We start from the raw sequence: 123962 nt of genomic DNA on the forward strand, positions 1-123962 counted from the left end.
ACCAGCAGTTGGAATTTCCAGGTGGCTGTGAAAGTGGGCTTGTCATCACTGCCCTCCTCAGCATTTCCCTGTTGCTGCTGTTGGTCTCTTCTGGAGGAGATAAAAGGCAGCCAACTGTAAGTCATCTAGCTGGTGAGAGGACCCTTCCACTCTGAATTGTATTCAAAACAGGCTGCTGAGGCTCCTTCAAGTGCAGCAAGATGAGTACCTGAAGCTCTATTGCCTGTTAGCTTTCTGTTTGCTTTGTACTTATGTTTTGAAGTCTGGATTATTTCTCTCGTAATACTGAATGTTTGCTAAATTGTTTTTGTACTTTTTGAATGCATTGGTTGCTTTGTAAACTGACTTCTTTCCCCTGCCTCAGTGTTTTGTATTTTGATATTTTGAATGTTTGTTGTAAGCCGCTTTTGGCACAGCTCATTGTGGAAAGGCAGCATATAAATACACTCAAATAAAAAAAAATTGCAAAGTAAATCAAACTGAACTGTATCAACTGTTTCCATATTGTTACTTCCTCCCTGCTAAAACAAGATCAGCACAGCACGTCTTTCTATTATTTGGGCTGATTACAGGTGTTCACCATATGCTTAGAGGCACATGTTACCAAATTCTTCCAAACTACACAGGAAGTGGATTGGACTGTGAAAAACCAACCCAAACTGTGTTTGCATTTTGACAAATTTGTAGGGCAGTACAATATCTCAGAGATGTCAGGTCTCCTGCTCCCCTGGTGCATTCAGGTGCAATTTCCCTGCTTTTTAAAGTTTGATAGAAATATCTGTGGGCTATAGGTACGTTCTTAAGACGCAAGGTTTTTTGCCTATTAGTGATTTCCCTTGCTTTTTAATCCGGGAGGTAAGAGATGGGATCCTGTGCAAGTTTGCTGATAATGGATCCATGATTTGCATGCTTATTGAGTTCAGTGAGATTTACTCCCCTTCAATCATGCTTAGAATAGGTGAAACTTACCACAAGGGATGGGGAGGGGAGGAGAGGGAGGTGCGCAGGCAGGAGGGGGAGAAGCAGGGGAGGTTTGATCATTTGCATGTTTATTGAGTTCAGTGGGGTTTACTTGTGTGCAATCATGCTTAGGATAGGTAAAATTGATCGTGGGGAGGGATGCCTGGAGTGAGAAGGGGAAGAGGAACAAGGAAGGGGCGAGGGGAGGAAGAAGGGGGAGGTTAGGGGAAGGAGGAGAAAGGCAGGTCTGATCATTTGCATGCTTATTGCATGAGATTTACTCCCATGCAATCTTGCTTTGCATATGTAAAGCTGACTGGGGGAAGAGAAGGAGAAGAGGGAGGGAGGGCTTCAGTTGGCAGGGGAGGAGGGAGAAGGAAGAGGGGAGGAGAGGAAGAAAGGAGAAGAGAGGGGAAAGGCAGGTCTGATCATTTGCATGCTTACTGAGTTCAGTGGGATTTACTCCCATGCAATCTTGGCCAGGATAGGTAAAACTGACCATGGGGGAGGAGGAACAGGAGGGGAGAGTAGAGGAAAAGAGAAAGGGGGAGAGGGAAGCAGAAGGTGGGGAGGGGGAAGGAGAGGATTGGAAAGAGAGGGAGAAGGGGCAAAAGGGTGGGCAGGTTTGATCATTTGCATGCTTATTGAGTTCAATGGGGTTTACTCTTGTGCAATCATGCTTGAAAAGTCTTAAGTCTCTGATAACCCTTGCACTCCTAAGTCCTGCTTGGTTATGCGTCTGGTTGGGCCCTGTGAGAACAGGGTGTGGAGTACATGGGCCCCTTTGGCCTGATCCAGTTGCAGTCTGGTGCTTCTGGTATTCTTATGTTCTGCTGTGGTTGGAGTTTGGTTAGACTTATTATTTGGTTATTATTATTATTTACTTTGCTTTCTAGTTTATCTTGTTAGCTGAGATTGCCACCGTATTGTTCCAAGCTTGCAGTTAGGGTTGCCAGAGACTGACTCTGTAGGAGAAGAGAAAGCCAGCCAAATGCAGGTGTTCTTGCAACACTGTAATGGGAAAAACCACAAGGAGGATACAGAAGACCGTCTTCTGTATCTTTAAAAGTTGTGCAGGGGAAAGGGAGAATTCCACCTTGTGGTTTTTCCCATTACAGGGTTGCAAGAACACCTGCACTTGGCTGGCTTTCTCTTCTTCTAAAGATACAGGATCAGTCTCAGGCCCTGAGCCTGGCAACCCTACTTGCAGTGGGCCACACAACTAAGGGCTCTGTCCTAAGTATTTTCTTCAGTGATTCTGCCTGATCAACAAATGCTACATGAATGGAAAAGCTCCAGCCATTGGACACAACTCTGTAGCAGAGCTTGGAAGTTCCTTTTCTGAACTACAACTCCCATCAGCCCAATCCAGTGGCCATGATGGCTGGGGCTGATGGGAGTTACAGTTCAAAAAAGTAACTTTTCCAAGCTCTGCTCTGTAGACTCTTCACCCCCTTGAAGATGCCTGCCATCTGACTCTTTGGCCACAGTTGTGGGTTTAATTTATGAGTTTTAATTTGATATGGTTTAAATCTGTATACTTGTATTTAATGTTTTTATTGCCTGTAGAAACAGATTTGCAATGCAACCATCTGTTCTATACATAAAAAACTTTATTGTTCAAAAGTGAATATATTTGTTTTCAAAGAAACAAAGCTAAAACTGAGTATTACCAGATTCATTACAATTATGGCATGTACTGTGTAATACTACTCCAACAAGAATCAGAACCTGCATAATTTATAAAACAGAAGCAGAACACAAAACAAGCACCACACAATGCCATATTATTATATGGCTATAATAAAAAAGCATTATTTAGTTGTGGAAACAGGCAGCAATATGATTTCGTTTATGGTACTCTATATACTATACGTGTTTTGTCCTGCCCAGATACTAGCGACATAATTTTTTCTCCTCTGTTTGAGAGCACCCAGATTTGATAGTGTTTGAACTAACTGTAGTAGTTACAGCTTTGCCAGAGATTATCCAGAGGACTGTCAAATTGTAAGCTTTCAATAACAATTGACAATTCTTTTTCAATTTTTGCTTGTTCAATTTCACTTATAAAAGATATAAAAGATTTCCTATTAAAAACAAACAAAACAACACTTACTAAACTATCAACTTACAGCTGATTGCAGAAAATAAATATTTTTAGATTTCAAGAAGTTGTATTTATAGCATTTTATAGTCAGTTTCTTTGTTCTTTTCTAGCCAAGAAGAGTAAACATGAATATGCCACAAGGCTAATCATGAAAGCCCAGTGCTGTTGACGGACCTGTTACAATGCTTACTACATTTTTGCAGTGCAAGCCAGAATAGTATTTTCCACCATCAGAATATAAAAGATAGTACAAAGTTATAATCAATGGACTAAGACAAATTACAGGAAAATATCCCCCCCAAAATTATTTCTCAATTCGCTTTACTTTTCTGAACTGTAGTTTGTACTTAAGTCTTTGATAATAAATGCTCTTTTGAAAACTACACTGTTTTAAGATGTAGTTAGGCAGCTTGCACACATCAGAGCAGTACATAAAATGGAAAATAAAGCTGAAATGTTGATTCATCCAATCAACATCTGTAACACTTCACACTTAGGCAGCACTTGATACAGCAAGTTTCTTCAAATGATCCATGAAGACTTGCAAACTCACATCATCTGTGAGAATGGGTGCTCCAGATTCCTATAAGGGAAAGTGTTACAAAACATATTGTCACATTCATTATGAGAAGCCAAAAATATAACATGAGAACACGTACTATGAAATATCAGTAAGAAGTCTAATCACTGTAAAGAGTTATCATAGTAACCAATATACCTCCACATTTCCCTTTACTTGACAGCTGACAGCTGGGTTAGATCAAGGTCCACTGCGGTGAAAGCACTGTTACCATAGCAGCCAGTCAGATGACCCAAGGAAGCTCATGAGCCTGATGGACAAAGCTATCACCTGTTTGCCCCTATCACAGACATACCACTTCTAAACCTGGGGTTACCAGCGTTAGCTGGAACAAATGCATTTGCCTTACAGTACTGTCTACACTGAGTGGCAGTGATTCTCCAGAGTATCAGTCTTTCCATGCCCATTTGGAGATGTCACAGATGGGGCCTTTTGCATACAAACCATGTGCTCTTACCACTGAGCTACAGCCAAGCTAACAGACCTAGATCCTCCATGTATTTACTAATCTTTGTTTATACAAGAGGACATCACAACATCCTATACCACTGAATTTCATACAATGTAAGTGCCTTCAGCTGTCCAGATGATTTTGGTGTCACTGACAAAACTATTTTCCCCCCTTTCATACATAGTTCACTGAATGGAACAGTTTGTTCTTACCATAAACTGTGTTTCTTAATGGATGACAAGAGGTCTCCAAGCGGGTAGTGTAGCTCCCGCTACAGCTCAGAGACAGGAAATACTTCAGCAAATACTTTTGCTCCTCCCCTCTTGTTGAGGCTCAGTTTATTTCTTGGAAAGGCTTTAGAGATCAGCCTCAACAGAAAACTCAAGGATCAAACATAGTACATGAAAAAGAGAACACTCATCCATACAACAAACGTGTTAGGAACAAAACGTGCTAGGAATAAGGTCAACTGACCATCAACAAATAGAGTAGAAAGGAGCCATGGCACTCCCTGATTCAGTCCCAGCCACCGGAAAATAAACAAACAAATAAATACATAAATACAGAGACTCACAAATACTGTAAGGGTGGGCCTTGGAGACCTCTTGTCATCCATGAAGAAACATTTACGGTAAGAACAAATGTTTCCTTCTCTCATGGGTGACAGAGATCTCCAATGGGATGTACTAAAGCTGCAGACCTAGGGTGGGATAATGGAAGGCCCAGAGGAGGATAAGATCTGTTGCAGAACTCTGGCCAAATCACGCCTCCACCAAGGTGTATAGATCAATTGTATAGTGCTTGGTGAAGGTACTAGGAGCAGACGACGTCGCTGCTTTACAGAGCATTTGTGGAAGAAACGCTGATGTAGCGGCAGACCTAGTGGAGTGTGCTGTAAAGTGCAGTGGTGATTGCAAGTGTAGGGACTCGTATGATAAGGAAATGCAAGGTCTGATCCAACGAGCTAGGGTTGAACTTGATACTTTTTTCCCTATAGTGGCAGGATGGAAGGACACAAATAGGGTCTTGGATCGCCTAAGCAGTTTGGTTCTATTAATATATACTTTCAGTGACATCTAAGTGCCACGCCTTCTCTTTGGTGTGAGAAGGGTTAGGACAGAAAGAAGGAAGAATTATTTCTTGTTGCCTGTGGAAGGCCATGTTTACTTTGGTGACAAAGGCTGGGTTAGTGTGTAGTCTTTGTGAAAAATACACAGGTGTTTTTTGACAGATAGAGCCTGGAGTTCAGACACCCTATGTGCTGTCATAATAGCCACTAGAAGAACTGTTCTGAAGGAAAGAATTCTTACAAGGACTGACCCCAAAGATTCAAAGGAGGTTAGCATCAGCATCATGATAACATTTGAGAGCCAGATTTGACCTGCGTCTCCTGCTTTCCTATGATGTGGAAAGAAACATGAGGTAGTGAGGCCCTGGTAACTTTTATGCTAAGGAGACGTATGGAGACTCAGGCCAGCAAATGTCTCAGGTATGGCCAAGGTATACATAGAGAGCCCCTTGCACAACGAATAAGTGCCCAGCCTTCTCCACAGGATGAGCTGTATTGGAATGAAATGAATTGGGGCAAAGGGACCATGAAAACAGCATGGCTAGATGCACTGGAGATGCCATGATGAAGTAAACTCCAACTTATCATTTCCAGCAAACATGGCCAACAGGCCAAGATGTCCGACTAGCACTACCTCATACAATCACCTAGTAGAACTGAAATTCCTATTTGAAGAGGAAACCAGTTGCAAGATTAAACAAGCTGATTAATTTCAAAATGAAAGAAACATCTCAGAGACTATTGCTCCCAGAAACCAACCAGAATTCCTTAAGGAGTTTTTTGGCAGAAAAAGAACTTTGCACCCCCATGGAATTCACAAGTTGCTTCATAACCTTACCACTGTCTTAAGGCCACCCTGTGGTTACACAGAGAGATAGCCAACAGCTTGGGTAGCCTTACAGCTACCCTGTAGTTATGCAGGGAGGAAGCCAGCAGCTTGTCTGGGTCCCCCCCCCAAAAAAAGGCAAATACATGGAAGACAAGACCAGCAGTGGTCACCAGACATGATGAACATGCCCTGACTGCCTAAACAGGGACAAAATGCTTTGAACCCCTAGCCACCCGAAACAGCAGGAGCCTGCTGCTGTACTCATGTACTGCCTGTGAGCCTCCCCTGGACATATGGGGCTGCTGGAGAGTCAACCACAGGAAGTAAATACTGGAGAGTCAGCCACAGGAAGTAAATACATATTCTGACTAAGTACCTGTGCAGTAACCAGTCCAGAGAACTACCTGTCAAAACAAAAACAGTAAAATCAAAAAAGATTTTTCTTTTCTTTAACCACTGAAATGCTTAATTGCATGTAGTGAAACCGAATATCCATACAAATATGCCCATGTGTGTAACTTTGAGTCAAGTTACACAAACTGAACAGTGAAGTAAGTCTTACCAAACGCTAAATTGTTTTGATAAATTTAATACGGAATTTTAAACTATTATAAGTCGCCCAGGGACCTGCAGATGAAAGCCAGGAGTTCACTGAACAACCACCACCACCTCAGCACATATATGCCAATGTGAGTAACCTTGAGCCTAGTTACACAAAGTGAAACTGTGAAGTAAGCCTTACCAAATGCTAAATGGAATTTTGAACTGCCTTAAGTCGTCCAGGTGCCTGCTGGGGAGGGGAAGACTTAACGAGCAGTCAGCTTCATTTACATTTACCTAGGATGATAACAAGGGAACCCTTAGCGCTTCCAAGGAAGTCACTGGATAAATCCAAATATTTACTCAGACAGTTGTGAAGGGCTGCAACTATTCAGAGAAGCAAACTGGAGCTTTGTATTGACACCCTAGAAATAGATAGGGTAGAAAGCCTCATGTAATTGACAAGCTAAATTCAGCTTAATTTACTTATCTTGCTTATTTATGTTTTCCCACCGGAATGACAGTAAGATCCTCCTCTGTAAGGAAGTAAATGGATAAATCCAAAAAATTCACAGAGACAGTTATGAAGGGCTGCAAACATTACACAGAGTTATGAAGGGCTGCCACTGTCCATAGGAACAGACTGGGGCTTCCAACTGCAGCCCATGAGGCAATTCATATCTTCACTACACTGAGGCCCCTAGAGGAGTCACCAGATTACAGTACGGACCAGCTTTTCAGTGCCCCGCTAATACAGTGCCAGTGGGGTGATCAGCTGTAGCACGGTGACCTCCATCCGCCATGCTCCAGCTGACAGCGCTTGGCACATGGCGCTCCCCATGCTACAGCTGATCAGTTGTAGTGTGTGATCAACTGTAGTGCGGGGAGCTTCAGGGGCCAAGCGCTGCCAGCTGGAGTGCGGCAGCTGGAGCTCCCCGCACTACAGCTGTATTGTACAGCTGATAAAGTGCTATGTCCCACTTTTTGGCGCTTTTTGGCGGGGGTCTGATCTCTAACCCGCCGTATGAGTGGGGCCCTACTGTATTCTACTATTGCCTCTGAAGATGGCCTGCTATTGTTCAGGCCTTGGGAGAACTGGAGCTTTGAGCTGAGGCTCATGAGGCAATTCATATGCCCTCCTTACACTGAGGTCCCCTAGAGGAGCCATCAGGTTGCTCTGTTGTTGCCTTTAGAAACGGCCTGCTGCTGTTCTGGTCTTGGGATAACTGGAGCTTTGAGCTGAAGCTCATGAGGCAATCCATATGCCTTCACTACACTGAGGCCCCCTAGAGGAGTCACCACATTATTCTACTGTTGCCCTGGAAATAGCCTGCTGCTGTTCCAGCCTAGAGAAAAAGGGAATTAGGTCTCTTAGAAACATTGAACTTGCTGTTCTAGTGCCTCTCATAAAGAAAGGCGGGAAAGCTTCCCAGCTGAGGACTATGACATATCTCTGCCCAACAGTTCTGAACAGAAAATTAGGCCCTTTCCACCAGACACACTAGGATCAAGTGGGGACAGAGGTACCATAAAAAAGGCAGGGAAAAACTCCTTAGCAAAGGACTATGCCATAACCCTGCCCAAGGGCTCTGAATGGAAAGCCCTTTCCGCCATCACTGAACAGACTAGGACCATAAAAATGGTGGGAAACCTCTTCAGGTAGTATAAAAATCGCAGGAAAACTCCTCAGCAAAGGACTATGCCATACAAGGCTTGGGACCACAATACCCGATGGAAAGCCTCTCCCAACACGAACCCATCTGTACACTACGCTCAACATGAAAGGCCCTCCTCTGAGGGAAGCTCGGAGGATGGCAACGAGGGAGAGGGCCTTCTCAGTGGTGGCCCCCAAAGTATGGAATAATTTTCCTGACGAGATGTACCTGGTGCCAACACTGTTATCTTTTTGGTGCCAGGTCAAGACTTTCCTCTTCTCCCAGGCATTTTAGCATGCATTTTTAAATTTCTTTTTAAAATGTGTTTTTAAATTTGTATATTTGTTTGTAATATTTTTAATTGTTGCAAACTGCCCAGAGAGCTTTGGCTATGGGGCAGTATATAAATGCAATCATAACAATAACAATAATAATATCATCTCTGTCCAAGAACTCTGAACGGTAAAGTTAGGCCCTTTCCACAGTCACTGGACAGACTAGGACCATAAAAATGGTGGGAAACCTCCTCAGCAGAGGCCTACACTATGTCCAAGGATTCTGCATAGCAAAGCTAGGCCCTTTCCTCAGGGTTCTGAGTAGAAAAGCTAAGCTCTTTCCACAGTCACTAAGAACATAAGAACAGCCTGCTGGATCAGGCCAGTGGCCCATCTAGTCCAGCATCCTGTTCTCACAGTGGCCAACCAGGTGCCTGGGGGAAGCCCGCAAGCAGGACCCGAGTGCAAGAACACTCTCCCCTCCTGAGGCTTCCGGCAACTGGTTTTCAGAAGCATGCTGCCTCTGACTAGGGTGGCAGAGCACAGCCATCATGGCTAGTAGCCATTGATAGCCCTGTCCTCCATGAATTTGTCTAATCTTCTTTTAAAGCCATCCAAGCTAGTGGCCATTACTGCATCTTGTGGGAGCAAATTCCATAGTTTAACTATGCGCTGAGTACTTCCTTTTGTCTGTCCTGAATCTTCCAACATTCAGCTGCTTTGAATGTCCACGAGTTCTAGTATTATGAGAGAGGGAGAAGAACTTTTCTCTATCCACTTTCTCAATGCCATGCATAATTTTATACACTTCTATCATGTCTCCTCTGACCCGCCTTTTCTCTAAACTAAAAAGCCCCAAATGCTGCAACCTTTCCTCGTAAGGGAGTCGCTCCATCCCCTTGATCATTCTGGTTGCCCTCTTCTGAACCTTTTCCAACTCTAGAATATCCTTTTTGAGATGAGGCGACCAGAACTGTACACAGTATTCCAAATGCGGCCGCACCATAGATTTATACAATGGCATTATGATATCGGCTGTTTTATTTTCAATACCTTTCCTAATTATCGCTAGCATGGAATTTGCCTTTTTCACAGCTGCCGCACACTGGGTCGACATTTATCGTGCTGTCCACTACAACCCCGAGGTCTCTCTCCTGGTCGGTCACCGCCAGTTCAGACCCCATGAGCGTATATGTGAAATTAAGATTGTTTGCTCCAATATGCATAATTTTACACTTGTTTATATTGAATTGCATTTGCCATTTTTCTGCCCATTCACTCAGTTTGGAGAGGTCTTTTTGGAGCTCTTCGCAATCCCTTTTTGTTTTAACAACCCTGAACAATTTAGTGTCGTCAGCAAACTTGGCCACTTCACTGCTCACTCCTAATTCTAGGTCATTAATGAACAAGTTGAAAAGTACAGGTCCCAATACCGATCCTTGAGGGACTCCACTTTCTACAGCCCTCCATTGGGAGAACTGTCCGTTTATTCCTACTCTCTGCTTTCTGCTTCTTAACCAATTTCTTATCCACAAGAGGACCTCTCCTCTTATTCCATGACTGCTAAGCTTCCTCAGAAGCCTTTGGTGAGGTACCTTGTCAAACGCTTTTTGAAAGTCTAAGTACACTATGTCCACTGGATCACCTCTATCTATATGCTTGTTGACACTCTCAAAGAATTCTAATAGGTCACTGAGACAGGACTTTCCCTTGCAGAAGCCATGCTGGCTCTGCTTCAGCAAGGCTTGTTCTTCTATGTGCTTAGTTAATCTAGCTTTAATAATACTTTCTACCAGTTTTCCAGGGACAGAAGTTAAGCTAACTGGCCTGTAATTTCCGGGATCCCCTCTGGATCCCTTTTTGAAGATTGGCGTTACATTTGCCACTTTCCAGTCCTCAGGCACGGAGGAGGACCCAAGGGACAAGTTACTGTACAGGCTAGGACCCAAAACACAGCGAAGAGTGATAAAGAGCTGCCCATTTCTCTCATCACAAGCAGTGTCCACACCAAACGTTGCTGCTCTGGTGCGATTTCTGAGAAGGTATACTTAGAAGGTATTGGCTGCCTTGCTTACCTTAGGGCCTGAGATGACCAAGTACTGTGCACACAAGGTGAAGCCCAAATTGCAGGTCAACATTCCTCCTGGTGGATTTCCTTCTGACACGGGCCATGAAATGTATGAAACTGATGGCCACTGAGATGGCTGCAGCTGCATATCACTGCACTGTGCCTCAATAAAGATATCCATAAAAACAGCCCAGGATGGCCCAGCCACGGTTACATGCATACAGTGAAGGGAAGCGGTACCAGGCATTATATGGATAGATTCCTGATTAATCAACACACACACAGGTAGAGGGGTGCGGTAGAATAGTGAAGCCAAAAATAACCACATACAGTGGAGGGGAGCGGTTTGACCTCTAAATGCAGCCAAATACAAAAATAGTGAGGCCAAAAATCACTGCATACAGAAGAGCAGAGCCTTTTGAGCTCTAAAAGCAGCCAGGAGCAAAAATCACCACACCTCAGGCAAAAAAGGTTCGGCAGCAAGACTTATTGGGCTGTTGCTGGATGGAGGGGGAGGCGTAACCTGTTGCGACTGGCCTGATCTGTGAACAGGCTACTGTTCTACAGCTGAAGCATGGCTTGATTGGTCATGCCCCATTACTACCACCTCCTCAACACAGGATGGGGTTCTTGCTCCCGGTGTAGCAGCTCCACTGTGCTCCAAACTGGCGGGCACCTCTGCTATGCTCAAAAATGGCGAGCGCTGCCTCAGAAGTGACGGGTGCTGTTGCTCCGCTCCTTCCCGCATGGCAGGCGCTGGTGCTTCCCTGAACCCCAAAGATCTTAGTGACACCTCCGTGGACTTACCTACCAAGGATAGCAGACAGCCTTTTGATGAAGTCCCCTCAGCGGGATCATCAACGTCCAGTTTTGGTGCCTGCCGCATAATGGTGTGAATCTGTAGCGGATGGGTGCTGTCTAAGGCTACTGCTGAGTGCTGCACAAGGAATAGCTGACAGAAGGTGAGTGAAGAGAATATGACAGGACGGTTTCTTTCTTTTTTTTAAGGAAGGAGAAACAGAGGTAAGTATGAAGGGAGGAAAGAGAAACATATAAAATAGAAAAAGCTGATAGCTTCAGTAAAGAGAAAAACAGATAGCCCTCAGTGAGGAGAAATAAAATAAGATGTACGCCGAGCTGAGACAGGAAATAAACTGAGCCTCAACAAGAGGGGAGGAGCAAAAGTATTTGCTGAAGCATTTCCTGTCTCTGAGCTGTATGGGGAGCTACACTACCCGCTTGGAGACCTCTGTCATCCATGAGAGAATCTACTTTCGTCTCTGCATATTTTTAAGGATTAGAGTTTTGGTTATTTCTGTTGAAACTTACCTGACCCCAGGCATACATATTATTGTGCGTCTGAGAGGGATTTACTTTAGAAAGCAGAAAACGAGCCTTTAAACAAAAACAAAAGAAAGTTACTCTAAATAATTATTTTTTCACGACAATATGAAAACCTGCCAGTTTCACACAAGGATGATCATCATACAGCCTACCAATTGCATGCTGTTATTTAGTCTGTAGGGCAGTGCTACAGCCGATCTCCTCTTCTGGAGCGATCAGACTCCGGCGCTCGAGCTGATTGTGCCGGAGGAGGGGAAGATCAGCTGCAGCGCTCTACAGCTGATCTTCTCCTCCTCCTGCGTGATCAGTGGGTTAGGTTCCAGACCCCCACGCTACAGCTGATCTGCTTTTCGGTGGTTTTTGCTTTTCGGCAGGGGTCTGGAACCTAACCTGCCGTATGAGTGGGGCTCTACTGTATATGAATACGGTATCATATACACTCCTCTTGATATTTGACAGCTGAACAACGTGTTCTCAAGTAGCAACAGAGTTACTATTCAACATCTGAGTGCTGTCATCTCAATCAAGTGTTGCAGAATGGGAAGCATGATTAAAAGTGAGATATATATTGAGAGCCTATGCAGGTAATAACAAGGAGATTGCTGCTCATTTATCTAAATCAGACCAGAAAAGGTAGAGCACAGCTTAAACCTGCAGCCTAGCACAAGAGCCATAACAGTTTCAGTATGACAGAAGTTTAGTCATAAACCATACCACTTTCAATTACACAAAATTAAAAATGTATATCAGTGCAAGATTGGATCACTGATTTGGCCTGCATTTGTATTTATCAAGATGATTCCATAAATTGAAGCAACATTATTTTACCTGACTGCCTCCATGCTCTGTATCTATGTACCGTGGCATTGGAAATCTGGAATGAAGAATTTCCTGTGCATCATCTGCTGGAGCTTGGAGCAAATGGCGGAAGTTTTCATACTCTGGCATGTCCTGGTAGCCTGACTTGCGCCATTGAGCTATGGTCTATAGAGTATTAATTTAACACACATTGTTTCATTCATTAAAACAAGGTTTACATAATCCATACTCAGAGTAGCAAACAGAAAGAAATCTTGGGGAGTAAGCCAGACAATATTTTAGCATTGATTTAATGACTGAGCTACACTGCTGTAATTATATTTTTACTGAGAGCAAATAATCAACTATGATATTCCATTATGTCCTGAATGACACACAGCATTTTCTCATTTTTCAGCCAATGGCTCTGTTAGTCTCCGTTATCAGTTTTTCTCTCTTCCATTATACACAATGCTTAGTCCCAGTGTCCTCAAAACAATTATGTCATAGTAAGTAGTTATAGAACTGCCTACTTACTACTATATGTTAATTGAAATATGCTAAAACCAGGGGTGTAGCAACAGGGGGGCAAATGAGGACACTGCCCTCCAAAATGATACTTCTGTCCCCCCAAATGATATTTTCCTTCAGTCCCCAAATTTCTAGCATTGTAGTAACTTAAAACTTCAGTTGAGCTTTTAGAAATACAGTTTAGGCATCCAAAGAGAGGAGCAGGGCATAGTTACCAAAGGAATGCAAACACAATGTTGTATTCTGTTACTAATAAGTTTGTGTTTTAGAAGTTTGTCCTGAGCAGGGCCCAGTAGTTGAACGGAGGAACTCGGAGGAGCGGGAAAAGGGGCAGGAGGGATTAGGCCAAGAATGTGACTGGATGTGATCAATAAAGTTTCCCACAAGAATCCACAGTAACTTTGTCTCATGGATAAAAAGAGGTAGATACCAAGCACACCAAACAGTGTGAATGAAGTGAACACAAAGCTTGATGGATGGGGGAGGGAGTTGGCAAACCTAAGGGTTTGCAACTGGAGGAAGTCAAGGTGGGAAGGACAGTATTATTATACATTGCAGAGCATCTCTCCCAATTGTTGCCAATTTAATTATTTTTCCACTAAAATCTAGTGGTTTTAGGTGCATGTCTGGTGGCGAATTTTGCTGTCTATAGTGGCTAGTGGGAAATCTAGTGGATGTCAAACATTTTATGGTCAGAATCTGGTGGTCTTTACAAATACTTCAATTTCATCCCCCCCTTGCTATACTATGTATTTCATGAAACTGTCTAGCCAAAATCTAGTTGTTGTTTTTTGAAGAAAACTACTTTGCGATATTTTCTTCTATTTTTCATTGTTTACATTTCTGTTCCTATGTACAGTCTCTAAAGTGCTACTTGATTATTGTTTCATTTCTGCTGTAAGCCATGGCTAGTTGACTACCCCTTTGATTGAAAAGATGACTGAGTAATTTACCCAACACAACACAATAAGGCAGTGACAGAGACAAGGATTTCTAAGTCAAGTCTCCAGATCCTCTGGTATGCTTGTTTTTTAAAAGTATAAAGACAAGGAGGTTCTTGCCAATTGGCTGACTGAGAAGGAAAATGTACAGGCAATATTATAGCCAATCAAAGTGTGATGTAGGCTAAGCACCACCAAAGGAGACATGATTAGGAACTATAAGCCTCAGAAATAAATGGCCTGAGTATGCATACAGTGCACTTGCCTCACCCATGAGGAACCTCTATTTGTATTTAATAAGGTTCCACAACGCATATCCTTTGTATAAACAGTACATCTTATAATCATCACAGGAAGAGCCTGCTGGATCAGGCAAAGGCCCATCTAGTCCATCATCCTGTTCGCAGAGTAGCCAACCAAACACACACACAGAGAGAGTATTTTTTAACCTTAAAAAATCCAGGAATATAAAACCTCCATATTTCTCCCAGATCTAAAGGACACACACATATATTTCTATCTGTAGTTCCAAACTTAAATACAACACATCAGTGGTTGCTAGTACTTTCAAATTCTATTATCTACCTTGTTAAGCAATTCCTCATAACAGTGTTTCACAATAATGCAAAAATGTTATCAAATACGGTGTCTAGTGGGTTAAGGTCAGTTTTGGGGGGATTCAGGGCTTGGGTCTGGTGGGAAAAAAATTTCTTTGTTGACAACACTGATATCCCCCTCCCCTGTAGTGCTCAAGAAGCCTCTGTAGGTGGTGCGTGCTATTAGTGCATCTGGTGTGTGTGCCTAGGCTTTTGGGCCTGGACAGTACAGCAGCCTAGCCTAGTCCAGGGCAGAACCTGAGAAGAAGCAGAGAGGTGAGTGAGCTGGCTCTCCAAAGCCCAGGAAGCCTCATGAGACCTTACTAACTTAGCCCAGGCAATGGGGAGTTGGAATATTGTGTGTGCGTGCATGTCTGGGGGGCATTTCTTCCCTAGTTTGTTTTAAAAACTTGAAACAGATATCCTTTCAATCTGGTTCCATTTCAATATGGTTTTGAAGAATATAACGTGACTAGAGCTTTAGTTGCAACTGTTTTAGACCTCCACCCTACTGTGCAAATCATTATAAATAATTGACCTAAATTAACTTTTCTCATGAAAACTTATGTACTACCAATATAGGGTATGTGGCATATGCTGGTAGAGCCATCAGAAGCAATGTTAACTGGTTGGCCCAGGGCATTTCTGCAGAACGGAGATTGTGTGCTTCTACAGTTAATTGTAGCACCTGTAATTCAGCGAGATGTATAGTTCCTACATGACATGCTGTCAAGCATTTCCTTTTAAAAATTATTTATTTTATTATTTATTATTTATTAAATTTATATACCGCCCGACTAGCGATAGCTCTCTGGGCGGTGAACATAAAATAAAAAAGTGAACATAAAAAGTGATGTTTATAGGTAATTAATTTAATTTTTAAAGTGAAACTTCTATTAACTGCTTTCCTGGCATGGCAAAGGAGACCAAGAAGCAGCTGCCTCAGGAAAACTGAACTCACACTTCATGAGCTTACTAAAACATCGTACCTGTACAAGGAAGCCTTTCCACGCATGTAAACTTTTTATGCTGCAGGACTCACCTTTGGTGCATCTACTGCTGTGTGTGAAGATTTATACTCAACTTTGACGCATGTGCTGACACCATACAGGTGTTCAATGCTTCATCAGAGAAATACAAACTTGGTAATCTTGACTTTTGAAAGTAACATATTTGAAGGAATCTCAAGTGAACAGTTCCTCTGCAAGTTTGCAGAGAAAGCACGTCGTATTAGACTTAATTATTACAGTTCAGATCATTATGGTAGGATGACTCACACAATATACATTTACTCCCTAGTCACTGTTATTTAGTTTACACAACTATTTTGCATGTGGAAAATACTGTATTTAAATTGATTCATTTTTTGTGAACTTCACAAGTCATAGTTCCTAGTTAAAATGCATAAATTGGGGTTTTTTTGTCATTACCTAGGAAAATGTTTTCCCCCAGAAACCTCTTATATAGTGACCAATGCCCCAACTCTTCTGCCCCCCCAATTAAAATTGTCTCGCTACACCCTTGGCTAAAGCATTTCAATAATATGTTTACTGACAATAGCAAGTGTCATGACTACAGCAGGTAGTAATGTATTCGTTTTCAAGGCCTCATTTTATAATGACCTACGTACTAAGCACTTTCACAGAATATTCCTGTACAATTATGACCATGAAAAGGTTCTGAGATGAGTACCAAAAGGTTCTTCAATGAGCTCCACACATAACAGCAAGGCTTCTGAGCCCTCCTGCACCCAGAATCAATTCCACATGACTAAGCTACTCCTGAAACTGGACAAAGCATCAGAAATGGCCTCAAAAACAATGCTGTTGGCATTTGTGGGTTGCAGTGATTATTGTTAATATGATGATGATGGACTGCCTTCAAGCTGATTCAGACTTATGGCGACCCTATGAACAGGGTTTTAATGGTAAGCGGTATTCAGAGGTGCTTTACCATTGCCTTCCTCTGAGGTTGAGAGGCAGTGACTGGCCCAAGGTCACCCAGTGAGCTTCATGGCTGTGTGAGGATTTGAACCCTGGTCTCCCAGGTCATAGTCCAACACCTTAACCACTACACCACACTGGCTCTCTTATTGTTAATAAGTATGCCCAAACAGTAGGAGATGGAAGCAAAAGTGACTTGATCTTACCTCTCCATGATAAATAAGGATCTGGAAAAAGGTGTCCATGAGTAGAATGCGATCAGGCAGAATACTGCTGCTGTCTAAAAGAACAGGCTAATATAAAGGGAGAAAAATGTCTTCATATACAGAAGAAGTCCAATTATTTGTGAGGATTCAGTTTTGTCAGTTCCATTTAGCAAGTCACATAACACCAAGAACCAATTACTTCTGAAATGTTCCTGTACTGTGTCTCATATATGGCCCCTATAAACCTGCATTCTCATTTTGAATTAAGTGTAAAGGTTCAAAAAACAAAATATATTCAAAAGTAGAATTGCAAAATCAAAGATGGATTTCTTTCCTCCTCTTGCCTTTCCCTTTTATCAGCCAAGCAGTTTTATCTATGTGAAATTACTTTAACATTTAAAGCTTTCATTTAGATCATATATGAACCAGTCTTTTTTCTTTATTTCCAGGTTTTCTTTTTGCAGTTATTCCTTTCAAGCACCTATTAGAATACTATTTTTACTATACAGAACTGATCTATATAATTAATATCTTATTTAACTAACAAATTTATATGCCGCTGTTCAATCTGTACTATCATCTGACTGTGGCTTACAACATATAGAAACACTTTAAAGCCATATAAAATAATATCAAACAGTGCACAGTAGCATAGCTATTTCTATCAGCTGGCCATACCAAAAAAAAAATAGAAGGCCCTACCTCTTATACACCCCCACTAAAAGTGGTCATGAATAAAAATGTTTTTAGAGTCTGCCTACATGATAGCAAGGAAGAAGCTGATTGTACCTCTTGGGGCAGAGAGTTCAACAGCTAAGGGGCCACCCTGAAAAACCTTCTGTCCCTCATGCATGCCAGCCTAGTATCTCTACCCAGCAAGCAATATATGTAAGACTTCTGTCCCTGATCTTAAATCTTTGGCATGTTGCTTTGGGCAAAGCTTATATAAATTCAAAACCTTACGTTTATATGTATTTGGTGGTACCAACTGAAATGCTCCAAAAGGTGACTATTATAATGGTGCATTGTTATTTAATACCTTGTCTGATACATTATTAGGATTGCACTTAGTAACAAAAACCATTCTGAAAAATCTTGCCTGGTGTTTTCATAAGAGGGTCAACACAGCAATGAAAAAAATTAAGCTTCCAATTTCATTCATACCAAGTCTTGTGCAGTTAGCATTTGGCAGGGATAAGGAAATGGATAAGGGTGCCAATTTATGCTGAATCTAGACAAGACTTAAATAAAAGTTAGAAACCCATGTAGCCTAGGTAGGTTTCACAAGTCATTAATGAAATTAATTTTCACTGGTTAATTAAGGTCCACAGTTTTAGGATGTTCTTGGGCTTACCATTGTGTCTTGAATGCGAAATGGTAGCTGGGATTAGTAGCATCTTTCAGGTTCTAAAGCACAAACTCAAGTTCTTCTAGACCCAGTACAACAAATGTTTAGGCTGGCATTTGGTGGCAAATGTTAAAACACATATGGGATTGTTTTACTTCATATGTAATTAGATATTGTAGTTACCTGATCATCATATGCTACCAGATGAACCAAGCTGTTGTGACAAGGTAAGGTATAAACAAAACAAAACAGCAATAAGCAAATCCAGTGACTCTGGCTTTTTTCCTATAGGTTATACACATCAACATACCTCCGGAGGTCCATTGAAAGAATAGGCATATAAAATTGGCTGAATCATTATAAGTGACTGAGTCAGATCTTGGCGCATGAAATGATGGCGATAATAGGAACTTTCATCAGGACTGTTGTTGAAGACTTGCAAAAAAGGAGATCTTCTTAAATGGAACATAAACTGCAAAATAAAACAAACTAGAAATTTCCCAAATGTTTCTTGTACCGAAATCCAGATGTGTGAACAACAGCATGTTTTGTTTTCAAAAAGATATTATACTTGTGGTCATGTGTAACCTTCAGGTGAGGCTGTCAATGTGCTGAACCAGTGCCTGGCTGCGACAATGGACTGGATGAGGGCTAATAAACTGAGGCTCAATCCAGACAAGACTGAGATGCTGCTAGTGGGTGGTTCTTCTGACTGGATGGTGAATGTCCAACCTGGGGTTGCACTCCCCCTGAAGGAGCAGGTTCGTAGCTTGGGGGTTCTCCTAAAACCATCTGTCACATGAGGCTCAGGTAGCCTCGGTGGCACAGAATGCCTTCTACCAACTTCGGTTGGTGGCCCAGCTGCGCCCCTATCTGGACAGGGATAACCTGGCTTCAGTTGTCCATGCTCTGGTAACCTCCAACTTTGATTGATTGATTGATTGATTCATTGATTGATTGATTGATTGATTATACTTGTATACCGCCCCATAGCCGACGCTCTCTGGGCGGTTTACAGTAACTAAAAACAAATACAATTAAAAAATTTAAAACAATATTACTGCAATGCGCTCTACGTGGAGCTGCCTTTGAAGACGGTTCGGAAACTGCAGCTTGTGCAAGATGCAGCGGCCAGATTGGTAACAGGGACCAGACGGTTCGAATATATAAAACCGATTCTGGCCCGCTTGCATTGGCTGCCTGTATGTTTCCAAGCTCGATTCAAGGTGCTGGTTTTGACCTATAAAGCCTTACATGGCTTGGGACCACAATACCTGATGGAATGCCTCTCCCGATACAAACCCACCCGTACACTACGTTCAAGATCAAAGGCCCTCCTCCGGGTGCCTACTCTGAGGGATGCTCGGAGGGTGGCAACAAGGAAGAGGGCCTTCTCAGTGGTGGCCCCCAAATTATGGAATGATCTCTCTGATGGGTGCACCTGGCGCCATCACTGTTATCTTTTCGGCACCAGGTCAAGACTTTCCTTTTCTCCCAGGCATTTTAGCATGTGTTTTTAAATTGTTTTAAATGTTTAAATTGTGTTTTACATTGTTTTTAAAAGATGTGTTTTAAATTTGTATATGTGTTTTTAGGTACTGTAAACCGCCCAGAGAGCTTCGGCTATGGGGCGGTATATAAATACAATAAATAAATACAATAAATAAAAGGACAGACAGCAATTCTCTTTTCTTCAATGCATAAAGATGCAACAATCTCAAACAAATCCAAAACAGATATCATTCTTTATTACAGTAAGACTAGAATGTGTGTGGACACCTCTGATCAGATGGTTCCCACACACATTTCCTAACATGTGATGAAATCTTGGCTAGTGGAGATTTTTCAAATATAGTGGATACTGCCTAATAAAATGCCTATATGTTTTAGAAGCTGAACCACTACTGAAGGCAGTATACCTCTGAATTTTAGTTTCTGGAAATCAAAAGTGGCGAGTACACTGTACTTCTCAGATAGCTTCATGTAAGGAATCTAGTTGGACACTGTGAGAACATGATACTGGACTAAATGAGGCTTTGGCCAGATCTAGCAGGGCTCTTATGTTCTTAATCCTACATGCCAATAGATGTCTCTTTCTAACAGACCAGGGAGCTATGTAGGTCTACATAGTTTATGAAATCTGGTTTGAGTTTAGGGACTATCCAGTTTGCCATGGGACATTAAGATAGGCAACCTCTGACCTTGTAGGATGCCACTGCTGATACCAAGGGAAACAGCAGTGGTCATCTCTATGGGCAACACAATGACAGAAAATCACAGCAACGGTGTGCCATGTAAGTATTTTGTCTACTGATTAGATAACTGTCCAATGCAGTTGTGAAATGTAGCAATTCTGCATAGGCTGCCTAAGTAACATGCGGCATGGTTGCATTGTCTGATATTTGTTGATGTTGTTACATGTAATTTACAACCCACAGCTATTACAATGTTATACTTACGTAACTATTATAATTATGTTGTATGTATGTTAATGACACAATATTAGTTATGTTTAAAGAACTGTGGAGTCAGTTAAACCTCACACACTGTTCTTGTAGGTATACTATACTTTTCATTATGGGTTATAATTGACCCCAATGACCTTTTTACAGCTATATGGTTTTAATGAAAAAGAAAAATTCTCAATGAGGGCATAATTTTTTAACTTGCAATGATGTCACACTTAATATCATCCTTTTATTTTTATGGCATTCTTGAGGTACATTTGACCACAAATCAGAGTGATGCAGTATTTTTTTTCTACTGACAGTGGTTTAAAAAGCTCACAGTTTAAGAAATTTGAAAGAGCCAATGTTAAAAAGGTTAGGAGACATTTGGTCTTACTGTGAAACTGTCTTCTACGTGCATGTAAAGATGATCTCAGGTGGGGACTTGAGCTCCATCTTGTGGTTGAAGGCAGAAAAGGATACTGTTCAATTTTGCAGGCTCTTCTAGACTCTCCTTGCCGAAAGAGAGCAGTTCTTTGATGTCAAGCCAGATAAAAAACATACAGGAGCCATACGACAATGGAACCAATGACCTAGAGAAGTAGTGGGCTCTCCAACACTGGAGGCATTCAAGAGGCAGCTGGATAGCCATCTATCAGGAATGCTTTGATTTGGATTCCTGCATTGAGCAGGGGGTTGGACTTGATGGCCTTACAGACCCCTTCCAGCTCCACTATTCTATGATTCTAGGAACAGCAACAAAACAAAGAACATACAAACCAGCACTCTCTGCCTAAAACAACAACAAAAATCCCCAGTAGACCCCTGCAGCCCATCATCACTCTGGGAGTGGCCCTGAGATTATTTTTACATGCACATGTAGAAGACAGTTTCATGGTAAAACCAAATGTCTCTTCTCCTGTGCATGTAAGATGATCTCAGGTGGGACATACTAAAGCTGAACCATGTAGGGTGGGAGAAATAAAAACATATGGGCTGCCTATTGGCCTGGGAGAACAAGTTGCAGTACTCGTCTCCCAAAGGACAGTGCTGCAGAGGTGTGGTATTGATTCTATAATGTTTAATAAAAGTATTAGGAGTAGCCCATATGGCTGCCCTGAAAACTCTGCTGGAGTGTGCTACAATCTTAGAAGGCAGAGTAAGAATCAATCAAATATAGGCCAAGGCAATGCAAGCCTCAATCCACCTAAATAATGTGGAAGAGGACACCTTCCTCCCCAGTGAAGAGGGGGGAAAGGGGGAAAAAAAGGCTTTATCCTTGAAATGTACACCTTAAGGGCCCTTCTCACATCTAATGAGCACCAGGCTTTCTCAGTTGGATAGACAGGAGAAGGTAAGTCAAGTTCTTGCTGACAGTGAAAAGAAAAAAGAACTTTAGGACAGAAGGAAGGGTTAGTATGAAGGACAACTCTGTCTTCATGACAGGTACAACACTTGCTCACTGAAAAGGCATTAAATTCTGAAATCCTCTGGGCCAAGGCGATAGCGATCAGGAACACAACTTTGAACAAAAGGAGATGAAAAGACACAGAGCTCAGAGTTTCAAACTAAGGTTTTTGTAGTGCTGTTAACAGGTTGTGTAAATCCCCTGAAGGGAAATGATGCTAAGCAGGAGATGCAGACACCATGGTCCACCTGACAAAACGCTTCAGAAACCAATGAGAACCCAGAGGCTTCTCCGGAAGCTGACACCTGTCATAAAGTGTTACGCTGAAGCCCCATGGGAAGTCTCTCTGGAAGGAAGGATAAGATGTCATTGATGCCTGCTATCCTAGCCATCACATATTTCTTCAAGCATATGAAGAATATTCTTCAATATTTCCACGAAGAAAACACCTTTCAAGTACTGTCATAAAGACACAATGTAGATGAACATCTAGAAGCCATCATGGTGTCAATAATGGATGAAGATCCACATTCAGGAATAGTTTCCTCTCAATGGCTGCACACGAAGTCCCAGCTAAACCTGATCTGGAAGAAGACATCTCTGCAAGAACAGGTCACACCTGAGATGTGACCTCCATGACTATCTGGACACTAGAGTGAGAATTTCTGAAAACCATGGTCTTCTGGGTCAGTAAGGAGCCACCATAATAATCCTAGCATTCTTGTCCTGGATTTTCTGGAGAACCCTGGAAAGAAGTGGAACTGGTGGGAAAGTGTACAAGAGCCCCAGGGGCCACAGAGAAGTGAGGGCGTCTACCGCTTCTGCTGATAGCACCATATAATGGGCAAAGAACCTCTTGACCTGATGATTTAGGTGAGAGGCAAATAGATCTACCTGAACTCTTCCGTAGCCAGTGATCCTCTTGAATACCTCTGAATGCAGTTTCCATTTGCTGTGGTAGACCTGCTCCTGACTGAGCCAGTCCGCCTGAATGTTGTCTTCCCCTTTTAGATATTCCACCATGAGCAAGTCCAGATGACATTCAGCCCAGTGCATTAAGAGTAGAGACTTCCTCTGAAGATGTATGGACCTCATGCCCCTTAATGATTCACCTGGGCTTTGGTGGTCACATTGTCTGTTCTGACTAGAAACACAAATTCCAGATGGAGACTTTTCTATCGATAAAGAAGGCTCCATGAAAGGGGGACTTGCTTCCATCAGTCGATCTCAAGGCAGCGTACTTGCACATACTGATCCCCCCCCCATAGACTTTATCTGAGATTTGTGGTCAATGGTTTCCACTTTCAATAAAATGCTATGCCCTTCAGTCTGCCGTTTGCCTCCAGGGTATTCACCAAGATTGTGGTCACCCTGGTGGCATACCTCAGGCTGCAAGTGATTCATGTGTATGTTTACCTAGACAACCTGTTGATTCGGTCTCCATTTCTTGGAAAGGGCTGAGAAGATATCCACATCACCCTAGTTTGTCTCAAACTATGGATTTCTGGTCAACCAGGAGAAAAGTTAACTTTATCTGTCTTGGTGGATTCAACATCTCAGGGTCATGTTTGGCACAGACAGGGGTCTGGTGTCATCACTGCCTGAATAGGTCACCAAGGTTCAGCTGATGGTTCACTCTCTTCTGGTCTTGGCAATTCAAATAACCCTGTGGGCGAGGCATCACACCCAGCCACTGCAATGGGCATTGCTACAATTCCACAGCAACACTGCAGACAGGCAGCACCTCCAGCTGTCTCTGTTGAGTTTGGTACATCAGTCCCTGTTACGGTGATTGCAGGAGGACAGTCTTTGGGAAGGGGGTTCACCTGTGGGATCCTCTGTAGGCAATTGTGACTTCAGATGCCAGCCTATCAGGTTAGGGGGCCCTATGCGAGCGGCAGATGGCTCAGGGAGTATGGTTACCAGAGGAGACCCGATCAATCTATTGGAGCTTTGGGCAATCCACCTTGTGCTACAGTACTGTACCATATACTCTTGCCATTAGAGCCTGACTCTATATTCTTACTATATACTCTCACTCTATACTCTTACTATATACTCTCACTGTACTATATACTCTTGCCATTAGAGCCCGAGTGAAAAAATGAGCTGATTCCATAGCAGATATCGACCATAAATGCCAACAGCACACAAGATCTTACAAAGACTACTGAAAATAAGCCAGATCCTGTTGAAAACCATCCAATAAATCCTCCAGCCACAACAAGATAACCCTCGTGAAGACCCAGTGCTGAAGCAGCCATTCGCAATGATAGTCATCATCCAAAAGCTGATCTTGAGCTCTAACGGATCTGTGGATGGCACACTGTCAGCCTTCCTCCCCCTCCACCTCCCCTCAGACAATCCAGGTCCATGGAAAGAGAGTACAACTTGCCTCTATTGCCAGCTTCCTCTTGGGCCTGCAGACCCTGATTGTTACAGGTCCTCAGTGTTGGAGCAGCATGAGTGGTTAGTATCTCCATAGCCTCTCCGCCTGCTGTTGCACAAGGCACCAAAACATCCAACATGTGACTGGTAGAGGGTTGGCATCAGCCACAACTTGAACAGAGCGCTGTTCTGCAGCAGCCATAAGAGAAGCCTGTGAGGCGGGAACTGGCGGCAGCGGCAATGGTTTTGATTTCTGGGCAGGAAGGGCTGATTTTTCTTTAGACTTTCCCAAGGCCCTAGGGCAGAGTAACTGAACTAAAAATGGGCCTGGCGGGGCTTGCAGGGGCAGTATAAGCGAAGAGAGGAGCAAACGAAGAAACTACTGAGGGTGGTGAAGATGGAGGGGGAGCTGATTGAAGGAGTGCAACTGATGCAAATCTGAAGAAACAGAGGAGATGTAGTGGAAAAACTGAACTAACAGGGAAGACTGAAATGACAACAGCAAGACAGGGTTCCTCAGTGAAAATCCACACAAGGCAAGAGACAATCAGGAGAAATGAGAATTTCCTTTTTTTCCCCTTCAAGGAAAGGAGCCGGTTAAACGAGGAATGAAAAAAGGTACACAGAAACAATAGACAAACACAAAGAGATATAAGCCTGAATCATAAAAATAAGCAGAGAATGTGAAGACAACCACAGAAAAAGAACTGCTCTCTCAGGGCAAGGGGAGTTTAGAAGAGCCTGCAAAATTGAACAGCGTCCTTTTCTGCCTTCAACCACAAGCAGGAGCTTAAGTCCCCACCTGACATCATGCATGGGAGAATGAGAAATACTATTCAGTTTTATATCAAAGTGCCTCACAAATCCCAGCTTTAAAAGTTGCACTCAAGCATAGCTTTTAAAAAATATCTACTCTAGGACATTTTGACATCTTACAATAAAGCAAGGAATAAAGTTAACAAAAACATCATACTGGATTTAGAACATTCTCTATTTCAGTTCATTCCTACTCACCTGTGGGTAAAGGGAAAAGGTTTCTGAAAATCTGAAGGAGCTTGGATCATCCTTGTGATATTCTCCAAATTTCTGACACTGGATGGATTTAAAAAACTCTTTAAATTTTCATGTGAAACTTCAGATACTATTATGACATTTTCAGACATATATACTTCTACAACTTTCACTATATTACAGAATAAACTTACTCCACAGAAGTAACATGGAGAGACTTCTAAAATTGTGTTCTAGAGTGTCAAGTATTAAACAGATCAGATCCCTGAATGAAATTTAATCAAAATGCTTCGCTCATTACCAAATGCAGAAATCTGCAGATGTTAGTGGCAATATTCACATCAACTTTAACAGTTAATGTAGCTTAATGTTTGCATATTATTTCTCTGCTCTAAGAAAAAGGAGGTATACATGTGAGGCTTCCAGACAATTAAGTTTTACTTATGTGATAAAGCTAACAAGAAAAGGCATAACTTTAAAAACTGGAGTAGTTTTAGAATGCAAGAAATAGGAATTTCCAAGTAAGCTTCAACAAACTTTTCTGCTTACCATGTTGGCAGTTTAGAGTATAAAGTAGAACCACTAAGACAATCCCTTCTCTATCAGCTTCCTAATGCCTTTCAACAAATTCCTTTGCAGCAATAGTTATTTATTTAAAACTGGCCTTACTCCATCTAGTGCTAGAAGAGGGAAATACATTTCAAAATATACAGCTCTTACAAGTAAATACCAGATTCCAGGGCCAAACCAGATGTTGCACCATTCACACAATCATGAATTGCATGAACGTGTTTTTTTTAAGTAAATAATAGGTACAGGGACGTGTCTGCTATTTGGACTGGAAGGAATTTTTTCATTGGTGAGAACAGGAACTTTCCTCCTAATGCAAGTGGCAGGTATAAGGGCAGGGCCGGTTCTAAAGGGCAGCCAGGTTGGGCACTGGCCCGACAGCCCCTGAAGCTACAGGGGGCCCCTCAGCCACCCCTCCACTCCCCTTCCGTGATCTGTGCCCCCCCACATCCCCCCACTTACCTGTCTGCTGTCTTTTACTGTTGCCCTTAATGAAGATGGCAGCCGCGGTTTCCCTAAGGTACTAAAGCCCCTGCCGCCATCTTAGTTGATGACAGAGATGCGCGCACATAGCACGCATGCGTGCCATCAACAAAGATGGCGGCAGAGGCTTCATCCCCTTAGGGAAACCACGGCCGCCATCTTCGTTAAGGGCAACAGTACAAGATAGCAGACAGGTAGGTGGGGGGGCTGCGCGCACGCGCAAATGCAAACGCATACACATGCCAGGGCCCAGGGCAAGCTGATGCCTAAGGTCTGTGGCATTCCTGGAGCCGGTCCTGTATAAGGGCCCCGATCTACAGCAGGACTGCAATGGCGGCAGGGAGGGCAAACGAATGAAACCACCCTACCTGCATCTCTCCCAGGGTTTGCATACTCACTACTGACTTAAAAATAACTATTATGCTAATTATGGGGATGGTATAATGGCACACCAAGGGCTAAAGTAGACAAGTGAAGTAAACGTTTTATTAGCTAGATGCTTTTCTATTTTTAAGCCAAGAACTATTTCATATTTGTATGTCAACAGAAGTGGCACTGCAATATAAATTGAAGCAGATTGAACCAAAACTGAATGCCCTTGTCTTCTCTTTCTCATCCTATAATATTGGCCTATTCACTAATGTCTACAATGCCAATGGCTTGAGAATCGAAAGGTGTCCATCTATTCATAGAAGGAGTCCTTCTATGAGTACAAGGGCTTTGATCCAATTCAAAGAAGAGAAGGGAAGAGGTGATTTTTGCTGATTCCTCCCTCTCTTCAGCAGCCCCTTACACTACCTCCCACACGGGTCCAGAAGGTCCTCCAACATTCCAGAGCAGAATTTCATAGTGATACAAGGGGCTGCAGAGCAGAAGGGGATTTTTAAAAAAAAATGCATCCTATTAGTGGATGCTGGTGCTAGTGGACACATGTTCCATCTATGCCAGTGGACTCATATTCCATCTATGAGTGGAACTCTGCTCATGGAAGGTTTGTATCCCACCCAACATGTGCCTCAAAGAGCTTCCACATATGCACGGGGCTTCCCCAAATTCAACTTCTAACATCATGCTAAGATCTGCAGACAGAAGCAGCTTCAGCAATCTGCTGGCTTTCCAGAGAGGCATTCCAGGAATCTACTAGGCTACCATGATTGGGAGAAAACAGGATCAACCACACATAACCATGGTATCTTCCAGTTCAGTCATTGCCTACTATCCATGGTGAATGAAGCATAGAAGGAGCCAGAGAAGGAATGTGCATGTCTAATCCGAATCTCTTCCTAAATACAATCCCACCCAGAAAAAAAAATCAGTATTTTAAAGCACTTCTAAATGCCTTACCAGTCTAATGAGCTGTCTGTCTAACCACCTAAGAACATCAGGTCCTTCCTCTGTCTCAGCCCTGTATACTGCCAGTCTGGCCATAAGAATGGCAGCTGCCTCCTGGTCAAAAGAAGCAGCGATGTTTTGAATCTGTGTCTGAGCATCAGCCCAGCTGCAAAAGAATAGCAATTGTTTTACTACACATTTAGCCAGAGAGAAACTGAATCTTAGCAATTTAATACTGAACTATTATAAGTACATGTTGCTTCTCCAAAAATTGAAAAAATTGAAAAATCAAAACAAATTTCCCTTATGCAATTAACAGAAACATAAAATATGCAGAAAGTGCATTATGCAGCAAATACAAAAATTCCTTTAGAGCCAATTTGGCATGAGCATTCAAGCTTCCCTGAAGAAAGGGAAAGGCATGAGCCCCCGTGCACCACTCTCCATGTCATAATCAGCCCCTTCCCCCCAATTTCATGGTTGCTCTTTTTAAAAGGCAGACATGTTAAATGCCCTTATGCATTTTTAAATTATTTTTAATGCAAATTTATTAAGGAAAAAAGGGGGAAAGGGGAAATGTCAGGGGAAATGTCAAAAAGGGGGGAAACTCAGTCAGCTCACAGTAACAAAACAATAAACAACAATACATCCATCTTAGCTTACACATCCAAATCAATATATGTCATTCAAATGTCTGAATAGGTATCCAAACGAAGTTGGTGTTTATAGAGACATTCAAACACAGCAAGGGCTCCTGCTGGAAGGGTGGGATATAAATCAAATAATAAATAAAATAGATAAAGAAATTAAGGTCTTCACACTTATGCACTTTATAGAGAGTACATTCACATAGCAAGGGCATTAAAGTCTTCACACTTATGCACTTAACATAATGTGTAGTTTGGCTTTAACATACAAATGTGCCTGGCTGCGACAATGGACTGGATGAGGGCTAATAAACTGAGACGCAATCCAGACAAGACTGAGATGCTGCTAGTGGGTGGTTCTTCTGACTGGATGGTGACTGTCCAACCTGTCCTGAAGGGTGTTGCACTCCCCCTGAAGGAGCAGGTTTGTAGCTTGGGGGTTCTAGAACCATCTCTGTCACTTGAGGCTCAGGTAGGCTCGGTGGCACGGAGTGCCTTATACCAGCTTTGGTTGCTGGCCCAACTACGTCCCTATCTGGTCAGGGATAACCTGGCTTCAGTTGTCCATGCTATGGTAACCTCCAAATTAGATTACTGCAATGCACTCTATGTGGGGCTGCCTTTGAAGACGGTTCGGAAACTGCAGCTCGTGCAAAATGCAGCAGCCAGATTGGTAACAGGGACCAGACGGTCCGAACATATAAAACCGATTCTGGCCCGCTTGCATTGGCTGCCTGTATGTTTCCAAGCTCGATTCAATGTGCTGGTTTTGACCTATAAAGCCTTACACGGCTTGGGACCACAATACCTGATGGAATGCCTCTCCCGATACGAACCCACCCGTACACTACGTTCAAGATCAAAGGCCCTCCTCTGGGTGCCTACTGGGAGGGAAGCTGAGAGTCTGGCAACAAGGGAGAGGGCCTTCTCAGTGGTGGCCCCCAAATTATGGATTGATGTTACTGACGAGGTGCGCCTGGCGCCAATACTGTTATCTTTTCAGCACCAGGTCAAGACTTTCCTTTTCTCCCAGGCATTTTAGCATGCGTTTTAAATTGTTTTTAAAAGATGTGTTTTTAAATTTGTATATTTGTTTTAATGTTTTTAGTTACTGTAAACCGCCCAGACAGCTTCGGTTATGGGGCGGAATATAAGTACAATAAATAAATAAAATAAACAACAAACTTGCTTGTTAGAAGTTTCGAGTCCCAGCAAAACGTAAGGGACTCTGTCCAGTGGTAAGTTTGCACTAATGGGGGACCTGCTTTTCTCTGATGTCCCCTACCTACTATGGCCCTCCACACCATATCCAATACTGTTCCAAAAGGTCACTCACCCTTAAGCGCAGCTTTTGTGGGAGTATAAGAAACTGTAATGATTAGGCAGATTAACAAAAATCAGGTGCCCTGCCTTGCATGACTGGAAGGGCTTCCACTAGTACAAAGCCACCATTGGATGCAACCCAACATCTACTTTCAAAACAGAACACTGTTACTTAGACAGTGTGCATATCACACAGATTTCTAGATTCACACATTAGAAGTTAAGGCTTACTTTCTGGCAACGGTGGTTACTCTAATTCGTCTCTGTCCACTTGAATGCTGGTATTGAGTCACAAACTGGATTGCACCTCGTCCACCCTGAGGAATTGGAGCATTGTGCTGTTTTGAAGGGGAAATGGTGAAGAGATTAAATAGAACAGAATCACAAGAGCTTTGTGCAGCATGATTACCACATTAGGATTCCCATCACTGCCAGTCAATTCTATAATTATAAGTTACCTGACAGAAGCTACTTTAATAAGTGCAATATGCTATACAAATGTCTCTTATATGAAAAATGTAAGTCAGTAAGCTTACTGCCCCCATCTTTGGCTACAATTTAATCCAACACTGGAGCAGCTTCCAAATCAGAGTGCTTTAAGTACAAAATGCAGTATAGAAGATTTAAAAATCTGAGGACAAGCAAGGAATAGATTGTAAATCAACATCATGAACATTTCTTTAGCTATTTACAGCATCCAAGTGCTTCACAAATATTACCTCAATAATTCTTACAAATAGTCCTATAAGGTAAACAAGTATTATCATTCTCCTGTTGTGGAAGGGTGCTGAAGATACTAGGTGGTCTTAGTAATTTGCCTAAATTCATGGCACAGATGAGAAAGAATCAGCGGTTCCCTATCTGAAGGGTAGTTCTGTGTTGCTGGTCAGAAACTCATCAGCGTGGGTTATAGCTCCACCTTGTGGTCACAAGCAGGACAGACAAGTTGAGGGAAGTAGGTTGCTCCCAGCATTTCTCAGTTCGTGTCCTCATCAAGCTCGAATAGGTCAAAGGAATAAACCATGCAATAGTGGAGGACAAAAACCTACTTCCCTTAATTAAGGATTGCATGAGAACCCCAGATAGGCAGGCAAAACAGGAAAAGGACAGCCACAAGGGTGGGGGTAATGAGTTTCTGACCAGTAACACAGAACTACCTTTCAGGTAGGGGACCAATGGTTCTTTCTCGTGTTGCTGGTGAAAGTCATCAGGTTGGGATGTTCTAAAGTTTCCCATGTAGGGAGGGCCATATGTAAAAAGCTGTCCATCAAGCAGATAGAACCTGCTGTAGAACCCTTCAGCCAAAGGCTGCTTCAATTGTATAGTGTTTGGTGAATGAACTGGGCAATGCCCAAGTGGCCGCTCTACATATCTCCTCCAAAGGAGCACTGGCTGACAGTGATGCAGAGGTGGCAGCAGCCCTCGTAGAATGGGGGGTAATTCTAGTTGGGATTGGCAATTCCTGCGATTTATAGGCAAGTGCAATACATGCCCTAATCCACTTTGAGAGACTAGGGGAGGTGACCCCCTTCCCTAAGGAGGCCGGGTGGAAAGAGATAAAAAGACAGTTTGTCTAAGGGCTTTTGTTCTATTAACATACACTTTAAGGACCCTTCTTATTTCAAATGAATGCCATGCTCTTTCAAGGGGGTGGGACAGATTTGGGCAAAGGATTAATTCTTGCTGTCTATGGAATCCAGAAAGTACTTTTGGGAGAAAAGAGGGGTCCACGTGGAGGATCACGCTGTCTGAATGAAATATACAGAGATGCTTAGCCACTGATGGAGCATTTAATTCTGAAATCCTACTGGCAGATGCCACAAGGAAAAGGACTTTCAGTGATAGAAGTCTAAGGGAAACCTTACTGAGGGGCTCAAAGGGAGGTTTCTGTAATGCCCTGAGCACCTTATGAAGATCCCAAGATGGGTATCTATGCACCGTAGGAGGACAATTAACAGTCGCCCCCCCCCAAGGAATCTCTTCAATAGTTCATAGGGGGCGACAGGATATAGGAGATACTGAAGCTAGGGAAGCTAGAGAGAATATAGCTGCAGCCTGCCTCTTAAGGGTGTTGGGCTGGAGGCCCTTTGCAAGACCAGCTTGAACAAAGGCTAGAATGATGGAAATCTTGGGGTTGCGTGCAGAAAAACCCTCAGAAGAGCACCAGGATGTGAAGGTCTTCCATGTAGAAGAGTAAATGCAGATTGTAGAGGGATGCCTGGATGCTAAGATGGTGCTGATCATGTCCGCATTGAGGCCAAGTATTGTTAGACATCTCCGTTCAAGAGCCAGACTGTCAGCTGGATGATGTAGAGGACCTTGCGATATCAGGTCCGGACGTTGTAGCAGCCTCCACAGAGGGAACACCGCCATGTCCAGAATGTCCGAAATCCAAGGGTGCAGAGGCCAAAATGGTGCTACAAAAATCACTGTGGCTTTTTCCTCCTTGATCTTGCAAAGCACTCAAGGCAGAATTGGGATTGGAGGGAAGGCATATATAGCAGTCACGGGGCCAAGGAGTTGATAGGACATCCATTGCTCCTGCTTTGGGAGAGTGGAACCTGGAGAAGTACCTTTTGAGTTGATGATTCTCCTGGGAGGCAAAGCGGTCCACTAGTGGTTGCCCTAGGTGAGATCTGATTTGACAAAATACCATGCGGTTCAGCACCCATTCTCCTGGGTCTATCCTTTGGCGACTCAACCAGTCAGCTTGAATGTTTGAGGAGGCATTGATGTATTTGGCAGCTAGGGAAGGTAGATAGTGTTCCGCCCAGTTCAGGAGGAGGCAAGTCTCCACTTGCAGCTCCACCGACCTAGTCCCTTCTTCCTTGCTGATGTGTGCTTTCACAATATTGTTGTCGGTTCTGGTAACAACATGGGAGAGGTGGAGGTCCAGATGCCTGTGCCTTTGCTTGGCCTTTGGGCTGCAGGGAACGCGGCAGCTGTAGATGCCTCTGGTAAAAGGCTGCTGGACACCATTTCAGCAGTCCCGCTGAGGTAAAGGAGGCAAGCGGAGTGCAACACATGCGCCCAACATGAAGGAGCGGTGGACTCAGGCTGAAAGAATTTGTTGTAAGCGAGGGGGAGATACGATGGTTTCATTCTCCCCCCCTCCTTGCTGAAAAGGTCCAAGATAGGATTAGAAAGCACAGAAAGGAAAAAAGAGCAAGGAAAACAGAGAACTTTCCTTTAAGGAAGAAACAGTCGCCAGAGCAGTATAGTGGGAGAGAGAGGGCTTTAAAGGCACAATGATAGTAAGAAGAAAACTTGAGGTAAAAAGGGGAGCAAAGACAGAATGCGACCAGTGCGATGGAGGCAGGAAAGTGAACTGAAGAATGCTGGGAGCAACCTACTTCCCTTAACTTGTCTTTCCTGACAGCAACCACAAGGTGGAGCTATAACCCAAGCTGATGAGCTTCACCAGCAACACAAGAACTAAACCAGGAACTTTCTGTTTCGTTGCTCAGTGCCTTAAGACACTACAAGCTACATTAAGTCTCATAAAATGCACATAATTCAACTGAGGAATTATCATTTACTTTTTTCCCCTCAAGTGGTGAAACAACCAAGGAGTTCCCATTCACAAAATTGTTGGAAGAAAATATTTTTGAAGACCACACAACAGCTACTTCCTCACAAGCACCTATTAAAATGGGGAGAAAGGAGTGGAAATTGACAAAGCATAATCACCTACCTTTTCCAAAATCAGCAAATTATGATTTTCACATTACAAATAGAGATGCCCTTTGACAGCCAACACAGTGTTGAACTGGAGCTCTCATGAATCCTAGCCAGCATGGCCAATGATCAGGACTGATGGAAGTTGTACTCCATCAGCATTTGGAGGGCACCACATTGGCTACCCCATTATGTGCGCGTTTGTAACATAAGAAAAAGCAACAGATTGGGGGGGGGAGAGAGAGAGCAGAGAACAAAGTACACCCTTCTGGCTTTCCTTTCCCTTCTATCCGCAATCCTCCTTTGCAAGGCCAGTAGTTGTAACCACCAGCCTTGCTTGCATTTTGGGTGGGGAGGAAGGAGAAAAAATAGAAATAAAGCAATGCAGGCAACAAATATATCATTGAGCTGACATATTCTAAAATGTTATGTGGTGTTAATTTCCAACATTACTGTGTATGTGCATTAATATAATTGGGTGAGCTTTCAGTAGCTAGGTATAACCTCGAAATAAGGTGGCATTGTAGCATGTCTACTTTAGTTTTATTTGTATGTACTGTTACTTTTCAAATGCTGCAGGCCAGGCTAGAAAGAGTTAAGCAATATTTATACTTCAAGGAATTTATACAATCTACTGAAAAGCTAAACATCACATTTATTAATTATGATTTTATTTACTTAAGATGCAAATTTCATCAACCCACGTTAATAGTATCATCAAATTGATTAGACACTGTATTTACCCTATTTCCCCGTCAACTGAAGATGAGCTCATTCCTCTCATGAACAACAGAGTTGTGTGCTGTTTGGGAAGTTACAAATTACAGCTGAACATTGAATTTCTTTATCTTTTAGTATCTGCCACTGATACTTTTATTAGCACACCTATTCAACTAAAACACTACTCATTAAGCAAAACTCCCGCACACATAGGAGCTTTGAAAATAAAGCTGTAAGAAAACAGTGAGTGTTTTACCCTATTTTGAACAATGTGTGCTCTCCGATTTTTCTCTTACCTGATTAACAACCTCAAAATACAGCCCGAGGGTCGTATTAGGGTTAAGTCCACAAATCTTCCATTGACATGTACCTCCTGTTCCTATCTCCTGAAAAAAAGATTACAAATAATGTTTCAGTAAAAAATAAACTTTACTAAACACAGTAGAACTCTAGGATTTTTAAAAACTTATTGCAGTTCTCACTGACCATTAAAAGCCTCTGTCCCAGTTATTTAGATATAGCAAAGTCGTATCTTTGTTGTAGATCCTTTATCGCTCCCTCTATTAATATAGTATTTATAAGAGTTAACTTTTTATTGTAGCAAGAATTTCCACAGACACTGAATGCACAAGGGAAACAATGCCATCTTATGGCAATGGAGAAAGTCAAACAGAACAATGGGCTGTTCTACTGCCACTAAGTGTTACTAATATGCATCAAAGGAATGGTGATATACCTAGCACTTGAACAGTGCTGAATCCACAAGGCACCACAAGAGGTCAAATAAATAAATAAAGACTAAATATTGGATGCTTATCACTACCTAGAGCTTCCTATTCCTCAACCACTAATGCCACCCTGAGTTCCTACTGGGAGAATAAATAGTTACATCAGTAAAGCAGGATCTACTGGATTTTTATGTAAGAGAAGCAAGGATTGGGCTAAAAGGGTATTTATTAACTGTTGTAAGCCAGCCAACATTCACACAACTCACCCAGCATGAAGGACAAGAAATCAAAACTTTTGTAAAATTGTACCTTTGAAAATGGCAACATGCTGATAATAGCACATTACACAGGATTTTAAAACAATTTGTATAGCATTTCATGTGTGAAAAGTGACAAATGCAGAGATCATATGATCAAGCAATAAAGTCTAAGTGATTTCTAGATTAGTCAACTTACATTTTCTGATACACAGGGCCCTTTAGAATTGAGAGACACACAAGGTCCAATAGCTCCAGATATCTTTATTTCTCTTGATGTCTGCATGGATTGAAGGGCAAACAAAGAATATAATTATTCTTGCAGAAAGTCAGATAATATTTCAGCTTGGAGGTCTGTGCCTATACATCCCTTTTATTTTACAGCTGGAAAAATGAAAATGAACATCATTCTATTCAGAACTGAACAGAAACTAAACCATTTTTATTTTAATAAAATGAATTCCAGGATACTAGAATTCTAGCACTAGAATTCTAACACTCCACTGGCCATGCAGTCTAGCACTGCACTAGCCATGTTCCTTCTCAAGACCCCAGCACACTACACAAACTCCCTTAATGCTGCAGTACTTCAGTAGCCATGTTCGGGTCCCTTGCATGATCATAAAATTTGTGCCAGTGTGGGGATCCTATACATGTCTACTCAGAACTAAGCCCAAGTGAATTCAATGTAACTTGCTGCTGTTGTTATGTGCCTTCAAGTCGATTACGACTTATGGCCACCCTATGAATCAGCGACCTCCAAGAGCATCTGTCATGAACCACCCTGTTCAGATCTTGTAAGTTCAGGTCTGTGGCTTCCTTTATGGAATTAATCCATCTCTTGTTTGGCCTTCCTCTTTTTCTACTCCCTTCTGTTTTTCCAAGCATTATTGTCTTTTCTAGTGAATCATGTCTTCTCATGATGTGGTCCAAAGTATGATAACTTCAGTTTCATCATTTTAGCTTCTAGTGACAGTCCTGGTTTAATTTCTTCTAACACCCAATTATTTGTCTTCTTCGCAGTCCATGGTATGTGCAAAGCTCTCCTCCAGCACCACATTTCAAATGAGTTTATTTTTCTCTTATCCACTTTTTTCACTGTCCAACTTTCACATCCATACATAGAGATCGGGAATACCATGGTCTGAATGATCCTGACTTTGGTGTTCAGTGATACATCTTTGCATTTGAGGACCTTTTCTAGTTCTCTCACAGCTGCTCTCCCCAGTCCTAGCCTTCTTCTGATTTCTTGACTATTGTCTCCAGTTTGGTTAATGACTGTGCCGAGGTATTGATAATCCTTGACAAGTTCAATGTCCTCATTGTCAACTGTAAAGTTACATAAATCTTCTGTTGTCATTACTTTAGTCTTCTTGACGTTCAGCTGTGGTCCTGCTTTTGTGCTTTCCTCTTTAACTTTCATCAACATTCGTTTCAAATCATTACTGGTTTCTGCTAAGAGTATGGTATCGTCTGCATATCTTAAATTATTGAGGTTTCTCCCTCCAATTTTCACACCTCCTTCATCTTGGTCGAACCCCGCATTCCGTATGATATGTTCTGCTAATACAACCCTGTCTCACACTCTTTCCAATGGGGAACCAATTGGTTTTTTCATATTCTGTCCTTACAGTAGCCTCTTGTCCAGAATATAGGTTGTGCATCAGGACGATCAGATCCTGTGGCACCCCCATTTTTTTTAAAGCATTCCATAGTTTTTCATGATCTACACAGTCAAAGGCTTTGCTGTTGTCTATAAAGCACAGGGTGATTTTCTTCTGAAATTCCTTGCTCCGTTCCATTATCCAACGTATGTTTGCGGTATAATCTCTGGTGCCTCTTCCCTTTCTAAATCCAGCTTGGATGTCTGGCATTTCTCACTCCATATATGGTAAGAGCCTTTGTTGTAGAATCTTGAGCATTACTTTACTTGCATGGGATATTAAGGCAATAGTTCGGTAATTACTGCATTCTCTGGGATCCCCTTTCTTTGGAAGTGGGTATATATTGAACGCTTCCAGTCTGTGGGCCATTGTTTAGTTTTCCATATTTCTTGACAAATTTTTGTCAAAATTTGGACAGATTCAGTCTCAGTAGCTTGTAGCAACTCTATTGGTATGCCGTCTATTCCTGGTGATTTGTTTCTTCCAAGAATTTTAAGAGCAGCTTTCACCTCACATTCTACAATTTCTGGTTCTTCATCATATGGTTCCTCCGTGAATGAATCTGTCATCCTGTCATCTCTTTTATAGAGTTCTTCAGTGTATTGCTTCCATCTTCCTTTTATTTCATTTCGGTCAGTCAGTGTGTTCCCGTTGATTATTCAACATCCCTACTCGTGGTTTAAATTTCCCTTTCATTTCTCTAATCTTTTGGAATAGGGCTCTTGTTCTTCCCATTTTGTTGTCCTTTTCTATTTCTATACAATAACTATTGTAATAGTTTTCTTTGTCCCTACGTACTAGTCGTTGTATAGTTGTATTTAGGGTTCTGACCGTGTCTCATCTCCTTTTGCTTTTGTTTTACTTCTCTCTTTAACCATTTTAAGAGTTTCTTCAGTCATCCATTGAGGTCTTTCTCTCTTTTTAACTAGAGGTATTGTCTTTTTGCATTCTTCCCTGATAATGTCCCTGACTTCAGTCCATAGTTCTTCTGGTTCTCTGTCAACTAAGTTTAAAGCCTCAAACCTGTTTACCAGCAGAGTATGTACAAAGCACCATTGCATCCCCTGAATCTCATACTCTGTTGCCCAAGTTCCATACTGGCAGGAAGAAACAATGTAGGAATTGCATTGGTATGCCTCCAGCACTAAATATTTCTGTTGAATGTTCAATATATATTGGGAATTGAATGTAAGTATCATATCAATAAACTACAGCACACTAGAGTGAGCTATCTCTGCAGAGGTACATAAGATACTCAGCTGTAAACCATGTAAGTCAGGAGTAGTACAGTTTTGTCGAGCAATGGATGCAGGGCTTCTTTTCATCGTAAAATAAAATATTAAGATCCTAGTACTAATGGTTTAAGTTAAAACAATGACTGAACCATTACTGCTAGCAAATACCTATTACAATATTGTTAGTTGTGAAATGCAAGATCAAATGTGATAGAATAAGGACACAAGATCTCATAATCTGCTGGGAGGATGGACGGGATATAAATCAAATAATAAATAAATATAAAATATTTACAGTAAATTTCCAAATCTTACTTTGATTTCTAAGGTTCCTCCAAATCCCATCTTGAATTGCCCCTGCACATCTTTGGTGAACACACGCTGAAATGTTTGTTTGAACAAGGATGTATTGAACGAGTCTCCCATTACCATGTAACCCCTACATGAAGATGGAAAAAAATGTAAATCACAGAAAATATGGAAGGCATGAAAGAGCAGTTAAAATGCAATTCAGGACTGAGAGCCTACGCTGGACTGCTACCACAAGATCTGTGCCTCACTCCTGTCATTCTGTCATGTTTCCTTCTGACATCCATATGCAATGTTTAAAAATGGTCATGACTCCCCATGGTAACATGGCAATATTAGCACTGACTTTAGTGTGTTGACATTTTTTACACACACACACACACCTCATTCATGAACAGGCATAATGTAGTAATAAAACATGGAAAGCAGGATGGAGGCACCATTTATTTCACAACAGACCATATTAAACATATTGATGTAGCTCCTGAGAAGCACTGGTTGAAAGGGGCTGGCAGATGGTGATGTTTCCAGAAGATGTCTCTGCCCAGTTTACAGCAATTTGCCCTTTCCCGCCAGTTCTTCCACCCACTGCACAGCCCAACCAATTCAGGAAGGCCTACAGACATGAAGAGAGGCTTTTCAGGAGGATTGGGGGACTACCAGGGGAAAGGGAGTAGAAAAGTCTCTGTCCACTAACACCCTTTTGCAGGTATCTCTCAGGATCCAATAAAATGGCTCCAATCCAGCAAAAGTTAGTTATGCCTATTCCATTAAAAATAATAATAAATGGAATTAGTTAGTGGACCAGTTTTACTACAACTTAAGACTGCAATAGTACACACACTTATCTTGGAGTAAGTCCCGCTGAACTCAGTGGGGCTTACTTCTGAGTAGACACATACGATTGCATTGTAATGTATCAACTAACCTTTGATGGATCGGAGCCAATGTTCAACATCTACTATATGTTTGTCTACCATGCTGTTCAACTGCTATAGCCATCATGAAATCCATGATAATTAATGACAGTACTGAACAGCAAGTTTAGATCATTAAATATACTATTTAATTAGCTTTAAGTTGTATGCCATTTTCCCACACAAGTATGTTCAGAGAGTCTAATTGGGATGGAAAAGCCACATATAAAAGGAAATAGTTTTAGGCAGCCTCTTTCCTGCTGTAGTACTCCTCAGAAAATAGGAAAGGGCCTCCTTCCAAATGGTCTCTGCTTTTTAGCCAACACATACTAGTGAAAAGCATGTTTGCAAGGCAGAAAAGTTCTGTAAAAACTTAAGTAATCTGTAATGAGACTTATTTAAAGTGCAAACTAGATTTCATGCATTGATTTAAGGAGAGGAACACTGTAATTTTAATGCACATTTACTTGAGGATGAGCCCCATTAAACTTTATAGGGACTTTCATCTGGAACAAACAAACATAAGATCATACTATAAATGCCACTTCTAACAACACTTTGATGTCATCACTTCCCAAGCATTAGGGACTACTGCAACTAAACATAAGGTATCAAGTGGACCTGTGCATCAACAGAATTTTCATTTGGATAAACTCTGTGGACAGGTGTAACTGATCACGGTATTTGTGACCAGAAAGCTTGCCCTCCTCCCATTAGTTAGCAATCCTGCCATTTGGGGGCAATTTTAAAAAACCCGGCTCTTATATGAATCCACTGGAGCCATTAGGTGATAGCCAACTAAGCCATACTGAAGAGTAAACCCATTTAAATTAATGGACAAATAACCCAACTTCATTTATTTTAATGTATCTACTCTGACTACGACTTAATTGGATATCACCCATTGATTTGATCTACTCTGACTACGACTTAATTGGATATCATCCATTGATGTGTGGCGTAGAGGTTAGAGTGTTGGACTACGACCTGGGAGACCAGGGTTCGAATCCCCACATAGCCATGAAGCTCACTGAGTGACCTTGGGCCAGTCACTGCCTCTCAGCCTCAGAGGATGGCAATGGTAAACCACCTCTGAATACCGCTTACCATGAAAACCCTATTCATAGGGTCACCATAAGTCGGAATCGACTTGAACGTAGTCCATTTCCATTTTTTTCCCACCTTCCTTGCTTGCAGCACACTAAAGTGCAGATTATGGAGGGATGAAAACACAGGAGCTCGGACCTCATTTCATGCTACTTTCCAGTACTATAATTCTACAACAGTGCTTTTGTGCTGCATCATTAGTATTCTCAAATATAGAGAAAAGTCTCACTCTAAGAATGCTTCCCAAAACAAGAGCACAGTATAAATGGTGATGTGGTACAAAATAGTTTAAGAAGTAGAAAAGCATAGTATTGGAAATGTGCATCCTGGTCAAAGGTTCTATCAATATTTGAAGTGAAAACCCTTTTTTAGTGTATGTTTACCTGATTGAAAAAAAAATTAATTGTAGTGTCAACCCTACTCACATAGACAGAATAGTGTAAACATATGTAAGCCCACTTGACTTACAGTATATAGCTTTTTTCCATGAGGGGGTCATTGAAATAATATTTCCTAATTAGGTAATATTGTTTCCGCATGTAACCTTTTTATATACTACTGTAAAAGCCAGCACATACCCTGTGTAGTTAGGACAGCACTTCATCTCCAGAAGACCCGTCTGATCTAATGCACATGCGTAAATGTCAATAACATGACCTGTTGTAGCAGCACGATTTGCCAAGGTTTCAAAATGCTAGACACACAAAATGTAAATGTAGTTTTTACCAACTATGTGGGTCAAATCCTCCACATCCTATATTAAAGCTTCAAATATTCTACAGAAGACAAAGTGTACTTGCTAAATTATATTCCTTTTAGTGGCTATACAGACTAGATAGCTGTTTAAAGCAAAAGTATGCTTTAATTACTAATTGTTCTGTTAAACACAACTGCTATGGTAAACAATATTTATTGAAAGTATTTCCATTACAAATAGATATATCAGACATCAGTACTAATGAACCTTTTATCAGGCATAGAAAGTTAATGGGCTAAAGTCTACGGGCAAAATGTGGCTCTATAGACACCAAGCATCTCTAATTTGGGGGGGTGTCTTTTTATTGCCAGCCTTTTTACTGAGTAGCCCAGCTTCATGAGCAATACAACAAAAGCACAGCTGCTCCAAGGCAAAAAACTGGGCAGTTATGCAAACTCTCCTGCAACTCTTTTTGTGTGGCCCTTGCTGAGAGTGGGGAGGCAAGAGACTTTCAATCACCTCACTCGGCCTCGAGTGAGACAGCTCAGTACAGCATGGTGCCAAATAGACAGGAAGAACTTAGCAAACCTGAGAAAGCTGGTCCATGTGATGAATGCCTCACCAAGGTGTGTACGAAAAGAGAATCATCCCATCAAAGTCAAACTCCAATGTCCATATACATATTAAGGCAATGCCTTAATAAGGCCAAACAATTTTTTGTGACATTTTGGTTGGCCTAATACAAGAATTGTCCTAATACATATTTTGGGTTTTTTCTTATAAGCCAACATAGCTACTTTTACTTCTTGGGGGGTGAGGGGAGAAGGGCATTCCTGATACAACTTGAACGAGAAGCAGTATTAGATCAAGGAGCAGCCCGAGCTCCACACTTGCTACTTTAAACCTTCAAGAATAGGTTTAACATGTTTTCCTAGTTCAACTGCCCATCATTATCAACAATTCAGCCTTATACAGTATAGATTAAAATTTAACCTGTTGGCAAAATGGCTGTCACCACACTGTAGTTTCTGCACCCTGCCCGACACAGCTGACTGCCAATACAGGAGATAGGAAGACGATATTATCATGCTGCGGTTGTAGGGAAGATTGGGGGAAAATTAGATGCCTAATATCTCCTTATCTTAAGACAAACTCAATATCCCTCCTCAGTTAATGGAAATATACCAGTTTGCTTTTGGGAGTACAATTCAGGCTAAAAGGTTTGTTTTTTAAAAAAAGGTTTTGGAAAATATGCATTCTTTGAACAAATTATTTGCAGATCCCACATATCTTTACATACACGCCAATGCATTTTTTAAATATTATAGAATTTAAAACTCAAATGCTCTTACTTTAGTAGCCTTTTTAACATATTTGGCATTGTCTTTTTCAATGTCATGCCAAGACCTTATAGGCAGCTTAAGTTCATCCCCTACAACCATCCCAGGTCCCTGGGTAGCCGGTCCGCCAATGAACATCATTATACGGGCACCAGTGTTTGGGAAAGTACACTGTGGGAAAATAAATATTTTTAAGTCAGGAAGCAAAAGTATGTGTTAAGAAGTTATATTACTATGATATTTAAAACTGCTTATTCATGTTCTAAAATTGGATGAAGTATGAATACCGCAGAAAGTTAATATTGAGACAGATCTAATCAAGTGTATTTAGTATTTGTACTATAATACATCACTTTTCTGCACCTGCAGAGAGAAACAGCTGAATAGGAAACACTTTAGGAAAGCTTTTTTTTTTGCAACTGAAAACAGCAATCCTCAGCATTTTTTTCCAATTTAAAATCAATTCACATTGCTTTAACACATTCACAAAAGCCAGAGAAGGGCTGTCAACTTTCAGACACACATAAAAGACAACTTGTTACCTCTAGCAGTCCTACAGCTATGGAAAGAGCCACTCCAGAAGACCGCAAAGGTCTTTTCCCTTGGGGAACAGGCCAAGGATCCCGTTGCAGTTCACCCAAAAGGTCAGTGAGATTCATGTCAATTTTCTGGACCGGTTGTAAGAATCTAGAGACAACAAAAACAGTCAGCTACAGAGTGATCCAACATTGTATAAATGGTTAGATGATTCTAGACCATTTATATATCTGAAATATATTGACCTACAATTATAATGCCTTAAATATGGATTTAATTTTATTATTTTAATGATCCATAAGTTGTATCCAAGTTCCTGCACTGGGTTGCAGGCCATGATTGTACAGTGATGCAGATCATGGAGTAGGCGTTCCACTCTCCCAGGCGACATCACCCCCATGTGTGCTTAAATATGCCCAGTCATACCACCTCTGGCATTACTATATCAGCATATTGCATGTGCATGCCTACCATCACCCCAAATGGCAACAGGGTATCAACCTAGGACAGGTTACAACAACCTTAAAATAGTGTTATACACATTAAAAACAACTATAATCACAAAATAGAATGGGTCCAAAAATATATCTCTCAGGTATCAAAGGTCAGGATAAATATCCTCACAGGCATGTTGTGGTTTTGGCTCTACAACCTATGCTGCATAGCACACCAAACTTTTTCTATTTTCCATGTGAAAAATCTGCACCAGGCTGATAATGACTCACATTGTAACTTTAAGCACTATAGCAACAAGAAAAGCAACAAGGAAAAGAGATAAACCAAGGCTAAAACAGGAATTAATCTCAAGAACTTACATTTTAACATTTTTAAAATCTATTTATTATTAGGTTTATAACCCACCTTTCCTCCAAAGAGTTTTATATTGCAAAATTACAAAACAGGGCTCACTGTAAAACAATTTACTACATTTTTCTTTTAATAAAAATAAGTACCTGTTAGATGGTGGCGGCTGCTGAACTTGAGGACCACGACCAACTTGTGAAACATTCATTTTTGTAAGTCCTAACATTTCCTGTGAGGAGTATATTTAACAGAATTAGGTTAAATATGGTTACATATTCACCAAATCAATAGGAACAATTCAAAGGAAATTAAGAAATGCTTTTTTCATTTAAACTGAGTCCTTTAAAAATTGTATTTTAAAAAAATGTTTAGAAACCTCTTTTGTAATATTATCATAGTATTCAATTAGATGTTCAGTTAATTCCTGAACTGTACAACTTTGTTCAGTAAGATGCAGATCTTCTGCTTCCAACTTCAAGATCATTTTAGTATTAATTGTATATTTACCTGAAGCTGTTTTGCTGATAGATCCTTTGTCCCTCTAAAGACATAACTTTTGGAAATTCCTTCACAGCCAAGCTCATGAACTTGCACCATTCTCCCAAAAGTAATAAGTCCCACCAAAGCAGTTGGAGGTAGGAGACTTAATGACATTTGCATGGATTCCTTCAAAGCTTGCAAGTCTTCATCTTCCATACAAGTGTCAACAACATAAAGAAATATCAAAGGCATCTGAGGTCCACGCTTTAAGTAAAAGTGAACAACATTGCAGCATTAACATTACTGGAAAAAGTCAGAAACAGCCTTGATAAGTAACTACCTAGACCAGAACTGATCAAATGCCTTTTTGGGAATGCCCATGAAAAACTGGTTTCAACATGATTGTATCCATTTTACAGTCCAAAACTAAAAGACAGGAATATTTCTAACACTAGACAAACTAGCTTGAATGGACTTGTGCAGACACAAGTATAGCAGATTCTTGTGTTATTTGAATCTGTATTGCTATGATGTAGTGGCTAGAGCCTCTGGCCTCCAAACCAAAGGGTCCAATTCCTCTGGACTCCAGAGGATCCAATTTGCCCTACAAGGCCATTTTCCCCACCCCATGCCCCTCCACTTCAGCTACTTCAAAAAGGCTTTTGCAAACGCTTTAAGTCAACTCCTCTACTCCAGTTTGTTCAAATGGAAGTGCAGGGGCTGTTGTAAAGCCTTTTGCAAGTGTCCCTCCCCCCCTTTAAGTCCCCAATCTCGAAGACTTCAAACAGAAGCACAAAGAATTGTAACAGGTGGGCAGCTGTATGCACCTGTTAAATTTGACCCATGAGGCAGAGCCTGATAAGAATCTGACCTGTGGAGCCAAAAAGGTTGTCCACTCCTACTATATTGCTTGGCACTGAGTTCAATTGGAACAAATGTATATGGTGGGTAACACCTGTGCCGCTGGCTCAATGGTGGCTAAAATATCTTTCAGCTGTCAACCCTGAAATACCCACCATACGCCTCCCACTTCTGAGCTACGTAACAGCTCTAAGCAATACCACATAAGACGATGCCAATTGTTGGGGACAGCATAACTACAGCCTACTCTATTGTAGCAGTAAGTGGTCAGCACAAACTCCATATATTGGAGACCATCATAGTTGCTACATTTCTGGGTCAACAATCCTGAAGATTTTAACTATGGTATTACCTGTACTACATATTCAATGCTAGAAAACTGAGGTAAGAGTTCTGCAGGCTGATTCATCTCAGATATGCCAGCATATGTCGGAGGAAACTGCAAGAGAAAAGGGACTGAATTAAATGAAAATTCAAACACAAAACACTTTGAAACATAATTTTCTATACCAGCCTTCTCTAACCTGGTGCCCTCCAGATCTTTGGTGTCACGCCTTGCAGGACCAGGCCCCCAGGTATTCAGCCAGCTGTTGCTGATATCGTCCACCTGTCCCTTCCCTGGAGAGGATACATAAGCTGGCTGGCTGAAGTGGCTTGGGAGACCCAATGCCTGCAGGAGGAAGGGGACCATTACCACCACCCAGGGACGAAGGAGAGCTGTTGCTGCCTGTCTGCCACTGCTCAGATACCACCACCATCCTCTCCCTGTTGGATTTCTGTTCAGCAGGTGTCACGCCTTGCAGGAACAGGCCCCCAGGTACTCAGCCAGCTGTTGCTGATATCGTCCACCTGTCCTTTCCCTGGAGGGAATACATAAACCGGCTGACTGAGGTGGCTCCTGCTTTGCAGATTGCCTGGCTTTTTGTGGAACTTAAGTCACGTGCCTGGGAGAGAGAACTCGGAGCCAAGTGAGGAGATTTGAGGGCCCCCCAATTAGTGTAGTAACGGGTAGAGGGAGATATGGCATTGTAAGGAGGACTTGCCAGGTAAGGGGAATGCAGCCCAGGCTGTTAACAACTGTGCCTTGTTCGGGTCCTCCCCACACCCGCAGGTTTGTTGGCTGCCCTATCAGCCCGCTCTCAGGCCTCCGGATGCTGCTTCTAAATGCCAGATCGGTGCATAATAAGATCTCCCTCATTCATGATTTAATTGTGGATGAGGCAGCCAATCTGGCATGTATAACCGAGACCTGGGTGGGTAAGCAGGGAGGAGTCAGTCTCTCCCAGCTATGCCCGCCAGGGTACCTGGTTCAGCATCAGGGTAGATCTGAGGGTTGGGGAGGAGGATTGCTGTGGTCTATAGGAGCTCCATCTGTCCATGTGACTACTGGTCTGGAGTGTTTGCACCTTGTGTTGGGTCAGCGGGACAGACTGGGGATTCTGTTGGTGTACCGCCCACCCCGCAGACTCCCTAGCTGAGCTGACGGAAGTGGTCTTGGGTGTACTGTTGAGATCCCCCAGACTGTTGGTTCTGGGGGATGTCAACATCCATGCTGAGGCCGCTTTATCTGGGGGAGCTCAGGATTTCATGGTCTCCATGACAACCATGGGACTGTCCCAACATGTTTTCCGGCTGATAGGGCTGGCGCTCCTGTCGAAACCCTGGTTGAACTGTGGAATACAGAAATGACCCGGGCGGTCGACATGATTGCTCCTGAGCACCCTCTCCTGTGTAGAGCTCGTACGGCTCCATGGTATACCCCACAGCTGAGAGCGATGAAACAATGTAGGAGACAGCTTGAGTGCAGATGGAGGCGAACTCCTAGTGGATGCAATTATACACTGGTAAGTGCCTATGGTAAGCTGTATTTAGGGGCAGTGAGGGCAACAAAAAAACAGTATTTTGCTGCCACTATCAAATCATCAATCTGCTGCCCAGTGGAGCTCTTCAGAATTGTCCGGGGGCTATTACACACTGGCCCCAAGAACATGGTAGAACCACCTGAGGCCAATTTAATGAATTTGCTAGGCACTTCCACGATAAAATGTTTCACATCCGCCAGGACTTAGACTCCAGTGTTATAGCAAGTGAATCAAGCGAGGTACCCAGAGCACAGTCTTGTCCCTATTTCTTGGATGAGTTTCAGTTGGAACAGCTTGAGGAAGTTGACAAGGTGCTTGAACAGGTTCGTGCACCCACTTCTGTGCTGGATCCTTGCCCTTCTTGGCTGATAAAAGCTAGCAGGGATGGAACAGCCGACTGGGCCAGGGAAGTGATAAATGCCTCTCTGCGAGAGGGAGTGGCGGTAGTGAAACCACTCCTGAAGAGACCCTCCCTGGACCCAAAAAATCTTAATTACAGGCCGGTGGCAAATGTTCCATTCCTGGGCAAGGAGGCTGTGATAAGACCTTTGTTAAAAAAGCCTTCGGTAGACCCTGCGGATCCTAACAAGTTCCACCCAGTCTCTAATCTCCCCTTTCTGGGCAAGGTGATTTAGAGGATAGTGGCTGCTCAGCTCCAAGTTTTCCTGGATGAATCGGACTATCTAGACCCTTTTCAATCAGGCTTCAGTCCTGGCCATGGGACAGACTGCCTTGGTCACCCTTCTTGATGACCTACGCCGGGCATCAGACAGGGGGAGTGCATCCCTGTTGGACTTCCAATACGATCGACCATGGTATCCTTCTGGACCGTCTAGCTGGGATGGGATTGGGAGGCACTGTTTTACAGTGGCTCTGGTCTTACCTGACAAACAGGACCCAGTAAGTGGTGCTGGGAGACTACTGCTCAAACCCTGGCCATTGGCCTGTAGGGTACCACAAGGTTCCATTCTGTCTCCCATGCTCTTTAACATTTATATGAAACTGCTGGGAGAGGTCATCAGGAGATTTAGAGTACAATGTCATCAATATGCTGATGACACTCAGCTCTATCTCTCCCTACCACCTGATTGCAGGGAGGGAGTGCTCATCCTAAACCGGTGCCTGGAGGCTGTGAAGGGCTGGAGGTGTGCTAACAAACAAACTTAATCCAGACAAGATGGAAGTACTGCTGGCCAAGGGAAAACTGCACCAGGGACGGGGTTGCAACCTATTCTGGATGGGGTTGCACTCCCCTTGAAGAAGCAGTTCCGCAGTTTGGGCGTCCTCCTGGATCCTGCCCTGCTGCTTGAATATCAGGTGGCTGTGGTAGGCAGGAGTGCTTTTGGACAACTCAAACTGGTCTACCAGCTGCGTCTGTTCCTGGAGGCAGTTGACTTGGCCACAGTGACACATGTATTGGTGACATCAAGGCTTTATTACTGTAACACACTCTATGTGGGGCTACCTTTGAAAACAGTTCGGAAATTACAGTTGGTTCAAAATGCAGCAGCCAGAATGTTAGCTGGAGCACGGTGCAGGGAGCATATCACCCCTATGCTTTATCGACTCCACTAGCTCCCAGTTTGTTTCCGGGCCCAATTCAAAGTGCTGGTTCTGACCTTTAAAGCCCTAAACGGCCTTGGACAAATACACCTGAGGGACCGCTTATGCCCTATGTACCTGCCCAGGATTTAAGATCATCTGCCTCTGGTCTCCTCTGCGTGCCTGGAGTGAAAGATGTTAAATTGACAGGCACGCAGGAGAGCTTTTTCAGTGTAGCCTCCAAGCTTTGGAACAGTCTACTCCAAGAAGTTCGCTCTGCTCCCTCCCTGTTGGTTTTCTGGAGACTTCTGAAAACGATCTTGTTCCGGAGAGCCTTTGGGAGGGACTGAAGGTAGAGCCTGACACTGACTTTATGTCTTCTACGTTAAATTTTACCTTTGTAGTCCCTTTAGTACCAATCCGTGTGTGTGTGTGTGTGTGTTGTATTTTAATTGTATTTTATGTATTTTAATTTTTTTGAGATTTTACTGTTTACAATTTTATTATGTACATATTTGATTTTATTTTTGTAAGCTGCCCTGAGTGCCCTATTATAGGGTAGAAGGGCGGGATAGAAATATTTTAAATAAATAAATAATAAATAAGTGGTTGCAGGCCAGCTCCAGACACTCTTGGATGAGACCAATTATTTAATCCATTTCAGTTGGGTTTCAGGCCTGGTTTTGGCACAGAAACAGCCTTGGTCGCCCTGTATGATGACCTCTGTCAGGAGCGAGACAGGGGGAGTGTGTTAATTCTCCTTGATCTCTCAGCAGCTTTCGATACCATCAATCATGGTATCCTTCTGGGAAGACTGGCTGAGTTGGGAATGAGAGGAACGGTTCCGCTCCTACTTGGCGGGTTGACTCCAGAAGGTGGTGCTTGGGGAACATTGCTCGGCCCCGTGGATTCTCCAGTATGGGGTTCTGCAGGAGTCAGTTCTGTCACCCATGCTGTTCAACATCTACATGAAACCGTTGGGTGCAGTCATCCGGAGTTTTGGACTGCGTTGCCATCAGTATGCTGATGACACGCAGCTCTATTTCTCCTTTTCATCTTCTTCAGGTGAGGCTGTCAATGTGCTGAACTGGTGCCTGGCTGCGACAATGGACTAGATGAGGGCTAATAAACTGAGGCTCAATCCAGACAAGACTGACATGCTGTTAGTGGGTAGTTCTTCTGACCAAATGGTGGATGTCCAACCTGTCCTGGATGGGGTTGCACTCCCCCTGAAGGAGCAGGTTCGTAGCTTGGGGGTTCTCCTAGAACCGTCTCTGTCACTTGAGGCTCAGGTAGCCTCGGTGGCACGGAGTGCCTTCTACTAACTTCGGTTGGTGGCCCAGCTATGCCCCTATCTGGACAGGGATAACTTGGCTTCAGTTGTCCATGCTATGGTAACCTCCAAGTTAGATTACTGCAATGCACTCTACGTGGGGCTGCCTTTGAAGTCGGTTCAGAAACTGCAGCTTGTGCAAAATGCAATGGCCAGATTGGTAACAGGGACCAGACGGTTCGAACATATAAAACCGATTCTGGTCCGCTTGCATTGGCTGCCTTTATGATTCTGAGCTCAATTCAAGGTGCTGGTTTTAACCTATAAAACCTTACATGACTTGGGACCACAATACCTGTTGGAACGCCTCTCCCGACACAAACCCACCCATACACTACGCTCAACATCCAAGGCCCTCCTCCGGGTGCCTGCTGAGAGGGAAGCTGAGAGTCTGGCAACAAGGTAGAGGGCCTTCTCAGTGGTGGCCCCCAAATTTTAGCATGTGTTTTAATTGGCTTTTAGATATGCGTTTTTAAATTTGTATATTTGTTTTTATGTTTTAATTGTTGTAAACTGCCCAGAGAGTTTCGGCTATGGGGCGGTATACAAATGTAAATAATAATAACAACAACAACAATAAACAACTCCCATCATCCCTGACCTTTGGCCATGCTGAGTGGGACTGATGAGCATTGGAGTCCAAAATATCTGGAGTGCACCAAGTTGGAGAGAGTTTATCTCTACTGATCTTTCATCCTGTCTTTATATGTTAATACTGCTACCATTTATATCTCAATCCTAAAACACATTCCCTTGAAAGAATGTCTACATCAATTTTCTCTTACCTGATTTCTCTGGTAACAAAAATTGCAAGCCCATAGTTTTGCTCGGTAATCCACTTGGCTGGAAAAATAAATTTTAAAGTTTTTTAATTGATTAATTATGAGTGCGAGAGATAAAAAGGTTTCATGTTCATACAAGAAATACAACATAGCCTCCAACAGTGTTACTCAGCTGACAGGAAGAATTCCATTCCAGGAATGTGGAGAGGAGTAATTTTTAGCAATTCCCCTCCCTGCTGCAGCTCCAAACAGATGCCTTAAATCTGCTCCAGAGGGTTGCAGGCCCCTCTGGAGCAGATTTAGTGGGGGCCTACAGGGGGGAGATAGAAAATTGGTTCCCTTCTCATTCTTCTGACTTAAGCTTTACAATCAGCTGAGTGACACCACTGGATCAACCCACAAACTTTAGTGTCAACATTTATTCATATCCAATCTAGTTATCAAAACTTTTCTACTCTAACCCTTTGGAGTTGGTTTTATTTTAACTCTTTCTTCATTAGTAGTTGTTGCTGCTTTTTATTCAATTACAGTTAAATTTATCATTGTAATGTGTTTTACTACAATAACTGCATTCAAATTTCCTGGAAACATATGATACTTAGGTAAAAAATAAGATTAGAGTTGTACTTTGCCATACCCAGTGACAGAAGGCAGAGCAGGTAAATAAAGCAGGTTAGTTTGGTTAGCTGTGCTACTGCAGGTTAGTTAAGCAATGAATGACTGACAATAGCACAGAGGCAATATGTCATTAGTGCATTGTGTTTGGCATGTCACCAGAAGTACCCAGATGTGGAAATTTCAGAGGTACCTTTTGTAAGCAATTGTTCTCAGCGTTGCATTTTTTTAAAAAAACCTGCAGCTTTGGACATAGGAAATGCACTTATGAAGCTGCCATTACAGTAACAAATAAAACCCACTCTGACACCAACTCAGCCATTACCTACTGGCACAGATCAAATGCATAAACTATGTACCTCCACCCAAAAGACTTCACCATTCACTTCAACAGAACAGAAAAGTCCACACACAGAAACTCTGTGTGCACATGAGACTCTGGATCAGAGGCATTACATGGAAATAAATTCCAGAATGAAATCAGTGGGATTTAACTCCAATAAAGTAGCTTAACGATACAGCCATACATTCCAGCTCTAACTATTTGTCTTTGAAGTCCTGTTAAAATCAAAGGGACTTGCGTTAAAAGGACCATATTTGGGAATAAGGTGTTAAGTCCATTGAGAATGATCTACAAACCAAGAACACTTTTTTCTAATGGCATTCATGTACAGCTTTGTGGAGCAAGAAAAAAAATCTGCAGATGGGGCATGTTCATAGATACTGTCACCTTTAAAAAAACACTTTGGACAATATATAATCATACTCAGAGCAGTCCCAATGAGAACAATAGACTTAAAAAGTTACTTAACTTCACTGATTTCAATGGGTCTCCTCTGAATATATCCAACTAAGTCATTCACTGATTTCTGAGAATGACTAAAGCTGAATATCACCCATAATAAACTTAAGTTCAGATAATATCTTGTATGTGTTGGGTATAATTTTGTATTGCATTATGATTTTTTTTTAAAAAATGACCAAGATATCAACTGCTTGTGATGTTTTTGACAGCAAAGGTCAGAAAACAAATTTGTCTTTCAAACTCTAGAATGAATCTGACAGATAATAAACCTTTCAATAATAGTAAAGTATTAACATATAAGAAAAGTTTAAAACTTGTTTATTGAGATTACCATAATGGATTTAGAACAGCACGGCAGGTAGTTCTGCTACACAGGACTGGCTCATACTGAATGGGAGGCAAGTCAGGCCGCTCTTTCAATGGTGTAAACAGAGAGGCCACTGGAACCACCATCCTCGTGGCTTCAAGACGACTGGAAGGCCATACGTTCCAGCTGAATCTAACACCATCCCTGTCTTCATTCTGTTGAATGAACTCCAGGAAGGTTGTCATTGCTGCTTTCTTATTTCTGAAACAGAAGCATACGTTAATTGATACATGCAAGACTTAGAGAATAAATTAGAAACCAAAGCCTTGCTTTATCTGAATGGCACAGAGCGCATCCAAGTTATCTGCATAACCAGCCATCTGGAAACACATGAGAGTAATGTCCATTTGTCATGGAGCTACATATGGGAAAACAAAGAACGATAACTAAGAGCTTCTATTGCATTTGGATAGTGGATAATCTACTGTATTTCCAACGCAAACATACAAAGGGAAAGACCATATACACATCTTTCAAGAAATTGTAACACTTCAAAACATTTGAAAAATAGGCGGCAGCTCTGCAGTATGCTATCTGCACGTAGCTTTGGTTTGAGAATGTTATCCAGAAGCATATTATAATGATCACCACTCCCATTCATTTCAAAACAGCTTGCACAGGAGAAAGTCTCATTCACCTCTAAGTTCTTTGACTAACAAGTTCAGACTGGGACTCTGCACCATACACCACAAGCACATATGTGGTTACTATGGATAGTTGCTGTATTGCACAAAACCTGGTAAACACCGCACATATGGCAGTGGCTAGCAGTACAATCACCACGGCCCACCACTCACATGGGACAAAAGTATCCAGTATCATACAAAAGCTCTGCATTATCACATTAATGAACCTTTTATTGTTTTAGTATGATTAACCAGACTTTCTACTGAAAGAGCAATTCGGAGCAGGAGTAAGAGAAAAGCAAAAAAAAAATAGTGAACCTATTCAAGAGCTACCAAGCTTGGCGACAGTCATGTCTTCATTAAAATTTCTCATACTTTTCCACTCATGGCACAGGCTGGGGTTTAACTATTCAATTTATCTGTTCTCTCCACTCCGAACATATTTCACATAGTGTGGAAGAAGGCTCTCTCTGTGGCAGCCCCTAAATTGTGCAACCATAGTTAACACTAACCACAGTTTGTATGTGTCCAGACACAAATAAACACAGCTGGATGAAAACAGAAGCAAAAGTTTCCAATCTTCTCTTGTGAAGGAGGGGTAGGAGAGCACACAAGCCTCAAACACATAGCACTAACACACACATCATGGACTAGCACAAAGATAGCACTACAGCAATACAGAGGCATAAGTGGTTTGTAGGGGTCGTCCTACCTTAGCTATAGCTGCAGCCTCTAAGCCACTTCTGCACTGGTTATTATATTTTACCTTGTTGTTTGATCCATAGGATCACACACACACAGAGCGCATTAATCGGTGTATCTATATCCACCCAGTGTGCAAGCACACCCACAAGATCTCCCCCTCAGAAAACCTCAAATTCTTCATTTAAAAATCGCTACGCCTACACTGTTATTTCCTCTCCCGGCAAGGAAATTAAATGAGTTGTTGTTTTATTGTGTATTCTGTACCTCACTCTGGTATCTGGATTGGTGAAGGGTGGGTTATAAATATTTTAATAAATAAAATAAATAATAAAATATTATTGTACAATAAGGGGGTAGACCAAGGCACGTCTGTTCTACTTAACGCAGAATGCTGCTTCAGACTGATGACAAATGCCTCTGTTCACATCACTGCAAGATTAGAATTTTCATATTATTGGGGGCTTCATGGGAGCATAAGGGAACAGTCACATGGCTACATTCTTACAGGTGCTTCTACAATAATGACAGGCCCATAAGCTCATTTACTTATGAAGGAATCCTAACGAGAGGCCGGGGAGGCACAAAGCAACAAATTTGCCACTGCATCCAGAGTCTTTTTGGCAGAAGGTTGTAAAGAAGGTTGTGTGGGGCCTGTGGGGTTTTGTGTATGTGTGTTTTGTGCTGTACCAGCTCCAGACTGACACAGCTGTGCCCAAAGGATCAGGCTCCTCAGGGAACCATGGGCTTTGGATCCAGATCCAAAGTCTCTAGTGCCTTGCTCTGAAACATTCAATTCCAGGGCTTTCCACCAACCACTAGCAGCAGAAGAACCATTAGCTGTAGCTTCCTACCCACTAGGGAGAAGCTATGGGGTTGTGTCACAGCAAAGCACCAACACCGGAGGTGTTCTTCTGCGCCAGTAGATTGGTGAAGAGGAAAGTACATGCCATCCTCACTCTCCACCACCAAACCATCAACATGGATGTCTGTGTGCATGCTAGGATTGCAGCCTAATAGAGCTACCAAGCTGCTCTGTATAAACTGTCTCATTCCTATTTTCTCTGTACATAAGTAATTAGATTAACAAGGCTATGGTGGTTCTCTAGAAAATGGGATGTTCCCTCCTTAAAAAAAAAAAAAAGATATCCATCAAGTCAGGTTATCCCTGAACAGGGCAAATTCAGAAAATTTGCTTAGGCATTATAATCTTGCATAATTCTTCCCTGATTTTCTTACTATCTTATGCCTCTATATAAGAATGTAATTTGTTATGCAATTTCATGCGATCAGGTTCTTATTAAAAATTCTAGCTTTGTTTCAAGTATGTCTTGTTTATTGATTTGCAAGAAGGCTTGATTTTTTTTAAAAAAGGAAAGTAATCCAAAGGAATTTTCCAGTCATGATTAAATGCAGAGCTTGGAAAAGTTACTTTTTTGAACTACTGCTCCCATCAGCCCCAACCAGCATGGCCACTGGATTGGGCTGATGGGAGTTGGTTCAAAAAAGTAACTTTTCCAAGCTCTGATTAAATGTTTAATGACTTTCATGTGATGTGATCTACTCATGAATAATTAGCACTGCTTGAAAGCCAAATTCTCTGCCATGGATTGCGCTGCTCTAGAAAGAGGATTTGTCTTTGTGAAATGCAAGTGATTATATTGTTCCCTGCCTACTCAAATGCTCTGCTAAAGCTGAAAAAGTTTAAATGGAAGTCAGCATGAGCTGTCCAACCAAGGTCAGAGCAGTATAAATATAAATCTACCAGTTCAGCAAGGTTCTTATCTTTGAGTAACCTGAAGTATTTCAATTACATTTTTCTGAAATATGAGTTCCACATATACATAGGTTGCTAGCTCAGTCTGGGCTTCAATTAGCAAATCTCATTGCTCCATCAGCAACAGCCATTTCCTAAGCTTGGAAAGGAACACAGACGGAAACATATGTGTCACACACTAACAAAATGCTCCTGATTATAATGAGCAGAAGAATAGGGCATGTGAACTGCAGGAATCCTGGTGGGATATAGAAGGCACACTGCGCACAACCAAGGTCCCTATCAGCAAAAGCCTGAGCACCCAGTATTGGCTCCTCATCCTTTAAATTTGTACCATAAAAATTAGCATAGTGATTCATGTCTAGGAAGTAAAAGGGTGCAACATGGAATACTACTGTGGTGAGAGCAACACAGGAGTAATTTATGTCTGGGGTTAGGGACAGGTTTGGCACCCAGTGCCAGCATGTTTCTGTGCTTTAAAGTTCTCTATTCCACAGAACAATTTAAAACAATGTATTACTAATGTAATGATGGCCTAAGACCAAAATAAGCTAGATAGGTAGGTAAGTAAGATTACTGATTTTACAGCACAGCAGCAATTAGTAGCAATATTGTACCAAACACTGGTATAATTCCTTGAAGTCTAGCCATAATGTTGCGTTCTACTGACCATGATGGTTCTAGTCTTTGGCAGTCAACAGGTTAATTTTTTTTTTTTTTAGACACATCGCCCTAAAGTCATTTCCAAGGAAAAGAGACATCCTCTTTCAGCAGGACAGTGCCATCTTTGTATTGGGAAACAGAAATGCATATAGCACTGCTGCTACTATGTCTTGGCCTCTCTGGCCCTTTCATGATGCAAATTCACATGGCTTACAGAATTAAGAAATTGGCTTTTATAAGCGATAACTGAGCACTGTACCTGAGCAGATTTCTTACCTAGAATTGCATTCAGTGAAGATTTTATACTCCCTCAGAGGGCAGCTTACATTTCATCTTCTAGGGTAAATATAGTTGACCGCATCAATAAATTGTACCTTGTCAAGACTAGACATTTCAAAAAAGTCATACTTCATTGCTATCCTAGCCTGATGACTCAGAATCGGTCACAATATTCTTTTATCTAATTGTACACTCGCAACAACCCTGCAAAATAAGTTGATTAGCTAGATTGCTATGTGAGTCTCACATGTTAAATTCTGACGTGACAGTCTTGGAATGAACACAATCCTATTTGTAACAAAATTTTGTTCAGGTTCTTTGGTTCATTTGATTGCAGTAACAATAGTCTGATGGTATATGAGGCCACCACCTTGCTGAAGCTAACCAGCTCTGAATCTGGTCAGGTGGATGGATGGATGGCTGCCTAAGAAGCACATGTAAGCCGCTTTGGGTTCCATGATGGAAGAATGGTGTGATATAAATGTAATAATAAATAAAAGAGAAAAAATTCATAGTTTCCCTGGTTTTTTCATATATTGCATTTTAAAAACTGAGTTTTAAACATGTTATATGTTTGTTTTCAGGATCCTGACCCAGAATGAACTCTGCTATCATAAAATGACATTACCACAAAATGTCTTCTACTTACTGCAATAGGTATAGCTTCAGAACAATAGTGGAAACATTCAAGCTTTGGTTCAGGTATTTAAAATAGTTGTATTATCTAATTGTACTGAACAAGCCTGCATTAACATGCTTTTAAGCTTGCAGGTTTCAACAACAGCTTGTCAAACAGTACAAAGCTCCAGGTGCTCTTGGATGAGACCGATTATCTGGATCCGTTTCAATCCGGTTTTAGGCCTGGTTTTGGCACTGAAACAGCCTTGGTCGCCCTGTATGATGACCTTTGTCGGGAGAGGGACAGAGGGAGTGTGACTCTGTTGATTCTCCTTGATCTCTCAGCGGCGTTTGATACCATTGACCATGGTATCCTTCTGGGGAGACTCGCGGAGTTGGGAGTTGGAGGCACTGCTTGGCAGTGGTTCCGCTCCTACTTGGCGGATCGTCACCAGAAGGTAGTACTTGGGGAACATTGCTCAACTCCTTGGACTCTCCATTGTGGAGTCCCTCAGGGGTCAGTTTTGTCCCCCATGCTTTTTAACATCTACATGCAGCCTCTGGGTGCCATCATCAGGAGTTTTGGAGTGCGTTGCCACCAGTACGCTGATGACACGCAGCTCTATTTCCTTTTCATCTTCTACAGGTGAGTCTGTGGATGTGCTGAATCACTGCCTGACCGCGATAATGGACTGGATGAGAGCTAATAAACTGAGACTCAATCCAGACAAGACTGAGACACTGTTGGTGAATGCCTTCCCTGCCCAGATGGTGGATGCTTACCCTGTTCTTGATGGGGTTACACTCCCCTTGAAGGAACAGGTTCGTAGTCTTGGGGTTCTTTTCGATCCTTCCTTGTCTTTGGAGGCGCAAGTGGCCACGGTGGCAAGGAATGCATTCTACCACCTTCGGTTGGTAGCCCAGCTACGTCCCTATCTGGACAGGGATGACCTCGCCTCAGTTGTTCATGCTCTGGTAACTTCTAGGTTGGATTACTGTAATGCGCTCTACGTAGGGCTGCCCTTGAAGACAGTTCGGAAGCTTCAGCTAGTGCAAAACGCAGCAGCCAGACTGCTGACAAGGACCAGCCGGTCAGCGCATATAACACCTGTTCTGGCCCGTTTGCACTGGCTACCTATTTGCTTCTGAGCCAGATTCAAGGTGCTGGTTTTGACCTATAAAGCCTTACACAGCATGGGACCGCAGTATCTTGTGGAACGCCTCTCCCGCTATGAACCGACCCGGTCACTTCGCTCAGCGTCTAAGGCCCTCCTCCGGGTACCAACCCATCGGGAAGCCCGGAGGACAGTTACTCGATCTAGGGCCTTTTCTGTAGTGGCCCCCGAATTGTGGAATAGCCTCCCCGAAGAAATACACCTGGCGCCGACGCTTCTATCTTTTCGGCGCCAGGTTAAGACCTGGCTATGCTCCCAGGCATTTTAAAGCGTTTAATGTTACAATTTTAAATCTCTTTGTTTCAGTTTATTTATTGTGATATTTTGTATTTCTGTACTTTTAATCTTTTGTACACCGCCCAGAGAGCTATTTGCTATGGGCGGTTTAAAAATGAAATTAAATAAATAAATAAATAAATAAATACAAAGGTTGCATTCAGACAGCAGTTTATTCTGTTTTCCCACCGTTTTCTTACCTGATAATTTCCGCATTTTATTTGATCTTTCATAGGACATAAAAGTCACTTCTGGAAATCTATCAGAATATAGTGGAAGTTTAGCACTCATTTCCATAATTGCTTCCAGAAAAACTCCATTTGCAGCATCATTAACCCAGACAATCACAGGAGTGAAACGGTGAGATAGGGGAAAGGGGCAATATACCAGCACACAATTCTTTCCTGCTGTCTTCATGGGTCAATCATGGGGAAACAGAAGTGTGCATGTGAAAAAAAGGTGAGGAAGTAGGGAAATGTCCAATGACAATCACTGTTGTGTCACACCTCGGTCACTGGTATGAATGAAATTTAATGCAACATGGCAGTATATTGGTTAAAAAGCCGCAGGTCCATAATGCAACAGGTACTGCAGAGTGAAAGGAACATTAGAAATTGAGACTGAAGTGCTACCATTATAATCAGTAAAATTAATGCAATAAACCCCATGTCTGAAGACAGCCAAAGAGATACCGGGGGGGGGGGGAAGGAATGCAGTATCTCTACTGAAGTAGCAAAGCTCACTAGTGCAGCCCTCTAACTTGCAATTAGACTTTTGGACTAGCCAGTACCGTACATGCCCTGGCACCATTTCTGGTGTTTTAGCAAAAAGAAAAGCCACTTAGAAAGGGATGAGTAAGAGCAAGAAGAGGTGGGGAGCGGCAGTGCTTACATCTTTCTTCATCTGCCATTTCTCAGCTCAAAACCCCCAAAACAGCTTTTCCTGTTAAAGAAACTGAAATCCCAGGGGGGGGGGGAAGCCTCTTTGCAGAGGTGTGTGATTTGAATCTGAAAAAGAGTGGGCAGGAAAATAGTTGAATATCCCCTGTGTCCCTCACCACCATTTCTCTAATCATCCCTTCCTCCAAACAAGATTTAATGAAAAACTGTGTTGGGTCACTAATATGAGCATTTATACACAATGTGTAGTTAGCCTTGCCTAACTATAGATTTACCGTTGAACTCTGCACTTTCGAATACTGTCAGCTATAAGAATATTCTCACTGGCAGCAACTCAGTACTTTACACATTTGGTTGGGTGTTTCACTGAGCTCCATGTAAGTGAGCTTGAGTCAAGCACAGGCCATTAACTATGCATGAGATAAGGGCCTTAGCATGAAACGCTTCCACTTTTTAAAGCCATTACACGTTGTTTTGTTATCTGCTTAAATATTCTACAAAGATCAAGGTACATATGACGTGTTGATGAACGGTAGTCTTCAGCCTTTTCAGATCTGAAATTCACCTTTAACCCTAGTCTGCAACACAGAACCCATACTTAATACATTTATTATACTTCAGGCATCTTCTCCCTCCCCCCTTATTTTCTTCTCTTAAAATATCTGGAACAAACAAAAGAAAAAAAGAAAATGATAGCAATGTCATCAGTGCAACCGTGCCTACCTCTCAAGGCCACATCACAGATTATGTTATCAATGTGCCAAATACATATAGTTGGTTGATAAAACCTTATTTGGGCAAAGAATTTTTTTCCATTGCCTTCCTATGTTTTCTGCCTTCCAGACATGAATTACAGTCAAATTCCCAGGGTATGGTCTGAAAGCACATGAGGCCACCACCTTGCTGAAGCTAAGCAGGTCTCTATCTGGTCAGTGCCTGGAGGGGAGACTGCCTGGGAACCACACGTATGCTGCTTTAGGTTTCTATGATGAAAGGAAGGTGGGGTATAAATGTAATTAAAAAATACATAAATAAAATTACCAAACCATAATGCATCTTTATAGATCATGGTTAGCTTTAGCAAGGTGGTGCTTTCAGACCATACCCTGGTGTTTAATCCTGTTTAAAGCCCACGTCTATAATGATTATTTGTCTGCTTGTTCTTTAACAACTTCTGGCACTGTGTGCCTACACATGTACACAAACACACTTGGAATAAATAAATGCCACTGAATTTAGAGATGCTTCCTTCTAAATGAATTTGTTAATGAGATGCCAGTGAGAACAGATCAGTCTACAGTAACCAGAATCACTCTGGTCCAAATGATAGAGTTTGGTTTGCATGCGAGAGATCTAGGCTCAAAAAAACACCTCTGCATAGGCTCTATATAAGAACATAAGAACATAAGAAGAGCCTGCTGGATCAGGCCAGTGGCCACATGGGAGTAATTATAACTGAACCCACAAGTCTGTTGCAAGGGGAATACAATAAGAATTGTAAAGCACTTTACACACCACAACACAATTCCTTGTAAATTGTACCAATTTCAGGGGGATTTACTTCCCAGTAAGTTTGCCCAGCACTGTGATGCTCATCATGAAAGTACTGTACACATATACAAAGTGCACTACAGAGAATCTAAAAACAACAGTTACAGCCTCCTAAGCATGTTTACACAGAAGTAAATCCCAGTGAATTCAATGGGACTCACTCCTTAGTATTGTAATACTATAGTGGGTTTACTATTGCAGCCCTAAGTATGCCTACGCATTAACATGATCTTAAGCACTTACCTCTTTGTTAGACTGAGATCATTAGCTTCCTAAATGTTACTTGGAAAGCATACCTCACATCCAGAAAAATCTCTTTGGTGTGTAAAGAAAGAGCATTTCACAAGAATACCAGCTATTTTCTTTTTTTTTCTGGACTGCCTTCAAGTAAATCCCAACTTATGGCAACCCTATGAATAGGGTTTTCATGGTAAGCGGTATTCAGAGGTGGTTTACCATTGTCTTCCTCTGAGGGTAAGAGGCAGTGACTGGCCCAAGGTCACCCAGTGAGCTTCATGGCTGTGTGGGGATTCGAACCCTGGTCTCCCAGGTCATAGTCCAGCACCTTACCCTAGTGTAGTGTAGCTTTTAAATGAAAGCTTCTCAACAAACCAGTAGAAACTGTCTCAAGGCTGCAATGCTAAACACACTTACCAGCGAGTTTGAATTTAGTGGGCCCCATTAAATTTAATGTGACTTACTTCTGAGTAAATATGTTTAAGATTATGTTGCATGTCTGCTTAAGAAGGCAGATTATATCGTTACTTGTAAACTGAGCCACTTTCAAAAGTGAATCCTGTACTTCTGCATATGTTCAGCCCTCCTTTGGAAGACAATACCCTATGTATTTCAACATACATATAAAACCCAGGAAAACACATAACCACAAATAAAACTCCTGGGAGAAAGCTTGTTTTTCCAAAAATCCTAAGAGAATAGAAATTACTGTATACAACAATCTATTTCAATCCCTACAGCCCTAAATTGAAAAAAATCAAACTGATGAGCCAGATAAACAATCCATAATCTATTGTTATTTTGTTACTTCACTTGATTGTTTTTCCTCTTTTAAAACGTCAGGAATTAATTAAATTTCTCTTCATGCAACTGACAAATTGACTTTGGCCCACAAAGGTTTATGACATAATGCATTTATTAGTGCTTAAGGTACCACAGAACTCTGTTGTTTGAGATAAGTGTGTACGCACTCCTCATACACTGCAAATCTGACAGTATTCAGCACAAATGCTGCAAATCAACTATTATTAGTAGCATGAGCAGAGCTTAGCAAGTCTCTCAATTTCTTTCTATAATACAGTACAAGAAACCTCTGTTCTGCTCCCTGTTTATGATCCCTACTCCCTACCTTTCCCCTTCATCTTTACATCTAAGAACCTTGTTTGAGAATATCATTCTGCTCCATTTCTTATGTGTACCTCATTTTTCCCACTCACCTGGATTATTAAAAGCAGTGCTGCTCTCTGGCTCCTATGCCACAGAAAAGGGCCTATTTGCAGTGTTTCTTGAGCATAAGGAGCTAGTTTAGACTGCTCATTTGTGCCCGAGTGTAGCTGGGCATTCCCAATTGCCTTTTATATCCATGGTCTCAACCTTGCCCAAACCAGAGAGGGGGCGGGGTTGTTTAAAAGAGAGAGAGAGAGAGAGAAAACAAGCTAAATTATGGTCTGGACATTCCCATAATCCTAAATGTTCCAGCTACTGTGTGCTACAAGTGCCCACCAGTGCCCCCTCCACACGCAATTCACCGGAGAGGGGGGGCTGCCCAGCCTACCATAGAGATGGATTGTATGCGCGCGAGAGAGTGAACGACATTCATTTTGGAATGGGGGGTGAATAGAAGAGGAAAAGGAGGTGAGGGTTTTGAATCTGCAGCCACGGAGTGGGGGTGAGTAGTATGGGGGGGTGAGTAGAATGGAGGAGCCTTAACCTCCAACTCTCCCTGAGCTTGATTGAAAAACATTGTGGAACATCTTCCTTCTCGTGAGCGAAAATAACCAATCGATCGCTACCCCCTCGCTACGACCTACCTCAGTCTACAAGACAAGGGCAGCGATGTGTGCAGTGTTGGTGGTCCCTCGACAAGCACTGAGGCGACTGGGTCAGAAGGAGGGTCGCTCCTCCTGTGCCCGCTTCCAGCGCCGAAATCAGCAAGTGGCTCGCCAGCAGGGCTCCCTTCTGTGCCGCCTTGACCCTCCTCCTGTTCGGAAGGTGTTCCTGCCCTTCCTTTTGCCCAGCCCTTCGTTTCAACCCACCTGCCTCAGCTCGAGGAGCCGCCGCCTCCGCCTGCCTCGCTCGCTCGCTCGCCTGCCTCACTCTCTCACTGAGCCCAGCAGCCTGAGCGATGCCGACGCAACCAACATGGCTGATGGGGAAAGCCGGTGCCACGTCAAAGGGCAGAGAGGCGCATTGCAAGGCTGAGCGCTGAAGAGGCGGGATCGCAAAACCGCCTTTCTTCCCGCCTCTGTCTCCGCCTCCTCCTCTAACAAGAGCAAAAAGAAGAGCGCGTCCCTCCCACAAGCTCAGGCGGCTCTGCTGCCGCTCTGGAAGCGGGCTGTGGAGAAATGTAGTGAGACTCATTTGACAACAAAAGAAACCGAGCCTCTAACTAGGGGCATTTGCCCCATCCTGTGGGATGCTCTACCAACAAAGATTCAAAAGGCATCTTCTATATATTCTTTAAGCGTTTGCTGAAAACTCTTCTATGCCTTCAGGCTTATGCACACAAATGAAGAAAAACATTTTTCTGAAATACTTAACTTGCACACAGCTCATAACTCCAGGACAATGTCAGTTCAACCAGAACTTCACAGAACTAATCTATGCCAAGTTTCATGTCATACCCACCCACTCCGCTGACCATCTACTGGGGGCGGGGGAGAACCTGTGTCCCTCCAGATGTTGTTGGACTTCCATCAGCCCCAATCAATATGGCCAAGGGCCAGGGCATTGTAGGCCAGCACCTGGAGCGCCACGTGCAGTGGTGGCTGGTGCCCAATGTTGCTGGGAGGGCAGAAGGCACAGCCACTCTCTGACGGGTTGCAAGTAAGAAGGTAGGCAGGTGGGGACTGGCTGAGGGCAGAGTGAGGTTGGTGGGGCAGTGCCCATTCGCCCTAAGAGATCAGCCTCCACTAGACAGGTTCACCATCCCATATCTAGTGGAATAATGCCCTTTGGACTTGGATTCCAATGGAATCCCATCCACGTTTGCTTGGAAGCAAGGAGGACGCGGATTGAATAGCAGCAGGAGGAAGGAATGACCAGAAGCTGCTGCTGCCGCCGAGTCTTCTCCCTCCCTCTTCATTTGCAGCCCCACATTGAGGGAGGGCCGCGTCGCGTGTTCTTTTCCCGCTTCTATATGTATACAGTCCTCCTTACTGGTGCTGCTGCGTTTCACATTTATTATTATAAAATAAATGAACGACTGGATACCCCCAAGTAAGGCTGTCCCTTACGCCCTACGCAACCCCTACCAGGGAGTAAGCGCAGAAGATCCGCTGAACGCAAGCGGGGCTTCCTTCCCACTAAACGTGCAGAGACTTTCGTTCAGAGAGAAGCATCCAACCCAATCAATAGCCCTCCTCGCCTCCCTTTTCCCCGGCATGCACTTCGAACAGAGGGGCGGGGAGAGGGTTTATTATGGAAGTGCCTGCCTGGTGATATCATCAGGAGGCGACGGGTCGCGAAGTTTGGTTTCGTGTGGTGGGGACGGCTGGGGGTTGCGCGCGGGTTGTCTTGACGCCGGCCAGTGGCCGGTCCTCGCTTGTCGGCAGGGCCGCCGTTGATGGTAAGTGAGCAGAACACCAGCTAGAGGAGTGCGGAGGAGGCTGGGTCGCAATAGCCCCGAGTCTTCCCTCCTTCACGAGGAGGGCTTCGGGCCTGCCTGAATAGGTGGCTTCGGGTGCTGTAGCTTTTTAGCAGCGCGGGGTACGAATTCCTGGAGTCGCTTTCTTCAGGGAAACGGGCTTCTGACCTGCTACGGCCGCTTAAACTGGCATTGCAAAGCATGCTTTCCTGGGAGCAAATGCCATTAGATCCAGGGGGCTTACTTCTGAGTAAACACGGCAAGGTTGCGCTGCCAGTTCTTTTTAATCCGGGACTTCTGCGCGCTCACGTGGGATGGAGTTAAGGCTTCGTACAATCCATACGCGTAAAGCCCATTCTGGGCACAAGAATCCGGGGAGTTGTAGTTTGGTTAAAGGTGCTGGGAATTGTAGTTTTAACTGGGTAAACTACAGTTTCCTGGATGCTTTGACGGATTAATGTGTTTTTAATGCGTGGTGTTGAACACAATGGGATTTAAGTCAGAGTAAACGCGATACGCGTGTTCTGATTTTGTCCAGGTTTACTCGGAAGCAAGTCCCACTGGGTTCGGGGGAGGTAAAGTGCATTGGACGCCTATGTTAAGACTGCAAAAGGATTGTGTGATGTTGTTATCTGCAAAGAGTATCTCCTTAAAACCATAATGCACAAGCTCCTCATGCTGGTCTAGCTTTGAGGTAATTTTTATTTAAAGCATCAGAGGGACTTCTGGAATTAGGTCAGGTATGGGGGGCCTCTGGCCCCCTGGATGTTTTGGGCTACAACTCCCATGGTTTCTGACTATTAGCTGTGTTGGAGGGAGTTGTTTCTGGAGGGCCACAGGATCCTCATCCCTGCCTTAGATAAAGAAGCATTAGAGCGTTCTATTGGGCTGTTATCAGTTATTCGGCACAAAGATGATCCCTTGAAACAGATCTCCCTAAGAAGCTTGGTTATTAATTTGCTTACAGTGTGGCCCAGGTTATACTTGCGTGTTCACTCTTGGTTGTGTTTGGATTTGGTTCAACTTGAATTACTCCAAAGGCGGCCCAAGCCTAGCGTTCTGGGATAGTTCTAGTGAGAATTGTTGATTTAAATTGAGCTACTATGAGTATCATGCCAGAATGAATTGGATGTCAAGTTTAGCCTCAGCCCAATGGGCGATAAGAGAAAGTAAAAGTAGTGGTTGGGATTTCCTTCTCTTTGAATATGTGGGATATTAATGACCCATACTGTACAGTAGCCTCAGGACTTACTTTATTTAAGAGTTTTATATATATTTAAAAGTAATAATGCTAGTAGATTCCAGAGCCTATATCAAACAATAAAATATAATACAAATAAAATAAAAACAAATTTATTAAGATACAAAAGAAAAAGGCATTTCATTTTATCAATTTCTTACACAAGATTTATACATCTTAAAGTCTATGGGTTGTATCCAAAGGTTACACAAGCAGAAAGCTGCTTCTGCAAGAATCTCCCTAATACTGCATCTCTGGAGTCAGAGAGCCCTCCCCCAACACAGTCCATGCAGTTGAGGAGGGTCCTTCACCTGTCTCATGAGACCATGCAGGGGATATAGGGAGCTGTGCACATTCCCTCTTTATTTAATCAGCTCAGGTTTCATTTCAGTGATAAACAAGCCACTGTGAAAGGGCATTTAGCCTTGGTGAGCTGAGAAATTTGGGCTAGAAGTAATGGTGTTGCAGCCTTTAGCGATGATTACAAGGTATATTAAATCTGCAGTCTTAACTCGTTTCCTCTGAGTGTAAGACCTGTTGAATTCAGTAGGACTTATCTTTGAGTAGACATGGTTAAGATTGTGCTGTAAGTCTGGATTTCTGTGTTCATTTACTTATGAGTAAATTCCAGGGGAGGGGGGACACTAACTTTTACTCATACTACACCCATTGAAATTAATGGACCTAAGTTAATCGTTATCATTAATTTCAGTGGGTCTATTCTGAGTAAAAGTTAATTGAATACAACCAATGGCCCTCAGTGGGATTTATTTATTTATTTATTATTTGATTTGTATCCCGCCCTTCCTCCCAGCAGGAGCCTACTTTCTGAGTAAGCATGTATTGGATTGGGCTGTTAGTAAATCTTTTAATGGACAGTAGTAGTCTAGATGTGTGCCCTAGATAAATTACAAAATAAATTCAAATGCTTTATTTTTAACACTGGTCTGTAGTAATTAGGAACACCTTAAGTCTGTGATTTCTTTTTTTTAAAGGGATAAATAAATGCTAAACCCTCTGGAGCTAGAAGTTTCTGAAAATAAACACATTGGGTTGGGTCCAAAGAAGTGTGGGGTGAACCCCACTTACACAATGGGGATTTCATGTTGTTGGTCCCTACAACCCTCAAAAAGCTGCTCCTGAGGGTTGAAAGACCTTTGGAATGGAAAGAAGTGGGGATCAGCAGGATTTGGGACAAGTTTCCTTGTGTGACGTGTCATTCCACACATGTAAGGCACTTTTAGAGTCAAGCTATAGTATTCTCTAAAACTGTAGTCTAGAATACAGCAGTTATTTAAAACATATTTTCTATTTTTTCATTCTCATGTCCAAATTGGTTGCCCTTAAATGTCCAGAATTTACTAGGAGAGAGGTTTCAAAGCAAATCTATTTTACATACAGTTGGATAGTATACTACAGCATTTGACAACAGGAAATGCCACAAGAATGTTCAATGTATGAAGTAAACTTCCTTAAGGAGTTTTGTTTTACTGTCTTTTGAATTCTACCTAGAAATGGATGGCTTGAGGGCTCCATGGAGTGATGTTGGCAGTGTATAGACGCTAAAATAAAACAGCTGCTAGCCATCTTGCTTCAAATCAGCACCATGCAGAATCTGTGTTGGGCATCTGAGTGAGCTGAAAGGAACGGCTGTTACATTTGAGAAGGCTTGAGTAAGTTCTATTTTACAGCAGTCTGCTCATTTTAAGAAGGTTTGAGGACTTTGTGTATTATCTTGAGTTGGAGGAGAGGAACTTGAACTATGCATTTTTCCAGACTGGGTCTAGGGAGGATAGGAAATACGGCTTTTGATGAGAGAATGAGTAAAAGGTTTCAGAATTGTCTCTGATGCAAAAGTTTCAAACATTGGGGCTCTTCCATTCTAGTCTTGTTGATGAACTTCATGTTCAGTGAGGTGCACTGTGTGAACATATGCTCACATTTTATTTTCCTTTTCTGTGTTTTTTCAACAGAAGCCAATTCTACAATAAAGAGTGCCTGGAACTGACAAAAAATTGCATCGTGTAGAAAGCAAGATGGATAAGAAAGCATTTGAGATGGTGCTTGATGAAATCAGAAAGGTAATTAGTGATTAAACACATATAGTGTAAAAGCAGCACAACTATAAAATATATAAATAAAGTTAGAATAGGGAATAAACTGAATATTGTGTAGATAAGTTTTTTGTATGTTATTGCAGGCATTCTGTCTCTAACATACTGCATAAGAGATGATCTGTAATTATCAAAAATGTGCTTTTTTAAATAAAACCTGTAATTCCCAGGATTTTAACAAGAGCCAATTGGTCATTATATGTTCTTATGCATCCCATCCCTACTTTGGTTTTTCATGCATTTTGATTTTAAAGGCCGTTTTATTGAATGACAGTCTAATTGAGTTGTTGCTGTTTTTCTAATCCAGGTAAAGTCTGCGGAGGAGGAGGGGAATGTTTGCTATTTTCCTTTTATAGTTATTGGATTATCATTGTTGCTTCATTTACCTCTGTATTCTCTGTGTACAGCTACCAATATGACTCTTAATTTTGTACAGTAGGCTACATTCAAGACATGCAAGAGTTGGAGATTTCCACACACACCTTGATCCAGGGAAACCAAAGGTGGTAATCACAGTTCAAGGACACATTACAGCCAGGCAAAAGCAGTTGAGGGCACAGATGAGGTCTGGGAGAGTCTCAGGGGCCAAATAAAGATGCTTGAGAGGTCCACATTTGGCCCCTGGGCCTGGTGTCCCACTTCTGTTTGATTTATTATCTCTTCATTCCTATAGTCTTGCAAACTAATTTCTGAACATAATTTTGACAACTATCATTTTTTGTGTTTTATAGGCTGTATTGATGGAGTACAAATTAAAAGCTATTGAATATGTACATGGATACTTTTCTAGTGAACAGGTAATTCTGAAGTACAAAAAGTTGTGTATCACTCTGGAATGTACAACAGATGCTGTTAGACACGAGCTCCCTTTATCTCTAACAATTGGCTGTGCTGACTGAGACTCCTGGAAATTGGGGGTCAATCAACATCTGGAGGGCCACAGGTTCCCCATCTCTGCACTACAGCGTGAACGGTCCTGGAAGACTGAGAGGAGGGTAACCTTTGTGAAACGACAGACAAATCAGCCCTTGTCATAGATGTTTTCCCTCAGTTAAGAGCCATATCCTGTGAAACAAGAAAACTGTATGTTTATAAAGTCTGATGCTGGGTATGGGAACAGGTTTATGCTCCAGCACTGAGAGCTGACCTCATCCCTTACATCAGGGGTGCTTGAACCTTCTACCCTCAAGGCCCACTTGGGACAGCTGAAAATGACTGAGGCCACTAGTCACAAAATGATGACGTAGGGGCATCGGTCACAAAATGGTGGTGCAGTCCTAAGATGGAGGCAGTGTTTGTCATAACCAGTTGGCAATCTTTATTGATTATAAGTTGCTCTGGGTTCACTTTTGTGAAGAAAAGTGACATAAACTTAACAATACATTATTACTGATGTCATTATTTATTTATCAAATTTATATCCCACCCCTCCTCCCAGAAGGAGCCCAGGGTGGCAAACAAAAACACTAAAAGCTCTTTAAAACAACTTAAAAACAATAGACTTTAAAACATATTAAAACAGAACATCTTAAAACATATTTAAAAAACAACTTTAAAAACATATTAAAAACAAATCCAGCATAGATGCAGGCTGGGGTATGGCCTCTACTTAAAAGGCTTGTTGAAAGATGGAGGTCTTCAATAGGCGCCAAAAAGATAACGGAGATGGTGCCTGTCTAATATTTAAGGGGAGGGAATTCCAAAGGGTTGGTGCCACAGTGCTAAAGGTCCACTTTCTATGTTGTGTAGAGTGGACCTCCTGGTAAGATGGTATCTGCCAAAGGCCCTCACCTGCAGAGCGTAGTGATTGACTGGTTATATAAGGAGTAAGACAATCTCTCAGGTATCCTGGTTCCAAGCTGTATCCCAAGGGCTTTCTACACCAAAACTAGAACATCTCCCAAACTTCTTGGTCTCCTAGCTGCCTTTCAGCATGGAAGGAGTCCTGGTGTTGGCATTGGTCCAACCAGAAGGCTTATGACATTGCTAGGGGGTGGGGCAGGCAGATAAGTGAAAGTGCCCCATGGCCCACTATTTGAGAAATACTGCCTTACACCAAGTGTTGCTGCATTTGCATTCAGATTTACAACATTCATTAAACTGAGAATCAAAATTTAGATAATTTTGACATGCCTTTTCTAGAACTCTTGAATTGTACGGTAATATTCAAGATACACATTTTGCCAAATTAGTTCTCAACTATTAAAGAATCAAAGAAAATAGTTCTACTAAAATTTCTGAGGGATTTTTTTTATTTCTAGAGAATTCAATAGCCACAAATGATGTACAAATGCGTTCATTTGTTCGGTGATAAACATATGATGAATTGTAAGATTTCTTTCCTTGCAGATTGTAGAATTATTGAGATACTTCTCTTGGGCTGAACCACAGTTAAAAGCAATGAAGGCACTGCAACATGTACGTTTTTTCATTGAAGCAATAGTTTTGTTAAATCACATTTCTCTGGTCTTCCTTACATACTATCATTTACATTCATCTACTTTAGTAAGTGATTTGTCTTTTTTTCTTTGGGTAGTGTGCTTTAATAGTTGGCTTCATACTATAGTAGCTGCAAACGTTTGTTCTAGCACATCCTGTGACTAAGTGGCCCACTGCATCCTTTCCATATTTTTGATTTTCCTGAAAAATTCCTGAGACAAATATTCTCAGATTGGTACGATTCCCTAGGTGAATAAATAATCTCCTTAGGAAACTTCCTGTGTTTAACTGCTGTTATTTCCTAAAGTTTGCATGAGAGCTATCTTTCTGCTTCTTACCCTATCTTCAGTTAGAAAATAGAACGTTCCTCTGTATTCCTCCCCTCTTCCCTTCAAATATATGCATGGGTTCTCGGCCTTTTTCATGTTATTTGTCTTCTAGGCCTTTTTTTAATCCTTGTAGCTTGCTTAATATTTTTTTCAAAATTCTTCTGAAGTGCCCAGAAGTGAACACAGCAGTTGTGTTGGGCAGTAGATAAGATCTCTCTGATTCTAGATTTAATGACATTGTTTTTTAAAAGCTTAGTCCAACACACACACCCCAGTCCTGCACAAAGGAGGTTTGGATTGTGTTCTTAATGTATTTTATCACCAGTGTTCCTAAAGATTACTTCAAATCCTGATCACTTTGATTCATATTGTGCATGCTTCTCACATGTCATTTTTTGTCATGTAACCTCTCTGTTCAGTCAGTACTGCCTACTGCATCATCACCTCCCTTCTTGGTATTGACTATTTCAATCTGGGTTGTATCCAACAGTGTCTGTACATGAGCAGAACAGAGTTCCACTTATACGTTGTTGGCTTCCTCTCCTTTTCCCTGCATACCTTGGGGGAGGGGGTTGCAGAGGGTGGAGATTTGGGGGGAACATGGGGTTTTGGGGGAAGGAGAGGAACAGGAATTCCTGTCGCATGCGTGATTCAACTTTTGTTTGTGACTCTCGACAGCAGACCCTGTCTTATCATTTTGTGTTGTGGGTCTGCTGTCGGAAATAACATTATACTTGCCCTAAATTGTCTGTTCTGCTACAGTTTAGGGAATTAGGCTAGATCATATTCAGGTTCATTCCTGCCTTCCGATATTATCATTATAAATAGAAGTCTTTTTTAGCATCCAACAACATCTGGTGGGTGCCATCTCCCACCATCCTTTATCATTGGCCATGCCGGCTGAGGCTAATGGGAGTTCAATATCTGGAGGGCACCATATTGACTACATCTTAGTAGTTTGTACTCTCTGATCCAAACTTGTTGCCACGAGCTGAATAACCTGTTACGTGAGTCTACAACTGATGTATGTGATGAGGTTGAGACAATTTATTTTTCTTTTGTTTATAGAAAATGGTAGCTGTTTCTGCAGCAAAAGTGGTTAACATCCTCAACTGTTTCACTTTTAGCAAAGACAAGCTTATTGCACTAGAACTGTTGGCTTCGTAAGTATTGCCATGCATGCTGTTGTGAATACTAGCATATATCCTGTTGATGTTTTTGGTTTGATGGAGGCTTGAATGGTTAAGATGCTTGGCCTCAGGGACTGTGACTATGGAGTATTTTCTTGCACTGGTGGCTAGTTTTTTTAAAATATAAACCATGTCTATTTAGACAGAATTGGTCCATCTTCTCTCTGTTCAAACCAGCTTTGTTTTTCTTATTCCGCTGCTGGGAAATCTTTAATACAACATTAAGCTATAATAAATACTACTGACTGTGCACGAGAGTCACTAATTGTTCTAAACAAATTGCTTCATTTTATAGCAATATCATTGATGCTCAGAATTATCGCCTTATTGAAGACCTCTTCAGAACTAGCATGTCTGAGAAGAAGAGGTGCAGGAGAATTCTTGAACAGGTATTATTGTGTAGCTAATCAGTGAATTGGGAGTTTCCAATATGAAAACTACATTTTTTTAAAAAACAAAACAAAAACCAACTTGGGTCTTAAGCTCCTCTGTACAGGATAGAAATGAAGGTCTGAAAATTGGGATCTTGCGATAGGAGCACAGGGACAAAATGCCACAGAGTTCTCCAGGTTTTCAGGACATTGCATGATATTGCATGAATATCCTCTGTTCAAAGGAGCTGAGTCTGTGGAGAAATTTGGAGTTGTGGCTGTGCGTTGCATTCTCCCTTGAACATATAATTTGGCCTTGTAACGTCACTTTGTTCTGTTGCTACTACAGAATTCTATGTTTTTTATCTGAGTATAGATCTTGAAAGGTACACTATTTATTTATAAGACACACTTTCATAAGAATATATCAAAACGGAATACAGCATATAAAAATAAAATCAATAAAAACAATAGTAAAATCATTAAACATCAATCAAGCATCAATAAATAGAGATTGATTGAAAAGAGAAAATTCAAATTGCAACGCCCTGTCTAAACAATATAGTTTTCAAAAAAGTGAGAGATGCATTCTCTTGAACCTCTACAGGTAGGCAGTTCCACAGGGCAGGGCCTGCCACACTAAAGGTTTGGTCCCTGGTGAAGGCAAACCAAAGCTCGAGGGTGAGGAACCACCAAAAGTGCCCCATCAGAAGATCTCAGGGACTGAGGTGGAGCATGAGGAATTATTCATTGTTGATACTAACAAAGTCTGAGAGAGCTCTGTGAGGCATTCACTTACGGTTTTCATAATGAGTAGTGATTTATTATCAGGATTTGAGCCTTTGTGATTTCCAGAGTCTGCTATTAAGTGCCACCCTGTTTCTTTTCCATTTTGTATTATTTAGATGTCAGACTAACCTCTTCATTTCTTTTCATTCAGAAATCAGCAATAGCAAATGTGTATTGGGATGAGATAGCATTAAAGCAGACTCAGGAAAGCTTGAGCTTTTTGAGAGAGATTAAAAAAAAAAAAAAGCTTAAAGCATCACTGACAAATTCCCTCCTGTTGTCTTCTCCTGCCCCAAGGCCCAGAGCATTCCTTGAGGGGGAGGGGGAGGCAGCAGTGGATGCTCTCCAAGGTCTGATAGAGCATACCTTCAAACTCTCTGTTATGAAACTGATGCATCACATGTCATTCCTCCAGGGAGAAGGCCCATGCTGTCAGCTTCCCACTAGGGATTCTACTAATCCCAGTCCCTGGTGCAAAAAAATGCTCTGCTGAGGAGTACCACTGCTGCCAACTTTCCCCAGTTCTGTTCCAAGGGAAGTACTGGGCCTTGGGGAAGGGGAATGGAGAGGCAGTGTCTTGCAAGAATACAATAAGCGTGGCCCTGCATCTGGGCTGTACTCAGATGTTCACAGTGACTCTAGAATCTAGTAGTTTGAGGTCTACACCCATAGTTCCATTTATGTACCTTCATAATACATGCTAATTTCCTGCACGCAAGATTGTGATGTCTGACTAATACTCTGTTTTGTTTTTGTGTTTTGCTTATATTGCAGGCTTCCAAAGCAGGATGCAAAGCGCCTCATGCTATGATATCTTCTTGTGGCATGATTCCTGGAAACCCTTACCCAAAAGGAAAGCCCAGTCGCATAAATGGAATTTTCCCAGTATGATCTTACTGAATATACTTCATTGTTAGTTTTGGGGATGGTGTTGGAGTAACTACTGCATTAAATTACTTACAAAAATGAAAGATTCACTTTTCATCACTATTGGACAAATAATAATTGATAAAACAATTCCTATTTTTCCTCTTTTCCTCTTTAGATTTTTAAAAAGCATCTAATTATAGGGAAGCATCTAAATTCTGCAGGAAATAACTTTTTTTGAGGAAAAAATATACAGTTCATGTCAAAAGTAATGTCACAGCACAAATAAAAAATACCCCCCATAGTAGTCCACTTGAGAAGAATGTCACCCATGTTCTTCTGCCATGTGAGGGGAAAGCATGATCATGCCCCCTATGTTGCACATGCCAAGTAGCCTTTTCCTGTGGCATCTGCAGCTATAGGGCAAATGTCTATGGGAAGAGAATTATTGCATATTAGCGATATGCATCAAAGCTTCCGTACAACCTGAAATCCTGCATGATCAGGATTCTAGGTTGCATTGAAAACTTCACACGTACAGCTGTATGCATTAAGGTCCCCTCCATGCAGGCATCTCGCCTATACATGCAGGTGCAAGGGGGAGGGGTTACTCAGCATGTGCAACGTCAGAGGTGGGGCTGCTTACCTGTGTCACCTTACACAGGAGCTAGTAAGACTTAGTAAATTTGCACAATTTGCATATTCCACCATGGTTGTCAACAGTATACAATAAAGCACAGATTGAACGAATTGCAAGCTCTATTTGAACAAAGGGTATACTTGTGAATAGAGAAAAAACTTTTTCAAAAATGTTTTCTTAAGGTCACTGATTGCACTTGACTATTCAGACAAGCCAGTTTTGGGCGGAAGGGGCAAGTCTCCCATCTCCTCAGAACTACATGTATAAGTCTGGAGGTGGAAACTGTTACCCTTACAGTGAACATCTAATACCCAAGAACAGTGGTTTTCAACCTTTTTTTTTTTTCTTGGTTGAGAAATTTCTGTAACGTCATGAGATCCTGTGGAATCCCAAATCCCTCTCCTTACACAAAATAAAAAAGTAAAATCTAGTAATCGGTAAGTAGCAGCAACCCTGATGAATTGTTAAATAAAGAGGGAAAGTGAAGTGCCTAAGGTGGTAGGTTATAACATTTTGTGGAACCTAAGGATTCCATGGAACCCTGGTTGAACAACACTGCCTTAGAAGGTGTGGTCTGGAACTTTATTCTGAAAACTTTTTCTGCACCCCAATTCTGTGCATGTTTACTCAGAACCCTTTCTCACTGAATTCAACAGCTACTCCTAAGTAAATGTATACAACTGTAACATTATTTGTTTAAATATAGAGGAATTTTTTATTTTATTCTCATCAAGCTATCTTTCATAGTACTATAGGCACTTTTCCTGGTAACAAGGGATAAAATATTCTTAGAGTAGCTCTGACTTTCAGCATATTAATAATTCCTAGAAATGCTACTGTGTGGACTTGTGTTTCTGTATTTTGTATTTGCTTCCCGCACAGTTGTTTAATAGTGGGTCCTCCTTGTTTTCAGGGGTCACCTGTCAAAAAGGAAAATGAAGACTTTACTAACGAAGGCAAGGGAATAGCAGCTCGAATTCTTGGACCATCTAAACCAGTATGCCTACATAAGTATTATTATAAACATCATTATGGGGGTTACTCATGATGTTGAAAACAAAATATAATTGCTTGGGAGATAATGAAAGGATGAAAATGGCACAAATACAGAATTTGTTGCTGTACAATGTCAGGTGAATGTTATATAACTGGTTTTTTAAAAAGGCAAACAGCACCTGTTTATGATGTTTTTTTAAAAGTCAGTTAAAGAAGGAAGGAGAAAAGGATGTGGTTAAATACTGTTTGAATGCAAGGAAGGAAAAGCACAAATGTCAGGGAGGCAGTTGCCTCATCCTCCACATGATCCTAATCACCTGGAGGAAGAAAGGGAGTTGCACCTGCCTCTCCACTCTGTGCACTGGGAAACTTTCTGTGAAGGAGAAGCCTTCAGAAATATTTTATAACATAACTTTGGAAGGTGAGATTTCTTGAATTAAACATAGCCAGGTATTTGTAATATACCTGTGGCCCTAGTCTAGTTGAAGTTAGTTATGATGAAGGCCCATTGAAAGCTGTGAAGGTAAGCTTTTGTGTGTGACAAAAAGTTATTTGTGACAAGCTTATTTCATTGAGTTTGATGGGGCTTAGGCATAGGGCCTATGTTTTGTGTGTGTATTTGGTTACTTTCACAGCTGGAGTAATAGTAAAATAAAAAGCCCAAAATCATTCTGACAGCATTACAGAAATCTATGGATAAAGAGTAACAGAATTTTCATAGGAAAGAAGACTATATAGAAAGTAGAAAAATAAAGTGATAATGAGTTGTATGTAGAACTGAAAATGTAATGGAGCTAGCAGAAGCTGACTATCCCCTCTCATCTCCCTGGCAGCCCTCTGAATATGCTCAACTGGAGGTTAGGGGGTCCTACTGAATGGGGTGGGCTTTGGTGGAAGTTGCAAGAGAGATTTCAGAAAACTGAGCTGAGTCATCTTCACATTTGGAAACATAGGAAGCTGCCTTATATAGAGCTGGATAACTGGGCCATCTAGTTCAGTATTGTCTAGAGTGACTGGCACTAGCTCTCAAGAGTTTCAGACATAACTTTCCCAGCCCTACCTGGAGATTCCAAGACAAGTTGAATCCTGGACCATTTGCATCCAAAGAATGTGATCTGCCACTCAGCTCATTCTGCTTCCCGACTCCTAACAGAGCAGAGCAAAGTAGAGCAGAGGGAGCTGTCTCAGTTGATCTACAGGTGAGGACATATAAGCAAGCCAGCTTTCAGAGAGCGAGCAAACAGGCAGAGCAAACAGGAGTTTGACAAAGGAACTGTAGCGAGGAAAGGAAAAAGGCAAGAGGGCTCTGAAGCCGTGTGCTCTAAGCTGTGTGCTCTGAAGGGCTCCATAGCTGCTTGATTGGAAGGGGTGTGGCCTGATAGTTATTGGCTTAAGGGCATGGCCTGAGAACTGCTGAGAGCAGCAAGCAGCAGTTGTGTGTGCTGGGACTCTCATTCTGCTTCCTGACTCGTAACAGAGCAGAGGGAGCTGTCTCAGTTGATCTACAGGTGAGGACATATAAGCAAGCCAGCTTTCAGAGAGCAAGCAAACAGAGCGAGCAAACAGGAAGAGCAAACAGGAGTTTGACAGCGGAGTTTAACTGGGGAGGTCAAGGGAGGTCCATAAAAAAAACACCAAACAAATTACTAATTCTCCTTGTACAGCACACCACATACCAGTGGGACTCTCAAGTTTACCCTGAAGTAGGACAGGACAGAGCACAGGCCACTCCAAAACAAGTAGTTAGAAAGAAACAAAAGATAGAAGAGAGTATGAATGGGAAGGATTCTCCATTGGTTGTGACCTGCAAGGTATGTGCCATGTTTGTTTTCTTGCCTGAGAACAACATGGCATACACCTGCAACAAGTGCAAGCTCGTGGCACTGTTGGAAGAAAAGGTGAAAGGCTTGGAATGGCAGGTGGCCACACTGAGGACTATAAGAAAAGATGAAGAGTTCTTAGATAGAATGCTGGAACAACAGCAGCAAAGAGATGTGGAGGTGGAGGAGCAACAGCATGTGGTAGCAGAAGAAGAGACTGCTTTGGAGAGGAATAACGAAGTGGAGGAAACTCCGTGGGAAAGGGTGACAGTTAGGAGCAGAAGAGCGAGAAGACACCCTTCACCAGTGGAGCTATGGAACTGCTTTCAACCACTCAAGGAGGAGACTGGAGGACAGCCTGTGGAGGAAGAATTACAGGAGACCCCATGCGACAATGAGCAAGAGGCTGAAGCTTAATCAAGCAGGGACAATGAAATCTCGCCCCACAACAATAAGATGAGAAGAGTACTAGTAGTGGGAGACTCCCTACTGTGTGGGATCGAAACCCAAGTATGCAGAGAAGATCTGTGGACTCGCCAGGTATGCTATCTACCAGAAGGACGGATTAGAGATGTGACGGAAAGGTTGCCATCACTCATCAAGCCCACCGACAGGTATCCCTTTCTCCTCATCCATGTGGGAACAAATGACACTGCCAAACAGAGCTATGAAGAAATCGCATCAGACTTTAAAGCTGTGGGAAGGAAACTCAAGGACTTTGGGGCCCAGATAGTTTTTCATCCATCCTTCCAGTACTTAGGAGAGCAGTAGAAAGGGAAAGAAAAATACTCTGTGTGAATAAATGGCTACGAAGGTGGTGCAGACGTGAAAGATTTGGATTCTGGGACCATGGGCTATGGTTCCTGGAAGATGGATTGCTGGCAAGTGATGGTTTGCATCTCACAAGGACTGGGAAGAATGTGTTTGGCCACAGCATGGAGGAGTTCATCAGGAGGGCTTTAAACTGAATCCTAAAGGGGAGGGAGACATAAACTTGGTGGTAACGACTGATAAAGGCTTATGCACAGTAGCCCGACCAAAGAGATCGGCTGTAATAGGGCCCAGTAACAGCCGTCAGAAAAATGTAGTGAGGAAGCCAAGCCATAAATCACATGGTCTTCGATGTCTCTATACTAATGCGCAGAGCACGGGAAACAAGCAGGACAAACTTGAACTCTTAATACAGGAGGGCAATTATGACTTGATAGGTATAACTGAAACTTGGTGGGATGACTCCCATGACTGGAATACAGCAACTGAAGGATACAACTTGTTCAAGAAGAACAGAAGGAATAAAAAGGGAGGTAGAGTTGCTCTCTATGTTAAAAATATATATCCTTGCACAGAAATACAGGAAGATGAGCTTGGTAGCTCCACCTAGAGTATCTGGATTAAAATTAATGGGGCAAGTAACAAAAGGACTGTGGTGCTTGGAGTCTACTACTGACCACCCAATCAAGGATAAGATGAGAATGTAACTTTTGAAAAGCAAATTGTCAATGTTTCAAGGAGTCATGATGTAGTAGTAATGGGGGATTTCAATTATCCTGATATCTGTTGGGAGACAAATTCTGCCAAACACGGCCCCTCCAAGACATTTCTGACTTTTGTTGGAGATAACTTTCTCCTACAGAAAGTGGAGGAAGCAACCAGAGGATCAGCTATCCTGGACTTGATTCTAACCAATAGAGATGATCTGGTGGATGAAGTGGCAGTTACGGGAACTCTGGGGGAAAGTGACCACACCATATTTGAATTCTTGATTTTAAGAGAAGCAAAAGCTGAGAGTAGCCATACGCGCACCCTGGACTTCAGGAAAGCTGATTTTAATAAACTCAGAACAATTGTAAGTACAGTTCCATGACAAGCCACCCTAATGAGAAAAGGAGTCGAAGATGGGTGGGAGTTTCTAAAAAAGGAAATTCTAAACGCGCAATGGCAAGCAATTCCAACAAGGAAAAAAGGGGGGAAACAGCAGAAGAAGCCAATGTGGCTTCAGAAAAAGCTTAGAGATGACCTGAAAACAAAAAAGGACACATACAGGAAGTAGAAAGAAGGCCAGGTCACAAAGGAAGAGTACAGGCAGGTATCACAGAATTGCCACGATGGTGTCAGGAAGGCTAAAGCTGAGAATGAGCTGAGGCTCGCGAGGGATGCTAAAAGCAACAAAAAGGCTTTCTTCAGGTATGTCCATAGTAAAAGACAGAGAAAAGAAATGGTGGCACAGCTACTCCATGAGGATGGCAAAATGATAACAGATGACAAAGAAAAGGCAGAAGTGCTCAGTCTTCTCCCAAAAAAAGGCCTATGACCCTCCCGGGAAACATGAAGTAGAAGGGTCAGGACTGGACCTTGAGATTGATAGACAAATGGTCAAAGAATACCTAATCACTTTGAATGAGTTCAAATTGGCAGGGCCCAATAACCTGCATCCTAGAGTATTGAAGGAACTGGCTGAAGAACTCTCAGAACCGCTCTCTATGATCTTTGTGAAATCATGGAGGACTGGTGAAGTGCCGGATGACTGGAGGAGAGCTAATGTCCCTATCTTCAAAAAAGGGCAAGAAGGAGGAACCAGGGAACTACAGACCAGTCAGCTTGAAAGCAATCCAGTGATTACTAGGAGCCAACATGGATTTATGAAGAACAAATCCTGCCAAACTAATCTCATCTCAGATTTTGATCGGGTAACCTCCCTTGTAGACTGTGGGAATGCTGTGGACATATTATCTCTCAACTTCAGCAAAGCTTTTAACAAAGTGCTCCATGATATTCTGATTAGCAAGATAGCTAAATGTGGGCTGGATGGAGCAACTATTAGATGCATCCACAGTTGGCTCCAGAATCGTACTCAAAGAGTGCTTATCAATGGTTCCATCTCAAACTGGGTGGAAGTAACGAGTGGGGTACCACAGGGCTCAGTCCTGGGCCCAGTGCTCTTTAACATTTTTATTGATGACTTGGATGAGGAGGTACAAAGCATGCTTATCAAATTTTCAGATGATACAAAATTGGGGGGCATATATAATACCATAGAAGATAGAAAGAAAATTCAAAGGGATCTTGATAGGCTGGAGCATTGGGCTGAAAACAACAGAATGAAATTCAACAGGGATAAATGCAAAGTTCTACACTTAGGAAAAAGAAACCAAATCCACAGTTATAAGATGGGGGATACTTGGCTCAGCAGTACGACATGTGAGAAGGGTCTTGGAATTGTTGTTGATCACAAGCTGAGTATGAGCCAACAGTGTGATGTGGCTGCAAAAAAGGCAAATGCTATATTAGGCTGCATTAACAGAAGTATAGTTTCCAAATTGTGTGAAGTACTACTTACTTCCCCTCTATTCAGCACTGGTTAGGCCTCATCTTGAATACTGCGTCCAGTTCTGGTCTCCGCAGTTCAAGAAGGATGCAGACAAACTGGAATGGGTTCAGAGGAGGGCAACAAAGATGATCAGGGGGCTGGACACAAAACCCTGTGAGGAGAGACTGAAAGAACAGGGCATGTTTAGCCTGGAGAAGAGAAGACTGAGGGGAGAAATGATAGCGTTCTTCAACTACATGAAAGGTTGTCACATAGAGGAGGGCCAGGATCTCTTCTCGATCATCCCAGAGTTGAGGACCTGGAATAATGGGCTCAAGTTGCAGGAAGCTAGATTTCGACTGGACATCAGGAACAACTTCCTAACTGTTAGAGCCATATGACAATGGAACCAATTACCTAGAGAGGTAGTGGGCTGTCTGACACTGGAGGCATTCAAGAGGCAGCTGGACAGCCATCTGTTGGAATGCTTTGATTTGGATTCCTGCATTGAGCAGGGGGTTGGACTTGATGGCCTTGTAGGCCCCTTCCAACTCTACTATTCTATGATTCTAAGCTATGCCCCTTCTCTAAAGTTAGTTACATCAGGAATTCCTGAGTTCGTTTTATTTCTTCATAGCAGAAGAGTAGGGACTCAAGAAGTAGCAAACCCATCTGAAAGAAGGTTAGGGTTCTGCCATAGAAATTGAAAGCAGCTCAATCATATGAATACTGGTTATGACAAACTACAATGTTTCCATCGGCAGGTTTCCAATGTAGAAGTAGGAAGTAGGTGGGAAAGCCTGTGAAAATGGGGTTAACTGAGATTTTGAGAACTTCTGAGCAAAATGCACTTTCCTCTTGAAATATTTCAATACTGAAAATCGAATATAAAGTTTCTGCTACAGAATGTGTTTACAGAAGGAGGGAGAAACTTACTTTGCAATAGCTTAATGTGTTCAGTTTTAACTAACTACTGCCCTTCTTGTTTAGGCTCCAGCAACATATAATCCACATAAGCCTGTTCCTTATCCTATCCCTCCTTGTCGACCACATGCAGCCGTTGCACCAAGTAAGCCCATCATTCCTGTTTTTTTTCTCTGATTACTTCTCCTTTGATAATACTCCTTTTGTAAAATAAACTTTTCCATCCTTCATAGGTAATATCCTCATTTTCTTGATTAGATACTCCATATATCTTACTGTTTATATTTGCAAGATAGAATAATTTCAGTCACTTTCACAGCTCTCCTCTGAACATTTATCCAGCTTATTAATGTCCTGTTTCATTGGTGATGCTTACAAATGAAAACAGTTCTCCATAGGTAGTTGCACTGGTGTTGAGTATAACATTGGTGTTATCTGATGAGTCTGGGTATTGAGGCTTCTCCCATTCTCTGCTCCTCATCCACCCTTAAAAGTTTATTGAATCTGAATGATTAAAAAATGAATTTAGTGTTGAAAAAAGGAACTCTTCTTTCAGTTTATCACTAACAGTGAGAGACAAGTGAATTTTTTGAAATATTAGGACATAGTTGTTCAAGAAGATTAGAGATTCTGGGAGGGATAGCAGAAATCTGTTTTGCTGCTAGCATTGACACCGTATACCTGGCTGTTCATAGTTTCTAATCTAAATGGGGGGAATACTTGTTACACTTATGAGATGTAGAAATCTGTTCAAGGAAAACTGAAAGCTCCAGATTCTGCAGGTGTTTGATAATTCAATGTAAGGTGCTATTCTGCATTTTTGGGTGCAGTTTCAACTGTTCAAACAACTTGCTTTCTTTGTTTTTCCTTTGTTTAAGACGCTTGTATTATGCCTTTCTTCACAAAGTGAATTTAAGAAGGCTTACATAACAGCACATCATACCGGAAGTATTATGTATATGTAAAATATCATCAAATAAAATGTCAATCATATATATGTCAATCATGGCGGTAGATATTACAAAAATAACATTAAGGCCAAGACAACACTTAATTCAGAAGCCCTTTGGAACATCTATGTCTTTGCCAGGCATCTAAAAAAAAGTGTTGGGACCTGATGAACCTTGTGGAGAGGCAATGTCAAATGGTTTGTATCGCTCTCTGCTCCTGGTATCTGTCCACTCTATCTCATTTGTATTGATATCTGGAGGAAGGCCTCAGCTGTTGAATGGAGCAGGTAGAGAAGAACATGGGGGGGAAAGGTAGCCCTTAAGGTATCAAGGATTTGATATGCTACCTTGAGATTATCTGTAACTTTATTATTACACCATCTTTCTTTTGTCTTCTGTTTCCTTTACTAGGTGCTTACAACAATGCAGGTCTTGTTCCGCTAGCCAATGTCATAGCTCCTGGTTTGCCAGCTCCACCACCATATTCTTCTAGTCATGTAGGAACAGATAAAGCAGGTATCCTATGAAACCTCAGCGTGCCTTGGTTATGCCACCAACGTAATAAACAGATAAGAGAGTCTGTACAGATGGCTGGGGCAGCAAGTCTGCTCTTGACTCCAGCAAGACACTGTGGGGCTCCCTCCCTCCCAGCAATGGAGACAGATTCAGCCATGATTTCTGCATAATGGGAAGAGATTTACTTCAGGATGGGCATGAACAGGAATAGCTAACGTGGTGCCCTCCCAATGTTGGACTGCAGCTCCCATCATCCCTGACCATTGGCCATGCTGTCTGAGACTGATGGGAGTTGTAATCTACAGCATATGGAGAGCACTACGTTGGCGTATTCCTACACTGGAATATCTCTCTTTGGGGACCCTCCAAGAGATTCTAGTGATTATGAGGCAGGAATGTGAGAAGAGGTGCTGTGCGGGGAGGCCAAAGGCCTCTGTCTTTCACAGCATTAGTAAAGAGGAAGCTTGAGCAGTGAGGGATGGGTCATATTATCCTACTGTTCTATAGTAGAAATAAACCACTGTTTTTGAGGACCTTGTTGGGATTCCCTAATACTGACCAGGGAGTGAGAGAATGTTCCTATTCCTCTAGCATACCAGTCATAATGATAGCATTGCATTTGTTTTAATGAAAACAATGAGAAAGAGTCTTGTTTTTTAAAGGGTAGTCTCAACAGTACTCTTTTTTCCACCTCGTTAATTATGTTCTTTATGTAGAAAATGAAGAACTTCCCAATCAGACAAAATCTTCCCAAAACCAAGGTAAGCTGTCCATTGACAGAGACAATCTGTAGCTGTAGTAACTAAGTTACATGTATTTGTGAGGAAAATATACGTTATTAATTCTGTTGATTGCTGCTTTTTTAAAAAAATTAATCCATTTGTATTTTAATAGCAAATCTTAAAGGTAAGCAAGTTACTATGTTCTATAAGCGTGTGGAGGGGTTAACCATGCTTAGTGTTTCTTTTTCTGATGCTGTATGTCCACCAGCAGTAAATGCAGGAGTATTTGTTTAGCACAGGGGGGCAAAAACATATTTGCTGTTATTAGTACCCAGCTGAATTCCTTGTACTTAATCTAGGTAGGAGCTATAAATTTCTTCCCTTTCCAAAAAATGCTAATAACCTCATTTAAATCTGTTCACTCTGTTTAACAAACTCTGTGTAGACAGGAAATCACCATGGGGAGGGAATTAAAGATTACATAAAATATGTGGTCACTGCCTTTCTGACAAATATAAGCTACTTTCTCATTTGTTACTCCCACAGTCCTCCTACTCTGGTAAAATGTTCATGTCTTGTACAATATTGTGCACAGCTGCTCTGCATTCTGTCTCAGAAGTGAGTAGTAACTATTCACTATGTGGCTGAATGCAAAGACCTTCTCTAGATGCTATTATCATCTTTGGTAGAAAAAAAGCAAGGGGCGCTAAAATACATTTGAGATAAAGCCCAAAACTATTGAAATTTCAATTTTTACAGCCCCCCTATGAGTGAGCACAATGTATCTCTATGTCTGGAGAATCATAGTCCCTAGAGATCTGTAGTTCTTATCCCAGTGCTCCACCTTCATGATGTCAGTAATTTTGCTGCTTCTATAGAAAGCGTCAACTAATTTAAAACATTTTTGACATAGCCTTGCAGGAAAATTGTAAAGCATTGGTGACAGCCATGGCTCCAATTACTTAGTAAGATTGCTATAAAGAAAGAGAAGTCGCTTTTTCCCCTCCCTGTTTAGCAGAACTAGTCAAAGGTATGTTCCATTATCTAGTTGCTTATGAACTACTGCAGCACTTTTATCCCAAACTAATGGCCAGCTCCTATCTTTGTCCCCACTATGCTTCTTCAATTAATAATTGCTTTTCCTTTTACTGTTGTAACACTTGAGAAATTTTTGAGTTTTAAGTGCAACATGTCAATATAGGAAGTTTGCCTTCTGGAGTTGATTTCAGTGGTATTATATGGAATTTGGTAATTGGAATGGACCATTGGTCTCACCTGAGAGGTGGTTTTCCTGAGTGTCAGGCCATCAGGTGGGTATCAGTGCTACGTAGCGTCCGAAGACAGGAAATACATTAGATTTGAGGAATAAGCAGCTCCTTCCAGTCCTCACTCCAGTCCATTTCTTGACAAAACTGACATAGGACCTCTATAACTCACAGCAACAACAAATAAGACAGAAACAAAACCATAGACAAGGAGCAATATAACAGATGATAATATAGCCTCAACTAATAAAAAATAATAATAAAGGAACAGTAACAAAAACAGCCTTAGCAAAGTAGAGGGCCAATAGAAACAGAGTACACCTATATCAAGAGATCACAGATTTGCATCCCACCCAGGAAAAAAAGGGATTGGGCCCAGTTGCCTGACACCTAGGGAAACCACAGTTTAGGTGAGACCCAACGGTCCATTTTGTCCAGGTGGCAGGACATGAGGTGGGATATACCAAAGCAGTACCAGTAGGGTAGGTCCATCCGGGCTACCTTTGTCTGTAAGGCTACTTGCTGTAACACCCTCCTACCAAAGGAAATATCAACTAAGGCATACATATCTAGCTTATGGTGCTTAATAAAAGTGTTGGGACTAACCCAGGTAGCAGCTCTACAACTGTTCAGAATAAGGGCATTGGTGACAAAAGCTGCCATGGTTGCAGCCAACCTCTTTGAATGTCCACAACCAAGAAGCCGAACTGATGTTGGATTTGGAAAACTCGAAATGAAGCCTCCATTTCCATGGAGGCACCTGCTGTCTCCTGAGCCAATCCACTGCAAAATTCAACTCCCCGCTGAGATTTTCTGCTAACAGTTACTTCAAATGACACTCGTCCCAGTTGAAGAGCAGAGTCGACTCCATCTGAAGACTCATGAATTGAGCCCCCTGCACCCCCCTACCTGTTCATAAGTCTCGCTCATATTGCCTGTCCAGATGAGCATGTGATCTAAGTGAGATCTCTGGTGAAAATGAAGTAGAGCTAGACTCACTGCTTGCGGCTCAAGCCAGTTTATACTGTGGGCCCCTTCGCTAGCATTCCATGCCTCTTGAACCTCCTTCTTGCAGAAGGTGTTTGTGGTGATCATAGTCCATTGAGGTTCCTGGAACAGAATCTCTCCTGAAGATTCCAGACAGAGGTCCACCATCTGAAAGAGGATGAAAGGCCTGGGGAGAGATGAAGATGCCTGTGCTTTACTAGTGTCCAGCTCGTAAGGCAGGAGTGCCCGCTGGAGGGGGGGGTGATGTGGCGTTAGGTACATTATGTATGATTGAGATGAACAGTCCCAGAGCCTTTGCAAGAAACATGATGTTCACTTTCTGCCGGTACATCAGAAATGAAGCCATTTCCCGGATTGCTAATATCTGCACTGGTGACAGGGAGACTAAGGACCTCTCAGTGTCCAACATGGCCCCCAGATGCTACAACCATTGAATTGGTGTGAGATGACTCTTCTCCAGGTTGACCGTGATATCTCAGGGCTGTAAGAGTAATCTGAACATGGGTAGACATCTGGACGAAACTACCCGCCCACAGCAGCAAGCCATCCTGGTAGGGTAGATGTGGATGCCCTGGAGGCACAAGTGTGTCACTGGGGTAACCCTGATCTTTGTGCACACACTTGAAGCCAATGAGAGACTGAGTGGGCAGGCAGTCCGGGCGGGGAAACAAGCAGCCGCCAAAAAGGAAGAAAGCTGTAAATGGGCAGAAAATTGGGGGGGGGGAGAGGTGCAGCAGCAAACTCAAAAAGGAGGGGAGAGAGGAAAACTTGGGGCAGTCAGAACACACAGACCAAGCTAAGAGCAAAAGGTGAAGCTAAGGTTGAAGAAGGTTTAGAGATCTGCTTCTGACAAACACAGGAAATGGACTGCAGTGAGAACTGGAAGGAGCTGCATACTCAACTCTAGTATATTATCTGCATTCAGATGCTAGGAGGCACTGATACCCACCTGATGGCCTACCACTCAGGGAAAATTATATTTGCATTTTGAAAATATTTTTAACCTGCTTTTCATCTAAGTGATACCAGAGCTGTTCACAATACAATACAATTTTGCTCAAATTAAAATGCAAAAATGGCTTGCAAAAATGTGCAGATTTATTGCCATTCCCTCTCAAAATTTGCCATGCTGACAATTTCTGGCTTACAAACTTACCGGTGAATGTAAGTTACTGGTGAATACAACTGAGCCAGCACAGCTGTAATATTGGTTTCCTGTTAACTATGGTTATCAAATCATCAGCAAAGATTACTCCTTTGCTTACAGCCCTTCTCTTCCTCTCCCTTAACTAACTTTCTTTAACCAGTGTTGACTCAGTGAAGGTAAACTAGTGTTCCTTATTAGTCCATAATTTGAAGCCCATTTCCAGCCTTGGTTAGCCAACAAACTCTGCTTAACCACTGAAGGACCGGGGGCACTTCTTTCCAGGGAGAGGAGGAGCTGTAATGAAGAATATGTATCTCTAAGGCTACCTCCCAGTGGGTTACCCATAGTTAGTAAGGAGCAGTATTTTGTCTGCCCCATCCCAATTTGAAAAACTAGGATTTTGAACCAAGGCAATGCATATTCTGTGCCTAAAAGAAATCAGTGGGTGGTATTCCATTGTAGTCCTACTCAGAGTAGACCTAATGAAGTTAATGGGCATGACTAATTTAGGTTCATTAATTTCAGTGGATCTGTTGTGAGTAGGATTTAGTTGAATACAACCCTGCAAGTTTTACACTAATGTGCTTGTTTGCATTCCCTATTTTAGACTTGATAGTTAAGATTACATAGAAACCGAAAGATAATGGCAACAGTGAGGTACCACTGGTGATATTTTGGTGGAGAACAGAACTTGATATCATGAGAGAGACTGGCCAATATATAGGACATGGTTACTTCCTTAAACATAAGAACTCATTGCAGACTCTGCCTGTATTTCTGAATATATTTTTGAAGATGTAAAGGCTAAAAATATGTTTAAAAGCTAAAATAATCCAACTCCTCTTTCTGATATCCAGGCTTAAACGTCTTGTGAATAATTTTGCCCTTCCTTCTAATAAAGTTAATGCAAAAGGGCAGGACTTCATTTTCAATGCTAGTCCTGGCTGCTAGTCTTACGGTATCGGTTGTAGATAGTGCCAAGCTATTCCATTTGGCAATCTGTCCAGTATTTACTATATCTATACATTTGACAGAAATTGACATCATATTTGGTACATCAACAAATCTTGAACTCATTATGGGCATTAATTTTTAAAATCTTATAGATAAATTGACAACAATCATGGAATATGGGGGTAAATAGGTATTTAATGAATTTTGCTTGTCCTACAGTTATAGTTTAACAGTGCAAAGAACAGTAAACAAACCAGTGATATGTCTCTCATTTTGCATACCATTTTACTTCTTATAAATTGTGGTAGCATCTTTTATTTTGCTGTTGTATAAACTGTTAGAATGCATTCATGTTGAATACAAACATTTTTGCTAATTTCCAAGAATTCTTACTGGTTTTGTTTCTTTCCAGCTTTTGCTACACAAACGAATCATCTCTTTACACCTCATGGTTCTAACCCTGCTGCTACTCCAGCCCCAACCCCATCATCTGTTAAGGCAATAAGCCACTCATCAGCACTTGCATCGCCAGCCATCCCAGGGATAAGCATGTCCACCCCTGTCCTCCCTGTCTTCTCTGGGCAGATTATCTCTTCCATCCATCCACCTCAGCCATCGACTCCAACTCCTACTGTCATCAAATCCCATTCGCTGCCTGGGGTTCCTACCACATCTGCTCACTGTGCCTCCTCTACTGCCCTCCCTGCAACTTTCTCTGGGCTGGCTTCTGTGCTGCCTGCTACAGCAGCTTCGCAAGGGCTCTCCACACCGTGTGCCACTCCTGTACCACATGAAGCTTTTGCATCTGCTTCTACACCATTTGCCAGCCTGCCTTTTTCTGCAGCAACTGTCACCACCTCAGCTAATAACCCTAATTCATTGTCATCTGCTTTTGCTGGCCTTCCTTTGTCCTTGACGCCCACTCCTCAGGGGATAGCTAGTCCCATTCCTTCTGCTATTGCTGGTTCTCCTGCCACTAGCCTGTCATGTCCACTTAACTTGCCTAACTCACTTCTATCAGTCTTAAAGGGGTTTCTGTCAGTAAATGATAGCTCAATAATGAATTCGACTGTACTGCCTTCTGCTGTGACAGCTGAGCTTGCCTCTTTATCCGGTCTTGCTAGCCAGAATACTGAAGCCCCTTCTTCATCAGGTAACAAATGTTACACTCCAGCTGCTTCCTCTGTCCTTCAACATCCTTCCACTTCAGGATTGTCCATTTTCCCAGGGCTCCCATCGCAGCCTGGAGTTAGCAATAGTGCAACCCCGTCTGCATTGCCAACACAGTCCCCTTTAACCACAATACCATCCTCCATTATGCCAGTCAGCTGTGTCTCCTCAGCTGCTCTTCCACACTGTCCGAGTCCTGCTCATCCTGAACAGCAGGTTTCATCCACCCCAGCTGCCACAGCAATTTCTGCACTAGTCAAAACTGAGCCCACAAGCCCTACTGTGTCAGGTTTCAAAGGCCCTTCACATTCTGCTGGGCCTTCTCATAGCACTTCAGGCTTGTCAGCACTTGGCCATGCATATACCTCTGCTAGTTCGTTGCCAGGCAGCTTACCTGCTTCCCTTAATCCAGCACTATCTAGTCTCTCAACTTTGAGTACTCCTCTAAACAGCTCCCCTTCCATTCCTCCACATGGGTCATCTGCTCCGGTAGCTCCAGTATATAATGCACTTCCTCCTTTCACTTCACTGGCCAGCAATTTTGCTTTTTCTGGCAATCCAGCACTTACCCCAACAGGGTCTCTGTTGCCCATTCCACCTACAACTACGTCAGGCATTTCTGCTCCCCACGTCAGCTCCACAACCAGTGTTCTCCCAACGCTGATTGCTTCAGCAGCTGCTCCAGCTCCACCGTTTCCCCTTAACTTGTGCAGCGCTGTCCCTTCCCTGTTTTCTGTTTCTCAAGTACCTCTAGGATCATGCAGCTCATCCTTCCCTCCTTTCCCTGTCTCTAACACTCCCTCTGTCACTCCTGCTCTCCCTTCTTTCCCTGGGCTCCAGGCATCTTCTACAGTAGCAGCAGTCGCACCACTGCCGGCAGCTGCCACAGCCCCATCTCCGGCTCCAGTGCTGCCAGGGTTTGCCTCGGCCTTTAGTTCAAACTTCAACTCTGCACTTGTTGCACAGGCTGGGTACGTTGTTGCTGTAAGAGGTCAAAGAGAGCCTCTTTAACTAATTGTTGATTAGTTGTGATTGTGAGTTCTAAACATAGTGATATAAAGTACAGATTATTTGTTTTGATAGTCATTGTTTTAGTTCTCTTTGTTGCAGTCCAAATTTAGGAACATAAGCAGAAACATTGTCATTTGTAATTCTTCAAATTTCCTTTAAATCTACTCTACTCATTTGAGAAGTACTGAATGTCTTCTCGGTTGAGGATACATGACTCTTAAATTATACTAGAATCTTTGAGATAAGTCCCAAAATAGAAACCAGCAAAGACTGTATTGCGCTATCTTACGCATGTCTGTTGTCTGAAGTAATCCAATTCCAAATATCAGACATTGGCAACAGAATTCCCACATGCAAAGTTCATCTGCACAAAATGATAACTAATCTGTTCAGTGCTCGAGAGTGCACAAATAAATTTGTGCATATATAAGCTGTGTCATTATAGCCTGGAATCTAATAGCTATAAAAAGACTTTTGAGTTTTGTGTATTAAATTGGAGCTGAACATGTCCTACCTCTGGTTCTTTCAGCCTGACTTCTGGACTTCAGGCCCCTGGAAATACAGTTTTCCCCGGACTCCTCTCTCTTCCTGGTATCCCTGGACTTGCCCAGAGTGCTACACAGTCTTCCCTGCAGGAACTTCAGCACAGTGCAGCTGCACAGTCAGCATTACTGCAGGTAATAACAGGACATAAAGGGAATAGATAAGCATTTTGTGAATTGGTAACTAAGGACAACTAAGAGGTTCACACCAAAAGCTCCAACTTTTATAGTGATAGTTACGGAGATATACAAATTTATATGCATGCTGTATTCTGGTTAGTCCAGAACTTGATACTGCTTTATAGGCACTAGGGAAGGAAGATCCAGGCTCATTTCATATTGGTGTGTGGTAGAAGCAGAAGGACTATTGTTAGATCTTTTAAGCCTTTAGTAGTTAACTAGCCACTTCTAAATAGTTTCTTCCATAACCATAAGGATGAAGCATGCTATTAAAATGAAAGATGATTTTTCTAGATTCTGTGACAACTCTGATCATTATAAGTCCTATAAGGCTAGCACTCATTCATACATTATGTAATTTTTATCACACACAATGTTCATTTATTTTCTAAATATTTATATCCTGCTCCACTCCATGCACAGGACAGCTAATAACAAAACTGTACAAATACCACTTTAACTCAATTAAAATCCTAGATCAGTAGTGGTGAAATTGATATATTCAGGCTTGGGAAAGTCTGAAAATGCCAAATAAGTTTATTTGAAGATGGAGTTTATTTTGTTTCCCATTAAATTTGTTAAGCAATGGTCTGTAATACCATGCTTCCTGTCCAGAAATGCCAAATTTTGCATAAGCTAAAATAGCAGGTAAAGAACTCAGTATAGAAGTCATACTGTAGAAATTTTGAGCAAAACTTTTATAGGAACAAAATTTGGACGTGTGGCCAAACTTGGATTTTGGGGAGCAAAGGGCCCTACTTGTGGTGGTCATGTTAGTGTACTGTTTTGTGTTCTTCTTTAAAGGCACACACTGCTTCTGCTCTGGACAACTATGCATCTCAACCTGATGGTTTTACTACGTATCCCTCAGCACCTGGAACACCCTTTTCATTGCAGGCAAGTCTTCCCCAGAGTGGATGGCAATAAACATCTCTTTCACCTGCAAAAAAGAACTTTTTCTCAAAGAGTGCAGTGGTAGCTTGGCAAAGCCACTGATGATGCTTCCATTGAAGTCTTTGAGGGGAAAGTATGCAGACTTCAGTGTGCGGCACCCATGAGGAAGAGACGAGGATTTGAAGAAGCTGTTTCTTCCAGGCTACAAAAAACTGGATTTTTTAAACTTTTTGTCAATATTATGAAGCAGAGAATTCTCTGTTTCCTTGCAGGTAGTGGAAGTTGGGAGCACTTGCACCCTCAAAGAATCTTTTTAAAATGCAAATATTCTTGGTCATATTATTAGTTTGCTGGGGTAGCAGTGTGACACAGACTCCTCAGTATTTATTCTCTACAATGCATATTGTATGTGTATTTGATGAAAAGGAAATATAGATCAGGGGCTCCCAGATTATCAGAATCCCTCTTGCCCCCCCTTTTTTTCAACAATTACACATCTTGTGTCTGCAGCATACCATTCGTTGTCTTGTAAGATGAACTCTGGTTTCCTGCCTTTCATATTTTGTTTTTTCCACTGCCTTTCTCAACCACATCTGCTCTGATATTTATCATCTGAAGGTTGTAATATTTATCAGCTCGATCTTACTCGTTACCCCTGTATGCATCCTATCATCCATCAGTATTTCTTCACTTTTCTAAGATGCAGGACCTCTGCTGTTTATAGGCATTCTGATGTTTTTAGTTCTGTTTTTAAAAACTTTATGCAAGTCTAGATTTAAGTGTACAATTCCTTCAAGTCAAATAAGAGATCATGGTTTGCATTCTGTAACAAATCTGTTTTTTCTGTCTCGTTCATGAACAAAGCATTGGTAACAGCTCAGATATGATGCTGCCTAAAATGTTGAAGACCTGCTGATTTGTGAACCAAGTATTCTTTTTTTTTCTTTTTGGTGAGAACAGAACTAGCATATAATGCTGTATTGTACTCAGATAAGAATGGATTCTGTGGTTAAATTCTGAAAATGCAAATATAAACCTCTGATAAACATACACACAAAGTAAGAACTGTAGAAACTTCTAAAACAGGGTTGTTGGTATCTTGCTTTCCCTAGGTACACTCCAGGTTATAGAAGCCAGTATAATACAAGAATTTTAAAGACCAGTTTAGCTAGGAATTATGGAATACAAAATATGCTCTTGCTATATTAATGAAGTGCTCTATACTGTTTAGTATCTGTAGTGACAAGTAGAAAAATCCCCAATATTATCTCTTTTTAAGAAAATCTTGATCATGTTCTAGAACTACAGTAGAGATGATACTTGGTTTTGTGTTTTTAATGTGAACACTAGGAAAGGATTTCTTGCTGTGCATAGCTTAACATCATTTTTTCTAAAGATGGGAGTCTTCTGGAAGGTATTACTAATGTAGAGGCTTTCCACAAATGAACAGGCATGAAGAACACTAATGTGTATGTATATATATCTGTATTTTTATAAAGTTTTTTAAAATAAAACGTGTAGCAGTGGGACACAAGTTTCTAAAGTAGATCTGAATAAACAAGTCTTTACAAATCTCCTTTCTTACATAAACAAATTTATGTATAGTGAATTAACTTAAGGTGAATGACATTTACGTAGGTTTTGTGGTAGCATCCCACCCCTGCATCCAGGCACCATTCAGGACTGCACCACCTCTCCTGATGTTGAAGCTGGGAAGCAGAAATGAGTGTCATCTGCATACTGACACCTTGCTCCAAAACTCCTAATGACTGCTCCCAGAGGGAGCTTCATATAGGTATTAAATAGAATTGGGGATAAGATTATACAGCCAGGGGGTTGAAAGACAACCATGCAGCACTACACTCTGGACTTGTGGTGGTATCGGGGCTGAACATTTTACCACTCTCTTGGTCAATACACTAGTCTTTAGCTAGAGCTGAAATCACCGTATGAATATTTCATCTCTGGGGCACCCTGATTCACAATCCCTTATTCCTGACAAGTGTGCAGTGGCTGAGTCCCAAGGTCTACAGTGTATGTATAAAAGATGTTTGGATCTCACTGACTGAATGGTAATACTTTGGTATGCCCATTATACTGTATAGGAAATTAAAATTTGGTATACACCTAGTTAAGTTGGAAGATTTCCTAATCACATGGAGGATAAGGCTATCAATGGCTATGCTCTGAATACCAGTTGATGCAAACCGCAGGAGGGGAGAGTGTTCTTGCGCTCAGATCCTGCTTGCAGGCTTCCCATAGGCATTTGGATGGCTACTGTGAGAACAGGACACTGGACTAGATAGACCATTGGTCTGATCTGGCAGGGTCATCTTATGATTGTTAGAAAATTTTGATACATATATATGCAGCAGGTGGCAGTTTTCTAGCTGAAGTGAAAATAACTGAACAGTTATAACACACAAAAGTGGCTGGCTGGCTTGAATGACTGGCCTGCTCAAGGATCTTATGCATATGAGTCTAAATGAGTTCATTAGGAGTTGCTTCTGAGAATGTGTGCTTAAAATTACAAAGAGATGGATGTGGTGTGTCTATATATCTGGTTTCTGTATAACTGCTAAATATTACTGCACTTCTGAGTGCTCATAATGATTGTCCCCATACTGCAGAGTGGAACTTAATTTGAAACGGAGCCTAAGGCAGAGTTACAAGGCCAAGACGCTCAGAATCCGTGCAGATTAACAGGAGTTAACAGCCCCTTATAGTCCTCATCAGAACGGGTTAGCTGAACGCTGGAACAGGTTGCTTCAGGACTCAATAAGATCAATGCTGTGTGACTCCTCTTTAACACAAGGTTTCTGGGGAGAGTGTGTTCTGTATTCAGCTTACATTCAAAACAGAATATTCCATAAGGCCACTGGAATGTCTCCTTATCAGAAATTGTATGACAGAAAACCCAGATTAAAACATTTGATTAGGTTTGGAGCAGAATGCTGGGTACATGTTCCCAAAAATAAAAGGACAGGGAAGCTGCAAAGGAGAGCAGACAAAGGGTACATGCTGGGATTTGAAAACACGTATTACAGAATTTGGATGCCAACACAAAGGTCTGTGGTGTTAAGCAGAAGCGTGCAAGCAATAGAGCAGGATTGGGAAGAGAAAACATATGTGGAGTTGGGAAACACTGAAGTTAGTAATGAACAAGAACAGGCAGATACAGTACCAATAAAACAAGAAGAAACAGGCAGCAGTAGTGAATCAAGTTCTAGCTCTGAGAGAGAAACAGAGGAATCGCCTGACACAGACACTAAGGCAGAAATACAACCACGCAGATCAGAGAGAACAACCAAAGGTATTCCACCTGATAGATTTAAAATAAATTCCATTAAACATATAGACTTCAGTGACTGGAAAAAGTGGGATGATGGAAATCATGAAGAGTAATGAAATATAATGACAATAATGCTGAGATAGCAATGGAGTAACTGTCTTACAAATGAAAGTGATGTAAACTGAAATAAAAGGAAATGTATCAGAAGTATAAAACCAAGAAATGTAAATGACATGAAAAGAAGTGAAAATGTGAATCTGTAACATAATCTGAAATGTATTGTTGAAATGTGATATAATGTGTGAAATGCTAAGCAAGAAGGCTATGGAAAAAATAGGTGGGGGAATGTTGGCAAGTAAAGGGTTCCTGGGAGTATTTTTTCCATGGCAGAGTTACAAGGCCAAGACGCTCAGAGTCCGTGCAGATCTCAAGGACAAGTATCCAAGGCAACCAGCTGGCCTTATCTATAAGACTTGGCAGATCTGGCCAGTTGGTGTGGGGGTCGAGGAGTTTGTACAGAGAGAGCTTGTGATATATTGTCAGTAAAGTGACTCTTAAAACTTATTGCTTGTCCGGCTCATTGCTTCAACTGGCATCTAGCCTGTCACTATACTGTTCTGCATCCTGGGCATCTGCTTGCGCCAGATACAACATCCAACATCTCATGAGTTCATGACACAGGTGAGATTCCTGTTTCATAACTCAATCATAGGCATTAGACTACTGCATTTCTTAAGTCATATATGAAACGTATATACAACATATTGCCCCCCCCCAGTGTAGTTTGTTCTCTGTATTTGGAACCTGTTAGAGATGGTTTTGCTAAAAGAAGTGATTAGCACCAATATGCAAATTAAACAGTTCCATATTTCCTAATGCATAGATAATACGGAATTTGCTACCAGCAGAAGTTACATTAGCAATTTACTGTAGGCTAAGATATGTGATAGAGGTTTGGTATAAGGAGGAGGTGTATAACCTATTCCTGGTTGTAGCTGCAGTACAAAAAAAAGACTGGTAATATGACAGTGATGTCTATTAGTCTAAACTAGCTCCCCAGCTTTCAAAAAGCTAGGATATTACAGATGCACTAATGAGTAGTTAGAAATAAGGCTATATTACTAATATAGCATGTTTGGTACTAACCTGTTTGTGTTCTGGCATCTACTCAGAGGGAGTGCTCTTTATCATACCACAGCTAATGGTAATGGTCAAACTGAAAATGAACTCTAAAAAGACAGGTGAGAAGACACCTTTTTCTGGATGGGTTGCACTCCCCTGGAAGGAACAAATTTGTAGCTTAGGGGTACTGCTGCATCCAATCCAACATTGTCACTTGAGCCCCAAGTGGTCCCCTGGCAAGAAGAGCTTGTTTGCCAGCTATGGCCCCTTTTAGACAGAGATTATTTGACTACAGTACTCCATGCTATCTTAACTTCCAGACTGGATTATTATACAGCCATGAGAGTGGCTGTATACTATAGCCAGCATGGATTTTTCACATTCCGTAATGTTAAATTGAAAATATCCATGCCATTCTGATGCTTCTCATAAGCTCATTTCAAAACAAAACCTTACAAAACCTCTAGTCCTGAACTCAGAAATGCTTGCTTAACAACTCTCTCAATGTTCATGGTGTTACACAAAACAGTGAGAGAATAGAGAGTTCAAAGTCTAAAAAGAGAGGGGGGAAACCCAGAAACCTTTTGGACTTTTTCCTCTGAGAGTTCTCATAATCTGTTGAAATTCATTAAAAATCAGCCATGTTCACAGAGTACCTGTAATCCTGATACTGGCCTTGCCCCATATTCTCACTTTCATCTTCTGCAGTTTAAAAGTTAAAAAAATCCCTGGCTGATTTTTAATTAATTTAAGAAATTTTGGCTTGAACCCAATTATAATGTTGGGCATACTCGGTAAGAACCAACTGTCAGTGTTCTAAAAGCCAGACTCACAGCTGCTGGGCTTGCCTAATCAGGGGGCCACACCCACACCACACTTTGATTTCACGTGAGACAGTCATGGCTTCCTTCAAAGAATCCTGGGAAGTGTAGTTTGTGAAGGGGGCGGAGAGGAGACTCCTGTTCCTCTGACAGAGCTCCAGTGGCCAAACTGGTTAACAGTCAGCCACTCAAGGTCTGTGAGGGGAACAGGGCATGTCCTAGCAACTTTCAGCACCTTTCACTAACTACACTTGCCAGGATTCTTTGAGAGAAGCCATGACTGTCCAAAGTGAAATAAATGTCTAGTGTGGATGTGGCCAGGTACAGCTTTGGTTTAAATTTGGGTGGGAGGCTACATGTGCCTGCTGTAGAATAAAAAATGTGGGGGAAACGCTGAAAAGCAATGATACTGTTCACAATGTTTTCCTTTTGGAAAGGAAAGGGGCTTCCCTTCTGACCAGTGCCCACCCACATAATCTCCTCTGCCTCCCCTCTCTGCCCCTCCCCCGGGTCAGTGTAGGACTATGACCTGGGAGACCAGGGTTCGAATCCCCACTCAGCCATGAAGCTCACTGGGCAGCCTTGGGCCAGTCACTGCCTCTCAGCCTCAGAGGAAGGCAATGGTAAAACCACCTCTGAATACCATTTACCATGAAAACCCTATTCAAACGGTCGTCATAAATCCAGTCGACTTGAAGGCCGTCCATTTCCATTTTCAAACATGATTGCACAGAAATAAATCCCATTGAACTCAAAAAAATATGCAAATGATCAAACCCACCCTCCCTTCTCCTCCCTCCTTCACCTCCCCTTCCTCCTCCCCAGGGTCAGTGTTACCTATCTTAAGCATGATTGCACGGAAGTAAATACCATTTAACTCTATAAGCATGCAAATGATCAAACCTGTCCCCTCCCTCTTCCTTTGTCCCCCTCCAATACACTCCTTCCCTTTCCCCCTCCCCCATGGTCAGTTTTTCCTATCCTAACCATGATTTCACAGGAGTAAATCTCACTGAACTCAATAAGCATGCAAATCATGGATCCATTATCAGCAAACTTGCACAGGATCCCATCTCTTACCTCCCGGATTAAAAAGCAAGGGAAATCACTAATAGGCAAAAAACCTTGCGTCTTAAGAACGTACCTATAGCCCACAGATATTTCTATCCAACTAAAACGCAGGGAAATTTGATAGCTATAGGGAATGCACCAGGGGAGCAGGAGACCTGAACTCCTCTCTGAGATATTGTACTGCCCTACAAATTTGTCAAAATGCAAACACAATTTGGGTTCGTCTTTCACAGTCCAATCCACTTGCTGTGTAGCTTGGAAGAATTTGGTAACGTGCCTCTGAGCATATGGTGAGTGGTGGCAACACCTGTAATCAGCCCAAATAATAGAAAGAAGACATGTGCTATACTGATCTTGTTTTAGCAGGGAAGAAGCAACATTATTAAGACAGTTGATATAGTTCAGATGGTCACTTTAAATATGTCTGATTTACTTTGCAATTTTAGTGAAGTTTCCTATAGGAAATCATTTTCTTTTGTTTCTATTTCTGTGAATATGTGAAGAACAGCAACGCTTTGCAAAATTTACCCTAAAAAAACTCCAAACATAATTGTGGAATAATGGCACTGACTTCTGCAGAATAGTCTCCAGTGGACCTCAGGAGTGCCTCAATTTGCACAAGATAAAACAGTGGGAGGTGAAATATATTATAGCAAAATTCTAGATGTGCTCTATGTTTTTAATTGACCATGCCCCCCTTGCCTTAAACAAAGTAGTTTAAACATAATCATTTTCTTTTGTTTCTATTTCTGTGAATATGTGAAGAACAGCAACGCTTTGCAAAATTTACCCTAAAAAACTTCAAACATAATTGTGGAATAATGGCACTGACGTCTGCAGAATAGTCTCCAGTGGACCTCAGGAGTGCCTCAATTTGCACAAGATAAAACAGTGGGAGGTGAAATATATTCTAGCAAAATTCTAGATGTGCTCTATGTTTTTAATTGACCATGCCCCCCTTGCCTTAAACAAAGTAGTTTAAACATAGCAGGCTGAGAACATGCATTATCTTTTTTCCAACAGGTAGAGTCATTGCTGAAGTAGCAACTTACTGTAATCAGTCTGATTTTACATCAAACGGCAGTTTCAGATTCAATTGTTAATGCACCCCAAATAGAACATAACCTCCAATTTGAAACACAAAAGGCTGTCTTTACCATCATATGACACTGACCAATAAAAAGGCTTTGAAATTGTTAAAAATAAATTTTACACAGATTTCTAGGATGAGTAATGAGGGAAATAAAATTTTCTAGTTTAGATTCTCTGTAGAAACATTAGTAAGACAGGAAAGAAGCCAAGTAAGAAGAACACCGACATACATACAAAAATATAATTCTCCATCTTTGGAGATGGCAGGTGTTGCCACCACTCACCGTATTCTCAGAGGCACATGTTACCAAATTCTTCCAAGCTACACAGGAAGTGGATTGGACTGTGAAAGATGAACCCAAATTGGGTTTAGATTTTGACAAATTTGTAGGGCAGTACAATATCTCAGAGAGGAGGTCAGGTTTCCTGCTACCCTGATGCACTCACTATAGTTGCCCAATTTCCCTGCTTTTTAAAGTTTGATAGAAATATCTGTGGGCTATAGGTACGTTCTTAAACCGCAAGGTTTTTTGCCTATTAGTGAATTGCAATGGGCTCTATGCAGAGCTGTCCTTGAAGATGACTCAGAAACTTCAACTGGTTCAAAATGCAGCAGCCAGATTACTGGCTGGGGTTGATTTTAGAACCCATATAACCCATTATAAAACAGCTGCCTTGGTTACCAGTTTGGCCACATTCGCTCCATACATTTATTCCACTTTAAACATTCATGGCTTTCCCCAAAGTATTCTAGAAAGTGAGGCTTGTGAAGGGTGCTGGGAGTTGTAATGATCTCTATTTCCCTCACAGAGTTACAATTCCCAGAGAGGGTTAACAGTCAATCCCTCTTCCCAGAGAACTCTTGAGAATTGTTGCTCTGTGAGGGGAATAGAGGTCTCCAGGGCCGGATTAAGGCCAACTGATGCCCTAAGCACAGCCCAACAGTGGTACCCCCCTCGGCCCTTGCATTGCTTAACTGACAAGACATTAAGACTCAATAAGTGATGAAGATGAAATAAGAGATTGAAAATTCAGTTTTCTTCCAGGCCAGATCCCACAACTATATTAAATAAAAACTTTTTTTTAATTTTGTTTAACACTAAACAGCAGTAAGCAATATAAGCAATTTTTTTTTACTTATAACAAGGGCAACAGAAAAAATGCAAATTTTCAACACTGTTTTATGCATTTCTTAATAAAATTGTTATAAGGGAAAAAATGCAAATACAAAAGTTTATTGAAAACTATTTTTAATCACCCTCCCAAAGATTATAAGGCAAAATAAGATCTGATATTATCTCTGCTGACACTACATGATCTCGAGAGCATACTTTTCAATTTTGAAAATCCTCTTTCTACAGAAACTGATGTTGGTGGACAATTTTTAAAAAAGATATTCTAATGGAGAAATATCATTATTTGTATGAAACAAAACATCTTTTATTCCATTGCTTTCTAACCTTGAAGATACATAGCATTTCGGCATACATGGATCAAAAGATGCAAAATAATGTTTATTGAAATTGTTGCCTACTTAAAACTTTATTTATATTTTAAAAAGTTTTCTCCTACATTTTTTAATTGCAAAGTCTTTGATCAAGTCCTCAAAACTAATCTGGCATAACAAATCTGCTTCTATACTTAGCAGAGACAAGGCAACCAGCCTGTCTTGTCGCATAGTTGTTCTGTTGGGATTTTTAATATGCTTGAGCTGAGAAAATGAATGCTCAGCTGTGCAATTTGTGACCATTAATGTTAAAAATATACGCAAGGTAATGTTTACATTTGGAAACACACACTCCATTTTGTCTTCTAAAATTATTTTACAAAGTTCAGCATGACTGAATCTGTTGACAGGTTTTGTTGCACTGAAGTTATGGCGCACATATGAGTGAAACTGCTGAAGCTCAGCAGAGAGATTAGTGTCCAAGTCCTCTGGCAGATAAGGAGAATTACAAAAAATTCAACTAAAGTCGAGTGTGGCAGTGAAAGAGTTGAGAGTTAAGGGCATGATAGCTAAGGGGGAAAACTCTGTGGTGCCCCCCTTCCCTTGGTGCCCTAAGCATGTGCTTATTTTGCTTAATGGTTAATCCAGTGCTTAAGGTCTCCTAACAACTCTCAGCACTCTTCACAAAATACTTTCCAGGATTCTCTGGGGGAAGCCATGACTGTTTAAAGTGGAAAAAATGTATGGAGTGAATGTGGCCAAACTGGTAACCAAGGCAGCTGTTTTAGAGGCTGTTTAGGGGTAAGCCCTGGGCAGAGCTTGGACAAGTTACTTTTTTAAAACTACAACTCCCATCAGCCCCAGCCAGCATGGCCACTGAATTGGGCTGATGGGAGTTGTAGTTCAAATAAGTAACTTTTCCAAGCTCTGCGCTTACCACAGAACAAGCAGGAGTACACTTTAAGCTCCTGATTATTTATTTGTAGCTGCATATCTACCTATTCCTTATTTTATATCACATCATGTCAGGTTTGAGACACATGAGCATGGTTTTCGGGAAATAGTCTTGCAGGCCAAATTAGAAATCTCTGCATGGTTTAATTTAGCCCATAGTTTCCCCATACTTCACAGATGGGGCACATTTTAATCTGGCATAAACTCTCATGAATTAGGCTAGGGAGACCAATTCAGCAGATGCGTGTAGCGTCTCACACTTTCATGCAATTCTCTATTGGTGTTTTTTTACTGTGGGTTTATCTTACAGGTTTTGATAGTTAACATAATTTATAAACTATTTAAATAAATAAAATGAATCTATGGAAGTGCAGCAGGTCAAGATACCCTAGTGTTTTAATTCCTCACTTTGACATGAAACTTTGTGGTTGGGCAAGCTATCACTGTCTCTGTCAGCCTGAACGCAAGTTTCCTATAAAGATATTAAAAAATTACCACAAAATATATGCACTTAGTTCTACCAAACGCAACCTATCCTTATATAAAACCCGGTCCGCTGGAACTTGAACTCCTGTGAAAGAAACGACTCTAGAAAAATCCAGTACAGTTCCTTAAAGTTGGAGGAAAACAATGCGCATGCGCCTCATCGCCCTCTGCTGGCTGAGAACAAAAGCTGCTCTCATACTCTTAAAACAAGAGCGTGCGCATTAGGCCTGCGGCTCGGTCGTGGCTACGGCGCCGTTATGAGTGTCACTGTACACATGCGCTTTGCAGGCTCTGAAAGAGCTACGGGAGTGGCGGGCGAACTGAGAGATGGAGTCAGCAGTGGAGGAGCTGATGCCTCGGCTCCTGCCTGTGGACGACTGTGACCTCTCGGAGGATTTCGATCCCACGGTGCCCCCCAGAACACCCCAGGAGTATTTAAAGCGGGTCCAGTAAGTGGGCTGCTGGGCAAATGTCTGTGTCCGTCCCGTTGGAAGGACACGAGAGGAGGTCTTGGGTTGGGAATGGGGCTGCCCCTGGTGAGTAGTGGGAGGGGGCTGGGTTCAGCCCAGCGGCCCCTTTGGAAGGGGTTACCACCCCCCATGATGGAGGGGAAAGGGGATATATGTTTCATGCTGTTGAGGGGACGCTGATACATACCTGGTCAGATGGTTGCTGCTTCTTGCGTTGGTAGGGTTTGCATAGAGCTGATCAGGACGTTTCCTTTGATGATAAATTGTGTTCAGTTCTGTCAAGATCTGGTAATTTATTTCAGGAGCCTGCCTGTGTGTGGTCTTGATACCCCACTAATATATAGTATGCTGCTTTTTTCTTGCCCCATTTTTTGCGTGTACAAACACTCCAGCCTTATGAAACGAAACAGTTTTGTAGTCCTGCATTTTGGAGGACAGGAGCTCCTCATAGAACCCTAAGCTATATGCCCAAGCAGAGTCCAAAAATGCAGGCAGATTATTTGTTGTTATAATACACACCCACAGGAAAGAATAGCAGTTATATTGCATAATACTCAGTTTGTTAGAGTCCACTGACAGTCACAGCATAGCAAGCGGATAGTGGGTGATGTCGTCCACATGCTGGAATTTGGGGAAATCTGTATTCACATTTCTGGTCAGCTATATGACTGCAGTGTTGTGCATAGTTACCTGGGAGCAGGAGTATAGTTGTCCAGGGTCCTAGGGAATCTTAGACCCCTTTTTGGGAACAGGGTCCCAGCAGGGTCCCTCTGTCTTCAGTGTCCTTTCCTGCTGATTGGAGTCAACCAGAGTGAAAGGAGGTGAGTCAGTCACAGAGAAGATTCTTCTCAGTAACTAACACACTCCTTTAGTCTCAGTATGGCAACCAAGAAGGAAAATTCAGTAAAGGAAGAACCTTCCCTTATAGCATCTTAGTCCATTTACCCATGCAGCTCCACAGAAAGTAGTAAATATAGCAGAAAAGCAACACATGAAGATCTGCATTGATCATTGCAATGCATCACTAAGGGAAAGTACTCCAAACAAAGTAAAAGACTGAAAGCTCATTTTACTATATAATCTTAGAGGGATGTATCATCTTAGAAGGGGGAGTTGCTGTGAGGGGGTGTGATGTGATTATTATGAAAGGACCCTGCACTTCTAAATTTGCTACTTAGCTACTGCCTGGAAGTAAGCTCCATTGAATGCAGTGGTAGTTACTTGACTGCATAGATTCAACTCATAAAACACATTGGGAGGTATTCAGTGCTAGTCCTATTTAAAATAGACCTGTTGAAGTTAATAGACAAGACTAACTTAGGTTCATTAATTTCAGTGGGTTTACTCTGAGCAGACCTTAGTTGAATACAACCCATTGAGCTTTAACATAGAATCATAGAATAGTAGAATTGGGTCTATAAGGCCATCAATGCAAGAATCCCACTTAAGCATCCCTGACAGATAGCTGTCCAGCTGCGTCTTGGATGCCTCCAGTGTTGGACAGCCCACCACCTCCCTAGGTCATTGGTTCCATTGTTGTGCTGCTCTAACAGTTAGGAGGTTTTCCTTAAGTTCAGGCGAAATCTGGCTTCCTGTATCGGGCACATTATTCCATGTCCTGAACTCTGGGATGATCGAGAAGAGATCCTGCCCCTCCTCTGTGTGGCAAAAGAAGTTCAACCAGCTAAAACATGACATTGAGCTTTTAGCTAGAAATGCAGTTAATTTTATAAACCATTTAAACTGGAGTAGAAACCCCATCAAAGGGAATCCTCATTATCTGACTTCCTCTGTGCTAATCTGCCACAATAATGCTGGGAAAAACAGAAGGGAGTAGAAAAAGAGGAAGGCCAAACAAGAGATGGATTGATTCCATAAAGGAAGCCACAGACCTGAACTTACAAGATCTGAACAGGGTGGTTCATGACAGATGCTCTTGGAGGTCACTGATTCATAGGGTTGCCATAAGTCGTAATCAACTTGAAGGCACATAACAACAACAACTATCTGTCACAAACACAAAATTTTGGAAAGCTTCCCTATCACCTCATTCAATGGCTGGAGCAAGGAGAGGCTGCCATTTACCCTGGCACTCCTGCAAGTGGTGTCATTGCTCTGAAAAAAAATCCCAGATCTATGCTTTCCACCCTTGCTCCACTAAACCACTGAAAAAGAGTGTCTTTTAATGAAAATCAGTTGATTCTGAATTCACCTGTACTGCTCCTTGTACACTGGTTACCTTGGGATTATTGGTGGTAATACTGATTTTCCCCTTCCCCTTCAATCATAAATCACGGGTACAGTCCAGGCAAGATTAAGCGTGATGTTGTTCTGAATTAAATAGGATATAACGGCACATAATGTTGTTTTTTTCTGAATTGTACCCTATTTCTAAATTAAGCTAAAAGCTAAAAGAATAGCAAGTTTGAAGTGACACAATTTATTACCTAGTCCAGACCTGAACAAATTGTGAGTCAGCTCGCTGAATGCAGCCCCCCAGGTGCTTAACAACCTATTCACACCCACCCCATTTTTGGTAAAACCACAGTGTTTTTTAAGCCTCTTCTAGGCCATAGTACACAACTGCTGGGTTGCAGTCAATTTGGTGATTATAAGGTCTGACCTAGTCCAATCCACTTGCCTTGAACCAAGAAGGTACTATATCTTGAATGTAAAAAGGTAAGCATAACAATCATTCATTCATTGGCGATCACTCGTGGCCGAGTAAGATTGTCTTCCAGGGTAAGGTTTTTACCGTAAGTGAAAGTGGAGGCCAATTTTGGATCCACACAGCCTCCCACAGTGAGGACATAGGTTTCCAGATGGAAGATGGTCACGATGAGGATTTGCTTGATGTGCCTTCCACTTAGTTCGTTTGTCCCTGTCATCCTGTACTCGTGCTTCTTCAGAGTCCATAGCACCTTTGATAATGGCCGACCTCCAATTGGGACGCTCATGGGCCAAGGCTTCCCAGTTCTCTTTTTTTTTTTTCATTAATTTTTTTATTCAAAGTTTCAAAAAAACAAACAAAAAAAAACAAATTAATAACTAATACAATAAAATAAAATGTTGACTTCCGATTTGTCACAGATCAGTTATAGGTCTATAATATATAACAAACCTGTCTCTTAATATATTACAAAATCACTTTCCTCCAGTAGTTATCTTAATTAATCATCAAATCTCATTAACATCACTTTATTCTTTCCACAAAAAGTCAAAGAGAGGTTTCCAGTCCTTGAGAAATATATCCATCGATTTTTCTCCAAATAAACATGTCGATTAATCCATCTCATCAAGTCTGCTAGGTCCAGTAATTTCAATAGCCATTCTTCCATTATCAGTGTTAATTCCATCTTCCATCCTTGCATCCATAATAATCTTGCTGTCATAGTCATATAATAAGAGTCTGATGGGAATTTCCTTCCTCACAAATATTTCCTTGCCATCAATTCTGAATGTGTTACTGAAATGTTGTTGTAAAGTCATATCTCTGTTCCTCTTTTTTACAAAATGCACTAGCACATCTCTTGAGAGTTTTTCCATTGTCACATATCTGTAATTAATTCTATAAATTTTCTCTATTTCAAGCTCCATCACATCATTCCAGTCCAGAAATTTTTTTGAAACATTGATAGCTTTATCTCTGATATCTTCATCAATTTCTTCAGGGACAACGCTGAATTCCAAACAGTAATCTTTATCTCTAAGATCCATAAACTCCAAATATTTTTCCAGTTCCACATTTGATATATCTGTTCCAATCTCCAGGACTTGCATCTTCCCTTTAATTTTTCTTTCTTCTTCTGTTGCTTGTCTAGTTATATGTTTGATCTCATCAACCTCCTCTCTCATAAAATCCCCTATTTCTTTCAGCTCCTGCTTCATTTTGCCAAATTCAATTTTCATCTCTTGTTTGCCATGTCTAAGTTCTTGTTTCGTTATCTCAATCTCATCCATTATTTTCTGAAACATATTTACTTCCAGGGTCTCAGCCACTTTCTTAATTGTCATTTTTAAAACCAAGAAGAAGAAAAAAACCCTTCAATTTCCAATATAGCACTATTCCCAAGCAAAGAGCAATTTATTTTTTTCCAGCAACAAAGGAGTTAATATTCCAAACCTGATGACATCATAATGTAGACAGCACAAACTGCCTTATCTCTTATGTGTCCAAGAATGCAAAACAAATTTAGTTCACAGCATCCAGATAGTTAGTGGCATAAAGAACAAGCAGATTCGTCAAAATGAAGTAGACCAGAAAAAATAGTCCCAGACATATAATACTCAAAAGTTCATATAAATCAAAATTTTTCTCCTCAGATTAGATATCTCTCATCCGTTTGTATCTTTATAATTCTCAATTCCAGGCCAGCTTTTTGCAATAAAAACAAAGATAAGCTATTTCGATTTCCTTCCGCCTTAATTCCGTGTATAAAAGAGAAAAGTTATAACTCACCCAGGGATTCTTTACTGCTGATTCTTTTAACAAATCTCTTTTACTGCAACAATTTAAGCCAAATGATAAGGATAGAAAGAAGAATGCTTGCCTGTTAAAATCTGTTTTTCTTTGAAGAAAAGAAAAACGTCTCGCTTAATCAGTTTGAGCTTGCTTGAAATTCCTTGGCTCCGTCCGACGTTGCTGGCTGGTCCTTCGTTCATAGGCAATCCTAATGAATTCAAGTCCCCCAACAAACACAACGAAGCTTGTGGATGATCTCTTCGTTTCTCCCTTGCCTGGGAGAAAGTTTTTACCAGTCAAAAAAAACCTTTTGACTGGTTTTAAAACTGAAAAACTTCCTCTGAGACAAGAGCTCGTCTCAGAGGCAGGCACAAGCGAAACAATCCTTCCCGGAAGTCTAAGGCTTCCCAGTTCTCGATGCTTATGTTACATTTTTTTAGATTAACTTTGAGAAAATCTTTAAACCTCTTTTGCTGTCCCCCAATATTCCGTTTTCCATCCTTAAGTTGGGAGTAAAGTAGCTGCTTTGGAAGACGGCGATCAGGCATTTGAACAACATGGCCGGTCCAGCGAAGTTGATGTTGGAGGATCATCGTTTCAACACTGGTGGTCTTTGCTTCTTCCAATATGCTAACGTTAGTCCGCCTATCTTCCCAAGTAATTTGCAGAATTTTCCGGAGGCAGCGTTGGTGGAATCTTTCAAGAAGTTGGGAGTGGCGTTTATAGATGGTCCATGTTTCACAGGCGTACAGTAAGGTCGGTAGTACAATGGGTTTGTAAATAAGCATTTTGGTCTCCCTGTGAATATCCCAATCCCTGAACACTCTACGCTTCATTTGGGAGAATGCGGCACTCGCAGAGCTCAGACGATGCTGAATTTCAGCGTCAATGTCAGCTTTTACAGAGAGATGGCTGCCAAGATAAGAAAAGTGATCGACATCTCCAGCATCGCACCATTAAACTGGATCGATGGTGCTACCGAGGGATTGGTTCGCACTTGCTGATGAAGCACTTTGGTTTTTTTGATGTTAAGCGAGAGGCCAAGCTTTTCATATGCTTCTGCAAAGACATTTAGGATAGTTTGAAGATCTTCCTCTGAATGTGCGGAGACTACATTATCATCGGCATACTGAAGTTCTATGACAGAGGTTGTAATTACCTTACTTTTTGCTTTCAGCCTACTGAGATTTAAAAGCTTTCCATCTGTTCAATATGTGATTTCCACAGCAGTGGGAAGCTTCCGCTCAACAGGGTATAGAATCATGGCGATGAAAGTAGCAAATAAGGTCGGAGCAATGACACATCCCTGTTTGATGCCTGATCCCACTTTGAATGGATCACTTTGAGAGCCATCGTTATCCAAAATTGTTGCTGTCATGGAGGAGACGCAAAATATTTACAAATTTATCAGGGCATCCAATTTTCAGAAGGATGGTCCAGAGAGCAGTTCAATTTACAGTATCAAAGGCCTTAGTCAGATCAATAAACGCCATATACAGAGGTCAGTTTTGCTCCCTGCATTTTTCTTGAAGCTGTCGTGCAGTGAAGATTGTGACGCCCTTCCCTGGCTCTCCCTGTCAGGTTCCTACCTGCGCGTGGCTACTGCCTGTCACTAGGCACCACCAGGGACTCCACCAGTCCGGACTGTCCTTTTTTATTGTTTCTCTCCCCGCTCTAGCACAGATCTCAACAGATCCCCCTGCTAGGCAACCACCAGTCACGTCCTAATACTAGTATTCCCAGAGACTCTGAATACTGGTATTGTTATTCTCTTCACCGCTGCCACCCTTTGTTACAGTTCCCCTTCAGCCTTGGTCATTACCTTACCCTCCCTTCTGGTCTGTGAAACCCCAGCCAAGGATCAGGCCTTTGGTAAACCAAATTAAGTATTTATTACAGATAACAAAGCTAACAAGATTAACAAGATTTCTTCTTAAGGCACATAAGCATATGGTTTTACTCAATACTAATCCGAACTCCACCCCCCTCCTTCTCCACTCTCTCCTGGCAAACAACTCTCTAAACCCCACCAAGCAACCCACTCAGTTTCACCTCATCCACCACCACCACACAGATTCCACTGTCTCTCTTCCTTTTATACGTTCAGCCATTTTAAACACTCAGCCAATCATCTAGCATTCTACTGCCCATTCACTCCCCCTTACCATGTATCTTCTAAACAACCAACACTTACCATATATACATTAATATAGGAACATCACAAAGATCATGTCCACTTTCCCCCTGGAAGGGCGGAAACAATTTTGAGATTCAGGGAGGATGTCTTCTGAGATAGGTGGAAGGCGATTTGTGAGGATCCTTGCAAGGATTTTACCTGCAGTAGCTAGAAGAGAGATGCCTCGGTAGTTCCCACATTCTGTTCTATCGCCCTTCTTGAAAAGAGTGATAATTATGGCATCCCTAAAGTCTTCCGGGATCTCCTCCCTCATCCAGATTTTTTCGATGAGCTTATGAAGTTGTTGTGTAAATTCAGGCCCACCTTCTTTAAAGACTTCAGCAGGAATCCCATCAGGTCCACTAGGTACTATATCTTGAATGTTAAGAGGTAAGCATAACAATAGGGTCACTTTGGCAGTAGTTTGAGCAATATGTAGTGTCAGGGTGCTAGTACAATTGCAACGTACTGTTAGTCAGCTGGAGAGATTTTCACATGTAGTCTGTGAAGCACTTATAGATCACATTTCTAAGAATTCTTCTGCCCTTCTTTGTTATGTTCTGAATTAATAATTCTGTATTACAGTCTGTCCAAAAAAAGCCTTCAAAAAAACACTCTTTATTAAAAATTAAGAAAACAAACATTAAAGCTGTCAGTAAAATATTGATTAAAAGAATGGGAGCAAAGACCTTACTAAGGAAGCTTGTTTATCTTTAAAACAGCCTGGGGGTGGGGTTTGTTGTTGCTATGTGCCTTCAAATTGATTACGACTTGTGGTGACCCTATGAATCAGCAACCTCCAATAGCATCTGTCATGAACCACCCTATTCAGTTCAGGTCTGTGGCTTCTGTTCTGTAATCAATCCATCTCTTGTTTTGCCTTCCTCTTTTTCTACTCCCTTCTGTTTTTCCCAGCATTATTGTCTTTTCTAGTGAATCATGTCTTCTCATGATGTGTCCAGAGTATGATAACCTCAGTTTCATCATTTTAGCTTCTAATGAGAGTTCTGGTTTAATTTGTTGTATCACCCAATGATCTGTCTTTTTCACAGTCCATGGTATGCGCAAAGCTCTCGTCCAGCACCACATTTCAAATGAGTTGATTTTTCTCTTATCCACTTTTTTCACTGTCCAACTTTCACATCCATACAGAAATCGGGAATACCATGGTCTGAATGATCCTGACTTTAGTGTTCAGTGATACATCTTTGCATTTGAGGACCTTTTCTAGTTCTCTCATAGCTGCCCTCCCCAGTCCTAGCCTTCTTCTGATTTCTTGACTATTGTCTCCAGTTTGGTTAATGACTGTGCCAAGGTATTGATAATCCTTGACAAGTTCAACGTCCTCATTGTCAACTTTAAAGTTACATAAATCTTCTGTTGTCATTACTTTAGTCTTTTTGACAGTTCAGCTGTAGTCCTGCTTTTGTGCTTTCCTCTTTAACTTTTATCAGCATTCATTTCAAATAATTGGTTCCTGCTAAGAGTATGGTATCATCTGCATAACTTAAATTATTGATATTTCTCCCTCCAATTTTCATACTACCTTCATCTTGGTCCAATCCCGCATTCCGTATGATATGTTCTACATAATTGTTGTAAACCGCCCAGAGAGCTTTGGCTATGGAGCGGTATACAAATGCAATCAATCAGTCAATCAATCAATAAAGATTAAACAAATAGGGAGATAAAATACACCCCATCTCACACCCTTGACGATTGGGAACCAATTGGTTTCTCCATATTCTGTCCTTACAGTAGCCTCTTGTCCAGAGTATAGGTTGTGCATCAGGACAATCAGATGCTGTGGCACCCCCATTTCTTTTAAGGCATTCCATACTTTTTCATGATCTAGACAGTCAAAGGCTTTGCTGTAATTTATAAAGCACAGGGTGATTTTCTTCTGAAATTCCTTGGTCCGTTCCATTATCCAGTGCATGTTTGCGATAAGATCCCTGGTGCCTCTTCCCTTTCTAAATCCAGGTTGGACATCTGGCATTTCTCGCTCCATATGTGGTAAGAGTCTTTGTTGTAGAATCTTGAGCATTACTTTACTGGCATGGGATATTAAGAGTGGGGTAGATTGTGATAATTTCCATAAGTATTTCAGTGTGGCTGGTGTTGGTATTGAAAACCTCTTCAAACACGGTCAGTTACAAGAATTTCTGGATAATTTATTATTATTTAATTTATTATTTAATTTGTATCCCGCCCTTCCTCCCAGCAGGAGCCCAGAGCAGCAAACAAGGCGCTAAAAACACTTTAAAACATCATAAAAACAGATCTTAAAATACATTAAAACAAAACAGCATTAAGAACATTTAAAAAAACAACTTTAAAAAAGGGTTAAAAACATTATTGAAAAACATAATCCTTGTGCTAGGCTTCTCTGGAAACTAGAAGGCACCTCAAATTTCAGATCCACATTTTTGTTTTGTAGGATTGAAGCTGCAAAATGTCCTGATGTTGTTGTGGCTCAGATAGACCCCAAGAAATTGAAAAAGAAGCAGACTGTGAATATTTCAGTAAGTTTTGAAGAAATGTATCCATAAACCTTTTGCATGCGTTCAGAGAAAATCATTAAATTGGGAGAAGCATTTGAGTCTGATTGTCCTCTTTTTCAATTTTAAGACTGGACCATATGACTGCAATTTCAGGGTGTGTTTTGCAGCACTCAACACCATCTACATGAATTGTACAAGGCTTTTGATTTTTGATTACAAAATGGAACATCTTGCACAAACCGTGTGGCTGGTGTTCAGTCTTACAGAACAAACTTGAAATTATAGCAACATGGTCCAGTCTTAAAACTGAACTATTCTGTATTCTTAGTATAGCCATAGCTGAATTATTCTGTATTCTTAATATAGCCATAGCCTATCTTTCCTTTGTTTTGTTAGCTTTCAGGATGCCAGCCTGCCCCTGAAGGATATTCTCCAACTCTGAAATGGCAACAGCAACAAGTGGCTCAATTTTCAGCCATTCGCCAGGTAAATAGTGCATACGCATGCCAATCCACATACACAAGGTTGTAGTCAATTAAATCCTATGCAGAGTAGACCCACTGAAATTAGCGAACCTAAGTTATTCATGTTGATTAACATCAATGGGTCTACTCTGAGTAGAACTAGCACTGAATACCACCCATTTTTTTCCTGATGCATCTTTATACATAATCTGGATAACCCTGAGCTTATACTTCCCATTTTGGTTACATTTTACTACAATATTTGTTGTCAGACAGAGAGAATCCCCGATAACCTTGCGTTCTGAAGGTATGATCTTCAATATAAAGCAGGCTGTCAGATGGACTAACTTTCAAGGGCTTTTTTCTAAAAGAAGGGATCATATTGTTTTCTTGATTTGTGTAATGTTACAGTCCTCTCCAAAAACAACAAGATTCACTTGTTCTATCACTTCTTCCTTTTGAAGTTTTTATTTAAATAAGACTTACTTCTATTGAGGCCATTTAAACTGATGAGTGTTGTAGCACTAGCAAAATTTTCATATTAGATTTTAATTTTAAATCTTCCAGAGTGTTAACAAGCATAGGAATCATTGGAAGTCACAGCATTTGGACAGTAATGTAGCAATGGTAAGTTGAATTTAACATTTTCACCTTAGTTGTCAAACGCCTTGCTCCACAATATTTGTAGTTCATTCCTTTATGAATGCCTTCCTCTCGTTCTCTCTTTTGTTGCATTGTGATGCCTGGTAGTGGTGTGGTAACCATATTATAAATTAAAACGATAGGATTGACATTTGGGGAGGGCAAAATGTATTTCCTGTAACCTAAGAAAAATACCACAACATTTTTTTCATTATATAAGAAAAATAACTTGTCTGTCTGTATTCTTCAGCCAAGATCAGATGATGAAGAAGGCTGGAAAAGGTTTTGTCTAGGTGAAAAGTTATATTTAAACTCATCTATTCAAGTATCCAGAGATGAAAATCAAGGAATTGATTATGTACAGGTGAGTGTTATCTTTGGACAAAATTATCATTCCTATGTTGAGTATCTACATCCTGATTTTGACTTTGTAAGCATGCTCTGATGTGTAGATGACAATCATCCAGAACTCTTCTGCCAAAATGCTTTTCTTTTCTCATTGTTCTGATCATGTGACAGCCCACTTTTAATCTCTCCTCCTTTAAACCCAGACTTCCTGTCCACTCCCACATCCTATACAAGTTTCTTCTCCTCATCTTCAAAAGCCTCCATGGCCTTGCCCCTCTTTTGTTCTTCCAACACATCCCTTCAGCTGTCCTGACTCTGCCCTTTCTCAGTTGCTGCCCCTTGTTCCTAGAACTGTGTCCCATAATGCCTTTGGTCATTCACCTCCTTACTTCATTAAAGTCTCCTCAAAACTCACCTTTTCTTGGAATTATTTGGAACACCCCCACCCCCATCCAGTATCCTTTTGTAACTACGCCAAATATGTCTCATTGAAGCCATCACATAGTCTTCCCTTCTTTACCCTGTCTCCATTTCCCTCCCCGCCTTCCTTTGTTTTTTCCTTGCATGTATTTTAGATCATAAGCCCCTTGGAGTAGTGGCTTGTTAAACCTTCTGTTTGTAAAGTTGTAATTAATTTTAGTGGAAGGAGCTGATCCCTGAAAACAATAGAAAGTGTCTGAGGATCATCTCCAACTATTGAAATGAATGGGAATGCTATTAGCTTGTAGAACTTCCCCAGCGTTCACTTCTTCCCATGTGTGTTAGTGTAAGGGCTCAGCACTAGACCCCGTTGGCTGTAATCATAACAATCTGGCAGGAGGAGGCTCAACAAACATGGCTGTTCCTGCAGATTTCTTTGTTAAAATATGTGTGCAGACTGCCCTTAAAACTAAACGAGTGCTGTTGCCTCTGGTATAGATTTTTTTAATATATTGTTCTATTTTTTTTAAAAAAAATACTAGATATTGTGTACATCTTTTTCATGAAGTTAATAGCTTTATGTTCATAGGATTGGATAATTGATTCCCAAAACCATTGCTGAGTCTATGGTAGTGCTGCATTTGCCTGTGATATTAGCTCTCTTTGTCAAACAACAAGCCACACAAACTGCTTTTCTAAGCTTCCTCATTTCCTAAAGCAGTTTATTTTAAGCCGAAAGTTTCCTTTGGGCACGTGGATCTGCTTGAGGGGTTCATTGGGTCCGGATCAAAGCTTTAAAAAGGTAAACTAAAACCTAAAAAGTTTAGGAACATAAAAAGCTGCCTTACATTGTGTCACGCTAAAGCATTGTCTACACTGATACTGGAAGTGGTCCTCCAGGGTTTCCTCCAGGGGTCTTTCCCACCCCTATCTAGAGAATTCCAAGGATTGAACTTTGGACCTTTTGTATGCAAAGCATGCCCTTACCACTGAGCTGCAGCCCCTCCCCTTCAATAAAGATGTTTCAAAAAACACTGGGGGATAGCCAGCTTTGGCTATCCACTAGTGGACCAGACTTCTGCTGACACAGCAGGACTTCCCCTTCCTCTTCTACACTGTACGCCCCCCCCCTACACCTAAAACCTCTGCTGGAGGGAGTTGAGGGACCCTCTGGAGCAGATTTGGGGAGGTTGTAGAGGGCACAAAGCAAAGGGAAATCCTGTTGGATATCACCCATTGGTAGTAAAATGCTGGTATTCTTGTTTAAAACTAATTTAGATTTCCATCAAATACATGTGTATGCTACAAAACATCTATATATTTCTATAGTGTTTTTTTCTTCTAGATTGGTTTTCCTCCATTGCTGACCATTGTTAGCAGAATGAATCAGGTATTTCTGTTTCTTTCACTCTGCAGATATGGTTGATGGTGAATTCCTTATACTTGTACTGTCACTTTCTCAGACATTCTTCCTTAATGTCTCTCATCAAAGAAAATAGTTGGCTTCATACATGATAGCTTGCTGAAAGTTGCACCATGCTCTGAACTACAGTTTGTTAGCTATAATCTAACAAAAATGGTCAAAATACACCTGAAAACTTATAGGAATATTTGTCAGTACAACATGATCTTCAAATTTGCTATAACAGTAAAAATAAATTCCTAGAATAGACGGTACATCAGGGATATAGAATTGGATCTAGTCAGAGGGCTGGATCCAGAAGTGGCCCACCCTCTGGGGCTACTTTGACAGGTGGCAGGGCCACTCACCTGACATATGACATCAGGTGGTTGAAAGTTCAAGCCATAGCTGCAAATGAAGATTCTTCCTTTGCAGTTTGGGCTTGAATTCTGTGCCTTTTGAATTTGGCACTTTTTTCTGCCAACATGCAGGTAGCCAAAAAAAAAAAAAAGCACCAAATTCAAGAAATGCCCAATTTTGGCTATAGAGGAAGAATTAGGATTTCAAATAATATATCTTGATTTCAGCAAAGCTTTTGACAAAGTGCCCCAAGATACTCTGATTAGCAAGCTACCTAAATGTGGACTGAATGGAACAACTATCAGGTGGATCCACAGTTGGCTACAGAATCATACTCAAATCATATTCATGCTTATCAATGGTTCCGTCTCAAACTGGAGTAGGCCTAGTGCTCTTCAACATTTTCATTAATGGTTTGGATGAGGAGGTGCAGAGAATGCTTATCAAATTTGCACATGATACAAAATTGGGAGGGATAGCTAATACCCTGGAAGACAGAAACAAAATTCAAAGGGATCTTGCTAGGCTGGAGCATTGGGCTGAAAACAACAGAATGAAATTTTACAGGGATAAGTGCAAAATTCTGCACCTAGGAAAAAGAAACAAAATACACAGTTATAAGATGGGGGATATTTGGCTCAGCACTACAACATGTGAGAAGGATCTTGGAATTGTTGTAGATCACAAGATGAATATGTGCCAACAGTGTGATGTGGCTGCATAAAAGGCAAATGCTATTTTAGGCTGCATTAACAGAAGTATAGTTTCCAAATCGTGTGAAGTATTAGTTCCCCTCTATTCAGCACTGGTTAGACCTCATCTTGAGTACTGCATCCAGTTCTTGATACCTCCCTTCAAGAAGGATGCAGACAAACTGGAACAGGTTCAGAGGAGGGCAGCAAGGATGATCAGGGGACTAGGAATAAAGCCCTATGAGGAGAGACTGAAAGAACTGAGCATGTTTAGCCTTGAGAAGACTATGGGGAGATGTGATAGCACTGTTCAAGTACTTGAAAGGTTGCCACAAAGAGGAGGGCCAGGATCTCTTCTCGATCGTCCCAGAGTGCAGGACACGGAGTAATGGGCTCAAGTTACAGGAAGCCAGATTTTGTCTGACTTCCTAAATGTTAGAATGGTATGACACTGGAACCAATTACCTAGGGAGGTGGTGGGCTCTCCCATACAGGAGGCCACCTGCAGGTATGCTTTAATTTGGATTGCTGAATCGAGCAGGGGTTGGACTCAGTAGCCTTATAGACCCCTTCCAACTCTACTACTCTGTGATTCTAAGTGCACTCCCAATTCTTCCTTTGCAGCCACAGCCTGAATTTTCCAGGATGGGAAAGTTGGGTATAGTTAGGCCAGAAGGTCCTGAGAGGCCAACCTCTAAGGCATGGTGGGCCTAATTAAGCCTATGGAATAGGTTCCCCACCACTGCTACACAGCAACTATTTCAGAGCATCATAAGTTAGGGAAGTGTGTTGACACTGCAGGGCGGTTTTGCATGTGTACTGAAAAAGTGATCACTGTTAGCATACATCTATTCAGTCATCTGCTTCCTGGATTATCCCTAGCATTTGTGTTGGGAACCTGTGACCTCCAGATGTGGTTGGACTCCATCACCCCTGACCATTGACCAAGCTGATGGGAATTACAATTCAGCACCATCTAGAGGACCACAGATTCCCCATAACTAGTGGAAAACTTCTAACATAAATGTATGCTTTATCTGCTAAGAAGTGCCAGTTACAGAAAACCCTTTTTCATAACTGCTTCTCTTTCTCTTAAAAGGCAACAGTAACCAGTGTTTTGGAATACTTGACAAGCTGGCTTGCAGAGAAGGAATTTACTCCAGGACTGGTAACTTGCACTCTTTCTGCTGTAGTTTTGAAAGTCAGAGAAGGCAATTTTGAAGTTAGGCTAAAGAAAAGGTGTATATGCATCTCTCAGTCACTTGTGGCTCTTTTTTAATTTAAAATGTTTAATACTTCCTTGGCATTAAGGAGAGCTGTGTCTCTGTTATTGTCATACAGACATGCTGCTCCTAAAGAGGTATGTATTTCTGTATTTCTATTTTCAGCATTCCAGGTTAGCTTATCCTTTAAGGTGTGACTACTTTGACTGCATAAAAAGCTAAATGGGTATTACAAACTCCAAAACTGAATTGTAAATCTTTTTGTGTTAACACTGTACAGCACTGATGAGAAAAGAATGTTTATATCTACAATTCAGAATCTTGTAAATAAGGCACTGTCAAGCCTGGTTAGATAAGATGCCTGAATCAGCGGAATTTGTCTTTGACAGAAATGGAACTTGTATCTATTTGATGCTGACTGAGTTGCTTATGGATCTTTCACAGTAGTAATCCTTAGGTCATGGTGTATTTTGATAAAATGGGCAACAGCCATTTTACTTTCATGTTAAGTTCTGGTTGTAATATGTTTCTCTAGGGCAGATGGCTTTATGCTTTATTGGCCTGTCTCGAAAAACCACTGTTACCAGATGCTCATTCCCTAATTCGTCAGCTGGCCAGACGATGCTCTGAAGTGAGAGTCTTGGAGGTAAACTGAATCAAAAACCATTTTAGAAAAATAACCGTGGAAGACATCGTTTATGCTGATAGCTCATAGATTTATTTTCCCACAGTCATCTAGGTTGTATGAAATAATTCTTACATTTGTTTCTTTATATATTCTGTGAATTACAATTCAAAGTGTGACAAAGAAAAGAATTTGGGGTACTAGCTGTTACAGTGAATATCCAAAATGCTGACAATCCTTGATGAACTTAGTGAATGTCTGAAAACAGGTAATTCCTCACTTTTTAGAAACATAACAGGGAATTCTGATACCCACATATAAATTACTGTCAACATTCAGTGGAGTATCTTTTGAGTGTTTGGACATTCACACAACTATCTTGGATTGTTACAATTAACTCTTACGAACTACATTAACTTCTTTTTTCCTCTGCTGCAGGAGAACAAGAATGATGAAAAAGTGTCTGCTCTGAACTTGTTAATTTGCTTAGTTGGCAGGTATGACAAGTCACATAACTATTAAGAGCAGGTTCACTGCTGCAAATGCAGACTAAGCTTTGCAGCCCTATAGGAAAAAGAGCTGAACTGTAGTTCAGTTTAAAGTTATTTAAGGACTGTAAACTTGAGTCACTCAAAGATGTTATCGTCAGGCAGAAACTTTTGATTTTTAAGTGCTATAGTTTTGCAACAATAACATTGATAGCTTTGGCCTTTTAGACTATTTCGTTTCTTTATGGAGATTTGGGGGGCAAAATTAAACTATCTCTAGCCCTATGATCTAGAGTGATGAGGATTCTGGGAGGATTACTTACTATACCAGATTAAAGAGACTACTTTCAGGTTGCACTACGCCCCCTCTCAGCCGGAACAAAGTGCAGATGAGAACCTCCAGTCTAGGCAAGCAAGCAGAAGTCATCCACCACACTGCTACCCAGCTTTGCTGTGTGAGGCTCCTACCTTTCCCACAGTCCTACCCACCTATCTCTGAAACTGCCAGAACAAAGAAAGGCAGGCTTGGCTACAGTGCCATTGTCTACATGCGTGCTGCAGAATTCTTCTAAGAAGGTGTGCAGCCACAAACTGCAAAGAGCTAAATTGCAGTTGCAAAGTTTGACAGCTATGAAAGGGCATTGAAGCGGTGTGCATTGAGGGGAAGGCTGAGTGTACATGTTGTGTTTCCTGCCTCAAATTAGTGAGTGGCAAGCCAGCATGGGGAACACAGAGGTGGAGGGAAGTAGGGCCAAGGAAAGGCCATGGGCTCAATGGAGATTCACCGCAGCACTGGCAGTTCTCCCAGCTGCTTTAAGTTATTCCGAGACTAGTATAGCCACCTCTACAAATTGCTTCTTCTCTCAGTCTTTATAATCCTGTGCTGAGTCATCTGCTATCCCAGTTTCTGCTCTTGATTGATCATTTCAGAATTGGTATAGTTTTGACCTTTATTTACTACATCATTGTTCAGTTGAAGGAGTTGTTATGACACGTGTCCTTGGGAACCTGAATGTGTGAACCTGCCACCCACGTGTCCCGTTAAACACACCTTGAGAGGAGGGGGATCTTTTGCTAGGGATAAAATAAGTCCTTTCCCCTGAAATGTGCCTAAATAGTGTGTTTAATCCCCAAAATGCAGGTTCAAACCAGATTTAAAGCAAAGCTTTCTTTTATTGAGAGAAAAGAGAAGAATAGCATTACAAAATTACTGGGTGCATGGCAGCATTAATCCTTAATACTCTAACCCATTCATAACTATAAACTAAAGAGATCAAAGGTCCCTATTGCTATAAGGAATGACAGGTAGAAGAGATTACCTATCCTAGGCCCAGGTGTGGGTGGTGGAATGCAGCTGAAGTGATGTGAAGGAGCTCTGGCCCAAAAGCAGGAAGGAATCTGCCTCAAGGCTTGCGCCAAGACCCAGACTCCCTGCCCATTGTTTATTATTTCATTTATATCCCACCCTTCCACCCAGCAGGAGCCCAGGGTGGCAAACAAAAGCACTAAAAACACTTGAAAACATCATAAAAACAGACATTGAAATACATTAAAACGAAACAACTTTAAAAACATTTTTTTAAAAGCTTTGAAGACTTTTTTTTAAAAAAAGTTAAACATATTGTTTACCAAAAAAAAAAAAAGGTTTAAAAGCATATTAAAAAGCAATTCCAACACAGAAGCAGACTGGGATAAGGTCTCAACTTAAAAGGCTTGTTGAAAAGGAAGTTCTTCAATAGGCGCCGAAAAGATAACAGAGATGTTAGGTGGCCTGCAGTTGCATTGTTCCTTGAGAGCTTAGTTACCCGTGTTGGAGCTCACATCGCCATTTCCCACCCACCCTGGTCTCCCACCCCTGCTTCTTTTAAAGACACTTTTTTTCTTCCTATTCCCATGAAAAGGAGGGGTCTGGGTATGAGGTGATTTCATGTGTGTGTGTGTACGTGCATGTTCCTTTCTGGCACTGAGAAAACTCGGGCTACTTTCTGATGCTGTCGTTAAACAATGGGATTGTTCTGCTGAGCTTGAGGGAAGCCTGCCAAGGAAGAAGATAACATTTATTTCAGTTTCTCTTGGTTATTTTAATTGCCCCCAGAATGGCCTTGCATCTGTTCTCATTTCATAGTACTGCAGGAATGCATGAGTCAGAAAACAGGGGGTATAAGGTGGGAATTATAGTCCAGAATGCTCCAGGGCCTTGCACCCCCTTGATTCCACCAGAACCAAAATGGGGTTAGCCGAGCACTCGTAACAGAGTCTTAGATACTTGAATGTATATGCTGTATTTCTTTAACATTTTACATTTTTGTGTATGACTTTTCTTAGTGATCTGTGTAACTTTCATGGATTTCTTCCTCCTCCCCCCCCCCAAAAAAAAAATAGGTATTTTGACCAGCATGACCTGGCTGATGAAGCATCCTCATAGTCTGGAGAGTATAACAACATAGGATGTCATAGTTTCTAAGGCAGAATGCAAGCCAGTGTTATCAGCCACCTCCTCTGTGAAAAGCGTGACGAACAGTAGGCATGTCCCATCTTCCATTGTGACTTCCCTGAGTAGGGGAGGCTGTGCAGAAAAAGAGTAACTTCAGCTGTTTTTAGCAAGAGTGTTGCTGGAAAACTCAACTTGGAAGAGGTCAACAACAGAGTGCCTAAACATTTTCTTATGGGCCATTTGCTGCAGCAACCAGTTGATGTGAGATCTGTGTATGAACTGACAGCTCCTCCTCAATCAGCCTTGCTCCATGGTGCAGCTTGAATATCCCATTAAAAACCCTGTGGGACTGAATCAATCTAATGTAAAGTTTTTATAAGACTTGCTATGTTTTTTATAAATAAAGTTTTTCAAATGTGTTTTAATTGTGAAACGTTTTGAGGTCTGGTATCAAGTCTTTACACTGCTTTATGCTGTATTAAAAATAGCCAAATCTAGTTCATAAGATGGACTGTAAAAGATTCTAGTAAGTTAACTGACATTGTTTGACCATTCCCAAACACCTTCTGAAAGCCGCTCACACACTGTTTACTTCCCATAACCAAAATCCCCCTTCATTATTAGGAATAATAATTTATTATTTGGCCTTTGGCCAAAAGGTGGGGTATAAATAAATTTAATAATAATAAAAATCATTCTCTATTCAGAGTTAGGCGACATTCACACCATACATTTATTCTACTTTAAACATGCATGGCTTCCCCCAAAGAATCCTGGGAAGTGTAGTTTGTAAAAGGTGCTGGGAGTTGTTAGGAGACCCCTATTCCCCTCACAGGGCTACAATTCCCAGAGTGATTTAACAGTCAGTCCTTCTTCCCAGGATTCTTTGGGGGAAGCCATGACTGTTTAAAGTGGAATAAATGTATGATATGAATGTGATCGTAGCTTAGTTATGCTGCTTGTATTTTGATGTTCTCTGTTACCAATCACTACATTTAGAATATTGGCAGAGGCTGACCAAGATTTTATTGGGTGGAAAGCAGTCTCACTAGAAATTTTCCTTTTTCTTCATACCTAACTGCAGTCATTCATGCCTTCCTATTCTTAAAGTTGATTAGTGCAACTCATTCAGAAGTGCTCCAAGACCCTCCTCCATGTGACTGACACCACAGACCAGGGAAAGTCAATATGATGCTCTCTAGATGTTGTCAATTACAATTCCCATTATCCATGGCTGTGCCAGCTGGCATTGATGGGAGTTGAAGTCCACAGTGTCTAGAAGGGTACCATGTTAGCAACTCCTGTGACAGATCAGGTCTCACTGGTGGTGGTAAATAATTACAAAATGCACACATAATGTGCCATCAGGCCACAAGATGAGCACCAAAATGCTGACTTTTTCTCTGCTATAGGTTGAATGGAATTCTTATGACATAGCAACATTCAACCTAAATACTGCTGAATATGGACCTCCTGTTCAATTTGTAGGCAAATCAGATCAATTTCTGCTCTGCATTTCTTGAGGGATGTATTGACAGAGCAGAGTGCTGCTTTGAATTTAAAAGCTTTATTGTTCTAGCTTTCCCACAGCTATTTCCACTGCACCAGCAGCTTAAGGAAAGATCCCTTAATAGAGTCATGCTTGCTTGTCTGTTGACAGTTTGAGTCACTACCCTGCCAGCCACTTCCTTACCTTTAATATCTAGGAATCCAACAAAACAACATGATTGTGCTCTAGCTTACAAGCTTCCATATGACAAACTACTGATTACGAATGAAAACAGTTTATAAAGGCATAAATAGCCAGCTGGCAACAAAAGTGAATTCAAATGCATACTAATTAAGGATCCTGTGCAATAACAAACTTAATGGCCAGATCTGGCCTGGTTGTTGGACTAAAGTGGACATGCTTGCCTACTTAATTATCTACACCACAAGACAGATAAGAGTATCTCGTATTATTCTGGATTTTTCAGAAGTCATTAACCATTGTATTCTTCTGAGATTAGAGTACTATATGGTGGTTCCAGTCCTAGAAGACAGATTTCAGAAGGTGCTGCTGGGGGACTTCTGTGACACCATAACATTGGATTACTGTGGCCTTTTAAGGTTCAATCTTGTTGCACTATGTTGCTTGGCATCTACGTGAAACAACTGCAGGAGGTAATCTGGAAACAATTCAATGATTCCATGGAGGCTATGGAAATTCTGAGCCTCTCTCTAAAGACTGGTTATGGGCTAACACATTGAAACTAACCTAGATAAGACAGAAGTGGCACTACTGAGTAAAAATGCAGATCAGGTACCAGGATTTCAGGCTGTTTTGCATGTTTTGTACCTGTATTGTAAAACCAGGTTCACAGTTCAAGAATGCTTCTTGACTCGGCTTTGCTACTGGATGTTTAGGTGGTTATGGCATGAACTGCATTGAGTTTTTTGAAAAGGCAGGTCTTGCCATGACAACACATTTAGTTAGCTTAAAACTGAAGTACTGCAATATGCTCTTCCTGAGGTTGCCTTTAAAAAGAATCTGGAAACTTCAGCTAGTGCAAAATGCTACAGGAAGAGTGCTGAGCAGGGCTGGCCGTTTGATACATACAATTCTTTTGTTCCAATTACCACTGGCTACAGGTACATTTCCAGGCTGAATTCAAAGTGCTGATGTGACACCATTCCAAGCCCTAAAGTGGGTGAGGAACCTTT

At 41.6% G+C, this 123962-nt stretch overlaps 3 protein-coding genes across 9 annotated transcripts; 2 read left to right on the top strand and 1 right to left on the bottom strand.

Moving 5' to 3' along the window:
* Positions 1-2579: 2579 nt before the first annotated feature.
* SEC23A (SEC23 homolog A, COPII coat complex component) lies at positions 2580-64653 on the bottom strand. 5 transcript variants are annotated; one of them, XM_061611696.1, is made up of 21 exons: positions 64548-64653; positions 52455-52691; positions 50707-50764; positions 45537-45623; positions 44351-44587; positions 43993-44072; positions 43045-43189; positions 42515-42673; positions 41044-41159; positions 38448-38571; positions 35433-35513; positions 34545-34634; positions 30082-30188; positions 27893-28046; positions 25499-25576; positions 18552-18713; positions 16894-16980; positions 12707-12862; positions 11864-11929; positions 6739-6833; positions 6372-6400 (listed from the first exon to the last, which is right to left on the bottom strand). In XM_061611696.1, exons 2-21 carry the CDS (start codon positions 52673-52675, stop codon positions 6397-6399), a joined length of 2307 nt encoding a protein of 768 aa, XP_061467680.1. In that variant the 5' UTR covers positions 52676-52691; positions 64548-64653; the 3' UTR covers positions 6372-6396. The 5 variants fall into 5 exon arrangements, with proteins under 5 accessions (XP_061467682.1, XP_061467680.1, XP_061467679.1 ...); XM_061611695.1 differs by lacking the exon at positions 64548-64653 and adding an exon at positions 63330-63505; XM_061611694.1 differs by lacking the exon at positions 64548-64653 and adding an exon at positions 63105-63505.
* Positions 64654-64709: 56 nt separating this feature from the next.
* Positions 64710-93810, top strand: PROSER1 (proline and serine rich 1). Of its 3 annotated transcripts, XM_061611690.1 has the most exons (15): positions 64710-64861; positions 67632-67792; positions 68093-68200; positions 68965-69030; positions 70583-70651; positions 72070-72164; positions 72487-72580; positions 74126-74236; positions 75772-75855; positions 81972-82050; positions 83267-83371; positions 84088-84132; positions 88880-90608; positions 91178-91325; positions 92175-93810. In XM_061611690.1, the coding sequence occupies exons 3-15, from the start codon at positions 68156-68158 to the stop codon at positions 92295-92297; spliced, it is 2793 nt and encodes a 930-aa protein (XP_061467674.1). In that variant the 5' UTR covers positions 64710-64861; positions 67632-67792; positions 68093-68155; the 3' UTR covers positions 92298-93810. The 3 variants fall into 3 exon arrangements, with proteins under 3 accessions (XP_061467674.1, XP_061467677.1, XP_061467675.1); XM_061611693.1 differs by lacking the exon at positions 84088-84132; XM_061611691.1 differs by lacking the exon at positions 67632-67792.
* Positions 93811-102739: 8929 nt separating this feature from the next.
* GEMIN2 (gem nuclear organelle associated protein 2) lies at positions 102740-121676 on the top strand. Its single transcript, XM_061611681.1, has 10 exons — positions 102740-102998; positions 112098-112182; positions 112558-112647; positions 113193-113252; positions 113518-113631; positions 115381-115425; positions 117589-117657; positions 118248-118358; positions 118776-118834; positions 121208-121676. Exons 1-10 carry the CDS (start codon positions 102877-102879, stop codon positions 121248-121250), a joined length of 798 nt encoding a protein of 265 aa, XP_061467665.1. The 5' UTR covers positions 102740-102876; the 3' UTR covers positions 121251-121676.
* The last annotated feature ends 2286 nt before the right edge of the window (positions 121677-123962 follow it).

This window comes from Rhineura floridana, chromosome 2 (assembly GCF_030035675.1).
Source record: "Rhineura floridana isolate rRhiFlo1 chromosome 2, rRhiFlo1.hap2, whole genome shotgun sequence".
Taxonomy (NCBI): domain Eukaryota; kingdom Metazoa; phylum Chordata; class Lepidosauria; order Squamata; family Rhineuridae; genus Rhineura; species Rhineura floridana.

Excerpts from the sequence above, each read along its gene's own strand:
- SEC23A (XM_061611696.1), bottom strand. The coding sequence starts at position 52,675 with ATGACAACCTTCCTGGAGTTCATTCAACAGAATGAAGACAGGGATGGT. Across the intron at positions 38,572-41,043 it reads TGCTGTCCTAACTACACAGG|GGGTTACATGGTAATGGGAG; the intron begins GTATGTGCTGGC and ends ATCTTCATGTAG. Across the intron at positions 18,714-25,498 it reads CCTTTTCCCTTTACCCACAG|TTTATGTTCCATTTAAGAAG; the intron begins GTGAGTAGGAAT and ends TTTATTTTGCAG.
- PROSER1 (XM_061611690.1), top strand. The coding sequence starts at position 68,156 with ATGGATAAGAAAGCATTTGAGATGGTGCTTGATGAAATCAGAAAG. Across the intron at positions 68,201-68,964 it reads TGCTTGATGAAATCAGAAAG|GCTGTATTGATGGAGTACAA; the intron begins GTAATTAGTGAT and ends TGTGTTTTATAG. Across the intron at positions 82,051-83,266 it reads ACATGCAGCCGTTGCACCAA|GTGCTTACAACAATGCAGGT; the intron begins GTAAGCCCATCA and ends TTCCTTTACTAG.
- GEMIN2 (XM_061611681.1), top strand. The coding sequence starts at position 102,877 with ATGGAGTCAGCAGTGGAGGAGCTGATGCCTCGGCTCCTGCCTGTGGAC. Across the intron at positions 117,658-118,247 it reads AGGAATTTACTCCAGGACTG|GGCAGATGGCTTTATGCTTT; the intron begins GTAACTTGCACT and ends ATGTTTCTCTAG. Across the intron at positions 118,835-121,207 it reads TTAATTTGCTTAGTTGGCAG|GTATTTTGACCAGCATGACC; the intron begins GTATGACAAGTC and ends AAAAAAAAATAG.